At 35.8% G+C, this 137924-nt stretch overlaps 22 protein-coding genes, 1 long non-coding RNA gene, 1 other non-coding gene and 1 pseudogene across 37 annotated transcripts in view; 11 read left to right on the top strand and 14 right to left on the bottom strand.

Annotated features, from left to right (window-relative positions):
* LOC105159329 (TLD-domain containing nucleolar protein) overlaps positions 1-3818 on the top strand; it is a 4230-nt gene extending 412 nt beyond the window's left edge. Inside the window, exons 2-7 of one of the 2 annotated variants that reach the window (XM_011076349.3) lie at positions 393-1010; positions 1641-1828; positions 2322-2545; positions 2671-2870; positions 3204-3329; positions 3423-3818. In XM_011076349.3, coding sequence (XP_011074651.1) covers positions 393-1010; positions 1641-1828; positions 2322-2545; positions 2671-2870; positions 3204-3329; positions 3423-3521 — 1455 coding nt within the window. In that variant the 3' untranslated portion in view covers positions 3522-3818. Of the gene's footprint in view, positions 1-392; positions 1011-1634; positions 1829-2321; positions 2546-2670; positions 2871-3203; positions 3330-3422 lie in introns of both variants that reach the window. The other variant, XM_011076348.3, reaches the window with a different exon arrangement.
* A 134-nt stretch (positions 3819-3952) lies between these two features.
* On the bottom strand, positions 3953-6281 carry LOC105159330 (39S ribosomal protein). The gene is made up of 2 exons (XM_088878176.1): positions 5737-6281; positions 3953-4244 (listed from the first exon to the last, which is right to left on the bottom strand). Exons 1-2 carry the CDS (start codon positions 6091-6093, stop codon positions 4215-4217), a joined length of 387 nt encoding a protein of 128 aa, XP_088734302.1. The 5' UTR covers positions 6094-6281; the 3' UTR covers positions 3953-4214.
* Positions 6282-6706: 425 nt separating this feature from the next.
* Positions 6707-12576, bottom strand: LOC105159328 (zinc finger CCCH domain-containing protein 6). 5 transcript variants are annotated; one of them, XM_088878173.1, is made up of 4 exons: positions 12470-12576; positions 8526-8735; positions 7964-8088; positions 6707-7833 (listed from the first exon to the last, which is right to left on the bottom strand). In XM_088878173.1, the coding sequence occupies exons 2-4, from the start codon at positions 8691-8693 to the stop codon at positions 6801-6803; spliced, it is 1326 nt and encodes a 441-aa protein (XP_088734299.1). In that variant the 5' UTR covers positions 8694-8735; positions 12470-12576; the 3' UTR covers positions 6707-6800. The 5 variants fall into 5 exon arrangements, with proteins under 5 accessions (XP_088734299.1, XP_088734300.1, XP_088734298.1 ...); XM_088878174.1 differs by lacking the exon at positions 12470-12576 and adding an exon at positions 12008-12085; XM_088878172.1 differs by lacking the exon at positions 12470-12576 and adding an exon at positions 11041-11411 and having other exon boundaries at positions 8526-8738.
* Positions 11754-16074, bottom strand: LOC105159327 (Pentatricopeptide repeat (PPR) superfamily protein). Of its 2 annotated transcripts, none has more exons than XM_088878170.1 (3): positions 15934-16074; positions 12470-15089; positions 11754-12083 (listed from the first exon to the last, which is right to left on the bottom strand). In XM_088878170.1, exon 2 carries the CDS (start codon positions 14942-14944, stop codon positions 12770-12772), a length of 2175 nt encoding a protein of 724 aa, XP_088734296.1. In that variant the 5' UTR covers positions 14945-15089; positions 15934-16074; the 3' UTR covers positions 11754-12083; positions 12470-12769. The 2 variants fall into 2 exon arrangements, with proteins under 2 accessions (XP_088734296.1, XP_088734297.1); XM_088878171.1 differs by having other exon boundaries at positions 12483-15089.
* A 1266-nt stretch (positions 16075-17340) lies between these two features.
* On the bottom strand, positions 17341-21913 carry LOC105159579 (protein IQ-DOMAIN 32). The gene is made up of 6 exons (XM_011076690.3): positions 21508-21913; positions 20820-21131; positions 20505-20732; positions 19854-19937; positions 18133-19738; positions 17341-17711 (listed from the first exon to the last, which is right to left on the bottom strand). Exons 1-6 carry the CDS (start codon positions 21589-21591, stop codon positions 17692-17694), a joined length of 2334 nt encoding a protein of 777 aa, XP_011074992.1. The 5' UTR covers positions 21592-21913; the 3' UTR covers positions 17341-17691.
* Positions 21914-22644: 731 nt separating this feature from the next.
* Positions 22645-25758, bottom strand: LOC105159326 (bZIP transcription factor 30). Of its 2 annotated transcripts, none has more exons than XM_011076344.3 (4): positions 24120-25755; positions 23895-24027; positions 23723-23807; positions 22645-23071 (listed from the first exon to the last, which is right to left on the bottom strand). In XM_011076344.3, exons 1-4 carry the CDS (start codon positions 25082-25084, stop codon positions 22854-22856), a joined length of 1401 nt encoding a protein of 466 aa, XP_011074646.1. In that variant the 5' UTR covers positions 25085-25755; the 3' UTR covers positions 22645-22853. The 2 variants fall into 2 exon arrangements, 1 of the variants encoding a protein (XP_011074646.1); XR_016064361.1 differs by having other exon boundaries at positions 22931-23071; positions 23309-23807; positions 24120-25758.
* Positions 25759-29689: 3931 nt separating this feature from the next.
* Positions 29690-30803, top strand: LOC105159325 (histone H3.3). The gene is made up of 4 exons (XM_011076343.3): positions 29690-29848; positions 29946-30045; positions 30205-30281; positions 30378-30803. The coding sequence occupies exons 2-4, from the start codon at positions 29974-29976 to the stop codon at positions 30637-30639; spliced, it is 411 nt and encodes a 136-aa protein (XP_011074645.1). The 5' UTR covers positions 29690-29848; positions 29946-29973; the 3' UTR covers positions 30640-30803.
* A 1299-nt stretch (positions 30804-32102) lies between these two features.
* Positions 32103-33991, bottom strand: LOC105159578 (aldehyde oxidase GLOX). The gene has a single exon (XM_020692914.2). The coding sequence runs from the start codon at positions 33941-33943 to the stop codon at positions 32285-32287; it is 1659 nt and encodes a 552-aa protein (XP_020548573.1). The 5' UTR covers positions 33944-33991; the 3' UTR covers positions 32103-32284.
* Positions 33992-36811: 2820 nt separating this feature from the next.
* LOC105159577 (aldehyde oxidase GLOX pseudogene) lies at positions 36812-38616 on the bottom strand (annotated as a pseudogene).
* A 3703-nt stretch (positions 38617-42319) lies between these two features.
* LOC105159324 (V-type proton ATPase 16 kDa proteolipid subunit) lies at positions 42320-44237 on the top strand. The gene is made up of 3 exons (XM_011076342.3): positions 42320-42503; positions 42594-42879; positions 43785-44237. Exons 1-3 carry the CDS (start codon positions 42425-42427, stop codon positions 43915-43917), a joined length of 498 nt encoding a protein of 165 aa, XP_011074644.1. The 5' UTR covers positions 42320-42424; the 3' UTR covers positions 43918-44237.
* Positions 44238-45937: 1700 nt separating this feature from the next.
* Positions 45938-49718, top strand: LOC105159322 (putative 1-acylglycerol-3-phosphate O-acyltransferase). The gene is made up of 9 exons (XM_011076337.3): positions 45938-46418; positions 46507-46743; positions 47221-47267; positions 47412-47530; positions 47645-47802; positions 47971-48080; positions 48159-48258; positions 49099-49222; positions 49360-49718. Exons 1-9 carry the CDS (start codon positions 46273-46275, stop codon positions 49483-49485), a joined length of 1167 nt encoding a protein of 388 aa, XP_011074639.1. The 5' UTR covers positions 45938-46272; the 3' UTR covers positions 49486-49718.
* Positions 49719-50977: 1259 nt separating this feature from the next.
* Positions 50978-54834, bottom strand: LOC105159323 (uncharacterized). Its single transcript, XM_011076341.3, has one exon. It carries the CDS (start codon positions 54650-54652, stop codon positions 51263-51265), a length of 3390 nt encoding a protein of 1129 aa, XP_011074643.1. The 5' UTR covers positions 54653-54834; the 3' UTR covers positions 50978-51262.
* A 1338-nt stretch (positions 54835-56172) lies between these two features.
* On the bottom strand, positions 56173-61851 carry LOC105159320 (kinesin-like protein KIN-7F). 5 transcript variants are annotated; one of them, XM_088879268.1, is made up of 15 exons: positions 61650-61850; positions 60854-61204; positions 60504-60593; positions 60323-60423; positions 60121-60234; positions 59956-60037; positions 59808-59875; positions 59655-59720; positions 59388-59512; positions 58833-59169; positions 58446-58550; positions 57959-58349; positions 57584-57879; positions 56740-57407; positions 56173-56654 (listed from the first exon to the last, which is right to left on the bottom strand). In XM_088879268.1, the coding sequence occupies exons 2-15, from the start codon at positions 61065-61067 to the stop codon at positions 56342-56344; spliced, it is 2970 nt and encodes a 989-aa protein (XP_088735394.1). In that variant the 5' UTR covers positions 61068-61204; positions 61650-61850; the 3' UTR covers positions 56173-56341. The 5 variants fall into 5 exon arrangements, with proteins under 5 accessions (XP_088735394.1, XP_088735395.1, XP_088735397.1 ...); XM_088879269.1 differs by lacking the exon at positions 59655-59720 and having other exon boundaries at positions 61650-61851; XM_088879271.1 differs by lacking the exons at positions 60854-61204; positions 61650-61850 and adding an exon at positions 60679-60809.
* Positions 61852-65499: 3648 nt separating this feature from the next.
* On the top strand, positions 65500-68703 carry LOC105159319 (putative TPR repeat-containing protein At1g05150). The gene has a single exon (XM_011076333.3). The coding sequence runs from the start codon at positions 66001-66003 to the stop codon at positions 68410-68412; it is 2412 nt and encodes an 803-aa protein (XP_011074635.1). The 5' UTR covers positions 65500-66000; the 3' UTR covers positions 68413-68703.
* A 619-nt stretch (positions 68704-69322) lies between these two features.
* Positions 69323-70371, bottom strand: LOC148788878 (uncharacterized). Its single transcript, XR_016064843.1, has 2 exons — positions 70126-70371; positions 69323-69846 (listed from the first exon to the last, which is right to left on the bottom strand). It is a non-coding gene; the product is annotated as an uncharacterized LOC148788878 (long non-coding RNA).
* On the bottom strand, positions 70322-70394 carry TRNAE-CUC (transfer RNA glutamic acid (anticodon CUC)). Its single transcript has one exon. It is a non-coding gene; the product is annotated as a tRNA-Glu (tRNA).
* A 2437-nt stretch (positions 70395-72831) lies between these two features.
* LOC105159318 (SH3 domain-containing protein 2) lies at positions 72832-76434 on the top strand. Its single transcript, XM_011076332.3, has 10 exons — positions 72832-73041; positions 74072-74191; positions 74298-74367; positions 74455-74606; positions 74731-74832; positions 75022-75222; positions 75324-75386; positions 75487-75639; positions 75905-75979; positions 76157-76434. Exons 1-10 carry the CDS (start codon positions 72982-72984, stop codon positions 76271-76273), a joined length of 1113 nt encoding a protein of 370 aa, XP_011074634.1. The 5' UTR covers positions 72832-72981; the 3' UTR covers positions 76274-76434.
* Positions 76435-80135: 3701 nt separating this feature from the next.
* LOC105159576 (B-box zinc finger protein 20) lies at positions 80136-81710 on the bottom strand. The gene is made up of 3 exons (XM_011076687.3): positions 81406-81710; positions 80813-81328; positions 80136-80713 (listed from the first exon to the last, which is right to left on the bottom strand). The coding sequence occupies exons 1-3, from the start codon at positions 81589-81591 to the stop codon at positions 80411-80413; spliced, it is 1005 nt and encodes a 334-aa protein (XP_011074989.1). The 5' UTR covers positions 81592-81710; the 3' UTR covers positions 80136-80410.
* A 7405-nt stretch (positions 81711-89115) lies between these two features.
* LOC105159317 (floral homeotic protein DEFICIENS) lies at positions 89116-91066 on the bottom strand (the record flags this gene model as incomplete). The annotated part of the gene is given in 7 exon segments (NM_001319686.1): positions 89116-89387; positions 89513-89557; positions 89672-89713; positions 90395-90494; positions 90585-90646; positions 90718-90784; positions 90879-91066. Coding segments are annotated over 7 exon segments (705 nt in total).
* Positions 91067-92673: 1607 nt separating this feature from the next.
* Positions 92674-98712, top strand: LOC105159316 (coatomer subunit alpha-1). Its single transcript, XM_011076330.3, has 3 exons — positions 92674-93101; positions 94200-94694; positions 95346-98712. The coding sequence occupies exons 1-3, from the start codon at positions 92894-92896 to the stop codon at positions 98297-98299; spliced, it is 3657 nt and encodes a 1218-aa protein (XP_011074632.2). The 5' UTR covers positions 92674-92893; the 3' UTR covers positions 98300-98712.
* A 6511-nt stretch (positions 98713-105223) lies between these two features.
* On the top strand, positions 105224-107568 carry LOC105159315 (protein SHI RELATED SEQUENCE 5). Of its 2 annotated transcripts, none has more exons than XM_011076329.3 (2): positions 105224-106459; positions 106945-107568. In XM_011076329.3, exons 1-2 carry the CDS (start codon positions 105916-105918, stop codon positions 107295-107297), a joined length of 897 nt encoding a protein of 298 aa, XP_011074631.1. In that variant the 5' UTR covers positions 105224-105915; the 3' UTR covers positions 107298-107568. The 2 variants fall into 2 exon arrangements, with proteins under 2 accessions (XP_011074631.1, XP_011074630.1); XM_011076328.3 differs by having other exon boundaries at positions 105229-106465.
* A 3663-nt stretch (positions 107569-111231) lies between these two features.
* Positions 111232-115379, top strand: LOC105159314 (transcription initiation factor IIF subunit beta). The gene is made up of 6 exons (XM_011076326.3): positions 111232-111612; positions 111784-111892; positions 113406-113536; positions 113671-113745; positions 114595-114744; positions 114995-115379. The coding sequence occupies exons 1-6, from the start codon at positions 111415-111417 to the stop codon at positions 115112-115114; spliced, it is 783 nt and encodes a 260-aa protein (XP_011074628.1). The 5' UTR covers positions 111232-111414; the 3' UTR covers positions 115115-115379.
* Positions 115380-122736: 7357 nt separating this feature from the next.
* LOC105159313 (protein WALLS ARE THIN 1) lies at positions 122737-126773 on the top strand. Its single transcript, XM_011076325.3, has 6 exons — positions 122737-123114; positions 123267-123329; positions 123431-123547; positions 123654-124077; positions 125265-125416; positions 126259-126773. Exons 1-6 carry the CDS (start codon positions 122885-122887, stop codon positions 126449-126451), a joined length of 1179 nt encoding a protein of 392 aa, XP_011074627.1. The 5' UTR covers positions 122737-122884; the 3' UTR covers positions 126452-126773.
* Positions 126774-127857: 1084 nt separating this feature from the next.
* On the top strand, positions 127858-131347 carry XBCP3 (xylem bark cysteine peptidase 3). 2 transcript variants are annotated; one of them, XM_011076324.3, is made up of 5 exons: positions 127863-128531; positions 129670-129905; positions 130106-130246; positions 130335-130766; positions 130974-131347. In XM_011076324.3, exons 1-5 carry the CDS (start codon positions 128102-128104, stop codon positions 131052-131054), a joined length of 1320 nt encoding a protein of 439 aa, XP_011074626.1. In that variant the 5' UTR covers positions 127863-128101; the 3' UTR covers positions 131055-131347. The 2 variants fall into 2 exon arrangements, with proteins under 2 accessions (XP_020548078.1, XP_011074626.1); XM_020692419.2 differs by lacking the exon at positions 130106-130246 and having other exon boundaries at positions 127858-128531.
* A 96-nt stretch (positions 131348-131443) lies between these two features.
* Positions 131444-134516, bottom strand: LOC105159311 (uncharacterized). Its single transcript, XM_011076323.3, has 2 exons — positions 133385-134516; positions 131444-132234 (listed from the first exon to the last, which is right to left on the bottom strand). Exon 1 carries the CDS (start codon positions 134256-134258, stop codon positions 133407-133409), a length of 852 nt encoding a protein of 283 aa, XP_011074625.1. The 5' UTR covers positions 134259-134516; the 3' UTR covers positions 131444-132234; positions 133385-133406.
* Positions 134517-137924: the final 3408 nt, after the last annotated feature.

The following is a 137924-nucleotide window of genomic DNA, read 5'->3' as shown; positions in this document are numbered from 1 at the left end:
TCGGATTTGATTCCAAGATATATTTTTCTTGCTTGTAGTTGACTGTTACGCTCAAGATTGCAGCTTTGTTTGTTAGTTAAGAAACGTCTGTGGTCTAGTGTACTGAATTTATGTATTGAAATATTGTGATTTTGGAGTGAAGTATCTCCTTTTTCATATTTCGATAAAAGGTCAAAATTTTTTTCTAGTCTTAATATTTGATTGGCTAAATTTGAACAGGTTCTGCAAGCATAATTTTACTTCCGGATTGTTTGAGTTATTATGGAGTTTCAGTAATTAATTTTTCTTTGTTTGTGCTTGGACGCTGGACACGTTCAGTTTATTTATTCGTTTCATATAGTTGTCTGATCATGCAATGTGATTGACTCTCCTTGTCCTCTGTATTTGTCCAGAAATGTTTTGATTTGGGTTTTGAGAGCTTGGAGTCTGAACGAGGCCCTGTCTTTAAGGAGTTTCCGCTGTTGTTTGATCATCTGGGTTCTATAATAGTTGACTTGTTTTTTGTGGCTGATAAAGATGGAGTGAATTGGATTGAGTTCTTGCGAGGGTACACAAAGTGTTGCGCGAGGACAGTTGCTTCAGCTTTGCTCAATAATTTATTCAGAGTCTTTTCTGTGACATGTTCAAAAGCTGGACTTCCAGTTGATGTGAAATTTGAGCTGTACGATGATGATTGTAAGATTAGTGGGTCGTATTCTCCACGTGATATTTTTATGCTTCTTTGGATTTGTTGGATATTTTCATGGGATTCTAGGATATTGAGATCCAATACACTGAAGAAAAAAGGGGAATGCAGGCTTCCGGATGTCTCTCATTTGGTATTATCAGCTATTGAATCATCTGCTGAAGATAGTCTTAAATTGGACTATTGGGATTCTGTTGTTACAGACTTAGATTTTCAATTGCCTGCTGCTAAAATTCATTTATGGGCCTTGAAAACTGTACCACACCTTGCTGATTGCTTTCAACAATTTGTCCATGCAAGACTCTGCTGCCTCACAACACATGAGGTACTACAATTCTTCCTTCCATCCATCAAATAATTTTGTTTTTTTGTTACAGTAAGCTGTTATTGCAGATTAAAAGTCATGCAAGATATCTTTTAACTGTGCAATATTATTGTTACTATTGTGGAGAAAAATGAAGATGATTGAAATGTGACATTTCATAGGATGTCTTTGGATATGCAAAAACTTATTTTTCCTTACCTCTAGCTTTTTCAATCCCTACCCCTTTTGCCATGAAGAAAATGAAGAGAAACACACGCCATAATAAATGATATGGAGTACAAATTGTGGGGCAAGTGCTTATCACTGTGTCAAAAACTATTTACTGATAATGAGGGTGCATTCCAAGCATCATTTGTTGGCCCTAGGCTAGAGAAGTCAAAGTGTAGTTCTGTTGCTGGGGCAGCATTGTGTGCTGGTGCACTAGTATCTCTCGCTGTGAGTTGGGTGCAGTGAGTGGGTGTGCCAGTGGGTACTGACAGTTCCTTCTCGTAGCTGCCTTCTCAGTCTATGGCAATCCTAAATGAGGATGGATATTTTATAATTTTGTCTTTTCCGAGGATCGTATTGCTGGCTTTTGGCAAGTGTTTTGGATTAAATTCTGTTTGCTGATCTTATAAGTATCAGTTGCAGGACAAATCTGAACCATCATGCTCTTCTTCTCATGAAAGCTCCTCATCAGCAATTTCTGAAACTACCCTTTTGACTCGTGGAACGGCATGGGCCATCTCACTCACCTTGAGAGGTCCTATATATGAAGAGATATCAAAAGCTTGTTTTGCAAGTGAAGTTGGTGAAATAAATGAAAACCTACTTTATCGGTTTGTTCCGCTCTCTTGTCTTCCTGTTGGTGGAAGAGCACATAGACCACATCTATTTCCCAGACTTGTTTACTTCCACTTTTTTGGTTTCATTAACCTTTTAAAGCTGCTTGTATGCATACTTATCTACAGTTTTAACTGTTTCAATTTGTATTCATACACTGTTGCTCAGTGCAAGTCTTAAAATTTTGATCTAATACAAACAGATTCGAGTTCTGTCATTTTGGTTTGGCCAAATTGTAAATCAAAAGTTTCTGATATATGATATTCTAATGTGATGATAGTAACTTACTACTACTAGTTTATGCTCTGCCTAATTATCAGTAGTATGTTTCAGTGGTTTATTTTCCTACTCTCGGTGCTGCCTTAATATGAGCAATGGTTTCTCGTAGAAATATCTTGAATACCAGTAACAACGCATATTACCAAATAAATTAGCTGCTTTGTCCAGATTGTATCATTGCTTAGAGGGTCTGTTTCGAATAGCGTGCAGGTCATCTGTTCATGGGAAAGGTCTCAACCGATTTTGGTCAAACATCGAAGGCTACAACGGTCCATTGCTTCTACTTATTGCTGCATGTGAGGAAGAAAACAAGACAAGGAGATGGATCATTGGTGCACTCACTCATCAGGGTTTTGAAAATAAGGAATTATTTTATGGAACTTCTGGCAATCTGTATGCTTTAAGTCCAGTCTTTCATGCATTATTATCTTCCGGTGGGTCAAGGGAGTTGTAATCTTGTTTTTCTTTTTTCTTTCCTTATTTTATTTTGTCATGCTCCGGTAATCGTTTCTTATGCTCATCTAGATTGGAACTGATGGACTATTTACTATTTTGGCAGGAAGAGAGAAAAACTTTGTCTATAGCCATTTGCATCCAACTGGTAGGGTGTATGAGGCTCATCCAAAACCAGTGGGTGTTGCATTTGGTGGATCCATTGGAAATGAAAGAATATATATGGATGAGGATTTCGGTAGAGTTACTATACGCCACCATGCTGTTGATAAAACATATCAACATGGCGCCCTTTTCCCCAACCAGGTATAACGTATGTACACTTAGAGTTGCAATGTGTGAAAAGAATTCATGGGCTTCTTATTGGTAAAAATAAATAGCCATCCCTATGCTCTTGTACCATGAATGGTATATCCATATGTTCCTATCTGCCTGAACCGACCTCAAGAATGGACATACTTTATGATTGCATCTTGTTTGGTATTTAAAGTAAAAAGAGGAAAAGATACTGTCTTGTCTGGACATTCTATTATCTCCTTTATAGAAATCTTGGAGTTCAGTATTCTCATGCCAACAAAACAGTGCTCAAGCTTGGGTTGAGGAGTGATGATTTAGAACTCTGAATTCATGTGTGCACAGGGGTTCTTGCCAGTTGAAGCCTCAGTATTAGAAGTAGAAGCATGGGGATTAGGAGGGAGAACTGCTCGAGAAATTCAAGCTTCTTATAAGAAGCGAGAAGAACTTTTTACGGAGCAAAGACGAAAGGTATCCAAATCTTTGCAAGAGGTCACCATCTTTGCTTGAGCTACATGGTATTGATGTCGCTGTTTCTTGCACTTTTTGTCTAAATTTCTGCAGGTTGACCTGAAAACTTTTGCCAATTGGGAAGATTCGCCCGAGAAGATGATGATGGATATGATGTCTAACCCAAATGCAGTTAGGCGGGAAGATCGATAATTAAGTTTCCTGAATCACATCTGGTTATGAAATAGACAATAATATACGGCCTTGTAAATACGTGTATCACCAAGACTCTTTGTTGTGGATGCCATATGCTTTAACTTCTGAAACCCAACATCACTTTCCAGTTGTTTGGGAACTCATCAGTTGGGGCCAATCTGTCATGGTTTGCAATTTCTTTCATTTGATTGTATGTAATAGTAAGGTCCCTGAGCAGACTGATATGTATGAATAAAGAATGTGTTTGTCCTCTCTTGAGACGCAAAATTAGTCATTTTTTATATTATGCAGTAACTGCTGCAGTGAGTTTTGCACGCCAATTATAATCTACTATGACTAAAACTGAAGCTAAAATGCTCCGCACGGCTTCATCATATAAACTATTTGCCAGAAAAAGATGTGCATCAACCCTAACAGGAAAAAGAAACTGCCCAAAAGATGACTTGTGACAATTCAAACCAAACCATAAATATTACAGGAAAAATATATCCTGCTAAGTCCACAGCTAAACAACATATTCCCCAGCAGAGAGAAATTACCATTCAGCCTTAAAAGGGTCTAATAAAGGAACAAGCAAGAATTTTACATGTCCGTATGAAGGAGAACAAACATGCCAGCCACTAGTTCTGTAGATTATGCCTATTTAATTGCTTGTCACTGAAAACTGATTCAAACAAGCTGAATGGCAATTCACTGCTGCTTATCCTCTGCTTTCCTTGGCTGCAAAAATATAGAAATGAACAAGTAATGAAGTGGAAGAATACTTGCCAATATAATACCAAACTAGTTAAAAGTATGTAGTCAACTATAGCCACGTATTACTACAGAAACAATTTTCTCTCCCCCCCATTCTCAAATAAATTAATGGGATCATACAATACCTCACTCAAATAAGAACCTGAAGAAACCTTCTTCAGGTTTAAAAAACATACATAAATTTCTTAGATTTATATCAACCAAACGGAGTACCTACAGCGGATTGCTACTTGATCACAACTGAGGCTTATTACCTCTAGAAGATGAGATCCTAACCTTTTGAATCTACATAATGAACTTAACCAGTCATAATCCAAATTTCTAAGCAAGGTCAGATGAGAGTTTCTGAAAGAAAAGAACTCTTTGACATGTATTAAAGCAAGGACGGAACACTCAGAATGTTATATTGGTGAAGAAAAGCTCAACTGAAAAAGGAATGTTTGCATAAGTCATCCATATGCAAAACCAAATAGCAAAAATCAAACTTCATTTTATATATTCCATTTAATCATGCATTGAGCACCGAATCTTCCAAAAGGGCAAAGTCATGGGATGGAGAAAAAAGGCTTTAAAGAATCATAAGAAAAGTTATATCACCAAGTCAAAAGCCAATAAATCAATTAAACAGAACTTATTACACCTAGATGTCAGCTACCCAAACTAATAACAAAGGAAATGACAATTTGACAATGTCTTCTGGAGATAATGATCAATCATGAATTTACAACTCTATCTGCATAGAGAGTATACACTATATTAAGGCTATATCACAAATTGGATCCAAATCATGTGACACGTGCCATGAATCTCTTCCAGGACAAGCCCTATCCTTCGGACTAAACTTTTTCTAGTGTTACCTAGGAGGCAAAACCATTTTTGGGCTCATTCATGGTGTTTTGCTCTGTCCTAGCCTGAAGATGGGAATCATGTTTGCTCCTTTATAGCTAAGTAGCACTTGAGAAGCTACATAACAAAAACCTATTTTGATCACAAAACCTCAAATCAGACAAACAGCATGTCTAAGTCTTGCTATCAATGATCTCAATCTCAGAGTAATTCAAGATTGCTGAGAAGATGGGGCAAACCAAGCTCATGAAATTGCCTTAAAATAACTAATGAGACTTCTAAAATAAAAAATGTGAATCCCCCTGTGCTCTCGTTTTTCCCAGGATAAAAAGCTATAAACCAAACCATCAAACTGCAGGCAGGGTGGCCTTTGCTCATTACATATTGGTTAATCAATTGGTTAAACCCCATTTTTAGTCGCAGCATAAAGACGACAGAATGAAACTCAATTGGTCAGAAAATAAAATCTCTAGGAAACCAAATCTTCAACTAAAAACCTGAGACACATGTTCGACGAATTGTCTATTAGACACAATTCACCATTCACAACTTAGCATAAAGCAAATTCAATCAGAACAAATCCCAGCACAATAGGCAATAAATCTATTACCTTGATCCCAGTAAATGGTTGCTGCAGCTCTACGTCAGGGATAACGACAGGCCACTTCTCACCAGCTTCGCGAAACATCTGTTCAGTCTCGAGATACTGACCCTTTTCGAGAATCAAGTTGCGGATGTGCTGGGCCGGAGTGGAGGTGGCGTCGAAGGTCTCCTCGACGCCGTTGACGAAAGTTACGGTGATCTTGGGCGGGAAATCGTCGGTGCGGCGCTTGACTTGGACCTGGCAACTGGGATTGGACTCTTTGGCCTTCCGCGCATTGCACTGCGCCAAGAACTCCATGCACGAGGCTAACCGTGGGTCCAGCGCATTGAATTCAATTTTAACCTTGGACAGGAACTTCAACATTATTTGCTCTTAGTTTCTGTTGTCCTACCTCCCTCCGGGTTTAGCAAAGACCCAATTCTCAGACGGGGTGGGAACTGTAAAGAAAGATGGGGGATTTATATGCAGATGCAAGCAGAATTTTGATTTATAGTTCCCTTGTTTTTGTATTGTTTGTTTTCATTTGATTTGCAAGACTGGACTGGACTACACTAGAGCCAGCCACTTTGGCATTTGATTCTAATGTACCACGTTATTAACAAAATTGGACACCGGAATATAGTTCCTTAATATATACACTTCCTTTTTTTTTTTTTTTTTTTTGGAGAAATTTAATAAATCTCCTTCTAATTAACCAAAATTCAAGTACCGATATTTATATATACATGGTTTCGATTTTTATAACATTTCACCTGCATACCAGCTCCAATAAAACTTGTTAGTTGGTTCTTAGAGTTGATTTCTGCATTTCATTAATATTTATTTTGCAAATATTCACGGTTCATATATTTTGTTCCCTCTGTAATTTGAAGCTCAAACTCTATTTGGTTGGTGTAATTTTTGGACTTCAAAGAGAGAAAATGTAACCTAACACCCATAAATTGGATTAAGAATGAAAAAACCCAAAAAACACAAGGAAAAAAATTAAAATTATTTCGACTGCGAAGACAAAGAAAAAAGCTGGGAATAAGCCGTTGTAAACAAAGAATTCATATATCCCAATTCCACAATTATGTACCGGTGATCCCTCTATCCAATTTCACTCTCTTTGCTCCATGAACCTCCGGAATACCATTGACCCTTTGTTGGGAGGATGTATCGTGCTGATAGGCACAATTAACTCCATTCCTGCAGCCCCTGGAACTATTGAAGAAAAGGCAGGGTTTTGTTATCCTTGGTTTTGATTCTCTTGGTTTTATAAAGTTTGAAGGTTCTCGACTTGTTCCCATTGATTGGTTGCTTTGATGAGCAAATTGTGGCAAAATGTCTCGCCTTTCTGCTCCATGTTGCTGAACAAGGCTCTTATAATAGTTAATATCCTTCATCACAGGAATTGCTCTTGGAGAAGGAGAGGGCGCCCGTGCTGAAATCACATCTGGTATGGATGGCCGTAAATCAGGAATGGATCCTGTTCTTGTTTGAGGAGGATAAGAAGGCCCATTTGCCGAAGAGTGAGCAGAGGGTAGATCTCTTCTTATGTTGACTGGATTGAATGGACTCTGAGGCAGTGACCTTGAATTGGGCATATACTGTGTGCTGGTGGATGGCATATTTTGTGTAACTTCTTGCACTCCAATGGTTGGCATACTCCGAATGCTAGGAGATGGTGTACTGTGCATGCTGGAAGGGGGGCCGTTTTGGGCACTGGAGGATGCACTGTGACTTGAAACGAGTTGCCCAATGGTTTCCGGGTCACTCAGAATTTTTATGAGCAAGTCACTATCAATCAAACTTCCTTGTTCACTGTTAGAACTCTTTGAGATGATGGAGGACAAGGCAGCTTGGGCAGCTGCTAGAATACCTGGCTCCATAACAGTTGCTGAATTTCGATTGTTAAAAGGATTGATACTACCATTGCATTGAGAAGAAAACAATCCACCCAGTAAATGCTGGGGTTGTGAGATCATGGGATTAGCATTTGTTGTCAGGGAGCCAAGTGATGCATCCGTTGCAGCATCATCGTCTTCAATTGGTGTGACGGGAATTAGAGGGGTATTTAGGTCACTATCAATTGAGTCTTGCACATCCACTGATACAGCAGGGCTGGACAAGGAATAAAAGCAGAATATTTATTACAAACAAGAATTGAGAATAGATACAGGCAATTTTCATATATAGCCTAATTACCACAAAAGATGGTAAAGAAATGAAAAGGAAAAGTTAAGTATCGCACTTTGGGGGGATAGCCGATGGACGAGGATAAATTGCTTCCAATACTCTCATCTCACGTTGATTCTGGGCTTTCATTTGTTCGCTCTCTTCACCAGCAACGACTCGCCATTCACTATTTACTTCAGACTGCAAACAAGAAAAGACGGAATACCAAAGTGTATAAGTACATATAAGCATTACAATCATGTGACGAATTTTAGTTTCTCATGTTGCTCCCCACCTTGCAAGTAAATATGTCTATAATGATGCAAGACAAAAGGGACAAAAGGCCTAGATTTGTCTCATGGCAACATTTAAAAAACAGTCAAAACTATAGTTTTTTCTCATAGTACCACCACACGACACAAAAGACCAGTGGAATAAAAATCAGAAGAAACTGAGAAATAGACTAAGTAATATCTAATGGCAACGACTGTTAGACGACTGCATCACCACCCCCTTCCAGCAAACTTTATAATGGTCAAGCATCAAGTGTGGGATTGTTAAAATATATATGCCTAATGTCTACTTGCATCTGATAAGTTTAGGAAGAAAGACAAGATCACAATAATGCATACACATACTCTGGGAGGGCACCTCCATTTCATCAAGGGTATTTGAGATAACTTGAGTCTCCACAAATTTGCAGGCTGGATTTCTTCAAAGCCTGGAGGCAAACTGTCATCAAGCCCAATACCACCTGACTGGAGTGACCATAACGCCTTTGCCTGGAGATGGTCTTCACTTCCCATTCCAACTTGTGAAGGAGACTCTTCTGACAAAAACAGTTTTACCTGCTAACAAAAAGGCATCAGCTATTAGATAGACAGATAGACTGAATTTGTCATAAACAAATCTGCAAGTCAAAAACTGAATATAGACAAGTATTTTATTTCTTAGATGAGATATATTCCATAGGCCACTTGAACAATAAGAAGACCAGAAGGGAAAAAGAGAATAAGCGAAATGTGTTGCTGGTCTTTCATTTCTTAATTTAACAACCAAGGGAACAATGTGAAAACTGAAGCTTCACAGGCTCATGTGGAACGGAAAGGGATAAACAACAGAGGAAGATCGACTGACTGTACATTTCATGTATTTCAATAAACTTCACCTATCAAAAGTTACTACATGTACTTCCCCAGCCTATTTTGTTGTCCATTTTGCCTCCACTCAAAACTCAAGCAAGAGAACTAAAATTATGTCATCCTGCAGTTTTATTATCTTCCCTTCAGGATATCCCACTAATTTAATGCATTCAATCATGCAAAAATATTGACTCGCTTAAACCTTCAGAAGGGTATTACAGGAAACTTGAAACTTCAACAAATAGGAACCTTTAGAAGCAAGAACTCCAGGGACAAAATTAAAATAAGAAAAAACACCTGAAGGACAAAATGAGACAAAAGGGCATTTAAAATGCAAAGGAGGGTATAAACTTTAATTGTATTAACTCACTCACGTTCTTGAACCCTACAATACATATCCCACGTTCCAAAATGTTAACAATTAAAACAGGATTGCAAATTTAAAAAGTAAAATAAAAGTAAAAAAATAAATTAAATAGATGGGAGTTCGTGCCCATAAAACTGAATTTTGGAAATTCGTTTAGTGAGAATGACTGAATGAATTGCCAGATCAAAACTTATCACAAGAACGTCTTTCACTTAAAACAGATCTGACCTACAATTTCAGTAGAAAGCTACAAACTAACCTCATCTGATGGTTGCCAAAGGAAGGATTACTGTCTAACTCCCACAAATACAACCAAGAAACAAACTTGCTTAACAATTTATACCACACTCCAGGAGCCCAGCCTAGCACAGAACGGACTATAATGAAAATCAGATTCTTATCTTAGACCTTAAAAGACTTGTTCCACTCCAGAAGAACAGAAAGATCAGTATTCAGTCAGTTGTCAATGTCATCCATCATGTATCAAATAGAGCAACATAACATTTTGAAATGTTTCAACAAGTTTTTATGAGCAATTGTATTATGACATAGAACAAAAAATACATATTGAACGTTAGAAAAGACGACTAACATGGCCATTTAAATATACAGTTTGTCAAGAGAATTTTAAATTTTCTAGTTTTAGAATCCAGCAAATGAGTATATCATCGCGGGAGGAGCACCTAATCAATGAAAAAACAATGGCCACCTGTGAACTGCGGAAAGACCATACGACAGACAATGCTGGCAAATAATATTTAGCTTTTATGTTCTAGAACTCAAACCCACAGATGTTTAACTACTTGGAAAAGCAAAAATAAACAGCAAGTTCAAATGAACTAAAAAGCTCTCTGAATTCACCAACTGTACCACATCCGAAACTACATCCAGATAGGGTAACCATTCAGGTTAAAGCAGTAATGGTTCTGAAATAGGTTTCAGTTACTTAGAAGACTAATCAATGTTAGTAATCTTGGCAAATAAAGTTGAACAGAGACGGGTTATCTCCGTTTAAAGCCTTGCATTAAGCAGCATGTGAACAAACAGTTAGAACTGTAAATTTTCACCTGGGAACCAGAGTCTCATTAAGGAGGCAATCGTTTCAGTTTTCTTGAATTATATGTGAACCAAGTGAGTTTTTCTTCATTAATTTTTCAATGAGTGCAATTCCCCAACTTCATCAACTTTTTAACTTTTGTCTGATTGTAATCAACATTAAATAGTGATAACAACTCTGAATTTCACAAAAGTAAAGACTCTTTACTTTTGCATTTATCCTTCGGCCTTTTCACTTGCAAAGTTTCAAGTAATTATAACTAGTATCGATACCAATTTCGGATTGAGAAAACACGCATTGAAGCAGAAGAGAAACTCTTTGAATTCTCAAGGTCCATTTAGAATCAAATATTTTCCTATTAATTAATCTTTGCTAATCAACAGTGAGATAGTTTTTTGCAGTTAACCCGTGACGGGATTGCATAGAAATGCCATTAAGAACAATGGATAAACCATTTTCATTCAACCCATTCATAGAATTAATTATTCCCCAAATTTCATTCCTCTCCACTTACTCAGAACTCCGTGATACAATTGGTTAAAATCTCAACATAATCAAGAAAATTAAGAATTTTTATGAAGATTTACCTGACAAAGATTAAGATCTGAAGCCCAAGTAACCGTTTTCGATTTCTGCGATCCTCCCATTTTTACAAATCAAATAAATTCGATTCGGTTGGATTCTCAAATATATAGATATATCTTAAAAAATTCAACCGCTTTTTAGCAATCAAATCGCCGACTTCCGGTACCGCAAACTCTTAAAAAGAAGCCTATTTTCTGTCTAGTTTAGTTGATCGCTTTTCAATTGGGCGAAGGCGAATTCGCAGCGAGAAAGGAAGGAGAGATCCAAGAAACCCTAGATAGGTGCCTCTAATTTTCTTTTTCCTTTTCACCTTCTCTTGCTTGGAGTAATGGAAGTCTTCTCTTTTCGGTCTTCTATATATAACTTTGAATAGATATTTTAAATTTTCGAACGCACATTACATATTTATTTTGAATACCTCACTCATAAAAATAAGTTGCAAAGGAATTCGATTGCCCTACTTATTTCTTTTTCAAATTAGACTAGTTTCTAAATTTATTTAATTTAATTAATGTTATTCTATATTTGAGTGTTCTTGATAACATTTAATTTAATTTAATTAACGATATTAATATTATCACTAATTATATTTATCAAATAATAATAATTTATGATTTTAATAATGATGATTATTGTGTAAACACAGTTACCAAAGTACTTACTGACAAAATAATCCTGGATAAAATTATCTTTGTACACAATTAAAAACCATATGTAGTGACAATAATATAATCAGTCATCACTATAGTTATATTGTTATAATAAAAATAATAATTTACACACCAAAAAAAATCAAAATTATTATTACTTAAAATATATCTAAGTGACAACTTTGAATATCACTCAACATATTTATCAATTAGGTTATCATTTGCTGCAGTGATTCTTGATATCTTCTGCTCCAGCTCAGGCCTCATTCTCATACAAAATAATAAATCAACAAGTTGAAATGAGAGGATCTTCTCCTACCTGTTCTTCACATTCCCAGCTAAGTATCGAGTCAGTTCATTCCCAATTATTTCCCATCTTCATTTCAACCATTTTCCTGAGAAGACATAGCATACATGATAGACATCTAACTAATGAAACACAGCAAAATCCAAGTGTCAGATGTGTATAGATCCAAAGGATCTTAACTTTTGGGAAAGTATCAACTTATCTAAACTATGACGAGGACTATTAACAGCAATTGCATAAGTTTGATAGTTTAACCAATTTAACTCTAATTTAGTCATCACTTCAGTATGAGGAACGATTCACAAAGCTGGAACCATCAACTGCTGGTTTTTACATTTGACCATGTCAAATTAATATGCATATACAACATGGCTTGTGCCAAGATGACTTCTGAACTTCCGGAAAAGAATTCATCCACAATTTCGGGTTCCTTCCCACAATGGAACAAGTAAACAACATATAACAAGTGCATACCTCAAGTCACTACCTAAATAGATGCATCCTTTAACTGATTTTGCTGGAAATGATCAGCGGTCTGTAACATCCCTTGATGTATGGTTTTGAGTGCTCACTGGTGAATTGGTACATGTGCTTGAGGATTTATCCTGGGTGAGTTATACCACGTCATGCACTCAATAAACAATAATACAATAGGCAAGAGAGGAACAGGAACCACAAGATTGCAACACCCACAGACCCCAATGGAGCAATTCCTGTTTCATTTATAGCAAAGAATATAAGTTACATGGTGCATCCCGAACCAATTATTCCATCTTAATTGAGATCTGATAAAGACTCAACTCTCCTCATTACTCTTTTTATCAGATTTGTAACTAGTGTATGCCAAGTCACAGTATTGGGTGTCAACCCACTGGCCACTCCCCTATCTAGAAGTGCATAGGCTTGCTCAAACAAGCCTGCTTTACAGTAATAACCAATCAAGATGTTGTAAGTGATGGTGTCCGGACGGACCCCTTCGCTTTCTAATTTCTCGAACAAGTTATAAGCTTCCTGGATCCGTTGCATCTTGCAGAGACCACTTATAAGGTTGTTATACGTGACTACATCAGGTTTCAGTCCTTGGTAAATCATCTCTCTTAGAAACTCAAGTGCATTTTGTATCTTGCCAGCTCTACATAAGCTACTGATCAATATATTGCAAGACAAGTTATTAGCAGTTACTCCTTTTCTAATCATTTCTTCAAGGAGGCCCAAAGCTTTTTCAAGAGCTCCATCTTCGCAAAGTGCTTTTATAAGGCCAGTGTAAGTGAACTTGTCAAGAGGACATCCTCTGAATAGCATATCATTTACAAGCTTAAGTGCTTCTTGGGTTGCCCTTTTCCTCAAGAAAGCATGAATCAGCGTGTTATAGGTTACAGTATTAGCAATGACTCCATCAAGGAACATATCTCTAAACATGCATAGTGCCTCTTCCATCTTATCAATTCTGGTTAGCCCATATATCAAGGAATTAAAGGTATAAATGTCAGCTTTACATCCTTTACTCCGCATGCTTCTAAAAAGCTCCAAGGCCTCTTGTACTTGTCCATCCTTGCATAAAGCCGAGATTAGACAATTATATCCTACTGTATTTAGTGAAAGACCTTTATATGCCATCTCCTCTATGATGCCTTCAGCTTCCTTTAACCGGCCTTTCTTACAGAACCCATCAATCAAAATGGTGTATGTTATCACATTTGGCTGGCAACCCTTGAGCAACATCTCATCTACTACTTGATGAGCAGAGGATAACAACCCCTTCTTGCAAAGCCCACGAATAAAAATGTTCCAAGTATAAGTATCCGGTTGGCAACCCATACTTGCCATACTCTCATCTACTACAGTTTTTGCTTCTTCAAATTGACCATTTGTGATGTATGCATTAATCAAAGTGTTGAACAGAACAACATTAGGATTTGGCACTTTCTTCAGCAGCACTCTTGCTTTGTCTACTTCACCTGTTTTGCATAGCCCTTGCATTAAAACTCCATAAGTTATAGTGTCAGGGGCAAAACCCCGAACAAGCATCCGATCAACCAGTTTGGCAGCCTCAGGAACACGATCAACATGGCAAAGGCCAATTATGACATCATTGAATGTATTGACATCTGGTGTACAACCCATAAGAAACATCTCCTCCAACAACCTCAAAGCATCATTCACTCTGTTAGCACCAGACAGGGCATGTATGAGAGTCTGATAAACTATTGAATTCGGTACACACCCATGCTTTGTCATGTCTCTTAGGAGGGAACAGGCAGAATCAACCTCATGCACCATACAAAGTGCTTTCATTACCCTAGCAAAAGTAAAGACAGTAGGTGAGATGCCCTTACTCAACATCTCATAGATAACATTTGGGGCAACTTTGGGACAATTACCAGCTAAGAGAACATCTATGACAACATTATAGGATTTAAATGTGGGTTCACAAGAAAAGGTGCTCCTCATATCAAAAAGCAGTGTAGTTGCTTGACCAGGCAAACCAGCTCTTCCATAATGCCTCATGATCATAATAAAAATGGACTCTGGCGGAACTATTCCTTCTGCTTTCATCTGCAATAACAATCTGTCGATGATCTTAAACTCTTTCGCCGCCCCAACTTTATCAATAAGAGTATAGTACACATCAAAAGAATGACGATAGCTATTTTGGCTACCAGCCCACTGAAACAACTCCATTGATGTGGGTACATCCAATGGGAGCTGAAGCAATTTATTCAGCTGAAATGGAGTAATTTTATTGAGAGATCTCCGCAGCTCTTGGAGATCAAAGGGTTTAAGCAATCTCTCCCATTCAGTCTCAGATTCTGGTCCATAACTACTATTAGCATTACTGTGGGCAAAACTTTCATTAATCCCACATGCATAAAATGAAACAGTAAGAGTCTTGGGCAATGAATGTAGCTTTTGCGAAATGCATAACCAACATTTTGATCTATGCAGCATAACTCTACTGGGGAGCTGAGAGATTCCAGGTCATCGCCATAGAAACATAGAGTCAGATGACTAACAGAGCAGAATTGAAGTCACCCTCTTTATGTCAGATATAATTCCTCAATCAAATTCCAATAGCTCTAGATTCCCCCTAAAACTGAGAACCAAAACTCTTCATGAATTACACGCCATACAAATGAAAGAAGGATGTTAAATAATTTGCTTAGCAGAAAAGATTTCATTGGTATAGGAGGCAAGAATTGAAAAATATTGAAGAACAAACTACCAGTTGAGAAAATTTCATCCTATGCATATTCAACTTGAATGTCACTGTAAACCAGTCTCAACCATTAACCAGGGTATCATGGTCAGTGTATTAGCAACAATGGCATCAACATTTGAATTTCCTTTATCATTTTACTAGCAAATGCCAAGCATTCTTTCTGAAAAATTTGAATTTTTTCTTTCCTTTCCCAGGTTGCATCCGTTTAAATTTTCATTTCTACTCTGGTTACCACCTATCAAACCATCTCAAGATCCTCACTTCAGCAACACACATCCACTCAGCTATAATGGACTAGGAGAAAGAGGAATTATTGAACTCTCTATCTCTTATTCGGCAACCGAAAATTTCGATCAAGTTCTTTTACCATGTCAGTGACTAATAATAAGATGCTCTGCATACACTTACTTCAATTATCCTCCTATCTTTTCAACTTACTGCCGTGCTCCAGTTGCAATTTATAAATGACCACTACTTGCATCAAGCAATTCTTACTACTGCGAAAAGTTGCTTTGCCACACAGGTAAAAAGCCCTCCCTACTTCAGGTTCAAATTACCAACTAATTTCCTCTGCATTTTTTGCCACAAATTACATAGAATTTCATCTTCATCTAATTATTTTTGAACCTTTTAATTCTATTAATCATTCTTCTTCCAATACACCGGAAACATAGAACTGAAAATAGGATATAGTAATGATTTCCACAAAAGTTTTTACCTATAACCCAACTGCAGCCGAAGTAACTTCCTTTGACTTCTGCAATCCTCTAATAATTAACAGCCATAGGATTGGCGACGGGAAATTTGAGGTCGGAATGTATTTGCCGGGGTGGAGGTGGCGCGGCGGTGGCAGGAGTGGAGAGAGCTGCCTGGCGAGAAAAATCGGAGTGAGGTAAAACACAGGAGAAAATAGAAAAAATGGTTTCTGATATTTAATTACTTATTTCCTTTTTAATTCGATGGGTCATTTGAGTAGCAATGGACAACCTTTTTCTTATTATTTATCTAATTATATGATTATTGCTTGATTAAATTTTTACAGTTAATTAATAATGAATTTTGAAAAGTAATTATTATTTTTATTTAACATTTATGCACTATTAGTATAAGTTAATTAATTAATTGATTGAAATTATATTTTTTTTTAACAGAATAACAAAATTTAATATGCGATGAGAGAATATTATAAATTAAAGTTGTGAGTTTAAATTTCTCGTAATCTTTCTTAAATTTTTTTGAATAATTTTAAATTTAAAATTGCATTTGTTGAATATTAATGAAATTTAATTTTTAGTAATATAAACTCATTTAAATTTTGTATTTAAATCCTTCTATCAAATCCAAATAGAGTCTTACCAAACTTACACATATTAGTTTGTGAACCAATTTTTTACTAACTATTTATTATGAAATTAAACAACTTACCTTGAAGGTTACCTATACTATTATAAAGCAAAGGGATTTTATAGGTATAAAAGGGTAGTTCTTGTACCACTCACATCAACTTTTTTTAAATACAAAAAATGTAGAACATATTTAACTTCTCAATTCATATTGAATTAACATGCATTAAAAAAATTAATTCCGTGAAATTAATGCACTCGCAATAAATTTACTAACTTTTGTTTAATTTTATCATTAATTTAATTAAAAATAACATAATATTATTTATTTTGAATGTCAATATAATCATTGCTGCTATAATATGTATTATACAAAAGTTTTAGATTTTAGCTGATTGACAATTAATGCATTAAAAGAGTTATCAGTAGCTTTTACATGTGAGGTTATGAGATAATAACAAATTTTAATATATAGAAACAAGTTAATTATGAATTTTAATAAAATAAAATTATGACCGCAAATACTGGATGCCACAGTGTCTAGTTATTTAAAAACAAAAGTAAAGAAATAATATGTAGACTTGATTCTAGTCATCCTTTATCCTTTCTTTCCACAAAAAAACCAATAATGTAACACATATATATCAAATATCCAATATTATCTACAGACTAAAATTTAAGCGAGAATTAAAAGAATTAAAACTTTGAACAATTTGATAAGAATAAGGTCGTGAATTCTGTTGAAAAATTTGAAATCCATTGTCCAGATACAAACAAACCTATTTCATTAAAACCGGACGTATCTCCTCACATTTCATTCGAAATAAGCGTCTCAAAGCAAATAATATTAGGCGGCCAACTTAACTTACAATCAAGCTGCCAGACTAAAACGTAACTTTCAGACAGATTCAAGAAACAAAATAAAAGAAATAATAATAATAGACGATATGGCAATTTACATGCAACTTCACTGTCTTTACATCGCTCTCCAAAAGCAAAAATGCAATACTGATGCATAGTCTGTTCTCTTCTGCATGCAAACATTGCAACACAAATAGGACAAGCAGCCAAAAGTCAGAAATATCCATCAGGGACTAGTCGAATATCACCAGCTGAGGTCACAAGATTAGAGTTCAATGCCGCCACTTCCACTCTGAATCAAGTACAAATCCCAGAAATAAGTTCACACACGAGAAAGTTAATATAAAGTGATGTAAAGAACAATTGGGATATACAACTATGCAAGAATTGGGAATAAACCACATCAGCAGTACATTTACATAGCTCCATTAGTCGGTGCCTTCTGATTTGTTTGGTTCCCAGTAAATATATTCGGAAAAGCAAGAGATGCATTATGTTAAATGGGAAAATTCATAATGTGTATGGTAAATATCACAAACACATTAATATGACATCCAGAGTTCTTTGCTCCCCGATGAGTTCAATTTCCGAATCATTTAAAGCCATAATATTTCAACAAAAGAATACTATCAAAAAGCATGGTTGCTAGGTTATATGGAGTTGGGCACGAATTGTATGGACAAACTTATATGGAAAGAAAATTTGATTAGTACCTTGAGGAGAATGGATACCATTTCCTTTTGCATTCTGCTGTGCCTGAGACAGGGGACGGTGAATATGTGGAGATCCTTGCCTTCCAGATTGGGGGTGCTTATTTTTTATGTAGGTATCCTTGTCCGGCACATCTGGACTTGATCTTGGAGATCCATTTGATATTGCTTTGGCTCTTGCTGATTCAGTTGCTTGCATGTAACTTGGCAGAGACGTTCTGCTACTGCTATCTCTTAGTTCCTGATCCACATGATCAGGTTTTGCTAAAACAAAGGAATCCAGCCTCTTTCCAGTTCTATGCTCCAGGCTACTTCGTGAAGCGGAATCATGATTAGGAGTTAAAGGGAATCTTTTATCAGCTGATGAAGATATATGCTTGCTATTGGACTCACTTTCTTCACCTCTGGTTTCCTTGGGTTTGACGGGAACCTGGCTAGAAGGTGTTGCTTGAGATTCAGGGAAGGTCATATGGCTTCTTGGAGATGCTTCAGGTGATGACTTGTGCACCTGGTGGCTTGCATCAGAACCTAGCTCCACATGCAGGTTGCTTTCATCTGCTACTAGCTTTTTCTGAGCTGGAGTTGAGTCTGCAGCAATAACAAAATGACCGCACTCACTAGCAGCTGAATCAACAGTTTCATCTCTCTCCAACTGACTTATGTTGGCATATGACAGTTCAGTTTCAAGTATGCTATATTTCTCATTGGCTTCAAGATCTAAATTCTCTCGGCTTCTGGAGTGGTAAGTTGCATCCAAATTTTTCTGGACCTCTAGAAGATCCGTAGCTCCAGCCTCTGACCTATCTGGTGAATCAAGGGTAGATGAAATGGAAAGTTCAGTACCACATTCAGAGCCAGCAGCTTGAACAGCAGAAGCATTGGAAATGGAAGTGTACTCCATGCCAATCTCCATAGACCTGAATGGTGGATCAGTCAAAACGGAGACCTTACCAAAACTGGATGCAACTCCCGAATCGCCACTGGTTAAAGATGTCGATTTTGCATATGTGACAGCTGAACTCAGTTGTTTGAATTTTGACTGGGCAGCAATAAAACTGGGATTACTTGCCTCCTGGGAAAACTTCTTTGCATCCGTTTCAGGTAGCTGGAGGGAAGACTTATGTGAATTGCGTATAATTTGTTCGTTTCCTGTTTCCTCTTCTTCTGGGAGATATTTCATTTCCACCTTTGATAACTCTGTTTTCTCAATCTCGATACAACCAGATTGTGCGACCTCATATCTTGATTTTGATTCATCAATGTTCTTTAACTTGTGATGGCACAACGCAGATGGGATTGATGAGCATGCATGGAGGTATAAGTTGTCTGCATTACAAATGATTAAATTGTCTTCATCTTCAGATGTTTCAGCTGATGGTGCTGCAGCAGAACTGAAGTCTCTTGACTCATTAGATGGGCCCAAAATATCCTGGCTGCCGTTAGAATCTTCCTCCCCATGCTGCTCTGCAGCTGAACCAGATTCCTGGGGCTCATCTTTACCCGCCAATGAAACTAACATCCATCTTTCAAGCCAATTCCAGGTTGAGTCAGGTTTTGAGGGTTCGCATTTAATGTTAATACTTCTGGTCCTTGGTATTGATTCCATAAGCTTATATTAAGACGACATGTCAAGGTCCAAATAAGTCTATCACTCCACATAAAGTATGAAAATAATATGTCAACATAAACCAGAATATAAAACCATGCAATCCATGTCCCTTTACCTGGCAAGCAAATTTACTGCTAAGTAGCTTCTCTGTGGAAGTATAAGTGTATGTTTCATTTGATTTGGCTTCTCTTTTGCTTCTCTGAAATGAAGAGATCAGGATGAGAAGATATCAAATATAGAAGTAAATACCAAGAAAGTACGAAAACCACACTATCTGGCCCTTCTTCCATCATATATGAAGACAGCACACTCACTCATATAAATAAGCAACATAGATCAAGTGCAGCAGAGAGGATGAGGATGAAGTCCTTAGCAATCGAAGTACTTTAAAGCATAAAATTTTCATTTGCCCCTCAGGAAATTTAGGTAATAACAAACTATTAGAACGCTTAAAATTTTTCAAAATCATTATCATTGCGAGCTTTTCTAGAGTAGTGCTCTTGAACCTCCCTACTTATAGGATATATGTGCATCTTTTGAAGCTGATAAATATTCAAGATTGACTTAGGATTCAACTACGCTGTCAAAACAAAATATCTAGAACCCTCCTACATTCAGCTCTGGTGATGAATCTGCCAACAATTGACAGGAATAAAGATTCCAAATCTTTGTTACAAGATAAAAACAAACAATATAATCATTGAGAGGTGGATTGGAGTTTGGGGGTAGAATGCTGAATATTAAAAGGTCAAGTAAATGTTTTTACCAAGGGTGTCGGGCTGAGATTGTCCTTTCCACTGTTTTCCTTCTTCTTCTCGAAGTTACCTGACCCTTCTACAAGTAGACGGGCACGGCGTGCTCTTACAAGAGTTTGCATTTTGACAATCGCTTGAACACACTGAAGAGTTCCAACAGCCTGCCTTCGAACTAAATATCCCCGTACCACAGCTTGCAATTTAGTTATTTTCTTCTGCTTCAGTAGCAGTCTGTGAGCCTGGAAATGCATAAAAAGAATAGAATGACGTGAATACATCTAATTAACTTAAAAGATTAAGAACTATCACATGGTATAGAGACCTACCAGACATCTCCTAATGGCAGCCTGGATTATGATAGTACTGGACTCATTGAGGATTGCATCTGATCTAAAGTCATCTTCTGTGGCAGCTATTACATCTGACAGATCCAAATCCAATTGAGCAGACAACTTGTTCTTCTCTTTAGTCAATTGCATTGCAGATGTCTTCACTGGAACAATCAAGTTAGACTTACATTCTGAGCTTTCATTGGTTGCAGATGAAGGTAATTCTGAGATGACATTTTTACTCAAGACTCGACGTCCAGCATATCTCTTCCGAAAACTCCATCCATGCCGATCATTTGAAGCCTTGCTCTGCAAGTTCAAAAAGATTAAGAAGGGATCATAGTTGATATAGGCAGTCATCCAGGCTCAAAGAGTTGCATGAACAAAGAAAAGAAAATGTTTTGTACCGTATAAATCAGATAAAAGAAGAAAAAACGATTCAAAATACATGCAAACCAAATCAATGGAAAAAGTAAGCCACAAAACCAGCTGCATTAATGATCACGAAACTCTACCGTCCAAAAATAGACAAACGAGAAAATGCAGATTCCAAGCAAATACGCACAACCTCAAACCATACAGAACAACAATTCAAACTGCAGGGTCGAAATTGGATACAGAAATCATCAAGAAAAGCATACGAAATTGATCGCGTTAACAAATAAATAAATATATGGAGAAGTACTTGAAGCGATTGGAGATCGTGATGGTTGACGGAGCCACTTCCACAGGCGATGATCCTAAAGCATGATGCAGTTGGTTTTCCCATTGTTTCCTCTCTCTACAAATATTTGTCTCCTTAGTTCCCTCTTTCTCTCTGCACTCTATTCTTCCCGAACTAAATGCTAGAGTCTACACTGAACAGCAACACAGCGCACATATACATACGTACTGAGGAGTTATCTTATGTTCGTCGTTGGAAATTGGAAGCGACTGAAGGGAACGCGGTCGCGGACTCAACATCTCCCCTTAAATCTAGCTCACTTTTTGGGGTTCGCTTCCACTTCTTCCGACCACGTTCATGCATATAGCCCGGAGATTTCTTTTGTTTTCGTGTGACGTGGATATTTAATTTCTCTTATTTTTCAATTCGGAGAAATTGTCATAAATTCTTCAAAACTATTCAATCAATGGACAATTAGACTTAAATTTTGAGGTTCAAAGGGTTTGTATCATTAAAAATTAGGGTAAATTAAAATTGAATTCTTGAGATTTATCATTATTACAATTATTTTTTCAGTAGTTAAAAAATTATAAATACACACCTAAAAATTTAGTTGTCCACAAATATACTTCGTGACTGCCATTGTTGAAAAATATTTATTAGACGATCATTGATTCCAAAAAGAATTTGTAATTTCAAACAATGGTGGGATATTTTTAATTATGATAAAAACTTTAGAAAATCCCGTTGCAATTTACCTTATAAATTATGCATTATTTTATTATAAAGGAATTAATTAAAATAAAAGAGGCAAAATATTGCAAGGTGATTATATATTTAGAGGTGTTGGTTGAATTTTAAAATTTCAAAGATTTTATAAGATGTTTAAAAAAATATCATGAAATATTTAGTAATTCTTTTTAGAAATGAGCTGATGTTAAGAACTTTTAAACTTATTTAAAAAAGGTTATTATTATATTTTTTAACTTTGAGGAACAATTAAGAGTTACTGACTGTTAATTTTGCAGTCAAATTCCATGATACTATTTTCCAAAAATTACTGATTGAACTTCCAGCAGCTAACAAATTTTGAGGCAGTCAGTAAACCAAAGAACTCACGGCCAGTAAAAATTAAAGGAAAGAGCGTTACAACTCAGATTCAAATCAACTGAAACCGTAGTTTATTACCTTTATCTATGTACCATTAGAGCAAATCCAACGTGATAAAATATTTCTCTATGTAATTCAGAACAAATATAATCAAATAAAAACCAACCACCAGGCACCAAGGCATCTGGATCCAGATACTGTAGACAAGCTAATCGGTTAAGTTTGGCCTCAACACTTCATGCTCGGAAACGAGTTGGCTATGCCGAGGCAGGAGCAGTTGAAGCTGTAGAAGCGGCCTGAGATGTTGTGACTGATAAGTTTTGTATTTGATTAAGCTGCTGTCGCTGCATAGGAAACATGTGATGCTTCATATGGAGCTGCTGTGCCACCCCATTTGATGTTCTACCCTCTTCTTTTAACTCCATATTTGCAAGCTTCAAACGTTGAACTTCTGCAGTCAACGTCTCGTGTAGAGCTGCAACATAAAGTGTAAGCAAAAGGAAGAACAGCTGTACGTCTTTCATCCAAGTCTCAACCCATAAAGTTAAAAATACAATAAAGGAAAAAGAAATTAGTACATAGTGAAGAGCAACAATTGTAAGTGTCATATCAAAGGAACAATGAAATAAAAGGAGTTCTTAGAAACCCAGCTATAGAAAATTATATTGCATATATATATATATATGTATATATAGTAGTTATAAACTTATACCCTAGAAACTCCTTCTGAATGTGTGCCGTTGCAGGTAGGAACAATCTGAGGCAACATGTTTTACTTTGTCCATAAACTGTAGACGGGAATAAGTTTATAGGAGATGTATCACGTGCCAAAGAATCATGCCGTCGAACACACCTACTTTTAAGGAACCAATCACTGAAAAGTACTCCAGTTAGCTATGTGCCACGGAAAATACGAATTTGGCACAGTCAAGGAGGTCAGTTATATCTACAGCATGCAACTGAGATTGGTTGGTAAAAGTGATATACAGAAGCCAGATCGATTCTAGAAACCTAGAGGCATATGTTTCACGTCTCATCCATATGGCGCAACTGCTAATCTTCTGGGCGAAAAATAGTGCATCCACAAATTAAAGTAGATTACATTCAGACAAGAAAGAAAGAATACCATCTCTGAGTTGTGCTTGTTGCTCCATAGCTTGAATGCGGAATTTCAACTCATTGTTCTGATTGGTTAATTCACCATGGTCTTTCTGAAGAGGGAACACATATTCAGTCACCACATAATTAATTTTGATTGAAAGTACCTCATGGAAAATCACAAGTCGTCAACTCTGCACCTGCAGAATAGTAATTTGGGCCGATAATGTGGTGGCCTCTGTTTGCAGAGTCTGCACCTTGTGTTCCAATTCGGAGATGTAACGCAGCTTCCGCTCCTTGGAGCGAGCAGCCGACTGCCTGTTTGCTAGTATCCTGAGACGATATAAATAGATGCATAAAAGCTCAAATGAGACACCATTTCACTACACGCTACAGTCACTAGAAATGTTTTGTCTGAAGCATACCTCTTTGCTCGTTTTGGATCTGATACTGCAATTTCTGCAAGACTCTCATCCGCCATAATCTTTTTCAGCTCAAATTCACTAAATTCGCCTTCTGCAAAGTCCAAGTTGATCATAGCTGACTTTTCATTCCATGAATTGCTTGGTGCGGGTTGAACCACCCGATTACTCTGTAATTTTGGTGATGATTCACCAAACTGAAAATTTCCAAATCCACTATCCATGGAAAGACTCCTGTGATGCCGAAATTGGGGTGAAATATCTCCAGGAGCACTTCTTTTGACTCTTTCATTGGAGCTTGTACAATGCCTCGATACCGTTTCTGACTCAGAATTGCTGCCGTCACCACCACTTATCTTCGTGCCAGTAGTGATGGTATCCTTATCTTTATCTTCACCACCAAAAGAACTCAAACCATCCGAATGATCTAAATCCATCACAGAATCAAACAATTCGTCCACAACCTCTCCATCTGACTTTCTGCAACCTATTCCCTCAACTCTATTCTTTCCGTAACTAACTGTATCCATTTCTCTTCTCTTCAGCCCAATGGGCTTGTCATTTCCTGAATTTTCTCCCATATACCCCGTTATGCTCAAAATTCCATGGCTGCTTATGGGTACCAACTGAGGCGAAGACTGAATTATAGCAGAAAATCCTAATGGAACATCACTGTTAGAACGGCGATGCCCTATACGAGGGGGGAGACCATTATTACCATGAAACGGATTTCCCCTCGGAGAAGGCTGGCCAACTGCAGGCCCTCGCGAGCTAACATCTGTTTCCTCCATCAGCTCATTCCTCAAATTCAAGTTTGAGGGAGTAAATGAAGAGTCACTAGGAGGAAACGGGCTCAATGGGGGCAAGCAATTATTTGAGAAAAAGGTGGATTGGGATAAAGACCTCAAGTGAGAACCCCCAGCATTAAAACTTTGATTCAGGGGTTGCTTCAAATTGGTTTGAGCCATCAAAATCAACTAGGTTCCACTTACACTATTCTTCTTTTTCTCCTCGAAGGAATTGAACTCACAGCTTCACACTCAGTCACTCAAAACATCACACAATCAAACACCCACAACCAAATCGACTTTGGTTCTCGGAAAACCCTACAGCACAAAGACCCCAAAAACCGTGATCACAGGAGAGCCACAGTTACCACAAATCTCAATCACTCGAAAACCCCTCAAAACAAATTCACACAAACTTCAATCCCCAAATCTCAAGCAACAAATGCAGTTCACCCACTCTCAGACCTCATTAAAACTACAAAAATCAAAACTTCAAACCCCAGAAACAAATTCTTTCATATAAAAAGCAGTAGCAGCAACAAATGCTCGTACCTGATGACTAAAACAGTCGAAAAAAACTCGTGTATTTATTCAAATAGTGAAAAATAGAATGGTGACTCCCGCTGAAAATGGCGGAGATTACGTCGGAAAAAAACAAAAGGGAGTGCGTGAGAGTGAGGGTAGGGTGTGAATGAGACGAAAACTTTGGATTGCATAAAAAATGACGAATATATTATAATATAATTGGAAGAATGTGTTCTTCCTCACTACATTATTAGTCCGTTTATCTTCGTACACCGACCGACTACGATCTTTAACCAAAAGAAGAAGAAAAAATGACAGCGGTAGGATTAAGGCCGTCGGATTCACATTTTGTGGAAAAGTCCGACGTCCGAATATTTTAACTTTTCTTTTCCTTTTCCATTTGCAATTGGGAGTGAATTTCAACTGTGATTTGGTACAATGTTTGGGCCTCGAAAATTTTGGAATAAATTAGAATTGGCTAAATTAAATCAATTATACAATGGGATTATCATTAATTCGTTGTTATTTTTAATTGTACATTAGTTCTATGATAAATATATTATACTTATTATATGATTGATTCAAATTCAATCCAGTCGAGTTTGAATTCGAATTTTTTAAAATTTTGTTTTACGACGAGAAATAAATACTAAAACTTGATTATTTCTCTTAATTCATTCTTGCATTTTAGATTTATGGATTTTAGCTATAACTTCAAAGTTAATTATTTTTTTGACCATCTTTCAAGTTATTAAAATCAATTTTCCAAAAGTGGGATTCAAGAAGACAAAAACGAATTAACTCGTGAATGGTATCTCCATTAAATCCCAAAGATAGCATTTCTCCTATTCTTACTTTGTTTATAAAGAAGAAATAGTTTAATTAGTAGTAAATATGGGACTTCGAAATGAAACGCATTTAATTTATCCTCGGAATTGGATAAGAATTATGAGTAGGTGGTTATTCATTAATTGAGAATGGGTTGTCTGAATATTCTGATTGGAGCATTATGGAGAGTGTGTGTCGGATAATATTCCAATTGTGTTTAGGAACAAGGGGATAATGGCAGTTTTTTTACAATGTCAGTGTAATAATAATTAGGGAAAAATTGCAATTTTACTCCAATTTTTCAGGGACGGTGACACTTTTAATTTAAAGACATTCTAAAAAATTGATTAAGATGATAACTCATAAAAAGTGTTAATTTTAATTCAATTTACCCTAATTTAACTGAAATTCATCACGTGGGGTGCACATAATCTATTTAAATCGGGGGTTAACACTTGTCCAACCAACTTTGTTGATGTGAATATTTTTTAATTTTTTGAAAAAATTCTTACGTCGCAAGGATGATATGGTAAAAGAACCACGTAGCTCCTGCCACGTCCCCAATATTTAATTAAAAAATAATACATATTAAATAATAATATTATTTAAATATCTAAATATAAAAAAATTTAAAAAATAAAAATTTATATTTAAATTGATAAATTAAATTAAATTAACAATATAAAATATTTATTTAAATTATAATTTAGTTTTGATGCATACCTGAAATTTGTCCGCACCACAAGGGTCAAAGAATTTTCAAGAAAATTTTAAGATTATTGAAAAACTAGCCCTGCAAAACAGAGGTTAACACCCCGATACTTAAGTCAGTAACGGATAAACAATAAAAGAGAAAACTTGAAATAAAGTGATAATAATAGTGAGATATGATTATAAATGATGAATATTCGTGTAGGGTGCAAATTATAGCTCAGAATACTTTAACAGATAGAAAATAATGAGAGAAAGTGAGAGTTTGAGAATAAGTGTGATGTTGTTGTTTGATGTTTTTAGAAATCTGCACAAGACTTTTATTTATAGGCTTGTACGGAGTTAAATACTGAGTTCCATACATCATTAGAAAGTCATTTGAGTTGTTGTCATACGCAACAAACCGTTGGTGATTTGGATAAGTATTGGTTGAGATACGTGAGCTGAACTAAATTCTGCCAAATCTGCTTATAATTTCGAGAATTAGTTAGTTGTAGATTTTCCAGCATGTTTGTAATCAATTTACTTGGAACCACCTAGAGATATATTAGGGTGATGTGTATAAATGTATTGACAAGTTATATGATGTGTCCTCCCAAATGCATAATGACGTGTCCGGTTGGAATGAGCTTATTTTTTGGATTTGTCTGTTCAGTAAAGTCGCAAGTAGGCTTGTGGGTTTTTCCTCCTTACTGATGGACTATTATCCGTCCTATTGATAGATTTTATCCACCTTATTGGTGGACTTGGCCCAACAAATCTAGAGGCATCAAATTTGAATATATTTTAATAATATTAAAATATCGACATCTTATCGAACATTGTATTACACCTTCTCAATTTATAATATGTATTTTCCTTGACTTAGATGAAGTTTGTTTACTTAGTCCCATAAATTACTAGTTAATAAACTTTGTTTGTTTTTACATTCCCATGGAATCCAGTTTTAGTCCTAAAATCATTGATCTCATTTTGAACTTCAATGTGAAGTATTATAATCACAATTATTTAAAATTTTAAAAAAACTACAAAACAATAATTAAAATTTATTCAATTCACTTAAGATAAATAGAGTATTATATTAATATTAGGGTTAGAAATAATTTCCCCCCTCAATTATTTTTGAGGTACTATACCTCCTAAACTAACAAATCTTGCATTCAATTAAATTTCTTAATTAGGAAAAAATACATCTTAATTACAATAAGCTAAAATGTAATTAGTAAGTTAAATTGTTTAAATTTTATAGACTTAAAGTTAAATAAGATTGAGTACAATAAATAGATAATAAACTTTCACATAAATATTTTTAATAATTTGATAATAATAATTTAATTTTTAGATAAAAATGAGTAATTACACATCTACCCTTCAAATATATTTTCTTTGAAAAGTATGACAATATACACACATATATATATATATATATTTTCAAGTGTTTAACTTTTGATTAAGTATATATATATATTGCTAGTTTTTTCCAAAAGCATATATATGAGTTGTTGGGATATTGTGTTTGTTGTGCATCTATATTAACTTAGTACTTACTTTTAATTTAAATTATTCACTTATTAATTATTTTTATTAAAATATTCTTTTTAGTTAAAAAATATTTTTGTGATGATTTAATTTGCATGAACACTAAATATAATTATCCAAAGAACGAGGGGCAATTTCATTCAACTAATTTAATGCCCCCTACAAATATTTTTTCTCAAAACCCAATAATAAGGAAGGGGGACCCCACCGAACAGCCCATCAGGTTAGCCCTTACTAGCCCATGAGCAAGATATCAAGTCCATATATTGGTTTATCCTTTATAACATGGTAGGCGTAAGAAACGAGCCAAATCCAACAGGATGAGTCAGCATACAACAGGGACTATATGTCACACAAGTCCCTGACACCTTAGGATACGCCATATTAAAATATCGTTACTTAACTCAAAATAATTAGGCTGAAATCAGCTCTTTAAGTAACAGATTTTTGAATTCTCGGATGAACTTGCAAATATTCAATCAAAAGATTATACATTTTAGTAGCCAACACATGCAGTTTTCCAGCGGCATATGATTCACTGTAACCACTTTTTTGGATCCACAATTGCTTATAAATGGGCTATTTGTGCAGTTATTTTGGTAACACATTCAATCGCGCTCTCACTCTTATTTTATCTCTAAAGCTACTTTTAGCACTCCAATGAGTTATATTATTCAATCATCATATTTGACCATTATCTCCACATTATTTCGAGTTTTTTCTTTATTTATTTAGTAAAACCATTAATGACTTAAACGTTAGAGTGCTAACTTCTATTTTACAAGTTAGTATTCCATTAATCTTAGAATTCCATCAGAAATCCTTCTAGTCTTATTTATCACCGTGCAGCAAAGCACGGGGCAAATGCTAGTTATAGTAAATAATAATGTCAAATGTAAAATAGAAAAGGGAAATGTGGAAAAAAGAGGAAATAATATAATTAAATTAACTCGGTTGTGACTCGGACAGAAACTCAGATGAGTCGATCAAAAAACAAAAACTTCCAAATTACAGAGACAAGAGAAGCACAAAATCGGTCGCGATCCGCGTGAGCCCAAGAAAACCAATCACAGCCGTTCGTACAATTATGAACCAATGAGAAACACTGGATGGGGATGTCATGGATCCCGCACTTTTTCCGAATAATTCTTTCTTCCCTTTTCAGAGCCGTTGTAGGCCAAGACTCCCAAGTCCACGTTTCAAAACCGACCTACCCCACTCCCCCTCCTTATATAATGCCCCGTTTTCATTGAAGACAACGTTTCAATTATATTAGCAGCAAAAGCTTTGGAAATTGCTTATTTTCGTCTCCGTTTTATCTGCTCCAAGATTGTAATTTAGGTAGATGGGATTTCTTTGTTAATCTAGCTTCTAATCTAGTTTCTCCCTTTCGAGTTGTTTGTGGATCTGATCTATTGTTTGTTTTCCCCTATTTCAGTGATTTAGATTTGATTAGTTGAGGAGCCATGGCCCGTACCAAGCAGACCGCTCGTAAATCTACTGGAGGAAAGGCTCCCAGGAAGCAGCTCGCTACCAAGGTTTGTGAATTGATTTAGCTTTATTTTCCTTTTTTTTTGAACTAAATCGTTGGGTTCCTAATTTGTCTGTGATTAATTTAGGGTTTGTGTTTGTTATTTTCTCTCTTGTTCTGGCTTTACTGATTTTTGCGTCGGCTTTGTTTTTCTTAATTGATGAAGGCTGCAAGAAAATCAGCCCCAACCACTGGCGGAGTGAAGAAACCCCACCGCTACCGCCCTGGAACCGTCGCTCTTCGGTAAACCCTAGCCTACGATTATTTGGTTTCTTTTCCCTTTTGTTGGATGATGATTGTAATCAAATGAGGTTTCTAATTAATGTTCGGTTGAAACAGTGAAATCCGGAAATACCAGAAGAGCACAGAACTCCTCATCCGCAAGCTGCCTTTCCAGCGCTTGGTTCGTGAAATCGCGCAGGACTTCAAGACGGATTTGAGGTTCCAAAGTCACGCTGTGCTTGCGCTCCAGGAAGCAGCGGAGGCTTATCTCGTTGGTCTTTTTGAAGACACCAACCTGTGCGCAATTCACGCCAAGAGGGTTACCATCATGCCTAAGGATATTCAGTTGGCTAGGCGTATTCGGGGCGAGCGTGCCTAGGTGGAAGGATGATACAATTGTTTAGTGTTTGGTTTGTAGTGGTTAGCTAGGGTTACCATTAATTATGTTTGTGCTTTTTGTTGTGCTCTGAGGGCAGAGCACCAAACATTTGTTTGAATTTTTATGTAAATTTACATATTTTATCGACAAGTAATTCTGCTGTTTCTTCCTATGTTCTATAATTCTCTGTCGTGTTTAGGTTGACAATGTCGTAATGATACCTCTGAGCGACTGTTTATTTCTATTTGATATCAATGACCTGACAAATTTCACGTGGACTGGAATTTGGCTAAAAATTGGGTACCTTGTGGAACGGATTGAAATTAATTGTTCTTTACGTGTGGCGTTTGCCTGCTTGAAAATAAAACGAATATGCTGGAATTAGGACAGATGGGCTTTTCAGAGTTATAGCCCACATGTATTTTAGATGGTGTTTGTGTTCCATTTTGTAATAATTGGTGAGTAGCATGTGGGAACAAGAGCATCGCAGTGACTATTGGGCCGATCATCGGAGCTTACTGGGCTCGTTCTATGAAATAAAGAACTCAGACGGTGGCCCAAGCGTCAGAAGAGAATGTTAAGTAGTACATGCGTATTTGAGCTAAATTGTTAAGGGTGGTGGGTTTTAGTAGCACTAGAAGCAAAAGTAGTAGAGAAGGAAATCGATATTTGAAAAAATTCTGATTCGGTGGAACAAGTGTGATTGAGCCAAATTAAATTATATGACAAAGATTGATTATTTTTTTTTTTTTGAACTTTATACTAATTATACAATAAATATATTATACTTGTATATTAATTACGACTTAGTTAAATTCAGTCCGAATCAGAATTTTGCCGATAATGAGAGCAAGAATCCGTTACGTCGACATAACTGAACTCTCCTCAGTCCTCTTGTTAACTAAATCCAGGCTAACATCAGCGGATCTCGGAATCAAGGTAAATGGGGCATGTGTACCTAACCTTTTTCAATAATTAAAGGGCCCATTTTATGGAGTAAGCAAGATGGAGCTCTCTCGTGTGTAAAATTAACTTTGCTCTGCATTTGTACTTTCCAGCTATCCTGAAAGAACTGGCATTCCCTTGAAACATGCATACAAACTCATTCACTGACAAGTTCCGTAAATTTGTTCAGTCTTTTTTTGGTCAAACAAATACTAAATACCACAGCTACCACACACATTCATCACCCTCTCTCTCTCTCTCTCTCTCTCTCTCTCTCTGTCTTTGGGGGAGGGGGGGGTGGGGGTCTGATTGGGATGGTAACAACTCCTGACTATTAAATGCTAAATTGCAGACATCATTAATTTGAAAAATACTGCATGGAGCTTGAATGAAGATGGCAAGAACTAGTTTCTTAAGTAGATTTGATTTAGTTATATAAAAAATAATGCAAGAACTAATAACATAAAATTAACCCAAAAATAGAAAAACACATCATATTATTTTGATCATTTCTTGATAGGAGAAAATAATCATTACAACTGGTTTCTAATTCTACGATTGCAATTTTATGACAAAAAAGAATCTACTGCCTTCAACTTCATCCTATAATTAAAACTCACTCCTATTCTTTCTACGTTAAATAATCACTTCTATCTTATCTTATTATCTACAAATTAACAAGAAAGGAAGTACGTCCACATCATGATATCTGTACCCAAATCCCCTCACTAGGAACATCTTGATGTACCACAAAGAGAAGATAGAATCCAGGTTGAGCAATATTACCCGAACTCGGCGTCATGACCCGAATTTGGTATGTGGATCTCCCATCAGCTGCTGTCACGTTCCCACCGCTGAGTACTATCAGCCTTTGATTCATTGAACATGAGTGTGTCGTAAATGCAGGGGCAACCATTGTTACCATGATCGAAGCGTCACGATTAAGATTGTCCGGAAATGTGAAGAGAACTGTGAGTTGTTGATTGTACCCGATTTTGGTTTGTGCGGTCGGAGAAACAATTCTTGGACCCAAGTTCTTAAAATTTGGATCCAAATATGATGGACAAAATGCTTCTAAAGTTAAGTCAGTGGGAAATAAAACTCCAGTGAAATTATAGTGAGTATGAGGATTGCTGCCGCCAACAAGAACTCGACCGTCTCGAAGTAATAGTGCTGTTGAGTGGTACATTCGAGGTATAGTACTGGAACTTTGTACTTCAAATCTTGACCCGAATGGATTGTTGGGTCGGTAGATGACGGGTGCTAAGACTGGGTTCCGACCCAACTCCCATCCAGCGGCACCGGAGCCCGCCCCGTTGATGATCAACACATTGCCATTTGGTAATAGCACCATATCCCCCATGACCCGAGGCATGGGCATGGTCTCCAAGATCCATTCAGGATTCGGTTCGTTTATTCGGATCCTTGCGCACGTGTCAAGCGCCGTTACAAAGCTCCCATTCATGGCACTAAGATAAGCCCCGTTTGGGGCACCACCACACACCAAGACTTCAGCTGATCCAGCGTTGTCGGTCAATGGAAGCAAAACTGCAGAACCCGTACTTGGATAACTCCTCGGATCCCCACCCGGTATGGTCGGGTAAGTTCTCACCACCGTCCCTTTTACATAATCGAACAAGATAGCTCGATTGTTTGCGAAAATGAACAAATTCCCGTCCACGTTCAGAAAAACAAATGGATACAAATTGTTCTCGATCTTCGGATCCTTTGTCTCCACAAGAAAATCCAATTTGTATGAAGTATCACCCGGGGATGTTTTCGGATAGAACTCATAGTTGTGCTGCCGCCTTCCACCAATAACAATAGCCCTTCCATCCGGCAGAATATGGTTGGTGGCGTACCACCTTCTTTGCGTGAGCCCGGGATTGATTTCTCTCCAGTCGCAAGAATTATTGGTACACGGCTTGTACAATCTCACAGCATGATCGCCGTCATTGTACCCTCCCGTCTGGACCAAAGTTCCGTCGGGCATGACGGCGCCGGAGGAGCACCAGGTGTCGGTGAGCACCATGAGTGGCCGGATGGAGTTGGTAGCGACATCGTACTCCACCGAGTGGGCGGTGCAGTCATTAACCAATGCAGTGTCGCTTGGGTCATTGCGGCAATTTCCGGCGGGTAAAGATATGTTGGAGACGCCAAAGTCGGTACGGTCGAAAATGACGACGCGGTCAGTGTAGAGGAGTTGCATGTGCATGGCTGATATGCCGATGTTGGAGAGGAGAAAGTCCCACCTGCCACTGGCGGCGCGTGTGAGAACATTCCGGTGAGGAAGCAGGAGGAGTAGTAATATAAGAAGGAGGTGGCGGAGGATGAATGAAAGAAAAAGAGAGGGAGCCATGATGGTGGGTGTGATTGGGGTTGGTGGGGTGTAATATTAAAGAAGGAAAGAATGAGAGGTGGAAGTGTACATGTTTGGGTTGGTGTTTAACATTTAAGAAGGCAAAGAGTAGAGATGATGCCATGTTTGGGTGTGAATGGTTAGTACAAACTTTAAAATTGGTCATATGCTGTGCACGTAATCTGTCCATTAAAAACCTAACGGAATTAGGCTTTTGAACTAAATATGTAAGTTTTTGAAGTAGGGGACGTTACAAAGGTGAAGTCCCATTCTCACTGCGGCAAAATTTACTGCAGATTTTAACCTCATATAAATAAGTAGCAGAGGAACATATACATTAGGCTTAGGTGAATAGTAATGGAAAATCCACATTTACAGCTAATTAAGGTGCTTAAAATTTTAAACACGTCTTCTAGTTGAAGAATTTTTGGAGCTAGCTTTATTCTCATATACATTGTAGATTTTGTTCAAATATGTGCAACTTCAAGTTATACTCAAATTCATTCACTACAAAAAAAAAAAAAAAAAATGAGATTTGGGGCAGGTTTAGAAATGTTTTTGTTTTGTCATTTTTCACGATTCGAATTGAATAAATTATTTTAAATCGGATTTTGAAATGATTTAAGAACTGTCGCTGCAGACGACGTTACAATATTTAGGAACGTGTCGACTGTTCCGATTTGGAAAGGACATTGTAACACATTGATAGTGACCGTTCATAATGTTGTATTTTAATATAATTTTTTTTTTCAATTGGAATGGATTGGATAAAAATTCGAACGGTTTTATAATTTAATTAGGGTTATTTTTGGAACAATTTTTGTAATACTGAAGCCTGAATTTCGGAACTGAATTTATTTTTATATTTAGGAACGATCATTAAAATTGTTTAGTGGTCAATTTTTTAAATAGTATTAGGAACGGCCAATTTTTTTGCTTGGAATAGTTTTTTGTAACTATTTTAGGAACGGTCAATTTTATTTAGGAACATGTTTTTAGAACTATTTTATTATTGATATTAGGAACATTTTTTTATTTAGATTTGTAACATTCTTTTTTCAATTACTAAAACCCTTCCTAATTTATTACTTTTATATATTTAATAAAATTGTTCCAAAGTCCGTTCCTAAGAAACAAAACGACGTCAACGTTTCAGTTGTTTTGTATTGATTAGATTCTTGATTTATTTAGGAACGGTTGGTTGTGTTTCTAAATCCATTCCTAACCGAGAAGTTAACAAGGAGTTTTTTATTTATTTATTTATATATTTATGAACGGTTTGAAGTATTCATTTAGGAACTGTTTCATTTAAATTATAAGTAGGAACGACTAATTTATATATTTAGGAACGATCAAATATTTAACAACTATTCCTAGATGTAATTTTCGCTCCACTTTTTGTTTAGGTGTGGAAATTAATTTGTTTGGAGCGAATTTAGGAACGGTCCATTATTTTGACTGTTCTTAGCTTTTAAATTTTTTTTGTTTTTTTGTGAAATATTGTAATATTTTCAGGGAGGGTTTTTTATATATATGCCTGTACCTAGTGGAAATTTAATATTACTCCGTTTATTTAGAAATGGTTAAGGAATAGGAACAATATAATTTATGACCACTCATGTTTGGAACTGATATAGGAACTGTCTGAACTAATATCGGTCGTTCTCAAGTTGAACAATTTTTGAAAAAAAAAATTATTATTCGTACAAAATATAGAAATATTTAATCAGTAATTTTTACAGATGTTTGATTACAAATACTGTAAACTTTCAATTATAATTATTGTCTTGTTCAATACCATAATCTTCGTCAAAGCTATCTTTGTCATTAGATTCATCATTCGCTGTACAAAATGTACCTGCTCCTAATTGATTTGCAATAGAAAGATCAAAGACTAAACCATTAAATTGGAACGGTTTTTACCCGTTGAATTATAACCGTTGTACTATGTTTGGAGCGGTCTTAGTAATACATTTTTAGTTATACACAAAAACCATTGCAAATTGGAACACATTGTGCAACGGTCTTGGTAACACAATAATTTTCAATTAGAAATCCAACTTAGGAACGGTTTTTTATAATATTAGATCATATGAGCACTAAAACCATTCTAAATTGCACCTCACTTTAGAATACATTTACTAACTGTCATTTTTTTTAAATCAATTGTCTGACATATAGGAACAGTCAACTCAAAATCGTCCCTAATTTTATTAATGTGTTCCAAAAAGAGTTCTAATTGATTACATTTACAAATTTGAAACGGCTTTAGAAACAAATATTGTAACTTTAATTTTGATACACTGTTTGAAATGATTTTGCCGTTCCAAAAAAATTAGACATAAAAAATCAATCACTTTCCATTCATCTTGAATTCTAATTTGGAAGGATAGCAGAACACATACCAATATATATATATATATACATATATATATTTTAATAGTGATTCTGAAATTTTGGAGTATCAAACTAGAATTACAAATGTTTTATTAAATTATTGTCCCAATAATTTTTTTCGCTATAAAGTCTAAAATTGACGGTCATATGCTACACACATAATTCTATCCATTAAAAAGTTAATAGATCCCCCTATGGGGTGTGGGGAGGAGAAAGCTTGCAATTTTTAACTCGAATTGAGTATGTACCATATTCAAAGATCCTTCGTGGATTTAATGTTTCTACTTTGCATTTTTTATTTCGTTTTACATATACTTATTACATGTATAAATATTACATCATCAATTTTATTTAATTTTTTTTATGCACAAAATATGTATATATAAAATAGAATAGAAAATATAACAAAATTAAAATAGAAAATCCGGTCCACTGATTGGAAGCATTGTTAAGCTACTTGCTATGCTTGAATTAAATGAAAAATATTCATTAAGAATACCAAAACAAATACTTGTTTACATTAAAGCTTGGAAAATGGAAGGCGATGTTTATATCATGACAAACTACTTGATTTGAACCCAAATACCTTGACTAGGAACTTCACGATAAACCACAAATAGAAGATAGTATCCGGGTGGGGCAAGAATACTTGAACCCGGTGTCATGACTCGGACTTGATAATTGGATCTTCCTAGTGGTGTCACATTGGCACGAATCCCATTCCCGTGAGTAAGAACCAATAATCTTTGATTCATTGAAAACGAGTGTGTTGTGAATGGTGGTGAAACCATCGTCACTGTTATTAAATTTCTGTTTATCCCTCCTTGAGCTCTAAAATTAATGGTGAGTTGTTGTCCATACCCGATTTGTGAATGTGAAGCCGGTGATACAATCGTGGGGCGTATCCGTGCTAATTTTGGGTCCAAATAGTCGGGCGAGAATGCTTCCATCGTTAAATCTGTAGGGAAAAGCACTCCTGTGAAATTGTAATACGCATGTGGGTTGCTACCGCTGACAAGTACACGACCGTCGCGGAGCAAAACAGCGGTTGAATGGTACATTCGGGGTATGGTGCTTGAGAGCTGGGCCTCGAATCTTGACCCGACTGGATTTTTTGGTCTGTAGATGACCGGCGTTAAAACCGGGTTACGACCCAAATCCCATCCAGCCGTACCCTCTGATGCTCCGTTTATGATGAGCACGTTACCATTAGGTAGCAACACCATATCACCCATAACTCTAGCTGAAGGCATGGTCTCCATAACCCATTGTGGGTTCGGGTCCGTTATCTGGATCCTCCCACATGTATTTAGCGCCCCGACAAATTTCCCATTGTTTGCACTTGTAAAAGATCCTTTTGGCGCACCACCACACACCAGAACTTCGGCTGTAATGTTACCTCCTCCTTGCAAGTTCCTCAATGGTAGCAAAACTGCTGAACCGGAACTTGGGTAACTCCTCGGATCCCCACCCGGTAGTGTCGGGTAGGTTTTAACCACCGCCCCTTTTACATAATCAAACAAGATAGCTCGATTATTGGCGAAAATAAACAAATTACCGTCCACATTCAGGAACACAAACGGGTACAAGTTGTTCTCAATTCTCGGGTCATTTGTCTGCGAAAGGAACGGCAAATTGTAGGATGCATCGGCTCCGGTTCTTTTCGGGTAAAACTCGTAGGTAAACTGTCCGCGGCCGCCAACAATAATCTGCCTGCCATCTGGCAGAATGTGATTGCTGGCGTACCATCTTTTCTGCGTGAGGACTGTGTTAAATTCTTGCCAGTCGCAAGAATTATCACTGCATGGTTTGAAAACTCGGGCATTACGATCGCCGTCGTTGAAGCCGCCGGTTTGCACCAAGCTCCCGTCGGGCATGGCGGCACCGGAGGAGCACCAGACGTTGGTGAACACGTTGAGAGGACGGATGGAGTTGGAAGCGACGTCGTATTCGACGGAGTGAGCGGTGCAGTCGATTTTGAGGGTTAAGTCCCTGGGGTTGTTGAGGCATTTGCCATTGGGAAGGGAAATGTTGGAGGGCCCAAAATCAGTGAGGTCGAAGATGACGACGCGGTCGGTGTTGAGAAGCTGCATGTGCATGGCAGAGACGCCGGCGTTGGAGAGGAGGAGCTTCCACTCGGCGGCGAGAGTGAGAGGGTCGTGCTGATATGGGAGCAGTAGGAGGAGTATGATGAAGTGATGGAGAAGGGAGGAAACGAGGAGTGTTGGAGTAGTAGCCATTGGGTATGGGGTGTCTGCAGAGTGTTGCGCTGTACTTTGGATTTGTGTGTTGTATGGAAAAGTTAGGGCGCTGGGGTTTAAATAGCTACAATTTCCCAAGAATTAGAGGCAATAATTTGATTTGGTCGGGAAAGGGGAAGGTATGTTCACTTAAAAGTCTCCCCTTTACTTTCATTTTTTCTGTTCAATTTGTATTTATATATGTAAATATACAAATACTAAAATGAGTTCTATCCAATGAATTAGAATCAACCTCAAATAGATTTATTTTTCATACACAAGCACATATATATATATATATATATATATATACTTATCATTCACTCATCTTAATTTCATCCCGATTGAATCGTATTTCAAGTAGTATATATGGAGGTTGAAGTAATTAAGGCTCATCAGGAATAAGTATAATTTGCTTATGTATGATTAAATTTGTTTTTTTATCATATTATGAATGTCTGCACAGAAAATATGAAAAGAAAGACAGAATACCTACAATTTTTTCAAGATCAATTCCTACTAAAATTGTTTGGAATAAATTTCAATAAAAGATAATTGTAATTGAATATATATAATATTGGGTCAGATATTTGAACATGGTAAATTGTAATTTTGAGTTAGAGGTCCATGAATGAAAGTGTTGTGATCAAGTATATAATTAATAGTCAACCCCTTGAGATTAATAAAGGATGAGAGAGGTGGTGCATGAAATATTCCTGATTTTTTCTTTTTTCCTGTTTAATCCGTTTCTGATTCTATGTAATATGATGGCTGCATTAAGACATTTGACTTTTCTCTTAATTGTGTATATATATCAACATCCATGCATGTACATTGTATCTCTCTATGTCTATGCTTGTCCATTGTTTGCATAGGACGTGGGTGTGAAATTTGAGCATGACAGATCATGAATTCCATGCAAACATATATATTATTAATAATTTCACGTACCTAAAGGATTCGATTCCATATATTTTATGTTATGATCAAATAATTGGTGTTGGAAATATAAGTCCTACTTATACATCCATTTTGATGAATTTTCCTTTACTTTTCTGTACCAGGACATATTGCATGCTGAAACATTTTATATGTTGGGATCCCAATATTATTTAGGAGAAAATTATCTAATGAATTTAACCCCCCAAAAAAAACCCTAATCCAACAAGTTTTCTTTCTCATTGTAATTATGCATACAAACTACGTACCTACCATAATCAATTGTTCATATTATATTTTTTTTTATAAATTAGATCGTCATTCTAAATACACCTAGAGGTGGTAATTAGACGGGTTTAGATGGATTCGAAACTCGTCCCATCAACTTCAGAAAGGATTCTGACCAGCTCCACCACAAAACTTGTCGGGACTGGTCTGACCTGATTCATTTTCAATTATCTACAAATATAAAATTATTCATAGCCTAACTTATATATTTCGAATTTCAAAAAAATTCTCAAGTTCATAACAACTCAAACAATTTTTCAGACCAGAACCTGCCCCATTAGGAGCGGGTCTTGTTGGATATAGGTCCAATTGCTACCTTAAGTACACTACTTAAGATTGTAATTGTAGTCACATCAACACCGTTCTAGACACAAAAAATTATGCAAATATCACACGAGATGAGATGTAATTGTGTAAGGAAATATCGATAAAATTAACTCAATTTTTTATATATATAATAAATACGATTAATCAGTAGTATACTTGGTTAAGTATATCTCCAATTTTGAACTAAAGCATATATATATAAAGAAAATTAAAAAATTTATTATTATAAAAATAGATATATCATGGTATTAATAGAATAAAAGTTTTGAAACAAAATAGATCTCATCCTGTTGATAGAATGTTGGAGTTGGTAGTAGATAATTAATTGTCATGCAGCCGATGGATGTATTAATTAATCAAAGTATTTCATCCTGTTTGAAGTTTACCGCCGATGATTGATTAATGAGGTTGTTTTAATACCTCAACATATATAGTAATTGTTTGATTCATTCCCTTGGAATGTCTGATATTCATATTCCTACACACCAACCACATTATCAATTATCATTCTGGCAGCCATAATTATTGGGTGTGAGGAATGAGGATTTCCCCATTCCCCAAATCTATTTGTTTAGGTGTGAAAGCATCATCATGGGATACATTTTAGGGTGTTATGGAATATTTTCTAGCCTAAAATACACTTTGCTCTTCTAACTATCTCTGATGTAATATTTATCCTCTTAAATTAATAAATATAATTAGTACTTATTTCTTGATTGGACAAAAATGTGTCTCATGTTTTGAATAGTTATATTATTTTTAATATATACATATATATATATATATTAGTATTTTGCATATTATATCTTCTCAAATTATTTCTTTTAATAAAAAGGAAAGACTTTAAATTACAAATGGAGTATAAATTGATATATATTGTCCACATGCATGCAAACCAATGAATTACTTATTTAGTAGCCAATTTTTAGGGATTTGTAGGCTTTTAAATCCAATTATTTCTTAACTTAAAAAATAGCAAAATAGTGGGTACGTATTGAGCTGATGATGGTGATGGAACACAACACCTGTTGAGGTAGCAGGGTGTTGGACTAGGAGTTCCATATATAATTATTGAAGAATTAATAATTAGTGTGTTAAAATGATAGTGATATTGTTGTATGCAAAGCTCCTCATACAAATTTTTGACAATTTTTATGTTTTGTGGTTGATGGTCGTTAGAATAGACGGGAAACCTCAACAATGGAGGAAAAAAACACCTCCCTTTCCTGCTTTGAATTTGGTCTTGAGGTTTTTTTAAAAGCTTGGACGGTTTATTTAAGAGGTTTTGGGTCGAAGAAAATGGTGAAAATAGAGGTTAAAATAATTAAAGAAGACCAAGTTCAAGGGAGATTCTTTGAGGTTTTCATCTACCGTATTATAAGGGTCATCGAATAGAAAGGACCAAAACTGTCAAAAAGTTAAATAATTTGAGAATTAAAAATATTAAATTAAAAGAGTATCAGTGGTTAAGTATAGGAATCAAACTCATAATTCTCCCTCTCCTTTTCAAATGGTTTGGTCCATTCCTTTCTCGATGGGCTCCCAAATTGGCACATAAATTCTAGCCTACTCATTCAACTGATACGGCCCAAGATGACCCAATTCTTCGGTTGCTTGTCTCAATCAAGCCCTAGAAAATCAACATAAAATTTCATTTGGGCCGATAAGCAAACAAGTGTTATAAAGTGTGTGGGTTAAGACATAAGCACCTTTTCATTTTCTCACAACTATCTTCTGACATACTATGAAAATAGTTTTGTGGAATTGCACAAAAAGGGGACCAAAAAAAAAAAAAAAAAGAAGAAAATAATTAATTACACTTAACACTTTATAAAAATATAAAATGATATTTTTTTAAAAAAATTATTCAGACCCCTTTTAAAAAATTACTGTTTATATCTGATCTCCTTTTTGAAATTTGGATAAAAAATATTATCGTCATCAACCAAAAAAAAAATATACAAAATTTGAATTTTCCAAGGAAATATAAATATATAACTTTTTGCTATTTTTTTGAAAAAAATGTAAATTCACATTTTCATAGGAGCTAAATGTAATTAACTTAAAAAGAAAAATACGATAGCGGTCAAAGGGGCAGAAATGTAATTTGAGCAGGAATCGAACTCATGGACGAGCCTTGCACTTCCCAATCCCATCGACCGGATGTATATAACAGAGGACTCGATCAATCCAACAAATCAACTGTTTCTCTCTCTCTCTCTGCGGAGTTTTGCGCAAAAATTAAAATTCTTTCAGATCCGATCTCTGCAGAAATCCAAATCGATCGAAGATGTCTTCAACCTTCAGCGGCGATGAAACGGCACCATTCTTCGGCTTCCTCGGCGCTGCCGCTGCCCTAGTCTTCTCCTGTAAGCTATGCTCCACCGGTCCACCACTCCTCTTTTATAGATCTAAGGTTATGGCTCCTTAGATTGTTAGTTATCCTGTTGCATTTGTAGGTATGGGAGCGGCGTATGGCACTGCTAAGAGTGGCGTCGGAGTGGCGTCGATGGGTGTGATGAGACCTGAGCTGGTGATGAAGTCTATTGTTCCCGTGGTCATGGCTGGTGTTTTGGGTATTTATGGTTTGATTATTGCTGTGATTATTAGTACCGGTATTAACCCTAAGGCTAAGTCTTACTACTTGTTTGATGGCTATGCTCACCTTTCTTCTGGGCTTGCTTGTGGTCTCGCCGGCCTTGCTGCTGGTATGGCCATCGGAATCGTAGGAGATGCTGGTGTTAGGTAACTTTCAGTCATGGATTCTTATTAGAATTTCGATGATTTAGCATTACGGTTGAAAATGTGTTGCTTTGTTTTTAATTTTTGTGGATTAGGATGTAGTTGATGAGTTCAGATGCTATCATGTTTTACGTTGACCATGATCACTTTGTATAGTGATATACTCATTCCTTGCCTTGTCTAGAGCATTGGAAGGGTGAACTGTCACTTGATAAAAGAACTAGTTTGACATTTTGTGTGCTTTCATTGAGTGTTAATTACTTGTCTTTTACCTTTGTTCTTGTGTCTCTTTTAACATATTGTGTGGATCTTCTCTGAAAATGCTTTAGTAATTTCATTAGTGTAAAAGATTAGGTTTTGCCCCTTTGGTCACCTCCTAATTGAAAGTTTTAGAAAATCTTAGTTCTTTGAATAGATATATTGTGTGGTTGACTCTGCAATATCTGCTTAAAATCCTAAGTCTTGTAGATTTTGTGGATGTAGTGACCTACCTCTGATATAGGCAGTATTTCCCCAATGGGAAGCTAACCTACCATATACCACTTACATCTATTTATTGTAGCAAGAGCATAATCTATTTTCATGGCACCTTTGGCTTGGGGGTTCTTGGTGTTCCCTTTTCAGGTCGGCAGTTATGTTTTATTTGTTGGAAATTATAATATAGAAAAAACACACTTGGGTTTCTAAAGCTTTACTGAAACTTGCTTGGTTCTTTAAAATTGGATTTTGACTCTAGATATGATGCAATCAGTGGCTGGCAATTATAACTTTGTCTTTTTGTGCTTTCCTTGTAGTAATTGAATTAAAATTCTGGAAATGATTATCTTCACATTTTGGATTGCCTTTTTTGTTTTTGTTCTTAATGAGATATAATGGTGTAATTCTTATTCTGTTGTTCTCTGTGACAGAGCCAATGCTCAACAACCAAAACTCTTTGTCGGGATGATTCTTATCCTCATTTTTGCTGAAGCTTTGGCCCTTTATGGTCTCATTGTTGGCATCATCCTCTCTTCTCGTGCTGGCCAGTCTAGAGCAGATTAGAAGATTACTTCTTGCACAAGGGTTGTTGCTGTTCTTCCTATCAAGTAAGAATCAACATTATGTTCTCCATGGTTAGCTTGATAATTTGGCTGGGCAGTGTTTTAAGCTCAAGTTTTCTGTTGCTCGTGTCAATTGCTCGGCTGGAAGAATTGAGGGTGGCATGTTTATGTTGGTAGGATGTAGATGAGAAGTTTGATTTTCGCTGAATAAATTTGTCTGATATATTAATGGTGCTATATCTGGACCATATTTGATTTGTATAAACCATTTTGGCTGTATTATTTGTTTTTCCAAGTTCGGCCTTAAAAGGCTTACAATTACTTTTGTTCTTGTGATTCCTGCGAGTACACAAAGTCGAGAAGAGTTTGAAAGTTATTTTGCCAAGTGCCAGTGTTGAATACAAGTTTCTATAAAAGAAAGTGTTAAGTCCATATTATAATTATCGATTAATCTATAAATTATTTTCTCTCGGAAGCACTAGATTCCAGGAACTGAAAACATGTTTGTTGTTTTATTAGTCCTAATTATATTTGATTCATGACAGAGGTGAATTGTATAATGTCATGTGTAGCACGTTCATAGGATAAAAGCATTAAACTGAGATAGCAGTAGGCTTTTGGAGGGCATCCCAATAACTGCATATGAATATATTCCATTTTCTCCCCAACAATCTATGACTAAGCAACCACTCCTTTATTAGTTGATTTGCATAAATTTCCTCCTTCCATCTCTACTTTATTCTCTCTCTCTCTAACCAGCCAACTTCACATTATTATTACTAAGAGGAGAGACGTCCTTCTCTAAGTAAGAGTTGACACTGCTATTGAGCAAGTCAGTGTTGTGTTCCATTGGCCGGTTATAGTGGGAGCCGGCGTATAAAGGAAGGAAGTTTAAAAGTAAAATATTTAAGAATGAGAACCACTTGAAAGATAAAAAATGAAGTGCAAGTTATATTTTGAATTATACTTTAGTAGCTTGTGCAGGATGCGTTACACAGTATCTATTCCGTCCAGAGCGTTTTACTTGCCCTACAGGGATGGAAAACCTCCTCACGGCACGGATTTGCTGTTTGTTTACTGGCTTCATGTAATTCAGAAAACACTAGTTTTCTGGAAGCTTCTTGTTCATATCTCTTATCAAAAGGTGCTGTTCGATAATGTCCCTTTTCTTACTCTAGGTCTTTTTTCTTAGGTAAGTCTTGAGGGGCGTAACGGCCTTTGCCCCCATTCAAGCCCCTGGGGTACTCGAAGTCGAATCGCAAGTAGTTTGTTGTGTGCTTGAGTCATATTTTGAATTATTTCATATCGTAAGTTTAAGTTAAATTTATCACTTCAAACTCAAATTTTGTATTTAAACTATCAACTTTTGTCGTGGGAATCTTAGAAATAGTAATTCAATAATGTTGTCATTTTATCCAAGTGTAATTTTTTTAAAACTAATTAATCGAATGAACGAAACAGATTAATCGTTAAAAAGAATTGTATGCGGATGTGGTAACAATCTTTGATGTATTACTCTTTACACGTTAGTCATTGGCAGTGGAAAGTGTGTAACAAGTTACACAAGCCCGGTATGTATAAAAAATAAAACACATGACGCCATTCTTACATAAGTGTGTTGAATATAATAGAAAATAAAAAACAAAAAATTCAATTCCGAAATAAAACTGGATCTGAACAAAGGCCTCATATGGGATGCACGTAGTTCTTAACCCATGCTTATGCTGCTGTAAACCCGGTTCGATTCCCTTGACTCACGTCATCACCTGCGCAACTCCTTCCTTTATCATAGGGGAAGCAGTGAAGTGATGTTGGATCCCGTCCCCACTACTCAAATAGAAAAAAATATTGGAAGCACATACACGTTCTCGTCTCATGTGCTTTTTCTCAATGCATCTTCTTACGGAGCTTCCGCAATTTGAACTCAAGAAAACAAACTCGGAAATTCTTAAATGTTAATAATAAATTATTAGAAGTTCAATTTTAATATAGAATTTTGAGGAGTGGCCTTGTGCGTGTATTCGTGGACGGAAAGAACAATGACTAACTGAAAAGTTCAAGGAATCAATCGTCACCCATGTCGTAGACGGGACCTTCTGGCGCCGATCACTCCATTCTTTCTTCTCTATATATAGATAGACAGAGAGATTTCACCTCACGAATTATTTAAATAAATACTATTTTTAAGAGTTCAACTATAAATAGCAAAAATCTCGTAGAAAATCCCCGACTTGATTGGACTCTTTTCTCATCTAAATCAATTTGCATTCAACAAGGCAAAGCTTTTGGTTGCATCAGCATTGGTCTGCGGAGGTGGTCGATATCATCATCATCATCATCATTTTCGTTGTCCAGAATGGCGGAGGAGATCACCTCACCACCCGCCGCCGCCGCCGCCGCCACGACAAAGAGACGCTCCCTCTGGCCCTCCCTTCTCCGGTGGAAGCCCACATCCACCGATCACATCATCGCCGCTGAGAAACGCCTCCTCTCTCTCGTCAAGTAATGGGATTTCCGAAAAGTTCCTAAATTTGGAGCCATTCATGATGTCATTCCAGTTCTAATTTTGGAATCGGTTTCAATTTTGTAGGACCCGTTACAAGCAAGAGCGGGTTAACATTGGGTCAGGACCACCGGGTTCAAAAACCCGGTGGTTTCGGTCTGCAAGCGATGAACCGAGGTTTATAAATACAGTAACGTTCGATAGCGAAGAGGGGTCGCCGGCACTGGTGCTGGTACATGGATACGGTGCTTCTCAAGGCTTCTTTTTCCGTAATTTTGACGCTCTTGCTAAGCACTTCAAAGTCATTGCAATTGATCAGCTTGGGTAGGTGTGGTTTATGTTTTACGTTTGCTGACTTGTTGTGTCTACATTGACCTTGTTTCTTTCTTTATTTTGCATACTGTGGTGTAATTGTTTACTTTGTGTCATTAGCAATTTGTCATTGATTGAGTTGCATGCTTTTTTTTAGCATTTTATATGATTTTAGATTTTCCATTTAGTAACTCGAAAATTGGAGTGATCTACTTTAGCAGATCATAGATATGTAGAATGATTTGTTTTATATTCTTATTGTTGCTTGGAGACTTGATTACAATAGTTTTCAGTCCCCAAGTTTTACAAGAAACCTACGAGTAAAAGTGAAGTTGGAGATGACTTCATCTTGTTAGTCCATTTTTTCTAGTGATCTTAAATTCTTTGGCTGTGGAAGAAAGGGAGGGAGCAAATAAATCTTGGATAAGAAGAATAAGTGCATAATAAAAGCTTAAGTGGACTTATATTTCTGCTTACATTTTGGTGCAGATGGGGTGGATCGAGCAGGCCGGATTTCACATGTAAAAGCACTGAAGGTTAGTTCGTTTAATGCTAAATTAATCTGTCAATGTTAATAGTTTCAGTTAATTGGTTTTCCAAATAAGGAACTTATCTAGCTAGCTTAGTCTTGAAGATCAACAGCAAAGCATGGCTGATATATGCTCTAAATTGTGATGCAGAAACTGAGGCATGGTTCATTGAGTCCTTTGAGGAATGGCGTAAAGAAAACAATCTCAGCAAATTCATTTTACTTGGGCATTCATTTGGAGGGTATGTGGCTGCTAAATATGCAATCAAGGTAGATGAATATTAATTGATTTCTCCAATTATATGCCTATTATTGATGACAATACCTGTTGATAAAGTGGATTACATTCCCATTTTTGACATCACCTGAAATGGGTTTTTGTAGTACCCCGAGCACATTCAGCACTTAATTTTGGTAGGACCTGCTGGGTTTTCTTCGGAAACAGATATGTCTGAGCAGCTTATTCAATTTAGAGCAACATGGAAAGGTGCAATTGTGAATCATCTATGGGAGTCTAATTTTACTCCTCAGAAGTTAGTAAGGTAGTTACTATAGTTCTACTCCACAGAAGACAGTTAGGTGGTCTAATTTATAGTTTCAACTTTTCGCAAGGGAAAACTGTTGCGCACTGTAAGCTGTTGTTGCAATACATTGTGATGTTGGGAATATCTTTCTTTTTGTACCTTGATTTCTTTTATTCAATCATGCAGGGGGTTAGGTCCTTGGGGTCCAGGTCTGGTTCGCAAATATACGAGTGCTAGATTTGGCTCGAATTCTCAAGGAAACATGTTGAACGAGGATGAATCTAGATTGCTCACAGGTAAGTTTGTAATGTGCTTCTTCAATGTCCCTTGGTTCCTAATTATGTTCTAATCCTGGCCTCTTTCTTCTGTTGAAGATTATGTGTATCATACTCTGGCGGCGAAAGCTAGTGGAGAATTGTGCTTAAAGTACATATTCTCCTTTGGGGCCTTTCCTCGGATGCCTCTTTTACATTGGTGAGTTGCTTCATGCCTGCATTGTTTTAGTTGGAGAAATGCATTGTAGCACTACTACCAGGATATTACGTGTCAATGATGAGAATCTGTTAACTCCTGCAATGAAATGTGTTCTTATGTGTTCTAGGGAAGCTAATACAGCACAACCTTGGTGGTTCGAATTGGTGTGGAATTATGGGTTAAAAAGAGGACGTGGGAATAATAGGAAAATAATGTTTCGGCAATTTGCTAATTGCTGCAAGCAGTATCCAGGCACAGTTAAATTAATGTGTGAAACAAATAAGAAATTAAGATATTTTTGGCTTGAAAACAGGGGTTTGGCACTGAACAACCCAATATAGAATTACGGTGTTTTATCCAGAAGTTAATTGTAGAACCAACAATTTAAAGACTATATGTGACAAACTGATGTATTATGTTATTCAAATACTAGTGGTGAACGGTTTATGAACACTGTTATATTTGAAAAGATTTGGCAAATTATGATAGAGACTTCTGCTCAATCGAAATTCATAACTCATTTTCATTTTTTATATCCTGAAAATAAATGTAAGAACAAGTTACTGAAACTTGTTTACTAAACAAGCTGCGGAAGTTCGTTCACTTTATCTTCATCTATTTATTGGATGAATAGAAGATTATCTTATACACTGCAATTAGTTCATTCAAAGATCACTTTATGAAACTTCAAATAGCAAGACAATGTAGTTTACGTCTAGGAATTTGGTCGAATGAGATGTTTCAACAAAATCTTTCCTGCTTTTGTCCTTGTCATTTCTTGATTGAAACACTGGAACAGTTGCGTTCGAATTTTAATGTTCTCTTCTCATTTCGGTGCAGTGCTTCCGAATGGAAAGTGCCAACTACATTCATATACGGTTACGACGATTGGATGAATTACCAAGGGGCACAAGAAGCTCGCAAGAGTATGAAGGTCCCATGCGAGATTATAAGAGTTCCTCAGGTATTTCACTCTCATCCTCTGCCATGTTATACATACAGATCCCCTTTATCTACCCCAAAAAATCGATGTTGTTTTTATGCTACTCGACTTGTGCCAAATGAAAATATTATTGGGAAATTCCTTGGGTATGATTGCAGGGTGGTCATTTCGTGTTCATAGACAACCCAGCTGCTTTCCATCCTGCTGTATTTTATGCTTGCCGCAAGGTTTTATCACCTAACCAGTACAGTAACTCTCTACCGGCAGGTTTGCTTTCTGTCTAAAACTGAAGAGAGATTTTTTCACCTCATTTTTTTCTTCTATTTTGTAGATCAATTACGTTTGTGTAACAGTAGTCAGTAGGTAGAGGACTAGCTTTTCTCAGCTAATTTTGGTCCTAGGCTATGTGCATTCGAGGCACATCCAACATATCTCTTGTATAATTTACTATGGACACTTGATTGTTTAGATACTTAACTGTTAAATTTCATCATAAAAATACTTTCAATTAGCTCAATCTTTGGTTTCCAGATAACGACGATTCCTATGTTTTCTTAAGCTTGCACGTTACAGGAAAGATAAGGGGAATAGACAGATCTAAATCAAGAAGCAATAACACTAAAATTCACTATGCAAGCATTTGTTTTCTACCATAGGTGAAAATGCAGTCAATAATTGTTTTAGACGTTCAGTCACTCTCTAATTATAAAAGGAGAAAAAAAAGGAAGAATCAGTCACTCTCTACAAACGTACTGTCCCCATCTCCCATTATTTTGAGTCCATTCAGATGTCACAAGACTCTGTTTCTCCTTTGTTCGCAGCTCTGCACAATGCAGTTGCATCTTTTTCTTCATTATTGATGTTGTTGCTCTTCTGGTACTTCTGAGGAGTGTTTGGTATGATGGGAAAATACAGCACTCATATAAAATACTTTACGTTGAGCTCCAAATTTCCACCCCGGAATTCTAATTTTATGCTCGTTACAGCAGTTCCCTCCTCCCAGAAATACCATAAAATTGTATTTCTGAGTTTGCGTCATTCCGTAAAAACCCAACATAAACACTATTCTTTATCTACATTGTTATAACGAAAAGAGGTACTATAAACACAAAAGTGAGGATTTTAATACTACTGTACCATTTTTTTATTATTTTAAAAATGATATTCAATTTACAAGATAACTAATTTATTTAATTTTTTAAATTTTATTAATTATTCAATTAATATATTTTATTATTATTTATAATATATCTTAAATTTAAAAAATAATTTATTATATACATGGAGACATGTCACAACTGCTATTTGTATAAAACATAAGCTGATACAGAAAAGTTGTACGCTCAAGTAGGATGAAATATCATTATCCAAAAAATTGGTAAAAGATTGGCACTTGTCCTGCCAAAGAACTCCATGATGCGATCCAATAATGTTACAAGACAAATGATGGGCCCCCACATCTGGTCAACTGCCAAGTTCCCTGAAATCTGACGTGGTTTTTGTTTTCCCTCCACACTCCCAGTCTCGATAGATCAGAAGAATCTCAAAGGTCTCACAGCCAATAATATTCTCAAGGCATTTGCCCTTTCCCGATAAAAAGAGTACTGTCCCCTCATTTCATATATTTTAAACACTACCTGTAACGGCTACTTTCTTTTAATAATACTAGCATGGAATCATAAACAACCATGTGAAATTTAATTTTTATTATACATTTTGTCCTTTAATTGGACCAAATTTTCCTGAAAATAAGAAAATGAAATTTTTAGCAGCAGATGAAGTCCAAACTTATGTATATCTTCCATTATGTACCACAGAAATTCACACAACACAAGAACCATTGATTAGGATGTGAACTGAATTAGTGATTCCAGATAGTAGAACAAGTTGAAAAACTATTGTCATTTGTCATTGCAGCCACATAAAAGAAAAAAATGAATCAAATTAAAAATTAAAATGTAGAAGGATTGACTACTAAGAAATCGCAAAGCATAAAAATCATCCAAACAAGCAAAGAATACCCGAATACAGAATGAATGAATTCGTGCAGGGTATTAATTTTCAGGTGGGTGAAGTTACCGTGGTGGGATCAGCAGAGGAAGGAATTTCTGGGCCTAACCGGCAGCCTTCGAGCATGAAGACAACATCAGTCATGGAAGGTCTTTCAAGAGGGTCAGGCATTGTGCAAAGCAATCCAACTTTCACTCCCATCAAGAATTCTTCCCACTCCGATGACTCAGGATCGAGTTCCAGCAAGCCCTGATCGAGCAATTCTGAAACTTGGCCTCTTTGTAGTTGTCTCTTCACCCATTTCACAATGTCCTCATCTTCTGTAAACATCATTGGTTTTTTTCCAGTCAATATCTCCAACACCACAATCCCGAAACTGTATACATCCGCTTCTTTAGTTGGTTGCCCTGTTAATGTAGCTTCTGGTGCTGCATAGCCTAGACTCCCAACTGGTGTGGCAGAGGTGGAAGCTTCAGCTGGATTAGGTATTGTCAGTTTATCCAGCCCAAAATCAGAGAGATGAGCCTCAAAATCAGCATCGAAGAGAACGTTTTGTGGCTTCACATCCCCATGTATTGTTGAGATCGAATGCAAGAATGCTAGGCCACGAGCTATACCTAGAGCAATCAGGTGGCGCATTGGCCAGTTCAGCACATGTCCTTCTTGGTGTGATGCCTCTTGAAGAAGGGTGGCAAGATTTCCATTAGGCATGTAGTCGTAAATAAGAAGTCTCATATCTGGAGGCGGTCCAGCATAATAGCCACGAAGAACTGTCAGGTTTCGATGTTTAACTTTGCCTAGGGATTCAGCTTCTTTACGGAAGGTGTTCTCCACAATGGATGTGTCAGGAAGGCGGCGAATTGCGAGCACCATTCCATCAGCATAAGTAGCTTTAAATAACAGCCCATACTTCCCTCGGCTCAACACGTTTTCTTCATCGAACTGTCTTGTTGCTTCTAGGGTTTCAGCATATGTGATCTTGTTGTTGAACATAACAAGCTTAGGTGGACCATTTTCTCCACTTCCACGTCCCCCTTGTGAACTGGAACTGGGGCTTCGCTTCTTCTCTCCTGATGTCCCCTCTCTCAGTCTCTTGCGCCACCTTAGCAGACTGTATACGTAACCACAACAACACAATAACAGCAGTAAACTCCCTGCCACAGCCACAACTATATAAAGAATCAATCTCTTTCTTTTCCGCCTTTTCTCCCTTGGGCAATTCTTTTTCAGTGGTTGTCCACATAAATTTTTATTCATGGTATAGATGGAAGGATCACTAAAACGAGAAGCCAGTGCCTCAGGAATCCGACCCTCAAGGTTATTACCTGACAAATTTAAGTGTTGCAAGGTTGAGATAAGTGAAAGATTTGCTGGAATTGCTCCAGTCAGATTATTCGAAGATACATCCAGTTCCATTAACATCGATAACTTCGATAGTGCGTCCGGAATGTGGCCTGAGAGGTGATTTGAATCCAATAATAGGACAATCAAAGACGAACAGTTGGAAAGGCTTTCTGGAATTTCACCTGTTAAATTATTCTGGCCTAGATCAAGCCTCTGTAAATGAGACAAATGGGAAAAACCAGCTGGAATTTCACCGGTGAAGTCATTTTCTCTGAGTTCTAAACCTTCAAGACCAGAACAATTGCTCAACTCCACTGGAATTGAGCCACTTATATGATTATGAGACAGTGAAAGAACACTTAATGATCTCAGAAATCCATAAGTAGCCGGAATCTGACCAGAGAAAGCATTTGATGAAAGATTGAGATACTGCAAATTAGACAAGCTGCTAAAACCTTCAGGCACATTTCCAGACAACAAATTTTCCTGAAGAGCCACAACCTGCAAACTTGGCAACCCAAAGAGCTCAACAGGCAACTCCCCCGACAAGTTTTGCTTACTCATATCAAGAGTTTTGAGCCTCAAAAGATTCCCAACACTTGATGGGATCGCTCCTGAAAACCCGCAACCACTCATATTCAGAACTTCTAAACCTTTAAATTTACCAATATTTACCAGCACTTCATCCGAAAATCTGTTATTACTCAAATTTAGAGTGCTCAAATTGCTAAGCCTCATCAATTCAAGAGGCACAGTCCCATTCAGCATATTATCACTCAAATCCAACAATTCTAGCAAGTAAAGATCGCTTAAGCTCTCAGGAATTCTACCAGTGAACAAATTCCCGCCGAGAAATAACATTGCCAATCCCTTCATTTCCCCTATAAACTCCGGTATTAAACCAGAAAACCGATTTTTCCCAATGTCAAGCACTCTTAGTGACACACATTTTGTCACGTTATCCGGAATTCCACCAGATAGTGAATTGTTCCGCGCTCTAAACTCCTCCAGAGAAACCAAATTCCCAATCCTATCCGGCAAAAACCCGGATATCAAATTCCCAGAAATATCTAAAACTTTTAACGTCGACAAATTCATTACAAAATCAGGAAAGAACCCATTTATCCGATTCCCGTGAAGGTTTAGAACTTCCAGAACACCAGCGCACGTTGCACCAGCATGGTTCTCTATCCCCGTGAGCGCATTTGAACTCAAGTCAAGAATCCTGACTGTAGCATTCCGTTCTGTCATTTTACAAAATAAGGATGAGGAAACGACGCCGGATAGCTGATTGCGAGGCAATGAGATAACTTGAAGACTTTTAAGTGACCCCATTGTAGCCGGAACGACGCCGGACAGCATATTATCCCCAGCACTAACGTGGATGAGTGAAGAACAGTTCGATATGGCCGATGGAATCGTCCCGTGGAGTTCGTTATCGTCGAGGAATAAATACTCTAACTGCTGCAGCGTTCCGATCGTCGCCGGAATGCTGCCGGATAAATGGTTGAACGATAGATCGATGACCTGGAGCTGGTGACTAGCCGAAAAGTTCACCGGAATCTTCCCGGAGAATGAGTTGGATGAGAGGTCGAGCACCTGGAGGCGTGCCGGAAGTTCGTCGGGGATTTCGCCGGAGATGAGGTTGTGGCCTAGGTTAAAAACTTGGAGATTTGTGAGGTTATAGAAAAATGAGGGTGAAATCTCGCCGGTGAATGAATTGTACTGCAAATAGACAGTGCGTAAGAGTGTGCACCGGGAGAGTGCCTGCGGGATTGAACCGTTCAGGTTGTTGGAATGGAGACTTAACGCCCGCAGCTGGCGCAGGTCACCGAGCTGCTCGCTGAGCCGGCCGCCGAGCTGAAGGCGCGGCAGATGGAGCTCACTCACCCTGCCGGCGGAGCACAGAATGCCACGCCAGTCGCACGGCGCGGCGGGAGTGGACGCATTCCAACCATCCATGGCTCCACGAGGATCGAAAATATTCTGTTTGAAGGAGAGCAAGGCCAGGATCTCGGATACGACGGCGGCGCAGGTTAATGAGGAGATTAGGGTGGCGCAGAGCGCCATAGCGAGGAGAATAGTAGCCGTTGGCATGGGAAAGAATGAAAATGCGTTGGTGCGCTGAGGGAGCGTATGGTAGCAGCATATAGGGGGAGTTGAAAAGACCAACGCCCTTTGTTGCGCCAGTGCAGGGGACTGGGGAGTGAGGTGTAATTAGTTGCTGTATTAAATTTTCCCTCTTCCCTATAAAAGGTTTTTAAAAGATATGTGAAATTCCATTTTTGCACTTTCTTCATCTCCTGGATGAATATTGACTTCATTAATCCGTTCCAGATACCTCTCCTGTTTTTCTTTTTCTCAAAAAACAAATATATATATATATATATATATAAATAACATATATAATAATTATACTAGTTATATAATTATTATTTTGACATGAATGGACTATTATAGGGTGTTGGTTTTGGTAAGAAAACGTCAATCTACTGTATAATTCCAACAAAAACCACACAAAGGTATATTCGTTGTTCTAAAAGTAAAAATACTATCATACTCCTTCAATGTCATTTTCTTTGAGGGTTTCGACTATTCAAATAGCCCAATACAATCTAATCTCATGTTTATTTTGTGAGATAAGGTCTGAATTTATTGGACGGGTTTGGACTTATTTATTATTTGACTTGTATAAGATGTTGAGTATATTATCAGACCTAGCAATATGATATGATAAGAGAATTAAATATCATTTTACCCTTCTTCCCTATGTTTCTTTCGATAAGTGTTATTCTAAAACTTTAAACTTCGTTCATTAACAAGAACTTATTTTAAAATTCAATTCGCTTATCATTGGACCAACAAGTTGTTGGTGTCGTCTCAAGTTATAATTCTTGTGAACCTCTCTTTATATTTGTCGGGGCCATATTGCTTGAAAAACATATATTAATACTAAAAAGAAGTATAATGGTAATATTAAATATTTGAAAATGACCCTCTTGTAGCTTTAGGTTTCATTTCATCATATGTTCATTTTTGATGCAGTTATTGCATTGTATGAAATTAAAAACGCCAAGCTGGCCATTCAACATAGCATTGAATATTCATCAAAGTGATCAAACATGGTCTTGTCATTAAATGAATGTTCAATATTATTATTCTCGATTACAGGTGCAGTAATGTTCATTGCCTGCCCCATCTACTCTTCATTGCTCACAATAATACGGCTCTGATTATAAGGTTGTCCTCATTTTAAACCTTAAAAAAACTTTTTGTCCATAATTCAATTCTCTTATTTTATTTTGAGTCCCGAGTGGGACGTCTTCCATTTATTAAAAATGATAATTTTATTTTTAAAAGTATAAATCTTATTTGAAATAATAATTTGCAACTAATTGTCAGTTGCTGCTTCTAATACAAGAATTCTGTATTCGTGTTGAAAAATTTGTTAAAATGTTTGTTCTAAGTAACCTCATCAGGTTAGAAAGTAGCTTGTTGTGGTAATTCATAAGTTTTGAACTGCTAGCTTGTTAAATTTTGATAGAGCTATGGTGTCGAACTCGCCCTTTTGACTAGTAGCTATGACTCAAATATTTGAATATCTCACGAACGAAAGGTTGAGAAATAAATTTCACGAACTCTGATTCAACTCAATCAGATACAACATTACAATGAGGAGTTAGAATCTCAACCGCATATGTTACACATGGAGTTATAATTTAGAAAACTTGCTAATGTAAGTGATTTCTCTTGTCTTTGTTATACACTTATCGCCTCCAGGGAGTATTATATCAGGGAAGGCATCCAGCTGAAGCAACTGAGGTTTTGAGGTTCTTGCAAGAGGCTTAACCCAATCATTTCTTTCGGGGCGCGCTCCAGTTCCTTGAGACCAACCAATTTAGCAACAAGGGCAGCACTCTCTTTGATGTGGTCCATGTTCTTGGGGTCGGTCCACAGCAGGCGGCACAGCTGAAGCCTTCTCTGCTTCGTTTTTAGGTCGATGCCCCACTTTTCGTATAAAGCATCTCTTTCTTTACCTGAAAACTTCTTGTACATTTGTCTGCTCAGCATCTCTCTCTCCCGATTCAGAGCCTTTGTGCTGTTAGCCAGCCAACAACATGTTAAACAAATATGCAGTTTGCATTGTGCTATTTCTTTGATACATGGTGACGAAGAAAATGTACCTTGAGGTCTCTGTTAAAACTTGATCATCTTTCGTGACTGTGGATCGATCCAATTTTTTCTTGAGAAATGACAACCGTCTTAGCTCCACCTCCATGTAAACAGCCTCTGATGGATCTCCTTTAAAGAGCAAGAAAAAGTAGGTCCTGTAGACCAACGGAACGTTGCAGGTGTCCCAAAGGTCAAGTATCTCTTGCCTCTGTCTCTCAAATTGAGTAGACCAGTCGGAAGCAGATTGTGTTGTATCCTGATCTTTATTGGAGCCGCCATCTGTCTTTGTTTCTTGATTATCTGAAGCAGATTGCGTTGTATCCTGATCTTTATTGGACCCACCATCTGTTTTTGTCTCTTGATTATCTGAAGCATGTTTTGTTGTATCTTGATCTTCATTGGAGCCACCATCTGTCTTTATTTCTCGAGTATCTTGATCCTCATTGGAGCCACCATCTGTCTTTATTTCTCGAGTATCTTGATCCTCATTGGAGCCACCATCTGTCTTTGTTTCTTGATTGTCTGAAGCAGATTGTGTTGTATCTTGATCTTCATTGAAGCCATCATCTGTTTTTGTTTCTTGATTATCTGAAGCAGATAGCACCTTATTCTGATCATCATTGGAGCCACCGTCTGTCTTTGTTTCTTGATTATCGGATATTCCTGTAACCTCCGGATCCTGCTGGCATAGTTCCTTCATAAGAACCAATTAAAAATGCACAACTGCTTTTCAAGAGTCTGATCGTGTTTGGAGTAGCTTAAATCAAATTTAGAAAAATGCTTAATTCAATTATACTTGGTAATTAGATGATTTAAATGTTTGTATGACCATGTGAATAAAGGGTTCATTCTTACCAAATCATCCTCACGCTGCGTCACTACCTGAGGCTCGATCACTTCATTGACTTCTGTCAATTCTTGTTGCTTGACTTTGCAATCTTCAACTGACGTCTTGATGTTTTCTTCTTTTTCGTTCACGAAGTCACTCCTGATAGGACTATTGGAATCTTCGGCATGCAGGTTTTCACTATTAGCCTCTGGCTCCACACTTGGAAGCTTCCCCTGATTATCTGCTTTGTCCTGTGATGATTCCTCATCTTCTTTCGCCATGTTAGAAGCTGGAGAGTTCTCCAATGAACAATGAGATATCCCTACATGGTAAGTAAAACAGAAAATAAATACAAGCAATCATCTTCATCTTTGGAAGCACGATTGTTGCACTAGTATAACCTGAATTCTTATCTCCTGTATCTGGTGAAGCAGCAGATGCAACCACATTCGTCTTGGTCAAATCAAGTTCTATACACTGAACCGCCATGTGGGTACATTCAAGCTTATTGCCAGCCACTTGAGCAATCTTCTCCCAGCCAGGATCAGGCGATTCAGGACCAAAATACTTATCAATGTATAGAGTTGGAGATATATCGTCTGATAAAAATTGGTCTGTATCATTCCTGGGGGACTGATGTTCAGTCCTACTGGAACTGACATCCTCATATCTATCAGAAAAATGAGATGCCCTGGATGAAACATCAGAGTACAAGGGATCAATGATCTCCGATGCTTCCGAAGATGCATATTCATCTGTTTGTGAACCTTTCTCGAGGCTTTGCCAATCAATCTGAAGTGTAAAAAAGTGAGAATCAGGTCTATGGGGCATTTGATGGGTCGAAACATAGACAAAAAAAATATATCTTAGAAAAACATCAATACAAACCCAAGATTTTGGTGACCCAAATGATCCTCCTGGCAGTGACATATCCTCAAGACGAGATCGAGCTACGTCACGTTGATGAATTAATTGTCTTATCTCTTTATCCAACTGAGAAAGTTAAGAGAGGGAGGAAAGTTTTGTAAGATTGATTTATGGATGAACACGTAGAAGATTGGAAATCTTCTGAGCTCCATTTACTTCAAAAAGGCAGATAATTGATTTATGGAATACAAATTTTGATTCTCTGTGCATCTACAGCCAAAATCTGAAGTTCCAACAATGCGGTGCTGCCATCAATATGTATCATAGCAAAACGATCCATAATGTTTTGCGATTTTCATATTCTGTGGAATGAGTGAAATTAAAATATGGGAATTTTTGGAAGATCACCTTTTCAATAAGAAGTTCTTTCTCTTTAAGTGCTGATGCAGTATCACAAGAGGTAGCAATCGAATTCAAGTTCCTAAGCTCATTCTCCATTCTGGTTATTTCTCTTCGCAGCTGTTTCACTAGAGCTTTCTCTGACATCACAACATTGACTTTTGCGTTGGTACTAACTTGCTTGGCACAACTAGCGAATACGAGCGTGCTTCTTGATTGCTCGACATGACTGTGAGCAGGACTCATAGTGCAAATAACGGCAGTCCTGGCGTTACCTCCCAATGAGTGCTGTAGAATACGTGTCAGCTTGGAGTCTCTGTATGGAATGTGTCCGTTTCTTCCTTTGCTGGATCATAACATAAATAAGGATGACAATCAGGAATAATGTAACAGCTATTAGTATATTATATAATATACAGAACTTCAGACAACAAATGTAGAGGTAGTTAATCGTTTTTACAAAATTATGTTCCTCAAAGATCCAGAAGATAGAGGGATTCAGTGATAAATTGCTCCTACTGTATAAGAAAACTCAAAAAATATTGAGACAATGAGGAAAAGGACCTTAGTTTGCGAATAACTGTCCCAAGAGTGAGCAAACTGCGGTTAATGTGGCAGCCTTCCTTTAGTCTCATGCCAGCTGATGATGTTTGAGAAGCACGTTCACTCCCCGCAAGATCAACAAAATTCTGTGATAAAAAACATGATGTAAGTTAGTCCCTTCACCATAATATGTCTAGATTCACTGCAGGACAATTAATCAGAAAATATGCGCCGATGATAATTCATGTCTAAACGTTTCCTATAATTCCATATGAGAATGCTTAGTACCACTGTAGCTGTTAGAGAGCTGGAATTTTCTGCAGAAAAGTATTTACGAGCTTCACTTTCAACAGTCTGCAGGAGTACGATAGAGAAAGTCGATGCTAAGTAACACATTTTCAACATTTTAATGTATAAAAAGAAGCCGGTTAAGAAACATACCAAGCACAGAATTTGATGAGATCTAGAGCTCATTTCATTAAGAGTAGTTTCGCCAATTTTCCTCTGAGCTGCATAAATCCATTTCCTTTAAGAGTAATTATAGGTGTAATTTTGAACAAAATTCTAGTACTAGAATGAGCTTTTCAACCTTCACAGATGGAAAGGAGCTCTTTCAGATGGCTGTAGTCCCTTAATGTCACCTCTGTAAGTTTCTCAACAACAGTGCCCCTCTACAATTAAAGACAATATAAGAAGTTGCTTAAAATTAACGTTTCTCTAATCAAGAATCAAAGTTATCGTTATGTTCATTTACCACTGGATCATCTAGAAGTCTAAGTGGAGTACCATCAAAGCTCAGAAGGTCTTTCACTACTTCATTGTAAATCTCCATGGCCGAAAATTTTAACACAAATGCTCTTTCTCGATGCTAGATATATGGAGATTGTGAAGTTAGGAAACTTTGAAGCAACAGATGATGTGTCAAAAACAACACAAATTGCCTTGATTACAAATACCTTTTCTATGTAGTCATATATATCTGCAACTGCGTATTCCGTAATCCCAGACATGGTGTATGTTTTTCCACTGCTCGTCTGGCCATATGCAAAAATACTTGCTGGACAGGAAATTCATATGTCATTAATCTTGAGTTTTTATGATAGGACATCATGGAAGAATTCAAGGGCGAGTACTCACAATTCATTCCACTTAATACTGAAAGAGCAATCTTCTTGGCTGCTTCCTCATAAACTTGCCTTGTGGGATTCTGAGGCCCAAATACTCTGTCTACCCTCAATAAAATAGTCATAACAGAAGGGGAAAAAAGGAGGGAGAAGTGAACATAAGGAAGCTGTCAAAGGAAATAACTCACCCAAACGATGACAAACTGAAAAAGTTGGATCATAGTAAACCTCTTTTTCTAATTTTCCTTTATGACATGCTTAGCCAAGGTAACTAATAATCCTTGGCTACATAAATGATTCCTGGTATTACATTCTTGCTATGCACTAATCCATAAGAATGAGCCTGAGGTGGCAGTCGCTTACCAAATGTATAGGCAGTCGGAGACAATGAACGTTCCTGAAGACCATTCTTGAATATGATGGTTGTGTTGTTGATGCATTCCCACTCCGGCACGTCATTCCTTGAAAGCTCTCTCTCATTCAGAGGCCTTAATCTTACTGAGACAAAGATTCTCTCGTCACGTGGACTTGAATCTTGACCATCCCATACCGACGACTCCCCACTAACAGACCCCATCTCTATAGTATTTTTTTCCTCAAACAAATGCACTTGAAGAGGATCAACCGACTGTCAGAACCAACAAAAAGAAGCCTCCGCAGGAACTTTCTTTATATTGCAAAGGTTTGCGGAATCCGTCACAGCCATTTCCCCCTCTGCCAAAACATAAGATTCTAACATAAGCATTATTCATCTGGATAAACTATGGTTCAGAACACTCAAACAAGCAATGCCAATAGTCCTAAGCTCCGTAACCCTAGAATTGCTTACCCTGTTCTTTCAGCGCCATATTTCTTGTTTTTTCTTACAAATTTATGAGCCCTACATCTAATATCATCTCAAGAAAACATCAGGCACGGGGCTGACATTCTGTTCATACCATAAGCCAGTCAAAGCTAAAGAATATGCGCATGCATGCACATGCATCTATACCATGTTACAAATTCAAAACCTAACATTAAATGTTTTTCATCATGCAACTGGATCATTCAACACGAGCTTCACTCATGAAAATCAACAACAATGATTCATACTTTGACGATGAAGAAAATCAAGATTAACCCTCGAAACATCCATGAAACAAAAACAAATCCCACCCACCTAATTGAAATGAAGAACGAGAACTAACACATTGATGTCAGCAAAAACCCACAAAGAGAAATCTTTCCAACAAATCCAAAATTACACGAGACCAAAAGAATGCCAAATGCAAGCTGAACGACTTGTTGGAGATTCCCTTTGAGTTTGAGAAACAAAAAGAGAATTGTTCGGAATTCTAGACAGAGAGAGAGAGAGGCGGATAAATGTTTATGGCTGTCAAAAGGGAAAACTGATAATAGCGTCAATCAAGGGAAAACCGGAGATTCTGAGAGTCCATACAACAATTCCCAACGCCTCAATACAGATGGAAAATTTCGTACCTTCGTAATAAGCCGCCAACGCAAACGTACGGCCCAAACCCAGTTTCCCTGCGGGAATAAAATAGAAATGCGTTTTTTTCCTTTCTTTCTTTTCTTTGGTGAATAAAATGAAAAGCGTTCTTTTGCACAAAAATAGTTACTAGTTTATTTTGTAAAACTAGTTAGTACGCCATGCTTAGGTATGGGATAATTATATTTTTAGAAAATCAATAAATTAAAAAAATAAATTTCAAGCTTTTTAATATGATACATAGTGATAAATAATCTAAAGTTTAATATGAAAATAATCAATCATAACAAAATATCATTTGATTGAAAACTGAACTTAAATTATACTATTAACTAATTTATATAAAAAAGTAGGATGAAATTTTTTTGGATAAAAATAAATAATTATAATTTTATCCAAAACTAAATTTAAGAAAGAAAAATTAAAAACATATATGACCTCTCATTCATGGTGGAATACACTTGTCGTATGATTGGTGTACAACACTTTTGAAATTGTTCGATCCAATCAAATTTAATTCGGATAAAAAATTTTGGTAAAATAGAAAACGGAGAAGTTATCCAAACTTATTTGAATGAGCTTTGTGTCTTGTATTTTATTACATATAGATATTATTGGTATATTTACATTAGTACACTATAATTGAGACCTACAAATTCTAACTTGTATTATTTTTTTTAAAAGGGAAAAGCCGATAATGCCACATCATAAAGTGATCCCTTTTATAGTGCATGCAATTAATAAATAATAATGTGCATTATATTTCTTGAGACATTATTAATAAGAGATCTCATATACTAGTTTTAGAGTATTGACATCCATCTCAATTTTGTGACGTGGATAGGCTTCTTTGGTGCTTTGCTTTTTTGTTTCTTGTGTAATGATTATGAACGTAATTAAAACACAATTTCTTCAATCAAGTTGTAAATTTGAACCGTGCATAGAATTCAAACTATGCCATGGTGCGGATGTAGGAATATCAGCTGAAGGTTGTAAATAAACCAAAATATTGAAACTTGATGAAGTAAGGTAGGTGGCTATGAATCATATGGTTTTGAGATGGATAAAAAAGAAAAGAAGCTTTAAGGAGGGGTTGGGTGCAATTATTTAAGTAAATATGTTTACTCAAAGTGCCAACAACCTAATTAACGTCCACCTCACTTGCTGCAATCATATTCATAACTTTAAGAAATTATGCACTTTTTCTTTCACTTCTCAACTTGTTGACCTAATCAAGTTTTCTTGGCCTAGTTTAAATTATTACGTCCAGATTACTTAAGTTACTATCAAATTTATTATGTAATAATTAATGTCCACGTTCGTTTGGTGCAGTTATTATAGCAAAATCTTTTGTTTAATTATTATTAATATTGATAATTGGAATGACGATTTATAACAAGAAAACTGAAACATATCTTCTTTTTGAAATGGTAATTACATTTATAATATTATTAATATCTCGATAAGTTAAAAATAATCTATTAGTTCAACCAATTCATTAATGGAAATAACTTATCCATACGCCTGATGGAACTCGAACCCGTTATTTCGAATTTGTTCGAAAAAATTAAAATGTTGATATATAACAAATAAAAGTGAAACATATCTATTATGTGTGTTTATGTGTATATTTGCAAAAGTCAAACAAGTATTGATTTGATAGGTTGGACTGTTATTTTCAGACAACTTTGAGGAAAAGCAAATGTGAAAAGTAAATTCTAATCTAATTAATTATGTCTTATGGGATAACTGAGTATATTTGCATGTGATGTACCAGTAAAATTTGATGCCCTTTTCCGGGTATCCAAAGGGATGATATATATATTAATGCTCACGCATCCACTTCAGATTTAAACATGAGACTTTTCATACATAGATTTTTTGTCTGAACAATGGAGTTGTTCCCTTAGGAACATCCAAAGGGAGTTGTGATTGTGTAGTCCCCAGCAAATTATTATATATTATTATTTTTACAAAAATGATTCAACATCATTTTAACACTACTACATTATTTTTTTTTTATTGTGCCATTAATACCTTTAGTTAGTTTTCTTTTGTTTGAAATGTAATATGATGATTTATATACTTTCTTATTATTATTTTTAATATATTTTAAAATATAAAGAATTATTTTGTTATACGCACACATAAAAAATATTTTACAACGATCCTTTGCTATAAAAAAAAAGGGTAAAATATATTTTGCATTCTTGAACTATGCATAAAGTGCATTTACATGCCTAAACCCTCATAATATGAACTCATTTTTTTATAACGATAATAACCTTATCATTTACACTCCTAAAATATGTCTATTACAATCATTAATTCCTCTAAATATAATCTTGAATTATTATAAAAATTTTATTTAAAATAAACAGTACCCAAAATCTGTGCTTTTTTATTATAAAATCTAGAATCTATATAAATTCTATAAATTTACAATCCTTATATTTTTTTACATAATTGATAAAAGATTTACATAATATTTTGCTTATGTTGTTATATATATTAAACTTTTTTTGAAAATAAATTATCAATACAATGTTAACATATCAGATTGAATATATATATATATACATACGCTGTATAATATGCAAATTTATAATATAATTTATATAAAATATCTATTTTTGAGTAATGATATTATATACTTTATTATGTGGACATGTAATTGAGTAAAAATTCATAATTTATATCACATATTTTTCTATAATATTATATGCATTATGTACTTACACATATTTACATATACTTCTTTAACATAAATTATTTACTTTGTAAAATATATTTGCATATATTGAGCTTATAAATATTTTTTTGTATAACTTAATTTTATAAAAGATTATAAATTTTAATATTATTTAGTGGAGATTTTTTAATAAAATATATTTTAAAGAGTAAAATAAAAAATATAAGGGTATGTGAGAAGGGCATTTTTATCCTATCAATGCTAAACTATTTTGTTGGCGATATTTCGTTATTTTTCATACTTTATAGGTATAAATACGATGAAATGTATAATCTAAAGGTGCAAAATATATTTAACCATAAAAAAAAAAGGAAAAATAAGTACTTTGGATATAAAGAGTTGAATTTGATTTAATTTGATGTAGGTAAGGCAGAGATAGCATGTGGCACAAATATTCCTAGACAGCATCCATACTTTTCTAAGCCATTTCATTAGCCCCCCAAATGACTCATATGCCCTAACTCCAAACTGTCAACCCACCTGTCACAAATTAAATTAAACAATTTAGGTAGGTGATTAAAGAGTAATAAATGTTTTGTTCCAAAGTGTAAGACATAGTCATCATAATTAAGGCAATAATGACATCCACTAACCCTAAATTAGATAAGACAAATAAACAAAAGAAAAGAGAAAATCTTTTAAAAAGTTGCAGTCTTTACTTATCTGTCTCTGCCCCCACTCCCACCACTACATTTCATCATCAGACCAGAGAATTTTCATTAATTTAAAATAAAAAAAATATTATTATTATAATAAAAAAGGAAAATGGAAAGAGAATTTAGAGAGGAAGAGAGGAGGGCTTTCATTTCATCATCTCTGTCTGTCAAGATCCTCCTAATCAAGACCAAGATAACAGACACACACTCTTACCCAACTACAATCACCAGAGGGAGACCCTTTTTCTTTTTTCCTATTTCAAGAGGGGGTATTTGAGGGTTCTGTCCCCAACCAGATTTAGGAACCACAAGTGTTTCTCTGTTTCGTTACTAAACCCAAAAACTGTAAAGGAATTCCCTTTTTTTGTGTTCTCAAGGTCTCAAACTGTTGATTTTCTTTTGGAACCCTAGTTTTGAGACCTTAGATTTTGCAGTTTTTTCCACTGTGGTGCGAGTTATTGAGAGTTGAAGACCTGATTGAGGTACCCTTTATTCTCAATTTTGTTTACCCCCAAATTCAATTTACCGGATACCCCCTTGCTAAAATTTTGCATAGCCTGCATTTCGGGTTCAAAACCCTAAAACAGAGTAAAACAGAGGGTGAGATCGAATTATGACGACTCGTGGAAGCAGATCGGAGAAAGTGAAGAGAATATTTCAGCAATTCGATACGAACCGGGATGGGGGGCTAAATCGGGAGGAGATGGCGGCTTTGGTTGTGGCCGTGAACCCTAGGGTTAAATTCAGCGACGAGCAAATTAGTGCAATTCTCGACGAGGTTTTCCGTACGTATGGAGAATTCATCGACGGTGAGAAAGGCCTCACATTTGACGGCCTTCTCCGGACTTACGACGACGGAGCTGGTGATGTGGACCGAGATTTTGATGCCCTTGGCCTCGAGCTTAAACCGTTGGAGGATAAGAATGGGATTTCACAAGCATCCGAAGAGGCCGCCTCATCTTCTTCTGTTGCAGATGAGCGTGTAATGGAACCCCATAAGAAGCAGCGTACTGCTGCCTGGGCTGCTTCTCCCAACCACGGTATTGTCTTTGACGATACATGGAAGCTTGTTGATGATCTAGAGATTTTAATTAAGAGGTTGAAAGCTAAACAGTTGAAGGACGGGAAGATAAAAAATGATAATTCAGATGTTTTCTCAGATCCTGGATGGTCTAGGGAGCTTGGCCCATCGACTGAGATTTCAGATAAGAGAGTGATTTGGAATGAGTCGGGGCCTGATTATGCAGCTTTTGTGAAAGAGTTGGGGGTTTTGAGGTCGAGGGCAGATAGGGCACGGTCAAGAGCCGAGGCGTTTGATGGGCAAATGGCCATCGGTCGTGTTTTATATGAGCATTATCTATTCAAGGAGGCTTTGGTGAGTTTTAAGAGGGCATGTGAATTGACACCATTCGATGTGAAGCCGCACTTTAGAGCTGGGAATTGTTTGTATGTGCTTGGGAGGCATAGCGAGGCCAAAGGGGAGTTTCTGCTTGCATTAGAGGCAGCAGAGGCTGGTGGGAATCAGTGGGCATATTTGTTGCCTCAGATTCATGTGAATTTGGGGATTGCACTAGAAGCTGAAGGTATGGTTCTTAGTGCTTGTGAGCATTATAGAGAGGCTGCTATTTTGTGTCCCACTCATTTTAGGGCTCTGAAGCTTTTAGGGAGTGCTCTTTTTGGTGTTGGAGAGTATAAGGCAGCTGTTAAGGCCTTAGAGGAGGCCATTTATATGAAGAATGATTATGCGGATGCACATTGTGATCTGGCTTCTGCTTTGCATGCAATGGGCGACGATGAAAATGCAATTAAGGAGTTTCAAAAGGCAATTGACCTAAAACCTGGCCATGTGGATGCTCTGTACAATTTGGGAGGGCTATATATGGATATGGGTAGGTACCAGAGGGCATCGGAGATGTACACTAGGGTTTTGGGTGTGTGGCCAAACCATTGGAGAGCACAGCTAAATAAGGCTGTCTCTTTGTTAGGAGCCGGAGAAACTGAGGAAGCTAAGAAGGCTCTGAAAGAAGCTTTAAAAATGACGAACAGGGTGGAATTGCACGATGCTATATCACACTTGAAGCAGCTGCAAAAGAGGAAGTTGAGGGGGAATGGTAATGGTAATGGTGAGGCAGCCTTCATTACCGTAGAGCCCTCAAAATTCAAGATTGTGGGTGAGAAAACCACATTGAGAACAGAACTCGCTATTGCACTGGATATCAGAGCCTTTCAGAGGATAACTAGATTGAATCGGTGTGTGGTTGAACTAATAAAGAAGGAAATGAGTGAAGGGGATGTGCCAGTCTCTTATTCAGGGAGCGGTGTACCTGAGAAGTCAATACGCAAGGCTTCATTGGAAGGGATTCTTTGCAAGTTGCTTAATTTCTTGAAGCCTGAAACTTTTGTAGGAGCCGTCAAAGCAATAAACCAGAAAATCCTGGCTGTGTTGGATGATTCAGAATCAGGTAGGGTGGATCTGGGCATGTTTTTTGCTGTTCTTGCCCCTCTCTGTGGTGGCTCCCCAGACAAGAGAAAGCAGATTGCATATGAATCACTTTTATGGCGACCCGTGAATGAAGGTAATACACAGATAAAGAAGTCTGACGCCCAGAGATATATCAAACTCTTGAGGGCCATCTACATTCCTTCCCATGGGATTAGTGAAATATTGGAAATCCATGGAGAAACAGATAACTCATTGGTTTCATTGACAGAGTTTGTCACCATGTTTGATGATCCAGAATGGGGCTTTAGCATAATGTCTACGTTATTGAAGCTTGAAACTGGGGATAGGAGTCGGCATGGCCGCCATGTTTGTGGTACCTGTCGCTATCCCATCATTGGTTCTCGTTTCAAGGAGATGAAATCCCACTTTAGCTTGTGTAGTCAATGTTACTGTGAAGGGAAAGTGCCTTCTTCTTGCAAGCAAGAAGAGTACAGATTTAAAGAATATGCAAACGAGGCAGAAGCTGTGAAGGATAAATGCTTGTGGTTTGGTTCTAAAGGCTCCTCTCCTGCTGCTTCCTAGCTTCTCATGTGAAAATCTTTCGGATAATCTCTTAACATGTCGCAGTTAAATTCAGTTTTTCAGTGTGAATTACTACTATATAACTTGTGGAATGATTTTAGAGGTGCTCTTAATTCTGTGCCTTTGTACAATAAACCCTTTGAAGCTTGACCCTGAATTCTTTGTTCTTATGTAGCAATCAATGTAGAAGGTTGGGTGGTGTTGCTTTCTCTGACTTCCTTACGAGGTTTTTGAGTGAGTCTATTTAAAATCAATGTAAATTTTGTATTAATCTATTGAGTTTGTACTGTCTGTCTCTGTTTCTCTGTCATCTATTTGGTGTGATCACCATATACAGGTAGCACAAGCAAGCATCTCTTTTTATTTTACTTCCCTTTTTCATATTTTCGCTTTCTTCCATTACACTGGCTTTCAGTCTCAATTCAGTTTCCCTGTCTCAGTTACACATACTTTGCATGGAGAATAAAAATTGTGATAGTGATTTTATAAATGACATGAGTAGCTGAAAGTGTCTCTTCACCCACACTTTGGCCCACCACGCTTTCTTCCCTTTTAAGCTCAACCTCGCTTTTTCCAACTTACGACAGGTTCTGATTCTGTGCATTTTCGGAACTCAGTGACAGAATTTGGTTATACTGATTTTTTCCATTAATTGAGTGCAAATTCCGCTAAATAATAATACTCCCTCTTTCTACTCTGACTTCACCATGCCAGTTTAAGTTTGTTACAGACTTTTATTTGATAAATTCGTCCATCACAAATATTGGATCCTTTCTACAATCTTATTTTTTTAAAAAATTACATATACACCCTCCAAAATATTAAAATTATTGCACAATTTTTTTGCTACTATTTGCAGTTTTGTAATTACACAAAAAAATATAATTAATTTATGTAAATAAATCTTAAATTGAGAAATAGAAATATAATTATCCCTTTTATTTATTTGTAATTAAAATTACTACAGTTATTAGACCGACAAACAAACTATAGCAGATAGGACATTCTTAATTTTGACACACCATAATCATGATTATGTCGTACACCAAGCATGAAACTAGTTTAAAACCTAAACGTCATTTCATATAAAAAAAAATACAAAGATTACGGGATTTTAATAATAGAAAATCAAATCCAACCAATGCCAAACTTAGAAGAGGTGATGTCAATCAAGCAGAGCCCATGGCCATGGATACTGATACTCTTGTTGGATCTTACGTTGGCGATTGTTGTCAGAGGATCATTATCTGCTACACCACCATCTTCATCACCGGAACTTCTCCAACTCCGCCACCCAGATCTGGTGGATGAGCAGCCGGAGGCAGTGGCTCAGCCTGAGGATTACGGCGTATGGAACCCACCGCCGGAATTTCGTGCTGGCGCAGCTGGAGCTCCCGTTCCTCATCCAAAGCTTGCCTGCCGCCGCCGCCGCCCCTGTTTGCAGTGTTGGTGCCGTTTCCAGAGGTGAAAACAGTAGACAGATGCATTTTTGTGAATTTCAATTGTGTGCGAGTAATGAAGGATGGAAGTAGATGAGTTGCGCTTTCCAAGTTATACTTTTGTGATTCCACTACCCATTGCATTGTTGCATTATAAACAATTGATGCCAGTTTTGATTGAAAACCAAACAAAACATCAAATGACAATATTAAACTCCCCACCAAAAGAAAAGTGGAAATACTCCACTTGATCATTGGGAAGCTGATAAACAACCTTAATACCAACGTCCTATTGTTCATCTCTCCTCCGTCAGCGTCGGTTTTATCCTCAACGGCGGGGGCGTCAGCCAAAATGGCTTAGGGGTGGACGGTTCATCTTCCATAAAGGATTCGGCGTGGGCACGAGAGTTTGCCAGTTGTGCATACCGAAAGACAGAGTTAAATCGGGTGCGGATAAGAAAAGAAGATTATTCCGTTGCCGGGACTCGAACCCGGGTCTCTCGGGTGAGAGCCGAGTATCCTAACCAACTAGACTACAACGGATCATTGCTTACAATATAAAATTATGGGTGGAAACTAACAGATGGGAAGTAGAAAAGGAGAGCAGAATGATGAGCAAAACATTATAAAGGTGTTAGTCCTCAGTCCATCATACTTTTGCATGGCCAAATGCTGCATGCTTCTATTATTACTGGAAACATGCTCTGCTCACCATTTTTCGCACACACACACACCGCCAAAGTTTAAATTAATCACCCAACTATCTAGTACTATTATCACTTATTATGCGCTTGATTTATAATTTATAAATCAGTTTCACTTACATGTCAAGTACAATCACACTCACAAACTAAATGATTTGACGTAATCATACTTAATACTTTGTGAAACGATCACCTTACTGATCTGTTAGAAAAAAGAATCATTTAATATTAACATTTTAACATATTTTCGTCACTTGCAAAACCTGCCTGTGTAGTATTTATTTCATATATTATAATCATTCGACAAATCGAATAGTATGGTGAATGGTGGTGACCACTACTGTGCAAGCAGTAATTAGGTCTGAATAATTATGTATCGGAGAGCAGCTTCTCATGTGCACAAGGCATGGATGCATTATTACGATTAAGGGAAGAAATGCGTATCAATATTTATTGGTTTAATTTCTATAAACCTTGACTTAAATAATTATTATAATTTTATTTTTTCATGTCGTGAAGATTGTATTAATGAACAATCTATTAATACTGTTATAAGATGTTTTCATAATCGACCCCATATATAATACTAATTAAAGTCGACGCTACCAAATATTTATTTTTATATATTATATAACTGAATGACATTGCCAAACCGCAATTTTATTGCGTTTATAAGATGTGTATAAAATACAACAAAAAATAATATAAATATTAGCAAGTGATAGAGATGCGGAGTTATTTAATTAAATATTATAAAACAATTATAAATCTATCGTAAAAACGGTAAAATTACATATTTAATGAAAGTAGTTAACAGCAATATTTTTTTTTTAAAAAAAATTAGCATGTCGTAAGTTTGGGACTTCTTTTTTTTTTTGTTAATTATATCTATATATGTTTATATTTTTTTTTCATTAATTGTATATATATTGATATGATTTATATAAGTAGGATATGATAATTAATTAATAATTGATTTTTTATAATACTTTGAATTTGTATAAGAATATGTTAATATTAATAATTGATTTTTTATAATACTTTGAATTTGTATAAGAATATGTTAATACTTAATTAGATCGATTATTTTGGTGTGGGCGACTTTGTATTGACACATTATTATGTTGCGATGGAGCTTCACTTTTTCGAATTTGCTGTTTTGCATGTGCTTGGGGCCAGTCCATCTCATTAGCAAATCTAATAAACCTAGACGAATAGAGGTGCGTATAATAGTATCATGGACCAATTAAAATTTCGAGACATCCCAATACTCTCTCAATATTATAGATTGGAAAAGGCATAGAATATGTCATTATGTAAGGCATTAAATTATAATATTGCTTAATTGTTGCCGCGACGTTAAGTTTATATGCAGCACATACCTTTTGAGCACAAGAACAAGGAATTTCAAATTGACTCCATTTGCCACATGAACACTCCCGTTGACAATTTTGACAATATGAGTGTTATATCCATGTCCATGATATCGTCTTGTAACCACTGAGACAAATTGTTCAAATTTATTAAACTATTTTCAAGATATATATGATTCTTCGTCAATAATAACAAATGCAAGAGGAAGTACATGTTGATTCCTACCACCGCAATCAACATTATATATTTGTATTTGGTGTACAAGTGAATTCTAGGCTTAAAGGCAATTTTCGTTCCCTAACTTCAGGTCATTCTCGTTTTAGTCCTCTAAGTTACTAGGATTTCATTTTGGTCCCATAAAACTGAAAAGATCTCAATTTTGGTACAAATTTGGTTGGAAAGTTGAGTCACTCGCCGGAAAAAGTCACATGCCAGGCATTGACTGAATTCTATCTACAAATTCTACACTGATGATTTTTCGACAAAATTTGAATCCTTCAAGACATGGTTTAAATGCCCAGAATACACAACAGACAACACTGCATGATGTAGCCTAAAATTAAGACCACAGCGTGCAACATGCAATATATATATAATTATAAAAAAAAAATTCATTGAAAATTCATTGCTACATGCATGTAAAATTAAAAGAAAAAAAATCCCAAGTCGTTATAGCACTAACGATTTGAGCAAAAATAATTGCGTCCCAAATCATTAGTAGCATTAACTAGCGATATGCCAAATTTTTTTTTAAAAAAAAATAATAATTTTGGAAGTGGTTAGTACTTCAATTAAATTTGCAATGTTACCGCTTTTGCGGTAGATTTGTAATTCTTTTTTTATAATATCTAATTAAATAAGTAGGGGGGCGCGCCCCATAAATTACAAAAAGCAGGTCAAACGTCAGTGTTCATAGTTTAGACTATAGAGTCCGAAGTCTGAACAAATTCAAAAACCGTTGGTAAAACTTTTCCGACAATTTTTTCAAACTTGAAAGTTCGAATTCCCCGTCGGTCTCCACTCTCTCTCTCTGTGTAAAATCTTGTAATGAAATGGAAGCCATCAGAAAACAAGCTACCAAGCTCAGAGAACAAGTAGCCAAACAGCAACAAGTAAACCTCTCCCTCTCTCTCTCTCACACACACACACACACACACTCTTTCAGGCAGTGTAGTGAGCCCTAAATTCGATTACCTACTGATCGTATTGAGTTTTGAGATGCATAAAAATGGTAAATTTTGTATTGGATTCGATTGGTGGTGAGGTTTTAGAACAAAGTGGCAAAAACATAAAGGGAGGGTATTTGGAATGGTTTCTGCAAATGATTTGGACAAAATGTTCTGAAAAGAATCTCTCGAAAAATGTAAGATAGATGATTTTACGTCTGATTTTAAGAAAATACATTTGTTAATTTGCTTTTTTTCCATACTTGTGGGATCATCCTGTTGACAGAAATCGTGTTATACAGGAAAGGCTCAGTGCTATTATCTTAAGGCCATTGTTACTTTGAGTGATAGGATAAATCTAATTAAATCTATTATAAAAAAAAAACCCGAAATTCATTATAGAACATTTACTTTGTAGGATTAATCCAGCAAGTGGGCTGATGACTCTTGAGTTATCTCGGTTTTACTCTAAATTAGTAGCACCCTCACTCCAAACTCGGCCCCCCATACTGCAAGGTAAACGGCCTATTAGGCTAAACTAAAAATCTTTTCCAACATTATAAGGCCAAGTAAACGTGGCCAAGGGAATAGTGGAATGATAAAATTTTTGTTTTCTATTTCTATGATCTTGTGTAAACTTTCACCTCTATATTGTTCTATCTGATAAAAGTAACGAGATAGGTTAACTCTGCATCATTGAGTATTTGATTCTACATGTGAATTCCTTAATGTATATTTCCAGGATTAGTAAATGAGTAATTCGTTTCCGTAGAATTAGCTGTAACAAATAGCACTTTAACTTATTCCATATGAATAATCTTTTCCGCTTGTTGTTTCTAAGAATTCGGATGAATGGATTTTGGGATCAAGTCTATATTGGGAGATCATTACATAGCTATTTTGTTCTAACTACACCATTTGTTTTCTTTATGATGAGCACGGTTTACTTGTGATTGTTTTCATTTTCTTTTATTAGGCTGTTCTCAAACAATTTGTTGGTGGTATTGGTGGTTTGGACAATCTTGTGTCCGATGAAAATGAAGTACAACAGCATCAAAAATTAGAGAAGCTCTACATATCTACACGTGCTGCCAAGGTTATCCATCATGTTTCCACTACTTGTGTTACTTCCTAAGGACTCTGCAATCTACTCTTCACTCATTTTTATTTTCATTTTTTTTAATGTTTTGGTGTATTACTAGCACTTTCAAAGAGACATCGTCCGGGGAGTTGAGGGTTATATTGTAACTGGAACCAAGCAGGTTGAGATTGGTAAGTTTCTTACATTTCTTTTCTTCTAATGATTTTTGAGCATCCATCAGAAAACATAATCCTGTTAATGAAGTTAAATCTTCACAGGCACCAAGTTGTCAGAAGATAGCCGAAAATACGGCACTGAGAACACATGTACTAATGGCAGTACATTATCTAAAGTGGCACTAGGCTATAGTAGAGCTCGTGCTCAAATAGAAAAAGAACGCGAAAATCTACTTAAATTGCTGGGAACACAGGTTTGTGCAAGTCCTTTCATTGCCATATCATAATCATGATCACATGAGATTGATGCATAAAACCTAGGTAGTTTAACTCTTTTTACAAAATCAGTTTAATTTAGTTACCTCCTGCTCGATGCAGGTTGCGGAGCCAATAAGGGCGATGGTAGTGGGATCTGCATTAGAAGATGCCCGACATCTTGCACAGAGATATGACAGAGTCCGACAGGAGGCTGAAGCTCAGGTAACAACTAACATTGATTCTAAAGCATGCAATACGATTAACTTTGTTTTTAACAAAATTTGGCTTTAGCTTCCCTGAAGATAAAGTATACAGCTCTCCTTTCTAGAATATTGGGATTTAGTTTGCACAAAATATGCAGAACTTATTCTGTATTTTATTTCGTTGCTTTCTTCTTTTTGACCCAGACAGGTTATTGATGTTGCCAGACGCCAAGCAAGAGTGAGAGAAACCAATTTTACTTCAGATAATATATTAAAGCTTGAAGCTGCAGAAACGAAGCTTCACGAGCTTAAGTCAAATATGGCTACATTGGGTAAAGAAGCAGCTGCTGCCATGGCTGCTGTGGAAGGTCAGCAGCAAAGATTGACTCTCCAGCGGCTAATAGCCATGGTAGTGCTTTCATTTTTTCTCTACCAATTTGCCAGAATCAATTTCTCTAGATTTTACTGGCACTGGGAACTTCTTACCCTCATAATTTTTTCTTATCGAAGGTCGAAGCTGAGAGAACTTATCATCAGCGGGTACTCGAAATACTCGATCAGCTCGAAGGGGAGGTAAAAATCTTACTAAAGAATGTCTCTTATGTCGCCTTTCAGTTTAGTGTGTCATTCAGATTTTATATTGTGTTTGATAGATATTCTTGTTTGTGTACAGATGTTGTCTGAGCGTCAAGGTTTTGAAGCTCATCATGTTGCAGCTGCAGATAATATAAATCCTCCACCACCTGCATATAATGAGACAGAGGATTTATTTGCTTCTCACACATATGATGGGTCAACTGATGGCATGGGTTACTTCTTGGGGGAGGTATTTGATACTTTCACGGAAATTCTAGTCTGTACCTACTTTAGCTGAACCCTAGTGTAGTATCCCATGGCTAGTGAATTACAATTGCCACATGATTGGTTTACACTAAAAGGCGATCAACCAATTACATGACAACTAAATAATACTTGGTTGGTTGGTTGGTCTAGGCACGAGTTTTCCCATGATCTACATGATTGATGAATTACATACCTTCACATGCTGATTATTATGATTGCTTGGCCATTAAAATTCATCTATTTGGAAGGTCATTCATGGATACCAAGCTGAGTCTGACGTGGAGCTGACACTAGCTGTTGGCGACTATGTTGTCGTTCGAAAGGTCTGTTCCGTACTCTGCTTCTGTTATTTGCTCTGTATTAAGCATACTTTGTTCTGGCTAGCCTCGTATACTTCATTTAATTTGCAACTTGGCATAAAAAAAGAAAAAAAAGAAACATTTAGTTCCTTTGAGATCGATCAAGCTTGTCATAGAGAGAAAATCTTATTTGCTTCGCAGGTGACCAACAACGGTTGGGCTGAAGGTGAGTGCAAAGGGAAAGCAGGGTGGTTCCCGTTCGAGTATGTTGAGAGACGAGAACGTGTTCTTGCAAGCAAAGTGGCTGAAGTATTTTGACCTTGACTTGTAAATCTGAATACGCAAGTCTGTCCCTTCATGCCTTAAACATCCTGTATTTTGACACATGAAGTAACTCCAATGATGCATGAATGATTCGATGTCCCATGCTGAACATTCCCAGACGAATATAAGCTGAAAATCTGCTTATTCCCTATTTACCACAGTTGTTGGATGATTTTCATTTCCTTTTTCTGTACATTTGGTGGTAAAAGGATGAGTTAGAGTGCCGATATGAAATGATTCGACGCATCCTAGAAGAGGGACTTGGAGTTGTGGCTGTTGATCCCACTTTCATCAGTGAAGTTGTCATTGAGACCAAGCATATTGAATTATCAATCAGAAAATACAAAACTTGATGTTCTGGCATGGACCAAATATCAACCGTGCTTCTTGAATGGCCAAATTATCAGCCATGAAAAGAAGCTGCAACCCCCCCCCCCCCCCCCCAGCTCAATTCCATGAAGAAAATTTTACTTACCCTGAATCTATCACAAATTGATATATTCGACTTGGATTCCGATATATTCAGGACAAAAAATGTAACAGCTAGGCCCATAGGTTCTCTATCACATGTAGATGAGCTCTCTCTTTGCAATAAATATCTTAGTCTACATATTCTCCAGAAGGCCATCGCAAGACGGGACATTAGTGCTCATATGTTTTCATTTGTGTAACTACTAGATTTTGATTTAAACCCAATTTGTTATAAGTTTCTGAAGTAGTTATCCTTTGCCACATAAACAAGTTGGTATCATCAGCTACAATAATTCGAGTTTGATGAGGTGCTGAACTTGGAGACAACGATTCGAGTTTGAGGTGCTGAACATGGAAACGATGGATGGGTTGAAATCATTTACACGATGTCGATGAAACGTGTTTCACATACATGTTGTGGGAATCTTTCTAGAGGTGTGATCTCACAATTTTTCCATATTTGGGTTGATGCAAGAGATCAAGGATAAGGACGTTGAACTGAAGAGTGGCGAGAAAACAGGACAGCAACATGCATTTTCGTTTTTGTTGTTGGGAGAATGAGAGTTGAGTTAGTACCAAAAGTAAGTAGAATTCTGACCAACACTTGATGATTAATCACGCGCCCCATGCATTCTAGTGTTCCCACGCGTACACTATAGCTATGCTGGGAATAGCCAAGTTGAGACACACAAGTTGATCGGGATATATCTCATTCAATACTATAAAGACTAAAATACTCCCTCAATACCTAATCAAATATAGGATTCGCGTGTTCCCAATTCGGACCGGATTGGATTTGAAACCTAGAATCAGGGTCGTTCGATGATTCTATACTCCAAAGCTCCGGATGATGGCACATAAATCCATATAAGTACAAATATTGGCTCTATAAATACCTCAATTAATGGTACGATAGTTCGTACTTTCTTTGTTGGCGACTGCCTATCGAGCCTAATAATATTTCTTTTTCCAGATCCCAAAAACTCAATCTAAATTACTTGATAAGCAACCTAAATCTCCGATCTAGATAAAAAAATCAACGACTCACCCATCCTTTGCTATTACCTTTTTGTTGTACTAATTTTGGTGTATGTAAAATTCTATGAAAAATATAACTAATTCTTCCATTACCTTCACTAAGACTTACTTTCATCCTACATAAAGTTACAATTTCATTTTTCCAATTTTTCCACAAGAGGAAATACAGTGAGTGCAAGTCCTTTGATATTGACGGTGTTGGTGCTACACAAGACGTCAAACACAGACTTTACACATTTTAAACTTCAATCCTTCTTTGATGATTAGAATTTCTTGGTCCCAAAATTCAAATAATATTCTCTACTGTTAACCGACCAACAATTTTGTAACCCAATCTTTTCCACTGCGACAATCTAATTAATCAATTTTATACAGAACCCTCTGTTCATAATTATGATTAACAACAAAACAAGTACTATAACACCACATGATTTAAGGAAATAATTAATTTGTAAATTCTTTTTTAAATGATTTCACATTAAAAGAATTTAAAATTCATTAATATTTAATAAAATATAGTTCAAAATAAAGTTGAAGAGTTTCAACTATAGTTGCTCGAGCGGTGGTGTGAATTTAATATAAACGTATGTTACAAGGGCTTTTCTCTTAACGGCTCTAGATCCTTCGAATTCGAAGTAATTCAAATATATATGCAAGATTTATTATTGGGAATTTAGAATTTATTATTTCAATTTCAGCTATCCCAATGTAATATGAAGAATTTCTATATCAATTTTTCTTTTTTCTTTTTGTTTTAGGCTCAACATGGAATAGAAAACACATTAGAATGGTGAAACAGAGTTTTCCGTGGTAAACGAAATGCATTATTCAAACTTTTGGAAGAAAGTTGAACAAAATGACAAAAGTTCACTTTTAAGTTTTTCCCAGTTTTAGTCCACCCATTCTCGTTAACCGACCAGACATACTAAGCTAAAAATTTCCAGTCGTACATTGTAATACTTTTCTGCCGCAACTCGAAGAGATTAATGGTGTCTTAACGCCAAACCGCCTGCCCGCCTACACATCATACAACTTTCAACTTTTCATCTATTGATTGATGGCAGTGGAAAAGCAAATATTATTGATGGTACGATACTTTTAGCAGCTTAGTTAAGTTGGGATATTCAAAAACGGCCGACCAACCAAAAAAAAAAAAAAAGAAGAGAAATTACTATTAACAGTGAACATATACTTATATTTGAAAAATTCGAATCTACAAATATTTGGTTGTGCGATATTAATCTTACAAATCAAACAAGGCTGACATATCTTGGTTGACTTATGTTACCATTTGTAGTAAGAAATTTGTAATTAAGAGATAATTAATCAATGATAAAGACTTTAGAACACCCCGTCAGAGATTCTTCACTTTTGTCTTGGGTGAGTGCAGGTCCCAAATTTGTTAGATCAGAACTTGGTTGCTTTCATTTCCGTTTTTGATTCTTCTTGTGTTGTTGATTGCCTAATTCTGTATTTGGATTAAAACCACATTTTTAAGTGTAATGATTCCAGTTGATAAATTAAAGACTTTTGGCAAAAGTACATACATGAGATGATGATGTGGGCAAGAGTGATTTTGAACAGAGATAAACCTTAAATTAACAAAATTAATAATATTCAAATAGGCCAAGACCCTCCACGATTTTTCCCCGACTCCACCTAAATTGGGTATGAGTATGACCCAAGGCAATGGCCCTGATGGGCCCGGCACAAGGCATCTCCAAGGAAGCCACGCAATGATAGCACAATGTACCAAATTCATGAATATTCAGTATACAAGTCAAATTCGATATTTATTTATTACGTTCAGTATTTTTAAATAACTTTATTAGATTATCTTTATGGGATCTGTCCCAACGATTTTGGTAATATTGTAAATCCGAACTATTTTTTTTTCAAATTAGGGGTAATTCGAAGGAAGCCACCCAATAGGAAACAACTTGGATCGCATATGTAAAGAACCTACTAGTCTTGAATGAGGATGAAATGTAAATTAGTGTTTGATGTTGTTGAGAAAAGAGTTTAAGATTGGATGGAATATCTTGTCCCCAAGAATCAGACATTTTAACTTGTACATAAACATTAAACACAACATGATCCAAATTTCCTAGTGTCGATACCTGAAGCAATCAGAAAGACCTTCAAACTTTCTGTGAAGTGACATTCTCAGAAGTACCAACTGGTACTGTATTCCTCTGAGTAGTTAGCGCCCAAAAGAAGAAAAACATGAAGGGATGCATCGTACATGACTATGACTGCCTTTTGAACTGTCACTTCCGCAGTTCCAGTCCAAATTCAAACATTCTGAATTTTCTCGCATGTAATATGACCAAACATACGAGGGAAGGAGAAAAAGTGGTTCCTGCTCTGCTTCTCTTACCAGATTCAATGTGGGAATCAAACATACTTCCCTTGATTTAGATATTTACAGACAAAAAGATTCGTGCAACAAGCAAACTACATGGAGACTACGTAGTTCCTTTGCAGCACAAATTGATAAAGATTTTCCAAAAAAAAAAACAAAAAAACAAAAAAATAGAAAAGAAACTACTCCAAGAAATCAAGAAGAATTGTATATGAGTTCCAGATCAGTTATGATGAGATTTTATACTCCTGATGGGACTACCAAAGAGTTCTTGATCTCTTGGAGGCAGCTGAAGACGGCCTGATCTGTGGGACAGCGAAAGAGTTGTCTTCATTTCTTATTCTGCTAGGTTTCACGTTGTTGGCGGTGAATTCCTTGGACTGCTGCCGGAATCCATTTGTCGTCCCAAAACCCATCATTTCTGTAGATTGATATGACTGATTGATCTGTGTTTGATGCATCTGAGGGACCCAAGATCCCACTTTTTCTGTGGGGAAACCACTCATATTGCTGCTCGCAAGATCAGCATCCCAGATTTGCAGCAAATCACTCTCTCCACTCTGTAATAAAATCAAAAGATTAACTCAGTTTCTCTCTCTGACTTAGAATTTTGAGCAGCAGATGTACGTAGATGAAAATTAAGGAGCAGAACTGCAAACCTTACAGAAACCATAGGGAGAAGGAGAAGGATTAGACGAGGAATCAAGAAAGTCCTCAACATGCCACCCTGGTAACATTTCTATCAAGTACTCCGAAATGCTACTCGCTGAGATTGACCCGTTCAAGTTCCCTTCATTCATCATCTCAACATTACCACTTCTCGCACATGAGGATTCTTGTCCTCCTGCTGCTTGCGTGCTTTGCCCTGTTGTACCCTTTGCAGTAGAAGGTGCACACATTGGGGGGCCTATTGGAGGAGCTGGCTTGTTCTTTGATTCTTGGGACTTGAAATTTGAAGCAGCATCGCAAACATTATTGTTAGTCAAAGTAGAGGAACCAGATTCCGCCGAGGACTGTGATGCAGAGTAAAGCGCAGCAATTGCAGAGAGTTTGACTCCCGTTAGCAGAAATCTTGCGTGCTTCTGAGTATGCTGATTGGCCTTGTGTATGGGAACATCACACTCTCTGCACAGAATCGCCCTGTCTTGCTGACAAAACAAGAACGCCCTTCTCTCCTGTTGAAGTAAACTGATCCACTGAGACACAACATCATCATAAGCAGTGTGAATAAACGTGTAGAAATGACCAATACCTGGCAGATGTCGCAGAGGGGGGCTTGTTTAGATGAGGGGTAGTGGAGGGAGAAGCGCTGGTGTTTCCCGGCGAGCTTGTTGGCATGGTGGACACGGTGGTCGCAGGCGGTGCAGAGGGCCGCCTCGTCAGCCACACAGAAAAGTGATGCTTCATCCTTTTCACATACATCACACTGAATCTTCATTTGAGGGAATGAGATTTGATCAAGAAGAGAGAGAGAGAGAGAGGCGTTGAAATTGGAAAGATGGAGAGACAGAAAAGGGAAAGAGGGAAGTGATGGAGAGAGGGAGTGTTGGTAGTTTATTAATACAAGTTACTATTAGTAGAAAGGATGAATTGCAGCATCAAATATTATTTTATTAGGTGCATCAAACCACATGTACTTTGGATGCCATTTTAATGACTCCAACTCTCTGATATTTTTGTGCTCACTCCCACCAACTTAATTATTTTATCATGTAATTTATTACTATAATATTTAATCATAAATATAATATTTTCATCCTATAATTAATTTTCATTCCAATTTCTTGTCCAACTGCATCTAAGTAACACATCCTTAAAATTTATTTGGATAATTTTAAAATTTGAATTATATTTTACTGAACATTTATATATTTTAATTTCTTTTAACATGGAGTAATTCGATATCAATTTTTCAAATCTTTTATCAAATCCAAATATAATTCCTCCAAATGGTCGTAGAATGTGAAATAAAAATTTGGGCGGTGAAAGAAAAGTTTTGTAGCCAACAACACAAGCAAATAATGATGGTTGGAAGTGGGAACTCAATCTTTTCTTACTACCTTAAAATGTATAATTTGACTGAATAAACTCCCAATAAAAATAAAATCGTCTAAAATAGGCCTCCATTTTAAATTTTTTTAGATAAATTTATTACAAGTTTAGAAAAATCTCCAACATACCTTAATATCACTATGAAAAAAAAAATTAATAAAAACATATTATGAAATTTGATTAACGTATTGGTAATTTTTCCAACAATAAGAGGCATTCGTAATTATGCTAAATATCCTAGAATTGATTGTAAAGAATTTTGAGATGATTTTTTTTTTTCTAGTAATTGTGAGTTCCTGGTTACTTGGAATATAGAAATTCTTCTTCTTCTTTTTTTTTTTTTCAAGGGTCCCAATTTCAAACCTTGATGCAGAAATATTTGTAGAAAATGGAAAAGTATAAGTTGTGGGTCTAAAGTGTTATGAGAAATAGAACCCCACATTATGCCCTTTTCACATACAAATATAACCCCACATCATCCTCTTTTCACCTCACACACCACCCACTTATGCACATCCAATTCTTCCAAATATATTTCAATTCACAAAATAAAAGGGACAAGTAAATAGTGCAAGAGCTTGTGACAATTGATGCATCTTTAAGTGTGTAAATGTATCTTTGCTTCTGTAATTTAAATTATTTGATATTTTCATGTTTTAACTTTTTAGAACAATGTTTTTGTCTTTGAACTCCGGCGTAAAAAGACTGAAATTATGAAAATTAAGAGGATTTAGGACCAAAGTGCTATCATGAAAAATTAAAAAATAAAAACACCAAAAATGCATTGAAGTTTGTTTAAGTTGATATTTGGGCAATGCATGTCAGCTTAATTAACAAGAATCAATTAGTTCTGTATTTTATACTTTTATAATTGCGAGAACTGCATTGATGGAGGGGTGTTAATGTAATTTACTTTAGATGACGTACTTGTAAAAATTTACTTTTAAAATAAAAAATTACTCATAATTACAATTACAAATTCATTAAATATATTTATTTTGAAATGTTTTTACAATTACAAATTCATTAAATATATTCATTAAATATATTCATGTTTTAACTTTTTAGAACAATGTTTTTGTCTTTGAACTCCGGCGTAAAAAGACTGAAATTATGAAAATTAAGAGGATTTAGGACCAAAGTGCTATCATGAAAAATTAAAAAATAAAAACACCAAAAATGCATTGAAGTTTGTTTAAGTTGATATTTGGGCAATGCATGTCAGCTTAATTAACAAGAATCAATTAGTTCTGTATTTTATACTTTTATAATTGCGAGAACTGCATTGATGGAGGGGTGTTAATGTAATTTACTTTAGATGACGTACTTGTAAAAATTTACTTTTAAAATAAAAAATTACTCATAATTACAATTACAAATTCATTAAATATATTTATTTTGAAATGTTTTTACAATTACAAATTCATTAAATATATTCATTAAATATATTCATGTTTTAACTTTTTAGAACAATGTTTTTGTCTTTGAACTCCGGCGTAAAAAGACTGAAATTATGAAAATTAAGAGGATTTAGGACCAAAGTGCTATCATGAAAAATTAAAAAATAAAAACACCAAAAATGCATTGAAGTTTGTTTAAGTTGATATTTGGGCAATGCATGTCAGCTTAATTAACAAGAATCAATTAGTTCTGTATTTTATACTTTTATAATTGCGAGAACTGCATTGATGGAGGGGTGTTAATGTAATTTACTTTAGATGACGTACTTGTAAAAATTTACTTTTAAAATAAAAAATTACTCATAATTACAATTACAAATTCATTAAATATATTTATTTTGAAATAGTTAAAAATTTTAGTTTTAAAGGATGTTGATACACTTTATCTTTGTTTATATTTTTTAAGTTTTAGAAGCCAAAAGGAAGGGACAAGCAATGCCACGTCACCTCCACATCAGGCTTATAATATTTCACTTGTTCTACAACTTTCTTTAGTTCTTTTTTTTAAATAATTATTATTAAAATTATTCAAATCTAGAGGACCCAATAAAGTTTAATTATTCGTAGCATCACCCGATTTGTTTTCCCTTTACAATAATGCTTTTTCTTTTAGGTATTGATTGGGAGATCTTTTGAATGACAACCTTATATGTTACTTCAGTCATTTATTTATTTATTTTTAATTCACACACTTAATATGTATACACGTTCAAAGTTCGAACACAAAATCTCGTATAAGAACATTATTCCTCCTAAGAACGTTACACCCTTCATTTCTGGTGCTATTCGTAACTTAAATTATTATTTTTACAAGTGCAATGGTGAATCATTTAATTTTCTTTTCAATTTTATTTAATAATTGTATATACAGTCAAATACAAATTAGAGAATTTTGGTCGAATCATATCTGATCAAACCTGCATCGGTCATATAAAACATCATGTGATTGAAATAAAATCTTAAAAGAAATGATTAGTTACATAATAAGTGTAATATAATATATGTAATATAAAACAACTCTTGTATGAACAAATTTTTGGTGATAGAATATATATACACACACATTACAACGCATTTTTGTTGGAGAATTGTTTGTGTGTTGTGTGAGAGAGAGATGAAATGGGGAGGAATGTGGATTTGTGGGGAGTGGGGTAGTGGGTATGGGGCTATATCTAATTGTGCTTGTCAGCTTATGGGCTCTCAATAACTCTTCATCACTTTTCACGCTTTCAAATAAACAACAAATTCCAGAATTCCCGATAATGGGATCCACTGTTCAATCCACAATGTCATATCATCATTACTAATAAGTTGTTGCTTAATCTGTGCTAAGTAAATTAGATTTTACTGTGAATTTTTGCTAATGAGTAGGAAGTTGTACTTATTTAGAGGAGTTATTGCAATGCTTTAGGGATAATTAGATTTACAATTATTCTTATCTTTTGGATAATTACATATACACCTGTAAAATACATCAACATCGATCATTACTCGAACTGTCCTACTTTTTTTAACTATCATTGATGATTTTGCAATTATCGAAAAATCATGAGTTATTTATATAAATAAACTATAAATGAGGGAGTTTAAATATAATTATTCCTATAGGTTGGACATTAAATAACATTTATAAGATAAAATTATCTTCATTATTCATATTTTTCGCATCTTCAAAATTCATGTATTTATTCACCTTTTCCATTTTTAACTTATCAAAATTTATGGGCTTTATTAGAATAATCCTTATAAATCAAAATTTCGAGTCATTTATAAATGTTGTAGTTAATACAAATGTATCCATACTAGAATGCATGTTTTTATATTTCCAGCAACACTCACTTTGATGTCACTAATTTAATTATCAGATAGTTTCTCGATGACAGTGATACTACCTTATAAATTTTAAATAAGTTCTTGTTATTATATTAGAATTAAATCACTGATTATTCTGATCTTCATTAACTGATAATCCTAACCTCGATATTTCTTATTAAAATCATTATCGTACGGACAAATATTTATAAGATACTTATAAGGGTGGAAAAAAATGAAACTAGAGGCAATAAAATCAAGAGGTTTTATTTTATATATATATATATATATATATATGTTAAAAGGACAAATGGTTGTGGCCTTAATTAACTCGAATTGTACAAAGTCAAGAAATAGAAGTTTGAAGATAACCAAAACGTTAATTGAGTCAAACGTGGTCACCATGTGGCTCATATCGGATTGCTAAAAAATAATATAATTATTAAATTAATAGTATGGTTACAAGAATTAATACAATAGTTAATGGACATTACATCACGCATGACATTATTCTGCAAAAGGACAAAGAATTAAAAAATAATAGTTATAGCCTATAGGGCTAGTTTATTTGCTTAAAATCCCTCACATATTCCCACTTTTTTCCAGGAAGGTGTGCTCAAGCAACCTTTTAAAAACGAAAAGTTTAATATTGTGCTCAAACGTTTGTACATGGGCCCCCATTTTTTTTTTTTAAAAGTGGGATAGTTACACTTTCTGTCCTTTAAAAATTGATATAATTATGAAAAAGTTTTTATAATTGGAAAAATTATATTCACTGCACCAAATGTTTATTTATGTTTGATAAATTAATTTATTCGTTAGCCAAAATTTATTGAATTTGTTAATATAGTAAAAATATAAAATAAATGTTTATATTTACCTTCAATTGACTTAATACTCACTTATTGCAGGTCAAATAATTTATTTCAAAATAAAATACTTTTATATGAGTGACAATGTACATACTTTAGAGTGTGAAGATGTATAAGGTGGTTTGATCAGAAAAAAATTGTTTGATTTGTAATATATCAGTAATAAGTCAATTAGGGGCACATATAAATTTTCATTCAATGTTTTTGCTAATATCAATAAGTTCAATGAATTTTGACTGATGGAAGAATCATTAAGGAGGTTTGTGGAAGGCAACGTAATTATCCATTTTTTTAATTACTTTAATTTCACTCATCTTGCTGCTCATTGTTGCTTTCCAGCACATAATCGCATTTTATGGATACTAAATCAAAGGAAAATCGTACTTACAATCAATAATTAAGTTCTATTTGAATAATTAAGTGGTTTTTAAGAAGTTAATTAGTTGTATTTGGAGCACTTCTTGGGAGAAAAAGGAGAAAAAATAGGAAATTTGTGTAGTTAAAAATTAGAAAATTGTTGGCATGTGTAAAATCTCGAGGAATTGGAAGAAGAATTTATAATTTTAATATATTTGGGAAAAATATAAATAAATTGATACATTTGTCTATTTGCATAAATCACTCGTGTCTTTTATTTAATTTCAAAAACCACCCAATATGATAGTCAAAAAACAGGAACAATTTGTGCAATGTTGTTAACGTTTATGTGGGGTGTATGAGTAATTTCTTAAAAAATAGGACCGATTTGTGTAAGTGATATTATTTTTTTGTGGATGTGTGTATAACTTTTTAAAAGACATGAATGATTAGTATAAATAAATTATAGATTGGAGGGTGTAAATGTAATTGTTTTTAAATAAATTAAAATAATTTAGGAGGGAGCAGAAGAAGAAGAAGACAAATGAGGCTTTTTGAGGGCCAAGATTTGCGTGATATTATAATCATTATTAAGTATTTTGGTAGAATCTTTAAGGTGGATTTCATATGAGATGTCGGCATCATGCAGGTATGTAAGATAAGAACAGCATATCATCCTCCAACTTTCATCCACATGAACCTCGTCTGCCCTATGTTTCACCACAAATTATTTATTTTTTTTAATTACTATAATTTTCTAATCTCATCATATCCCTTATTATTAAATTGCAATTTTTTTATTAAAAAAATAATATAATTATTCATTGTTAAGAGTGTAATTTTTTATTAATAATTTTGTTCAACAATTGTTTAGGGTTTTTATTTGAATCTTAATATACCATGCTCGTTAATTGCTTATGTTTTTATTGTTTCGTTATTCCTCGACAGTTTGTACAACAACAAATAATTATGGGAAGAAACCGATGGCTTAATCTTGTTTAGGTAAGCATTCGACATGTTTGTATTAGTGAAACACCGTACGTTATTGGCTTTATTTAGTGGGAGATTTCGAGGTTTTAAGTTTGCTACCTTATACAAATGCAACTTTGATTAAATGAAAACACGATGTAATAATTAACTGAAAATTCACATTGGACAGCCCCACTTGCACGTTCAGGAGAAAAAAAAATAAAACGTTTGACCATACATATATAACTTTTCCTTGGATCAGATTTCTGATCATATTTAAATTTGGATATATTATTTTATTTGACTTATGCAAGTCCCAAGGCCAAAATTCAGAAATTTGCTCAATTTACAATGGGAAATTGTATCAATGAACTTCATGGCTAGGTGCATTCTATGTAGGTCGCAAATGACAAATTTAAATGACTTTATAATTTTTTTTTTCTCTAATAATGTGTGACAAACTGTAAGAGTCATATAAAATCAAATTGGATTATAATGTGCAATATGATACCAGTCATGTTGCACTTTTCATCATTTGTTGATACTATTTGTGAGTTTGTGACAACAAAGTCACGTGTCTGACTCAAACCCTTTGTCTGAAAATTAATAATGTAGGCACTGGGTCACGCTGGTTGTAGATGAAAATTTTGAGTAGCTTATAAATCCTACGACATTCTCTTTTTAGCAAGAAACGTTTTTGGAATAAAATCATAAAGTTTACATAGAATTGAATCAAGTCGAAAATGATTAAATTGAGATTTTCAATTCGTTACTCCCACCTAGAATATCATAGATAATTTAATCAAATATATCTATCTAATTGGATAATTTAGGTATTTAATTTAATTGTGTAGTGCAAATTTGCAATAGTGCAATATAGAGATGGAGGAAGTTTGGACAATGGAATATAAATGGAACTCTAGACCTTTCCGGGGGTTATTGGATGCGAGTGCGTCTTTTCCTACAGTAAAGTCCACTCAAGAACCAACTGGACTGTCCAATTTTCAGCTATAAAGCTTTGGGCCTATTGCCTAAAACTGCACTCCATTTCATAGTGGATTTTCGCCCGTTACAAATTATATTGTATTTAATATATACTTACCATATATTTTTTATTTTAAAAAAAATTATACACATAAAATATATATTAAATAAAATAAAAAATAAAATAAAATTTTGTAATGGAAATTTCAATCCGGAGTTTTCTTTACCAGCAAGCACATACTTCTCTGCCAGCAATCAAAATGAACATTAAATTTTCATAGAAACATTGTGTACTAATAGTTTACCACGTAACACTAAATGAGTATGACACCAATAACATAAAACCCTGAAATTACCTCACACAAGACATAGAATTTTCTTACATTCCAGACAGCGCAAATAGATAACACTCCATATATAGTCGTAGTCATACATCATGAAAACATGAAACACGACATCAAACACACGTTTCGTTTTTCAATCTCCTTGTAGAACATGAACAATATATATTATTTATGCGACAAGGTTTACTCGAGCAAAGCAAATGTGGTGAGGTCTGAGGCTCCTCCTCCGCTATGAAGCGTAGGATGGTGGTGATGATGAGGGTGGTGATTGGGAGGGAGGCGGAGGGCAATGATCCGTGGCCCTCCATTTGGAAATCCAAGGACAGAATTGTAATCACCTTCATTTTCGACTAATCCATACTGTGGATCCTCCTGTCTTGCATCCTACCACCGGATAAAATAGTGAATTAATTCAGACAAATTCTGTCTGTGTGTGATTGTGTTTGTGTGTGTATTTATGTTTCCCTTAAGAAAAGGGAAGAAAATTATGCATAGAAAAGGGTTCATACAAATTCAAGAGCTAGGTTTCTGTGTATTTCTTCGACATTCCTTAACTGCAAATCAATAAAAGAAAGACAAACAAATTTGAATGACAGGAAATGGACCAAATAGAAAGATAAAATTACGTATATAGGAACATCATGTCAGCATGCACGTATCATACATACCTTCTTCTTGCTCGTGTCGATCTGGTTGCCGATAACCTTGTACTGTTGCATTAGATGAAGTGTATTATAGATGGAGATAGTAATGGTAGAATAATAGAAAGTGTAATATATATATATGTAGCTTTCTTACCATTAATTGGCCGGTTTAAGACATTATATATATAAATGTACTGATCATGAGCTTGAGCCAACAGAAACTAATTAAGTTGCAGTCTTTTTTGGTTTATTTGAATAAATCTGTACGTAATAGGCTTTTCCTTACCGTGCATTAATTATTAACTCAGTACTGCAGAACTAACCTTAACAAAAACATCTACACATTCTTAAATTATATATAAACTAAACAGAAAGTTCTCCAAAAAGTAATTAAAATGTATGTAATACAATATAATTTTGATAATTGATTTTACCTTGGAAAATTGATAATTTCCCAAACTCCCAAGTTCTTGATGATATTTTCAATCTTAATTATCAGGAATTAATTAGCTTCTTCTCGATTCGTTTTCCTTCTCATAATTAGTCAGTATTGTTGAATAAATTAATAATGGTGCTTACAAAGAATTATTGATTTTATAGTTATAAATATTACCCTATTGATTAATTAATTTAAATTTTGAACCAAGAACAAAGAATTAAAAATGTAATAAGATAACTGGAAACCCTAGCTAGGTCGAGTTGATGAAAATCTTATATGGGAAATGAAGAGAGATGAAAATTGAAAACCTTTCTGTCGCGAATCAACCTCAGAGAGTTGTCCATGTCTTCAATAAGATTAACCATTTCACCGTACCCCAGATCGTTCAAGCTCTCTCCCATCCTTTGCCTTTTGATTCATTAAATTAATTAAATTAAATAAACCAGTGAATTTTCATTTTCAGAGTTAATTAACAGTGTAAGTAATTAATTTACATACCTAATCTCCCTCCTCAGATTCCTGTTAACCTCCTTTAGTTTCTTCAAGTGTTGTTGCATTTTCTGCACAATTTCATATTAATTTCATTATTACCACATAAGAAAACCTCAAAAAATTAAAAAGAAAAAAACACCTCGTAGTGGGAGTTCCAGAGATCAACTGTGGCAGCCGTCTGGTACTGATCAAACAACTGCTTTGTCCTGAAACAAGGAATCCCCAAGATTTGATTTGATCTCAAGTGTATGAACAGTAGTGAAATAATTGTGATGAGAAGATGGAGATGTAGGTAGGTACGTGATGGTGGGGCTGATGTATTCGTGAAGCTTCTGAGTGCTGGAGATCATGAGGATTGAAACCTTTGCATCACAAAGAACAGTGAGCTCATGAGCTTTCTTGAACAGCCCATTTCTTCTCTTGGAGTAGGTCACCTGCCTGTTGGTCTGGTTCTCTATTTTCTTGATCTGGATCTTCCCACGAGCCATTTCTGATTTCCCCTCCCAAACTAACCTCTCAGTTTTTGTGTATCTCCCCTTTTTCTCTCTCTATGTTTGGAGATTTTTGATTTTCTGATATGGTGACGAATGAGATTCCAAATATGAGACGAAAAGAAGGGGTTACACTTTACGCTTTACTGCTCCAACTGCAGTTGCCAATTTTTACAGCTTATAATGCTGTATTTATTATGTTGATCATAGGATTAAGGTGATTAAATTAAATAATATTCATATTATTTCTTTTAATTGATGATTAACTCCTTTATTTGGAGTCTAATTAATTTTCAATATTTTTTTTTTCAAGAGAAAGGAAAAAGGAAAGAAAAGAGGTAAGAGGGAGCTATGTGTTAGCCAAAAATGGAAAGGGTTACCAAATGGGTGAAAAAGGGTTGCAGGAGTTGATAAAGTAGTTTAAGAATAGGTCGTTTCTTGTTATCAGTCACCACCACTCTACACTCTACACTGCACACACACTGTCTCTGATTAATTTCAATCTCTGTCCTCTATCACCGTCAAAACATACATGTGATTGATGGGTACTGCTGCTTTTATTTGAATCCTGAACACAAAGAATAGTAGGCCCAATGGACCTATCCTCCACTTCCAACTGAAATTGCATTGTGATGACCATTGGATATTCACGGAATTCCCTTTCAGTTCTTTTCATAGTTTTGATGGATCAGTTTCATGTTACCATTTATGGGCCTAGTCTAATACTTTTTATGACTTTGGACTTTTGGGCTATGAAGCATCTAGCTTCTAAATAATTAACGAAACCCAATAAAATTGCTCAACAATTTCATTTCCCAACTTTGTCTATTAATTACTCGTCACCATATTGTAGTTTGTAGTATTTGTGCACATATAATTACTTACAACACAAACTTTAAGAAGAAAAACTAATATACAATTAGAAAAAATTTTATATTAGTATAAATTAAACACACGAACAGGATTCAAATTCGAAAACTCTAATCAAAGATTTTTGAGTTCTAAAACACTGGATTATCGTCTGTGTCATCATTTGCTAACACATTTTTTTTTCTCTTTTTCATTTTCTTTTTAAAACTTAATATTTCATATAGTAATTCAAAATAAATGTATTAAAAAAATAGAGAAATTACACATTTTTTCAGTTGGGCTTGGAGGCCTTAGCTAAGAGCCTAAGACAATTTAAATTAACAAGCATCACTAGGATTCACATATAATTCTTCCAATCAAACGAGGGAAAATGAGTCATAAGGGGGGAAATTGTAATTTGGTAAAATTCAATTCTCCAATCAAAAGGGAGAAAATGAGTTATAAGGGGGGAAATTGTAATTTCGTGAAATTCATTTTCTCCAATCAAAATGGAGAAAATGTGTCACAAGGGGGAAATTGTAAATTGGTTAAATTCATTTTCTTATGGGGGGGGGGGGAATTGTAAATTGGTAAAATTCAGTTTCTCCAATCAAAAGAGAGAAAATGAATCATAATGGGGGAAATTGTAATTTGGTAAAATTCAAATAGTAAACCTGTAAAAAAATGTGACCCGATTCAATTTTGACGAAGCGGATCCAAACACTGTTTTGCCCGAGTAGAGTAGAATTAGATCCACCACCTGCAAGCACAAAGAAAAAACGCACTCTCGTTAACCTACACCACCTTCTTATCCCACACCCCTGTAGTTAAAAATCCCCAATTTTTGCACAGATCTAAAAGTTGGGTTCAGATCACGAATCTCGATTAGGGTTTGGAATTTTTACACTTAATTCAGATCTCTCTGTTCTTGTTTCTTAGTACCTGTGTGATTATAGGGGGGAAAGAATTGTAGAAATGTTGACGAAGTTTGAGACAAAGAGCAATAGAGTTAAAGGTTTGAGCTTCCACAGCAAGAGGCCATGGATCTTGGCGAGTCTCCACAGCGGAGTGATCCAGCTCTGGGATTATCGCATGGGCACCCTCATTGATCGATTCGACGAGCACGATGGACCCGTTCGTGGTGTTCATTTTCACAAGTCGCAGCCGCTTTTCGTTTCCGGAGGTCTGATTTCTTTTCTCAATATTGTTTGAATTTTTGTTCATGCAATGTGATCTCCTGCTGGTTTAGTACAATTGGATTCTTTGAGAAGCTTTTATAGTTTTTTCTAGCTTTCGGATCTGCTGGTTTCTCTATTAACTGCTTATGCGGGACATTATTAGATGTGGGGAGATTTAGCTCTAGGATCCGTGGCTTTTGGAACTTCAGTGTTGATTTATGGGGTGTGATCGTTTAGTAGATTTGGTGATCGCAATTGGTGGGATTATAGTTGTATATGATCTGATACATGCTAAAATATGATATGGCTGGTATTTGATTTAAGCTAGGATTAGTTCTGTTGTTGCAAGTTTGTTGCTATTGAAATAAAACTAATGTAGTGAACTTGATCCTGGAATTGGAGGGTTGAATTTGTGGATTCCTGCTGATTTAGTCACTGGATGTCTTTATGTTATGGTTGTCTTCTTTAAAGTACCTGTATTTAGTATTTTGTTAAATTCAAATGGTGTTGATTCACCCATTGCCATAATGGAACTCTAGTTGATGAGGCAATGAATCCATCTACAGTTCGTTACATATTTTTAATATTCTTTTCTATTAATTAATTGCTAGTAGAATGCTGCATGCATGAAGCTTGATTCAACCTTAGACAAAGGATTTTTTTGTCATGCTGGAGTTGGGGAATGTTGACCCTACTTATCTCATTATCTTATGCATGTACTGATATTGGCAGAATTTGATTGTTTCCAGGTAAGTGCTATGCAATGATCAGCATTCTTGTGTGCTGTTTGATTTTTTGCAAACTTTCATACTGATAGGATTTTGCATTAGTTATTCACGATTGTTGTTGATTCATATGGGGTCTTAAGTTGAACTTACTCTCACGATGATTGTATAGGTTGCTGAATCAATTGTTACATTTATTTGAAAAATCATATATATATATATATATATATATATGTATTTAGATATATAGGTATTCAGAAAATTTATTGATTTATACAATGGAAAGCAATTTTCAGCCAGGTTGCTTCAAGCTGTCTTTATTCTTGGATTGATACTGTAATGTATCTTTTCTATTTATGCTAATGCTGGTTTCTACAGGTGATGATTACAAAATCAAGGTGTGGAATTATAAATTGCACAGATGTCTATTTACTCTTCTTGGCCATCTTGATTATATCCGGACAGTTCAATTTCATCACGAGTATCCGTGGATAGTAAGTGCAAGTGATGATCAGACAATTAGAATATGGAATTGGCAATCACGGACTTGCATTTCTGTGTTAACGGGGCATAACCACTATGTCATGTGTGCCTCATTTCACCCCAAAGAGGACTTGGTCGTTTCAGCCTCTTTGGATCAGACTGTTCGTGTTTGGGATATAGGTGCCTTGAGGAAGAAAACAGTATCTCCTGCTGATGACATTCTGCGATTGTCTCAAATGAATACGGACTTCTTTGGTGGGGTTGATGCTGTTGTGAAGTATGTCTTGGAAGGCCATGATCGAGGGGTTAACTGGGCTTCTTTCCATCCAACTCTCCCTCTGATTGTTTCTGGAGCAGATGATCGCCAAGTGAAAATCTGGCGCATGAACGGTATGCCATCTTAATCACCAATTATCTTGTTAAAAGATGCATAGTGTCTCCTGGAAGGATCATTCAGTGAATTTGCACTTATGTTTGAATGATTTAAATTTGGTGATGGGCAAAGCATTTTACCATTAAGAAGGAAAATAACCCTTGAAATATTCTTGTGTTTATATAACAATGTTCTCCATGCTATGAACTGGTGTTGGAAGTTTCTGGTGCTCTTCCTTTTTTCATTTTGTATTGATTCTGGAGTTGTTTGCTGTTGGAGTTTTCTGAAGGAGCTGGGATTTATTTAGTTAAAGTAGGTGAAAGTGGTGTTCTAAATTGATATACATGTTGTGAATTTGATGAGAGATAGCTAAGAGAAGGTCTTTTGAGTTAGGTGGTCAGTGGGCTGAAGTTTGTGGTCATTTCAGCTTGTCTCTTGATTGAAAAGCTGTCTGGTACAGGCCTACACATTAGATGTTTTTCTAATTTAGTGAACTAGTCGATGCCAAATCAGCTTCACTCGAGTTTCTTGCAACTGGGAGTGCATACCTCTTTAATCAGTCACATACTTGTATCTACCTCATATTTATTCTAAGTGAGTTGTATTAATTTTTTAGTTGCTGAAAAGTAATAGATTTTATAGCTGATATCTGATTTATTTGTCTTCAGATACTAAGGCTTGGGAGGTGGACACATTGAGGGGCCATATGAACAATGTTTCTTGTGTACTGTTCCATGCAAGGCAGGACATTATTGTATCAAATTCAGAAGATAAGAGTATCCGGGTTTGGGATGCTACTAAACGAACTGGCTTGCAGACGTTCCGTAGAGAGCATGATAGGTTCTGGATTCTTGCAGCCCATCCTGAGATGAATCTTCTGGCGGCTGGTCATGACAGTGGCATGATTGTTTTTAAGTTGGAGAGAGAACGTCCTGCCTTTTCTGTCAGTGGTGATTCAGTCTTCTATGTCAAGGACCGCTTTCTACGTGTTTTTGAGTATTCAACTCAGAAAGATACTCAGCTGATACCAATCCGTCGTCCAGGGTCCAGTAGTTTGAATCAAGGCCCTCGAACTCTTTCTTACAGTCCTACTGAAAATGCTGTTTTGGTTTGCTCTGACACAGATGGGGGTTCATATGAACTCTATGTCATCCCCAGAGATAGTTATGGCAGAGGCGACATGGTTCAAGAGTCAAAAAGAGGTGTTGGGGCAGCGGCAGTTTTTGTGGCTCGAAATAGGTTTGCTGTGCTTGAGAAGAGCAGCAATCATGTCCTGGTCAAGAACCTGAAGAATGAGATACTTAAAAAGAGTCTTCTGCCCATTGCCACTGATGCTATATTCTATGCTGGTACTGGAAATCTGCTCTGCAGGGCTGAGGACAGGGTTGTCATCTTTGATCTCCAACAAAGGGTTGTTCTTGGGGATCTTCAAACGTCTTTTGTTAGGTATGCGGTATGGTCTCAGGATATGGAGAGTGTTGCTTTACTAAGCAAGCATTCAATTGTAATTGCTGACAAGAAGCTCGTGCACCGCTGCACTCTTCACGAGACAATTCGCGTGAAGAGCGGAGCATGGGATGATAATGGTGTTTTCATCTATACTACACTGACGCACATTAAGTATTGCCTTCCTAATGGGGATAGTGGAATTATCAAGACACTGGATGTCCCAGTATATGTTACAAAAATATATGGGAACACGATCTTTTGCTTGGACCGAGATGGGAAAAACCGTCCTATCATCATTGATTCGACAGAGTATATATTTAAGCTATCCCTGCTGAGGAAGAGATATGATCAGGTTATGAGCATGATAAAAAATTCAGAACTTTGTGGACAGGCCATGATTGCTTACCTACAGCAGAAGGGCTTTCCACAAGTTGCTCTTTATTTCGTGAAGGATGAGAGAACTCGCTTCAACTTAGCCCTTGAAAGTGGTAACATTGAGAAAGCCCTTGAATCTGCTAAAAAGATAGATGAGAAAGATTACTGGTATAGGCTAGGCGTGGAGGCCCTTCGGCAGGGAAATGCAGGGATTGTTGAATATGCATACCAAAAAACAAAGAACTTTGAGAGATTATCTTTTCATTATCTGATAACTGGTAATCTAGAGAAATTGTCGAAAATGATGAAAATTGCTGAGGTAAAAAATGATGTGATGGGCCAGTTTCATGATGCACTATATCTTGGTGATGTACGGGAGCGTGTTAAGATTCTGGAGAATGCAGGTCATCTGCCCCTGGCTTATATAACAGCTGCAATCCATGGGCTCCATGATATAGCTGAGCGTTTAGCTGCAGATTTGGGGGATAATGTTCCTTCTGTGCCTGCAGGGAAGAAAGCTTCTCTTCTAATACCCCCGAGTCCAGTGCTATGTGCTGGAGATTGGCCTTTGTTAATGGTCAGTAAAGGCATATTTGAGGGTGGCCTGGATGATACAGGCAGAGGAGAAACCGAAGACTATGAAGAGGCTGCAGATGCTGATTGGGGTGAGGCACTGGATATTGGTGAGGTGGACAACTTGCAGAATGGAGACATCAGTCTGGTGCTAGAGGACGAGGTTGTGCACGAGGAGAATGATGAGGAGGGTGGATGGGATCTTGAGGATCTGGATCTGCCTCCTGATGCTGAGACACCAAAAACAGCTGCAATTGGACGTTCTGGTGTTTTTGTGGCCCCCACACCTGGTATGCCTGTAAGCCAGATTTGGGTCCAGAAATCGTCTCTTGCTGCTGAACACGCAGCTGCTGGAAACTTTGAAACAGCAATGCGTTTATTGAGCCGTCAGTTAGGCATACGTAATTTCACCCCTTTGAAGTCGCAGTTTATTGATCTTCACTTGGGCAGTCACAGTTATTTACGTGCCTTTACTTCAGCGCCGTTGATCTCAGTTGCAGTTGAGAGGGGTTGGAATGAGTCAGCAAGTCCCAATGTGCGAAGCCCCCCTGCTCTAGTGTTCAATTTCTCCCAATTGGAAGAGAAGCTCAAGGCTGGCTACAAAGCTACAACTGCTGGAAAGTTTTCTGAGGCTCTTCGACAGTTCCTGTCTATTCTTCACACAATTCCGCTGATTGTTGTTGAAACACGAAGAGAGGTGGATGAAGTCAAGGAATTGATTATCATTGTCAAAGAATATGTTCTTGGTTTGCAGATGGAGCTTAAGAGGAGGGAACTGAAGGACAACCCAGTCCGTCAGCAGGAACTTGCTGCCTATTTCACCCATTGTAACCTCCAGCTTCCGCACTTGAGGCTTGCACTACTGAATGCTATGACCGTCTGCTTCAAGGCACAAAATCTGAGCACTGCAGCCAACTTTGCCAGGCGACTTCTGGAGACCAATCCTAGTAATGAGAATCAAGCCAGAACCGCTCGCCAAGTTCTGCAGGCTGCCGAGAAGAATATGAAAGATGCTACACAGCTTAACTATGACTTCAGAAATCCTTTCGTTGTGTGTGGGGCTACATACGTGCCAATTTACCGGGGGCAGAAAGATATAACTTGCCCCTACTGCAGTACTCATTTTGTTCCATCTCAGCAAGGCCAGCTATGTACTGTTTGTGAACTTGCTGGGATAGGAGCTGATGCATCCGGTTTGCTCTGTTCTCCTTCACAGATACGATGAATTGACCCTACGATTTGCTTGTTTGTGACCTCTCCCAATTAGACAAACCGGCTAAGTCGGGGAATGTTTGCCATCTTGAGAAACAAAGAGGTAGGAGCTCCATACAAAGAGATTAAGACCGAATTTATGCTTCTGTTCAATATTTGGTTTTGTTTTGCAGGATCAGTTTCATCAATCTCCTACCCCTCAACCCTTTTTGGTTTTTATGATTACAGTTTCCATTGTAATAAAGTCATGTAAGATTTTGATTTTGAGACCATTCTTATGCAGTGTGGTAATTTAGTGTGCCTGCCCAAATTGTGGCAACCTTGTTGCCCTTTTCTATCCAGTACGGTGGACCCTATATGTTCTTTTTGCAGATGTAATAGACTTTTTGCAAGCTTATACATTTCTTTGCATTCAGATTTACTAAATTGCGCATCCAGACTTCTTAAAATGGTGGATGATTAAAATGAAATTGCTCATGCTTTCACTTTATTTGAGTAGAAATTCTTTCCAGGAAAGCCCGGTATGGAAGGCCTGCATCTTCAGAGTCCAAATCGCTAGAGCACCATGTACAATACCGTAATTCCGAGCACCCACAAAGCCACGTAGGCTCTCTTGAAGATATGAAGACTTGCTTTCGGGGAGATTTGTTGATGATGCTTTCTTTTCCTACAAGATCACCTAGGGCATGGGCCCATCCCCATGAGAAACTCGTACACTCCTAAGCCTTCATTAAAATAGTCTTAGGGTTGTCAAAAGTGGTTGAAACCCCATGTGACTTCTGCCGCTCCACTCCTTTTTCTTAAGGCATTTGTAAAATCATGACTGAGAAATGCCAATAAACCAATAATTATGCTCAAAGAGAAACCTAAGCTGGTCTAAAAATACCAAAATGACTACCTAAGTCAAAGTATATTAATTTTATATGGTAAATGACCTACACATTGTCAATCATGATGTTTGGCACTTTGAGGGCCAACGGGGCCCTGTCTACATAATCTAGGATTAGAGTAACAATTAAGGAGAATGATGTCCCTTAACATTTTTCCTCAAGATCCCAAAGAAAAGGAGTGCGCCCCCACCAAACAGGCTAGGTCATGCTTGTCCATGAATAAGGTATTAAGCTTGTAGTAACTAATTTAGCAGATTCAAAAAACTAGCCTATTGAGTCAGTATATAGTAGAAACAATACGTTATACAGATTGTTGACATCCTATGACACAACATAATAAAAAATCTCAACAAACTCCAAATGATCTGATTGAAATCAACTTCTCAAAGATATTTGAAAATATTAGGCAATACTCGGTTAAAAGGTTATATCTTCATAGGGATGGCAACAAGACGGTTCTGGGTTGGGTTTGCCCGGACCCAAGACTCGTCCCTCTTTTGTCCCACTCCATGTCACTTTCATGCACAATTTAAAAATTTACGGAATTGTCATAAATTATTGCAGACGAATGAAAATTACATAATAGTAAAACATAATTCATCAGTAAGTCAAAATTTAAAATGAATTGTATAAGACAAAATATATGTTCATCCAAATTATTAATTTTTTCATCAAGTAGTATCATTTTACGATCTACAATGAATTATATAATATAAGAAAAATATTCAACAAATATTTTATTTTTTTATTAAGTAATATCAATTTAAATTTAAATATCTTAACATAGTTTTCAATCTAAAATGAATTGTATATGACAAAGTATACACATTCATCTAAATTATTATTTTTTTCATTAATTAATATAATTTATGGTTTATAAATAATACATTTAACTAATTTTTTATTTTTTGTATTTCTTATATAGAGTTGGATATATGTAAAATATTTAAGAATTTACTTATAATATAATAATATTTTATTAATAATGTATTATATATGAATAATAAATAATATAATACATAAAAATATGAGTCGGGTTGGGTTCGGGACGGATTTTGTACAAAACCCATACCCCACCCAAACCCAGCCGAGTCCCAACCCAATGGATCGGGACCCACCCCCAATAGGTTGGGTTCGGGTCAAGACCCCGATTTTCCTGGCCAATTGCCATCCATATATCTTTGTCTAAATTCTAAACTACTTTTTTTTGTTATTTAATTAATACATGTAGCTAGTTATCCAACAATGCATGATTCACCTTAACCACCTTTTGGATCTTGCTCTAGGAACATCTATAAAATGAGATATAGTGCAGTCATTTCAGAAACATATTCTATCATACTTCAACTCTCACTCTCTTTCGATCTCAAGCTATTTTTAGCTTTTTTTATGCATTGCACAAGGAATGTATCACTTCACCGTCATTTTCAATCAACATTATTACGTTAATTCAAAGTTTTTTATTTTATTTTTTTAATAATTTTATCATAGATTTAAGCATTAGAGTGTAAATCTCTATTTTATAGATTAGTACACATTAATCTTACAATTTTCATAAACATATTTCAACCTTTGTAGTGCTATTAAATTCCAGTAAGCATTGAGCAACTCTTTTACCTACTATATTTTGTGTAGAGTAAACAAAAAATCTGCACAAACCATTGGTACATATTTCATTTTTCAAAATTAAAAAATATGTGTCAATTATGTGTACACGATAGAGAAAGCAGTGATGTGAGAGAGATGTGCATGGAAGTTAATTAAGGGTGAGGTGACATTAATGAGTCGCCCCCAAAGATATTAAAGGGAGCATTAAGGTGTATTAAAGCGAGGATTAAATGATAAAACTAATTATTTTTCTTAAAAATTTATCTGTTATGTTACATTAAACATGACGAAAATATTAAATTTAATTAATAAAACTTGAAAAATAATTAAGCTAATAAAATTTCAAATCTGCAGTGTGGATGTTTGGGAATGATTTAATAAAGCTTTCAATCACATCACAGGATCTCCACATTCACAAAATTGAGTTTGGAGGTAGTCCCAAAGCGTGCGATTGTGAAGCAACATGTTCTACGCCAAATATACATACAGACATACGTACATAAACCATGCATGTATTTGTACAGTAGCTCCGTAATTGAAAAGACGTTTTTGGTTTTTATTATTATTCTAAGAAGAAGCAGAAGGCGCATTCGGCAGGTCAACCCGACGGACGCAGGGCTCGAGACACGAACCACATCACAAGGCTGCCACTCCTTCAATTGGGACTCTCACCTAATTATTAATACATTTCTATTTATTTTTATTATTTAATTATTTTTCGTACATAAAAATTTTAAATAAGATTTCAACTTCAATCATCACCCTAAATTGAATAACTAAATTACGTCCATCCCAGAAATAATTATAAATACAATTCCATAACCATATAAAAATTCGGATACAGCGTTGTCTTATAATATTAGGAGAGGTCAAATAGTAAACTACACACGTTATTACATTTTCTTTTTTATTAAATATGTTCACAACTCACTTTTGCATGTGTACGGGTGATTAGGGCCGCCGTTTGTCCGTACCAAATTTTTAGAACAATTTGGAGATTTCAAATAAAATGTATAATTTATGGCACTAATTAGGGAGAACTGAAGTGTATTACTTTCCCCTTTTTTTTTTTTTTTTATTATGTACGTACCCACTCTTATACGTTATTAATGAATTTTGAATTCAACATCTCTACAACAAAATATTAACTCCAAATCGTTTAAATATACCTTAAAATACTCGAGTTTGTTTATTTCCTTTTCTGTCTCTCTTTTTTTTTAATGATTATTTCCATTGATTGAAAATATATAATAGAGTAGCAGCAGTGTGGTGTTAGAATTTTAATGATGGATGGCTGGTCCAAGCCTGGTTTAAATCTTTTCAAATATTTTTTTTAGGAATAGTTAAATTTAATATAATTATACTTAAAATTTTTATTATTTTGAAAATGATATATACTGTCCCTAATATTTATTTGCCTTAAACAAATAGATTTCTCTATTAATTAAAATTTATCAAATTCATAGATATTACTAAAAAAAAAAATTGAATAAAAATTCATATTTATTAAAAATTGACTTATTATAAATCAAATATATTTTTTGCCTTAACCAAATTATCCTTATAAGGATAAAGATATACCTCCTCATGACATGCATTAACGACTGAAAATGTACAATGATAGTTTGGTTAAAAAACAATTATTTGATTTTAAAAAATTTAAAAACAAATCAATTGAGACGAATATGGATTTTCATTCAATTTTTTGCTAATATTATTAAAATTCAATTAATTTTGACTAATAAATAAACATCAAATATACTAAACCTTCAAGAAGAACAGTGTAATTATTCTTTTCTTTTTAAAATTTTGATCACCAGTCTCTAGGATGTGTCTTGTCAAGCGGCAGCAACCACTTTTCTGTCTAATATGACCACAGTGTGAAGACCAGTCCTGACCAGGATTCAGTATTATTGCTCATGCATGTGGACATACAAAACATCATTAATTAATTAAAAAAAAAAAAATCTAGCAAAATCACTGATATGAGTGTGGTCTGCAGGCTCTTTATGAAGGTCGTCTTTGATTTTGGTCCAGTTCTTGATTGTTTGTGTACTTCTCAAGTTCTGCAAGAACAATCAAAATCCTCTACAGTGTTTGATTGAATAAGGTTGGTCCGAGTATAGAACTAGTGCACTAAATGCATGTATGATGGTATTATGTGGCAATTGAGGGTTGTATATTATACAGAGTACTGTTGATGAATAGTGTATCGTGCCATCGAAATATGAAATCAAATTACAAGATCAGTTCCACCCAACAAAAGGATCAAGTTTATGAATTGTAGGTCATTACAACAATAGGTGAAGAAGCGTTTACATCACGGAATAGTACATAAAAAACTGACTATTGTTTCTAACTCCTCTTAGATTGAAAAATATTGGGATAACTACGACATCCTCTTCCAAGATTTGATGGGTTTATAAATAGACACTCTCCATTTTTTAGAAAATTACATATGATGTTTCTTTCTTTCTTTCTAATAAATAATACCCATTCGTTAGTCAAAATTCACTAAATTCAAAAAGTTGAATGAAAATATTATTAACTTATTGCAGGTTAAATAATTCTTTTCTAAACAAACCACCTTTATACATTTTTACGCAATAATGCATGTGTGAAGATATATCTTCACGTTTATAAGGATATTTGGTTAGAAATGATTTGTTTAACTTACAATAGGTCAGTACTAAGTCAATTATGGATAAATACGAATTTTCATTCAACTTTTTAGCTAATATCAACGTATTCGGTGAATTTTAACTAATGGATCGATGGATCCACTTATTAGACAGAAATAAAAGTCAGAGGTGCTAAATATAAATTTTAAAAATAATAAAGAATTTACGTGTAATTACATTAGATTTGAGGATAAATACGTGTAATTATCCCAAAATTAAATATATGTGAGATCTAAAAAAAGTTAAATTGTTAAAGCCAACCAATACGTATTTACCAACCCACTTAAAATTAAAATCACACAATGAAAATAGAATACAAAAAATTGAAAAGTCTTGGGAATGAAGTGTCCATTTCAGTAGCAATTAGAATATATATGGTATGTAGACATAGATATCCAAGATTTTATGCATGCATAAAGGTAAAGTAATTGCAGCTTCTATGTCCTTTTTTGGACATGTCTCATCTACCCGTCTCTTCAATATTCCTTACATTTCATTTTCTTCCGTCTCAGATAAACTCACTGACCACTTCAATCTTCTCCACAAGTACATCATATTTAATAAGTGAAATTAATTAATTGCTCGTCCCTGCATTATTTATATGTCTCGATGATGTATTGAAAGCATAACTTGAAACGTGGGTGTGTGTTGATTTTTATAATAATTTATTATTTATTTATTTTTTATTTGAATGTGTTTGTTGATTTGAAAATTTAAATTTGAATATATGAATGATATAATTGAACGTACACTATAAATTGAAAGAAAGAGCATCACTTGAAACCCGATTCAGGAAACTTCTTTATTATTACATCAATCAATATATTAACAGCATTACGTAAAACTTAATTAGTAAACTTATTCATCAATTACATGACTGATAATGTTAGCATCAAAAGGGTTCGTATTGATTTTAACAAGAATTTATTTCTTTTATTAGTAAATTCACAATTCAATTGCGAGAAATGATTTTAGTTCATTTTGCATTTTGATTAGGTAATAGCTATGAATTTATTTTTTATGAAGTAACTAGGGTTTGAATTCTCGACAATTATGTTAAGATTAAAGAGAATTATGTTGTTGGTAGTCTCTAGGAAGAGAAAAAAATAATAATAAATCGTTGGATTGCTTCCGAGTGTTAATTGTTTTGAAACGATCACAGGAAGAATTAGAGAGGAATACGAGGTGTTTTATTTGATACTATAATGTAGTAATAATGGGAGGGCCAACGGATAATTTCTGCAGACTCGAGGAATTCTTTGAATTTCGCAAAGGCCGATGGAGACGAAATTGAGTCACTAATCTTACTGACTGTGACGCTTATGATCATGTTATCGTTAATGATCGCGTGTTGATTGGTCAGTGATGAAAGAATTCTGCGTTGAGAAATAGCTTGTTTCCTAATTTGGATTATTTTTTATTTATTTAAGGGAATAATGAATTTAAATTATGATGGGAAATGGTGAGGGGAAAGGCGAAAGTAGAGCGTGTTTTACGGTGCAAGGACGAATAAGCAAAAGCTGATGCAACGCCACGGTGGCATGTCTGTTAGCCGTTAGATCACCATGCAAGGGCTGGGATTCAATTTCTTGATGAGGTAGGTTTTTTTATTGCAATAACTGCAAGAGAACTGTAGAAGAAGTGGCAGGATTTTCTGCTAAAACAAAAAAGGAAAAATCAGTTCCCCCACCCCCAACCCCAACCCCAACCCCACCCGGCCCGGCTACACTAACACTGACTCCTACAGTCAACTACTATAGTAAGTGTGTGTTGTGTGTGAGAGAGAAAAAATTGGTAGCGTGGGGGGTGGATGTCTTAAATTGAGGTTGCAGAGGGGTGGTTGCAGTGGCCGATGGCGGCGTTTGCAGGGCTGTGACTTTAATGCATCCACAACACAACAATTCAACTCATCACCATCAAGACTCAGAGAGAAAGAGATAGAGAGATAGAGAGAGAGAGAGAGAGAGAAAGGGAAACCCAACGAACTCCTTTCCATCTCTCCATTCTGGAACCTGAATAATTCCGAAGTTTTGATAGTGAAAGAAGCTGCGAGCAGAGAACAACACTTCAAGAATCACAAGCACACACACACACACACAGAGTAGTAAGTACTTCAGCCAGCACAAGGAACTCTCCAGTCTCTTCCCACGTACGAAATACACATATATGTACATCTATTTCATATAAGTATGATTAATGTTTACTGTATATAGTGGTAAATTAAAACTAGCTAGCTAGTCCCATAAATCGACATATTGCAAATTTACAAAATAACCCACACACACACACTAACACACACAGTGGCTCGGATCTTCCTAGGAAACGCTACTACATGATAATTACCCTTCCTCTACCCGGACCCCTCTTGCCCGAATAAGTCCTTTTTTTGTGTTTGCTATGGATTTGCTCTCAAAATTGAGGTTGAACTTAGCTTGTAGTAGGGTTGGAAAATGTCCGAGTTTTTCTCACTAGGTGGTGGTAAAGAACAAGACCAAGATCAGCAAACAGACAACAATAATAGCTTGTTCCTGTTCAAGAACGAGGAGATCTATAACAAGGGTTTTGAACTATGGCAGCAGTACAATCAATTGCACCAACAAAGGCTTGTCTCTCAGCAGCAGCAGCAGCATCACAGTATCCAAGATGTTCACTTTTCCATCGGCCCGAGTAATATTGGTGATGAGCCTTCCGATTATAGCTACGGATCAGCAGCAGGTTTTAGGGTGATGAATCAAGGTAGGGGTAAGAACGACGCCGGGGTGAACTGTCAAGATTGTGGCAACCAAGCTAAGAAAGATTGCGTGCACATGAGATGCAGGACTTGCTGTAAGAGCCGAGGGTTTCCGTGCCAAACCCACGTGAAGAGCACCTGGGTTCCGGCGGCTAAACGCCGCGAGAAGCAGCAGCAGCAGCCGGGTTCTAATTTGCAGCAAGATCAACAGCAGTTGACCGTCGGAGGGGAAAACCCTAAACGGCTGAGAGAAAATTATCCAGGTGGAGGTAATTCTAGTCTTGCTACACCACTACTATTTCACGTTTAATTGTACTCCACCCGTCAGGTGATGTTGTAGGTTTTATTACACCGAAAATCGGGAGTTTTTCAGACATGGGCTCCATCGATCTGATCGATGGGGTTTTCAGTTCTTGAAAAATAGGTTATAAGTTGGACTCAGAACTCTAATGCTTCATAAATTCTATGCAGGACAGGAAAATAATTGAAACCACATGAACTCTAGAATAATTTATGTATGGTAAAATCATTTGCGTGATATGAATGAACCCCAACTTCCCGAGCTTAAACCACCACAATCTTCACCTTTCCCTTTCTCTTTACTCTTACAGAGTAAAGCTGACGCAAAGAAAATCTGTGAAGAAAAACACTTATTAGATTTTTCACTCAAGAGATTTCTTGATCCGTACGAGGAAGAAAGAATCTTACATATATATATATATAATTCTTTGTTCTGATCAATGACTAGGGTTTCGTGAGTTGGGACGACATCTCCCACCAGAAGTGAATTCTCCAGCCTTATTCCGCTGCGTGAAGGTCAGTGCAACAGACGACGCCGAGGAGCATTTTGCTTATCAGACGGCTGTCAACATTGGTGGGCATGTTTTCAAGGGAATTCTCTACGATCAAGGCCCTGAAAGCCAGTACAGTGGTGGTGGGGGAGAGAGCTCCTCCGCCTGCGCAGGATCATCACAACAGTCGCATGATCTCATCACCGCCACTACCAACCAGAACGTCACGATGCTTGACCCTTCAATTTATCCCCCTCATCTCAGCGGTTTCATGGCGGGTACGCAATTCTTCCCACCACCAAGGCCTTAAGAAGTAGAAATTTGGTAGCTACTGATCTTTTGAAAAGGGTCGTCTACGTTAATAGATTTCTTTCCTTCTATTCTAGCTAACTTGAGATTGACATAATTTGTTATTATTGGTGATATCTAAGCCTATTCTAAGCAACCAATGAAGAAAAAAGGTGGACCAATTCAAGAAGGGTGCATGTAAGAAGAGATCAAATGGATCTTGAATCTTGGTCCGCATCGCATTCGCATGTTGTTTATTATATTTGTTCGAATTTCAATTTTGATTTTGTGCATTGATTCGTTAACTTAGATATTAAGGTTGTTGGTTTGCTCCATAACCCTTTTTTACTGTTTGGTTTTTGGTAATTTGTGCATACATATGGATGTGTGCAATTCGCAATGCTGTATGTTAATTTTTCAACATTCTTTTTGCGTTTCTTTCTTCTCGGTCCTCAGCTCGATGCTGCCTTTCCTCCCTTTTATCCGTTTTCTTGCCACATTATCTGGAGTGATAGATTTGAATCAAAAAAAAAAAAAAAAAAATTCAAATAATTTGATATTATAAAAATTTGAAATTCATCATTGTTCAACAAAAAGATTTATTACTAGAAATTCAAAATTTATTATTTCAAATTTGTCAATCCAAATATAGATTCTCTATCATTCATGTCCAAAACTAGCAAAATGACCTCCATAATCAACCAACGTCATCACCTTAAGTCACATACCTATATATATATAGGTAAAATAAATATGTAGGTGTTATCACTCATAGAAATTAATTATTGAGGATGGGATGGTGTTGTCCTAAATGTTGATGTTTAATATTTCTGCAAGTGTATATGTATGCATGTGATGCCTATTATAATTGCACATGGATGTAAATGTTGCTCTAGTCTAAGGTAGACATAATATGGTAAGATTAAATTAGCTAGATGAGGTTTTTATATAGATAGGCTGCTAGATTTGCATTGCATGGCGTCTATACGTGAAATGTAATAAGAGATGCAACACCAATTTTAAGAAAATCCACAAGGGGTGCAATGTGCATAGAAAATAGTAACATTTAGAAACTTTCCCTTCATTAGTATGCATAGATCGAGCTATATTTTGAAATTTTACATCTTTTCTATAAGATCTTTTGAGCTTTTTGAAATTTTATATCCCATAGACTTTTATTTGTATTTCACTTTTATCCTATATGATTCATGTCGACATTCCCCCCCTAAAGGTAAAATATCTAATTTATGATTTTAAATTCTCATAGTTTAATGAATTTTTCGATTACCATTACAATAGGAAGAGTTTGTAATAATGTCAAACCCTTTTTAACATATCATCAATCTTATTTTTTAAAATAAAATTCAACTAAGCTTTTAAAGCTTAATCATAAGATGTGTTTGAAATAAGTTGAGTGAAACAGCATGTGGCATTAAGAGTGTTGCCACAAACAATTAAAGTAGTATTTATTGAGTAATTAATTGAAAGCGTGATCAAGATTTAAAAGGATGGCCATTTTCTGGAGTTGTGGAACTACCTTCTTCTTTTGTATGTATAATTATTTATCCTCAATTCGGCTACGACGTTGTTCGAGTTATTACAGGGAGTTGGGGGAAAAGTTGAAAAAACTGCGGGAATATTATATATATATAGTATTTAAGTCTTAATTAGTATTTAGGTTGATCATTTAACTTTACTTTGGACTTTGGATCATAAGAATGGCATTATTACACCCTCAACCTAGTACATCTTGCACCAGGTCAAATTTAACATGTCCGGAAGATCAATAGAATATGATTATGGGGCATATATATTTATATTTATATATGCTTCGTGTACTAGGATTTTTATATATCTTTGGTGTTAATTTTCTTATGATCATGTGTTATAAATTAAAGAAAAAGCACAAGGAACCTAATCCCATCCCATGAAATTTTTGAGGAAATTTAATTTTGAGAACTAATTATGATTTAATTTGTATATGCGTTTATCATCGCGCGTTGCAAAAATCTTGAACTATATCATCAATTTTCAAGTATATTAGAGTAAATTTTTGTCGTTTTTTCTGAGTGCTAATTCTTATATGTAATTAAATCAACACATTACAATTCAATTAATATGCATTTATTTCAATTTATTGGAGAGTATGGGTTGCTGCTTCCATCTCCAGGTAATTAATTGTGGTACAAATTCCACTAATTATAATTCCCATATATATAATGCTATGTATCTTCTTCTTTCTTCTTCTCATTCACTACTCAGCTCCATCAATTAATGTCATCAATTATACGTATAAATATTAATCATTAATTATTCATCTTAATTTATTATCATCGCCGTCGGACTATAATTAATTGTTTGTACTTACATAATATTGTGAACTGGGCGTCCACATGAATTGGTTGTATTTTTCCCCAATGTTGGACGAATGGAGTCCTCATCGGTTGTATTCATATGTAATTAATTGTACGTCCAGAAGTCGTGGTACCAAGAAATTCTAATTTAAATTGAATTTGGATGGATCTGAATTAATTATATATATGACAAATATAATATACTTTTTATATAATTAGCATACAGTTTAAAAAAAAAATTATCAATCACACAACAAATGTAGCACCCTCTATGATGCTATGTTTTATTACCACTAATTATTACACACCCTTCCTAATTGTAATCTGTCATGTTAGGGTTTTTAACCAATAAAATAAATTTTATTTTTAACAATACAATATATGAATATCATAAAATATCGTAGGCATCGTCAAAAGGGTATATTTACTCTCGATAGATTCACGCATATACGCAACCTAAAAAGAAAATAGTGAAGAATTTGACTGTACAAAATTTTAAATGCAATCCCACTAAATACTAGTGTGTTCAAGAATCTCATGGTTTAACTTCCAACTTCAGGAATCACGATTGATCCACCTAATAAGAGTGATGGTACGACTAGAAATCTAATGTGATTAGTCACTGCGATCTAAACATCTCACATTAGGCATCTTTTTTATAAATTTAGTCATGTGTTGAAATTTTTGGTTCCCTCCACACTGTAATAGATCTCATCTTTTGACATATAACTATGAGTCATTAGGATCAAAATCGTAACTACAGGACTAAATTTGTCAAAAAAGGACCAAATTAATGTGAGATGTTCGGGATTAAATTTATTAAAAAAAAAGAACTAAATATGTAAATATTTGAATGTTTTACCAAAATTACAATTTTACCTAAATATTAACTAATATTGAAGAGTAGTGTTTGAATGTTTTTATAAAATTAAAGATTAATTATATTTAGACTTCCTCCGACAATATAAAATTACACTTATCTTTCAAAAAATAATTTTAGAATTATACTGACACCCCTTCCAAAAATTCACCATTTATATTTAGCCTTATTTTTGTTAGGATTGGAACAAAAATATTAACGTCAGAAAAAATAATAACATATATATATATTTAATTGTATCCTATTTAATAATCCAATGTAATAATTTTGTACTTGTAATAAGAAAAAAAAATATGATAATGTCATTTCATTTATATACATTGCATTTATCCCTTTATTAGTACAAAATATACATATGAATGTTTGATTAGGACCAAAATTAAAAAAATATTATTTTTGTCCAAATTCTAGTTAAAGTGGGTCAGATGTAAGTGGAGAATTTTTGTATGAGGTATAAGTATAATTTCAAAAAAAAAATTTAAAGAAAAAGTGTAATTATATATTTTTTGGAGGGGTGTGAGTTTAATTAAACCTAAAATAATCACCACGAGAGCTTAAAAAAAGGGTAAATTAATTTCAGATACAATATTAGTTTGAAAGACATTTTGTCTTAAAACGTAAATAACTCATTAATTAAATCAAGTATAAATAAAGTAAAATAGTACAATTAAGCGAGTATAAATCTTCTGTATCAAATTACAAAGCCCAGTAATGGGGGACAGAATGTAAAGGCGACTTCTGTACCTGGAAAGGAAGAAACGTGAAAAAGACATACACGATTTAATTAACAAACAGCGGACCCGATCGGATCATTCGTAGCAAGACGATTTGAGTGGCATCGTCCCCACGGACTCGTCACACAGAAACCGGTTACGCTGCATCAGAAACGTAAGAAGGTCCCATCCATGGATGATGATCACAGTAAAGGTAACAACACCACAGTCGACTCTGCCAAAGCCGACCGATCCATTTGGCTTATGAAGTGTCCGCCTGTTGTATCTAAGGCCTGGCAATCCTCCGCCGCCTCCGGCGACTCGCCGCCCCTCGCCAAAGTCGTCGTCTCCCTCGATCCTCTCCAATCCGAGGACCCGTCCGCTCTTCAAGTAAATATCGCTCTCTTTTTCCCTGTGTACGATCTATTTGTTTGATGTGACATTCGTGTGCCTTTGTTGAGTGATTTGATGAGATTTTGCGGTTTTTATTTAGTTTGAACTAATTGTGTATTGTATAGGGATGTGATTTCCGAGATTAATTTTATAATATATGTGGGTCAGTTTACCATGGAGATGGCGGGGAATGAGGTTGTGAACATGCCCAAGAGTTACTCTCTCAATATGTTTAAGGATTTTGTTCCCATGTGTGTTTTCTCCCAGACAAATCAAGGTGAATCATCTTTATTTACCGCTTTCTCTTTCCCATCTTTTCTCCTATTTTGGTGAGGTTTTAATACCAATTAGTTGTTGCCTAATTCTTCGGTATCCAAGTTACACGCATTCCTCTTTTCTTCTCATTGGGTGGTTTGTTTTATTGTTTTTTCTGATTCTCAAAATTTTGGATCTCAGATGACGTTAATTTTGTGCAGTAATGAGCTTATGAATGGCCTTAAACTCCCATTGTCGATGCATTTACGTATTAGTAAGGATTTCTGTTGCATGAGATTGTGAATAAGCTGTTTGCAATGCGCGGTTTTGTATCATGTTATGATATGTTACTTTAAAATTTGAATTTGTGCTGATGCTACTTTAAACAATGAGCTGCTAATAATATATGGTTTATAAGATTGTGAAGAACAATGGATGTTAGATCTGTAGCTAGTGATGCTGTGTTACGGAAGTTTGCCCATGGATTTTGGATCTGTGATCCTATAAAGGAAACTATGGAAGAATTGTTCAATTATAAATAATGTTTCTCATAGCAAGGCTGAAAATAGTGATATACAAGGTTGATGCTAATAAGATTTCACCCCTTAGGCCTTGGCAGTAAATAAAAAATAAACTGACTTTTCAATCAAATTGAACTCCTAACAAGCAAGCATTTGAAATTGCCAGACGTTAGGTAGTTGGGAAGCTAAAACGCTCAAATGCTTCAATGAATAAGAGATTAACTGAAATATCCAGTGAAAATTAGATCCTAGGCAATGAAAAGTTCTTTGAGTGGTTTATGCAGTTGATTGGGCCGTATGCTAGTTCGTGGTTGGGCGGTACAAAGGGCAGAACTACCTCTTTTCTCCTTAACCGCCTGGGGTCATGTGTTGAGTGGTTTGCTTCTGATCTAGGTTTTACTACGGAGGGCTAAACTGCTATACACCTAAATTACATGATGACAACTTGGTCTGTTTACAGGGGATGGTTGGGTAGGGCAGATTTGGCTCATCAGCTGCTCTGCTAGAACAAGCAAGGTTTACGTACATCTTCCTCTATGTCGGAACATGTTTTTTTTTTTTCCTTCTATTCTTGTTACAAGTGCAAGACACTTAAGATCATTAAGGAAGTAATAGCTAAGGAAAAGGCCGGGCTTCTGAACAATATGATAGGTGAAGAGCAAGACTTTCTTTCTCGGGAGTATTTTTCATTTAGGAATTTTAGCTCGTTGTTGTGCATAACTTGCTCAGATACTAGTGCTGTACTCACTTCTCCAAGCCTTTTTACCATGTTCTTATTTACCATATCATGCTACCTAATATGATGATTTCATGTAATTTAGATGAGCTTCATTTTGATTGTTGCTGAATTTCAAGTGCTGGCTTGATGAAGTAACATGAATGCGCAACTTTCTGTAAATGTTTTTGCTACCCTTCTATTTATCCTGCATAATATGTGTAGCCAAGTTGGCTGGAGGTAACTGGTCATTGTTTTGTTTGTCAGTTCTCTATCTATTGTTATGTTTTCTTTTAAAGGAAGAATTGCTGTGGAAGGGAAAATGGAGCACAAATTTGACATGAAGCCCCACCATGAGAACATTGAAGAGTACAGAAAAATGTGCCGGGAAAGGACAAATAAGTCCATGATCAAGAATAGACAAGTCCAGGTCATGGATCCACTTTGCTTTTTATTTTTGCCTCTCTCGAGTAGCTTTTTTTTTTTTCTTTTTAATCCCTTTCTTCTTCTTTTGACATTTCATGCTAAAATTTTGTTGCCCTTTTTTCCCCCTTTTTAAATCAGGTAATTAATAATGATAATGGTGTGCACATGAGGCCCATGCCTGGGATGATGGGCTTCATTACGTCAACTTCAAAGGTAATTGGGACTTTTTTAACTCTGCATCTTGCTATATCTTATTTCACTTTATTCATGTTCAAGGACTGTGAAAATTTAACATTAGTTCCTGAGAGAACTTGTTAAATAGGAAATGTTAACTTATGAAGCATGGAACTGATGAGTGATATTCTAATTCCTCTGGGATGAAGTGGCGTAATCGGTTAGAAGGGTACTAATGTCTGAAATACTCTTACTGCAGCATGACATGAGTAGAAAGTTCAACCATAATGTTTTTGCCATGGGGGGTTGAGGCACTATAATATAATTCTGAAGCAGCAATTTGCATGACAAAACCTCTGGATTCTGTGGCTGTGCTGTGTGTTTTTATCTTATCATCAAATGGAAGCATCATATAGCAATTTGTTGTGATTCCTTTCAACACTGGAAAATGGAGTATGAATATATGTTGACAGAAAAGCCTATGGAACTATGGAGAAGGACTTGAATGTTGGAACAGGTGGCATTTTCCCTAGAGGGAGTTTTCTATTGAAACTATGTGATACACTAGTGACTAATCATCATCAAGATTTCATTCTGCTTCCCTTGTGTCTGAACAAACTTTGTTCAAGGTGCCTATTATTACTTTGATATTTGGACAGAATCAGAATTCTTAATAAGTTAATACTGCATCTCATAAAATGATGCTTATAACAAAGATGAAGTCAATCTATGCATTTTGGGATCGGAAAGCCAGGGGTTTGTTGCTGCTCGGCCATGACATATTTAAATTAATATATTGATACTCATTCACTTACATCCTACTAACTCTTAATTGTTTGATTCTAAGAACAGAAATTGTAATTTTAAATTTATTGTGCCCTTGTGCAGGATAAGAAGAAAGCAGCTCCAGTTAAGAGTTCAGAAGTGAAAAGAACCAGAAGGGATCGTGGGGAGCTGGAAGATATCATGTTTAAGCTTTTTGAAAGGCAACCTAATTGGGCTCTGAAGCAGCTTGTTCAGGAGACTGATCAACCGGCGGTACTCCTCTGCTTATCATTCTATTTTGTAGAAAGCCCGAGAACTAGATGGGTTGTGGATATGCTGATGGATGGTTTCTGTTGTTTCTGGTGTTATTTGATAATCCTGCTCCTTACATGGACACAAATATTTTTTACAAGTTCTTTTTGCTATAAAGCTCACTGTATATGATATGCTTGTTGGTTGGCAATTCTATTCTGTTTTTAATTTTGGGGCTAATGCATCTCTTTTTCTGTATCTTTCTTCACAGCAATTTTTGAAGGAGATCTTGAATGAGCTCTGTGTATACAATAAAAGGGGAACGAACCAAGGTACATATGAGCTCAAGCCAGAGTACAAGAAATCTGTCGTGGATACCGGTGCCGTCTAATGACTGGCATCATTGTATATTAGATTGCAAATGAAGAGAAATTATTGTTATTTTAAGAAAAGGAGACCAGTCTTTAGTGCTGCATATCTGTCCCTTAAGATGTGGTGACATGGGTGGATATACTAGTCTCGCGGAACTCAAGAAAGGAATAGAGTGATGTCAAAGAAGCGTGTAGTTGCTAACCATAGATCGTGTATATTTATGGATTAAGTTGCCACCTATTTTTACTTCATTGAATGCTCATCAGAGTTAGTTTCTTGGTAAATTATGCTTGACATTGTTTCTCTTCTCTTTACTCCCATCTTTCATTAATGTGGTGTGGGTTTCTAATAATGTTTACCTATGAAGATTCCTATGTTTCCTATGGAGAAAGTTACAATTACATGGATTTATTTTGTATCTAATATCTTCTCCTTACATGACTGTCTACTAGTTGTGCATTAGGTTGGGTCATCAATCAAATTGCAAATGAACAATATAAAAGTATTGCATTTTAGTGCAACATGCCTATTCTGAAATGTTGTTTATTGAAGGAGCATTAATAATGTAAACTCATTTGAGTTTTGGCAGCTTATAATGGAATATAGCAAAAGACATGCCCTTCTGCTAGTCTTGGAATATCTTGGTCATGGTTATGCCAGACAATTATAATTATCTTGTATTTTGATTGTGTTCCTATATTACGTTTTGGTGTCTTGTTAGGATGCATTGCTTTAGTGTAAAATTATAATTGTAGCTTGAGATAACTACTTGAATGGTAGAGGTGTATTTATACAAGTAATTATCTTATTGAGGATACAATAATCCGGATTTAGTGAGACTTTGAATTTACAAGGGAATATTTGAACTTAATTCATTTATTTGCTGTGTCTATGACTAGGTTGGAAAATGTCTATTCAGAACACGTAACCTTTCTTTCATTTTCTATACAAATGTATGTACAGAGTGAGATTCTGTAGTTTAATTGGAAGGAAATGAAGGTTCTTCTGTTCCTAGGCTGCAATAGATGAGGCTTCCATAATATTTGCTATCTTGAGTCACTGACAAGTTTAACTTTTGGTTGAGCAACATTTAGAGAGAGCCATTAAACCGACAATATTGCTTCCTTTCTGAAACTTATGGTACCGGCGGTTCTGTCTTGGATGTTCGTTATCGGCTCACTTTCATGTAGTGCAGCATTCATGTCAATCTGAAAGTTTGATTCCCTTAATTTGATTTCAGCATTGTTATCTAGTTCAGTTGCATCAGTCTGAAAACCTCTCTTTATGATTTGCCTAGCGTGTTGCCTTTTTGACAGTCCCATAAGGATTTGTTTCATTTGCTTGTCAGTGATGATATAGAGACTTAAATAGTGAGCATACTCTAGCAAAGCAAGATAGTTTTACGATTTCCTTAAGAAAAATTTCCGTCTTTGCTAAAGTGACTAGCATGAGATAGCTCCCCAAAATTGTAAAGATGATGTTTCTTACACTCTCCGAGGGTTCAAATTTTGATGTCATATAGGCACTGCAGTAGCAAAGTTGATTATGCTTGTCAACGAATTTTGTGATATAAGAGAAAAGCTATCTTCCATGTCACCGAATCCTTGATTTTCATTTGTCCGTGAATAAGTTACTTGGAAATCATGTGTCTTATATTAGGCTCTGCCCTTTGCAAGATCTCACTCAATTTCCATAGCAATAACATCTTTTCTCTATTTCATCAATGAGTTTCTGTTCATTTTTAACATATAGTGTCTTATGGCATCATATATCTCATTTTCGGGCAAATGGCAACCGATGTGCCCTAACCCACTGATTTTTTAGGATCATTGATATGACCAACTAGGAATCGTCTTTGTCCCCTTTGGAAGATCTTTAGAGCATGTTGAGACAGGACATGCTTGCCCTAGCTTCTCAGTGGGGTAATTTGGTACTAATATAATGACCTGACTGGAACTCTATCTTTGTAAAATGGAGGCTTTAAAGGACCCCCTCTCTCCCATACAATGCATGCAAAAAGGGAGTGTTAATAGAGACCTGTCTCTCCCATGAACATGGATGACAAATAAAAGAAGAGAGAGAGAAGGTTAGTCAAAGATTTCTTTGATGAGTTTATGGTGGTTCTTCCCCACAAGTGACTTGTCGAAAGGTCCCTGATTTTTAGGTATTACATGATACCATGATAATGGTTCAGATAGTTGTCACTCTCACTATTGCTAAAAATGGACACACTCCCCATCCCTGCTTGCTTCTTCTTATTCTAGCTGCATCCCTGGGTCTATGTTTGATCAGCTTTCTAATGCCCTACGTAATTATCAACTCTTATCTTAAAATTGAAAATGTTGGTTGTGAGCCTGACAGCAACCGTGACTTCGATTGTGATTGTACGTTAAAAACACGACAAGCTCGAGCTAATTTTCAGGGAAATTTCTTTGAATAATATTTTGCATGAGATGTTAATGAGGTTTAGCGTTAAAATGTGGGTGATCTAAATCTGAGTAAACTTTGGATTCTTGGGGATATCTGGATCTCACGCTCTAAAATGAACAATTTATGATCAAAAGATAATGGGCTGGAGCTAGAAAGCCGGCTCTGTGAGTAGCACATGGAAATATTCAGAAAGAGGGATTGTGAGATAATCTATACAAGGAAAAGCTATAGTCGTGTCCCCATCAATTTTGCTTTCGTTTTTAGAAAAATTCTTTTTCGAATCAAATTTGAATTAATTATATAACAAGTGTAATGCACTTGTTGTGTGAGTGGTGTACAGTTCAAAAAAAGTAACCAGTCATTTATACATATATCATAATTACTATGTGATTAATTTGGTTCAGCCAATTACATTACAAATGTATCACTTCACCTTTACTCTTTTTAGTTAACAACTATGCAGTTATATGCGGAAAGCCAAATTTAATTGAAAAAGATTATCTTGTGCTGAAAATAGAATCAAGAAATACTCCATAGGACAGTAATCAAGAAACATTGATCATATAATTATACTCCATACAACACCTGCCCATCATTTTTCGTACTCTATTTTGGAATCTAATGTACATAGTATGTGTAATAAAAGCATCACTTCCATCGAACTATACTAAAAGTTTTGATCAAGTAAATAATAGATCTATTCAATGTATGAAGCGCAGAAAACAAGTGTCTGAATGTTGTTTGTTTAGTTGAGGATGAGGCACGGAGGGTCACCCCGCTGCAAAAAGTGCCAAACTTGATATTAAAATCTTGACAACAATATAACAAAAACATTTCCAACATTTCTTATCACTTGTTTTAAGTCTATCAATTATATGACACGTATAAACTGAATTGTACTTATAATTGAATTGGGATCGGCCAAATATGGGTCGGGTTGGCATGGGAATTGCCAAACAGTGAAGGCGATGGATCGTCAGTGTGATGCCTGCACTCATCACTGGAGGAGATGTAGACACTTGAGGAAAAACATAGATGTTTTGTTATGTCCTTAGACTTTAGCAGCAACGCTTTAATTTCACACATCTTTGTGCATGGAATTTGGGATTCAACCAATTTATCATTAAAAAATATTATCCAGTTTTTGCTAATTTGTGAATTTTTCTCAAATTGGTTGAATTAATTTCATGAAGTGAATGAATTTATATATTTGTTATTTGAATGATATTGCGTGCAACATAGTAGTAACATATGTTAATCATAGTTTATTAATATCAACTCGGGACACAAAAAAAATGAAGTGATTACTCTTGTCCTTCTTTTGGCACTACTAAATATGTAGATTGTATCTTTTATTTTAATTAATATAGATGTGCTATGTGTTTGTTAAAAAAAATTCAATAATATCATTTTTGTACATGTCGTGTATACGAATTAAAACATAAATGATATAAGAGAATTTAAAATAAAAAATTAAATATGCAAAATATATGTAGTATAATTGGAAAAGCAGGTAGCTCAGCCGGCATGGACATAATACAATAATTCTAGAAGAAACAAGAATATGTGTGTAAAATGAATGTAAATGGTGGTGAGAAAGAAAGGGTAGATTTTTGTGTTGGTTCCGGTTTGGGGCTGTCATATATAACTGTGTGTCAGCACCACATGTCCTGTTGGTTGACCAAAAGCCCCCCACCCGCATTCACAACAAAATACTTTTAAGATATGTAAAACACTAATATATGTAAATTTGATGTGTTCTTGAATTAATATACGATGATGATGATTGGGATATTCAAAATTGCTGCATGCGTCCTCAATGAATGTAAATCCCTTTTTGGGTTTTCTACTACAAAATCGTGGTTATGATTGTGTTTCATTCCCATGTCTCTACTCAATTAACATATGTTTGTATGTGATCAGTAATTACCAAATTCCACATTCATAATTATTACCTTATTTGGATATGCTAAGCTCCAACTTACCACCTATATATGTATATATAGACCAAATCAAACCTAACCATATTATCTATATATATACACACACTTGATGTCCGAAGTTGAAAAGGCACGGATTCTTGTACAAATCAGACATTTTACCTTGAGAATGGAGTTGTCTTTTGATAAATAAACATGGTATAGCTGTATCACTATTAATGTGAAAGTTTAGAAAGAAGGAAAAAAATGGATGGTAAATTATTGAATGAGGTAGGCGGGTGAGATAAGAGCACAAGATCCTGTCGTGCAACCCCAATCCAAATATAGCTGTCAAATGACCAACACAGGAGTCAGGACCCAATTAACATCATATTTGGAGATCCATGCCAATCAAGTTTCCACCTGTATTGGTCAGGCTGGTGTCCGACCGCTAATTCATTCTGCCCCGCCATTCCTAATTTTAATATGTTTCTCAAATTGTGCTGCTCATTAATTAATTAATAATCAGATGTTAATCGGACATAACTAATTTCAATGTATGAACTGATCTTGAAACTAACAACACTTGATTCAAGTCATGATCGCTGCATATTGGTAATAATTAACCATCAATATAAATATTTATCAAAGTATTAAAATATTTTTCCCAAATACAAAGTCAAATACCATAATTTGATGGAAAAAATGCAAACTTTTATTAGCCACCAACTCGATTTTGATCTAACTCATTTACTCAGAAGCGAGATTGTAGATTTGGACAACCCTGAAAGAACAAGATTGTTCGATATGTCCCTATACTTCCTTTGGTACTTGTAGGGCCAATTATAAATGCTCTCATCTTCTGTTCACTTAAAATATGGTATATATTACTTTTAAACTTTAATTCTTGAACATTTATTTGAATATTAAATATTTTAGTTGAAGCTAGCTACTCTAATAAGATACTTCTTACATTTTCAATTGAGATATTCCGACCAAAAATTAAATAAAAAAGTCTCGACCTTAATCGAGTAGTAACTACAAATTTTGAATTTAACATAACATGGCCGTAAAAAATGAAACTACTTTTCAACTTACGAAAAAAGAAAGTCTAGCAACAAATATAGAATGCATGAAATAGAATTATTATGGATGGATGAGACATCGAGCAATCTGATTGAAATTCTAAAAGAATAATATAAATATATAGAATGATGGTGTCGCTTAAAGCAGAGGTGTTAATATTAGAGTATGTACAACCCATCTTGGAAGTTGATGGGTTGTTAATTAAATTATTACATTAAACAAACATGATTAGTCAATGCCCCCAGCTCGTGATGTATTAAAGTTTAAACTGTCCCTAATTTCCATTGATCATTATTTTCGTACAAATAACCATCAATGGGAAATAGATTTTTGTGTCCTAGAATATCATAAATTGGGGAAAAAGGAATCCTCATCTTTTCATATGTTTGGTGTGTAGAAAGCATAATAACACTTTTTCGTTTGCTGAGGACCCTATGGTAAAACACGCACTCATCACCTGTAATGAATGTTTCTTTCTTTCTATTTTTTTTTCCAGACATGATTGTCTAATTTACTTAGGTATATGTCTTTATATCCCTTGACTGGGATATCACAAGATCCAGTCGACAACTGATTTTCGATTATACCGATACATGTGATGTGATGCAGAGGTACTTGTACGGCCAATGCAAATAGAATACAATTCCCGCTGTTTATTCTTCTTTCAATTTGTGGGAAATAAGTGTTATTTATATATGCAATTAAACAATGAATATCATTTGCTATAATTGCTAGAGTACTGCATATGCATCGTGTAATCAATTGGACAATTAAGGTATCAATAATTGCTTTTTATTTTATTGAATTTATACTTACATAATAAATTTTAAATATACACTAAATATATATTAATATCAAACATATATAACTAATTAATAACTATTAATATAATAAACCAACAACTAGTATTAAATTAAAATCCACAAACCCATAGCCTAAAATTCACCAAGTTAAGCTTGGTTTGGGGTCGCATCCCTCATTAAAGTCATTTATTTATGGAATAAATATTAATTAATTGTTTCAACTCCTAATAAATATAATAGTGCCCTTCACAATGGCACAACTCTATCTGATTGGGCAAGAAATGGAGATGGTGACTTATACAATGCGTCCACTCTCTTTTCCCAATCTGATGAAGTACCTGTAGAACAGAAAACGCGCCTAGCTAGTCGGGTTGAGGCCCGATTATAGGACTCTAACGCTCAAGTCAGAAAACGGAGGTCGAAAAGATAATTTCGAGTAATAGAATTACTTGTAGATTAATTGATTACCTTAATCAGTGTAAGACTGCTCCTATTTATATAATCTTGACTTTCCTTGCGTGACCGCCACGTATCTTAATCCCAGGCCTTCACAACCTCCTAATCAGGCGGCCAATAAGGGATCATGCGCCCAGGTCGCTTTATTAGCTATATATCCACGATCCGGTCCCTTTAATCACGCCATGTTATTTCTCCTTACTCCTTATAGAATTAAAAGGACCCTCGAGATGAAATGTCGTTAATACCCTTCATTAAGGGTATCCCTGTCTTTTAGTAATTCGGCTCTCATCACTATCAATCAAGAATTATAGGACTCTATTTGCTTACTTTGATTACTTAAAATAAAATTATAGTTGTGATTATTTTTTTGAAAAATGATTGACGTTGAATTTAAAAAAAGTGATCAATCACATGATAAATATATTACGCTTACTTTGTTATTAATTTAGTTTGATCTAATTTGATTGAGTTAAAAATTTTCCTAATTTTTGTTCTTTCTACATCGATCATATGTCCCTTTAATTAATCGTATAGACAGAGAGTTAAATGGGATGGACAAGAAAATACACACAATAAATGGGGAGTTAGCAGCTAGGTAGAGTGGTCATGGGGTGGACGATCGAGACACATGGTGTAAACACAACCCCACCTCCGCCCCCTCGTGCGCGCTATACATGGATGATGGCGGCTCATCACCACCATGTAGGCCTCCCATTTTCTACCTTTCTCTTCAATTATACATGCATCCTCATTTAATACACAGCATTCTTCCATATACATACATACATGTGTGTACGTGTGTGTGTCTGTGCGTGTAGTGCGATGGAGGGTTGTCTATCTTGTCAGCCAAGAGCAAGAGCGCAGAAATTAATTAAAGGGGCTGTTCTGTATAAGAAGAGAAGAATGTGGGTTTGATTTAGGGCCCTCTTGTAGGGTCATATACCCTCCTTTCCTTCTCATAATCAACTATATTTATACCACCCCTAAACTCTACCCTTAGAATCACCATAATTCAAGACTGATCTCTTTCTCCTCTTTTCTTCTTCCTAGCTAATTGCATTGATACTTAATTAGCTCTTGAGATTGATAGTAATGGCGGATGGTGGGGGTAGTGGATCAGCCATTATTGGTAGAAGAATGTGCTGGATCCCGGAGAAATTTCAGCTTCACTTGTCTATGTTAGCCTTGCAGTTTGGATATGCAGGTTTCCATGTGGTTTCACGAGCTGCCCTTAACATGGGCATCAGCAAGATTGTCTTCCCCGTTTATAGGAACATTCTTGCCTTTCTTCTCCTCTTGCCCTTTGCCTATTTCCTTGAGAAGTACGTCCATCCTCCTAATTAATTATAATCAAAATGCCTAGCTAATCTAGCAAGCTACTATATATGATTTTCTACATTTATAATTAGTTCATTGTCACAAAATCATGATATTATACAGTCTTATCTGTTTGATATATCCATGGATCGGACAGGAAAGAGAGGCCGCCTCTTACTTGGAACTTCACTGTCCAGTTCTTCCTCCTTGCAATTGTCGGGTAAGATATATATAATCAATCTTGCCTGGGAGGACTTGTAATATGTATGTGTTGATGTTTGCAAGAATTATTTCTGAGAGATTGTTAAAAAAACCTGACAGGATTACAGCAAACCAAGGATTCTACTTGTTGGGATTGGAACATACATCACCTACTTTTGCTTCTGCAATACAAAATTCAGTTCCTGCCATTACATTTCTCATGGCTGCCATACTCAGGCAAGCTTGCCTGATTTATTACAACTAAAGTCAACATCTTTTTAACTTAGAATTAGATATTAAAGGATTTGACTTTTCTTTTTGAATTACTTTTGTACTCTTCCAGAATAGAAAAAGTGAGACTGGACAGAAAAGATGGGATCTCAAAGGTGGCGGGGACACTTTTCTGCGTGGCGGGTGCATCCGTCATCACACTCTACAAAGGCCCCACCATCTACAGCCCGGCTCCGCCGCTGCAGAGGGCCGCGACGGTGGCTTCTTCTCCGGAGTTCCTGTCCATGCTGGGTGATGCAAAGGGCAAGAACTGGACCCTGGGCTGCATATTCTTGATCGGCCACTGCCTGTCGTGGTCCGGCTGGCTTGTGCTTCAGGCGCCGGTTCTGAAGAAGTATCCGGCTCGGCTCTCCTTCACTTCTTACCAGTGCTTTTTTGGGGTCATACAGTTTCTAGTAATCGCGGCTTTTATGGAGAGGGACCTTCAGGCTTGGCTCGTCCACTCTGGCGCCGAGCTCTTCAGTGTTTTCTATGCTGTATGTGATCCTAACCCTCCTTTTTCTTCAATGTTTCTCTTTACCTGTTGAATTCTTTCAATTCCTTTGTGAAAAAGTCATTGCATGGCTCCACGGGCAAAAGGGTCATTCCATATGATCGAAAGATTACTATTCCAATTTTGCTTCATCATTATTTGAAGTGAACATCTAGCTGAATTGTTTGCTCAAAAAATTCTAACACAAACTCGACACAGTTAAACTTAAACAAATGTACATGCAAGTATAATACACTTATTATATAATTGGTGTATAGTTCAAAGAAAATGATCAATCGCATAGTAAGTATGATACACTTGCTCTGTGATTAATTTTATTGGACCAAACCTAGTCCCAACGAGAATTTTTCTTGTTGGAGTCGGATTTTCTGTTTCAAAGTCTTTTACATCTTCTACTCCATTCAACATAAAATAGATGATATCATCTTTATACACGTGACGTGTGTAATGCTGAATATAGTAAAAAATAAAATAAGATTTGTAACAAAAAATCTAATCCGCTCAATTGCCTAAGTTAAAAATGGGAATCTAAGTAAAGCTCTTATCTATGTTATCACCAACACTAATTCATTTTGTTATAAATTTATGCTACATTCAGTACTTTATTTGTATTCAATATAAAAAACAAGATATGTACTAGTCATACGCACATCCACGTCCACTGCACGATGAGAAGATTGTATCTGTGACCAAAATAATTGAACAATAAATTTAAATCAGAAATCAATTTGCTGATAGCAACATAAAAATTGATGTCCCATTTTGTAATAACATCTTGAGATAAATGAGCTTGTGAACAACTATTCCATTAAAAGGGTACTAAATTATGACGAAAAAAAAAAAGAAAAAGAAAACATTATTGCAAAACACAAGTGGGACATAAACATATGTACGTGGTTGAGAGTTTGAGTTAATCCACGTGAAGTAGTACCATATATGTATGTGAAGTCAATGTATCCTTCTGCACCCTATTGCTTCCCAGGTCACGATGTTGATGTTATATGTGCTGTGCAACGCACATTATAAATTAGGACAATTAAATGTGAAAGCGCCATCCATCCACACGTACTGAAATGATTATTCAGAACATGATGTATGTATGTATAGAAACACACACACCAACACGTGTGCCTGCGTGTAGAAAATTAAGTAATGGTGGTGGTGGTGTAGGGAGTGGTGGCATCGGGGATCGCATTCGCTGTACAGATATGGTGCATTGATAGGGGTGGCCCCGTGTTCGTCGCTGTTTATCAGCCGGTTCAGACACTTGTTGTCGCCATTATGGCTTCCTTTCTCTTGGGCGAGCAATTCTACTTGGGAGGGTACTTCTCTACTTCTTCATTTTTACTTTTTTTTTTTCTTCACACTTAAAAGTCGAGATATAGTTTTAGTTTATTTACGTCTAAATTTTAGCTTATGATGAATCATGCAGTATGATTGACCGGAAAAATTAGTCCTGTAAATATAGAAGAGTGCTTATTTTGTTTTTATTGAAATTAATTTTGATAATTTGATTCTACAATTTAAAAATAATTTTGGTCAGACATTCATAAATCGGTGATAATACATGTATTGCGTACGTGGTACACTAATATAGGAATTTTGGACCAATATATGAATTTTCTGTCAGAATCAACATCAAATTGTCAATTTATCTTAATTACAAGATCAAATTATCAAAATTTACTGTAACATATCAAAATTATCATCCCCTTGTGCTCACCGAATTAAATTTATAAGTTTTGCTGTTGGCTGAGTCCCACACGCAAATTCCCAGCCATAGAACTAGCCGTCGGATGTTTGTTTATTATCGTCCATATCTTTACTGCCGAGAATGTCTGAAGCAATTGGTGCAAGTCATTTCATTTTCTTGATAATGCATGCCCATTTTCCCGACCAAGTAGAAATAAATACTATTCCTCTTGAATCTAACGGTGATATCTGCTCCGATCCACTGAGATTTTTTTTCGTACTCCTTTTGTATTAATTGGTTGTCGAGTACATGAGGTATTATTTTGTACTTTAAATAACAAAATTGAGGTTCAATATGTGGGAAGATGGTGTGTACGTAATTAAGTCCTAATCAATCAACAGCTAGAACCATTGATTTGATTTGAGGGGAATCTTGATTGACTCATCTTGTGGTTGCAATGTAATGGTATAGGATGATGGGGGCAGTGTTGATTATAACCGGGTTGTACCTTGTGCTATGGGGCAAGAACGAGGAGAGAAAGTTTGCAACACAAAAGAGGATGATTCAGTCCCCAACGGACCACAGCAACAACAGGACCAGCACCCCTCATATCAAGTCGTCCATCACTCACCCACTCCTGTCTCAGTCCATGGAAAATGTTTGATCAGCAAAGATCTTAACTTTTATACAACAAAATCCTCATTGCAGTTCATCTATATATAAAAATGGCTTGGAGTGTAGTACTATTTTATTAGTTTCATGCCCTTTTTTCTTCTTTTTTGTTTTCATATTTTTAATTTTTCTATATAGCAATATAGTAGGTAGGAGATTGGCTTTAGAAAAGAGTGAAAAAAGAGGGTTTTGAGGGAAGGAAATGGTGATTATGATCTTGTGAAATGCATTAGGTCTAAGCATATATGGCATATGGATATGTCCCATATATATATTGTATTGGTATTTTGTTAAATTATAAATAAGTATGATAACCATGACTAATGTGAATTTCATATATACTTTTACAAAGATATATACGGGCATGCATAAATTTAGATAGGAGTAAGTTATGAATACAAACATAATGGTGATTGGTGACATTTAAGTGCAACTCACACAAAAGCATTTTCAAACATCCTCGTACTCTTTTGTTGTTGCTGGGTTACAACTTTTCATGATAAAGATCCCACAAAAACACTGCACAAGAGAATAATTATGAGTTGCAAGTGGATTTTGCATAAAATCATCACAGATGGCGCTTTCGGTGAATCATAATGATTGAGTTGTCGCTCTTTTATATATATTTGGAATCATTTTTATGCACTTTTCTCCTCATACACAGCAATTAATCACATCCTTTGACATGAATTATTAGGAAGAAAAATGATTACAAACTTGCAAGAATAAAGTTTTGAAGTTGACTAACCGTCGTTAAGCAGTGATGCATTGTTTGGTAGTCCAGATTATGGATCAGATCAGAGGCAAAAAGCCCATGGTGAGCATAAATGGTAAGGACAAGTAACTGGCCGGGTTGGGCTAGCCTGTTGATTGTCAAAAAGGTCAAGTTTTAATTACTTTGGTACAATTAGTGCAAGTCAAAGAATGCAAGAGAAGTGTCGGCAGCTCAGCTGGGGTGATAACCAATCGGCTAAGTTCTAGATCCGTGTACAATTGTAAGTTGTACTCGCGACATGATATGTTGTAATAAGGTTTTTAATTTAATTAGATTATTAAATAAGCATGGGATTAAATCGTTGATCCATCTTTCTTTAACATTTTCAACTTGGATAGAATTTGTTGGTTTCAATTTTATACTTTGTAAATTCAAAATTATCGATATATATATATATATATAGATTTGTTTATTAACTTCAAGATTTGAACATATTAAAATTTAAATTATTTCTCCTTGTTTCCTTGAAATGTACTATTCTTTTAAAATTATCTAACAATTTAAATTTTAAAAACGTATTAATGAATAAGGCTTATCTCTATTAAAAGGAAACCTATTATTAACACGTAATCCTGCACCACGAGATCATAAGTGATCAAATTAAAAGACACATCATACAGATACTCGAAAGATCCCAATTTTACTTCCCGAAAACCCAATTGACTGAGCTTCCTTGCCTGTATGTTCTGATTGGTCTTTCTTCTTACAACAAATCTTGAAGCCGCAAATACCCTTTACAGACAGTTCCCAATAGAAAACGCGCAGCCCCTTGGTTTACCACGCTTTTAGGACAATCAAGTCCAATCCCAACCAAGAACTGAGAAGAGAAAACAACGACGCAATTCAATCTAATCTCCTCTATCTAGAATGCGTTGGTTATTGCCTTTTATGCATCTTCTACTGCTGTTTTTCCAACTGCCCACATGCAAATCTTCATCAATTTCTCATCTTTTTGATAGTTGGTGCAAAGAATATGGGAAAACATACGCTTCCGAGCAAGAAAAACAGCAGAGGTTCAAAGTATTCGAGCAAAACTATGAATATGTTACTCTGCATAATGCAAGGCCTAATTCCTCTTACACGCTCTCTCTCAATGCCTTCGCTGATCTCACTAACCATGAGTTCAAGGCCAAATATTTGGGGCTTTCGCTCTCTGCAAGCAACTTAGCTATCAGATTGAATAGTGAGCAGGTTGGCATTGAAGGGCCCGATCTTGTGAAAGAATCTGATCTTCCATCTTCTGTTGATTGGAGGAAACAAGGGGCTGTTACTGAAGTGAAAGATCAGGGCAGTTGTGGTATGTGAGAATTCACCGTTTCCTGATTCTTGATTGGTAGTGTATCTGTTGTTAATGTAGAAGTTTCTGTTTTAATCTCGTTGTGCTGCGTAAAGGCTAGAGCTTTGGGTAATTGGTTCCTGAAATTGTCGTCCCTCCCTTGCTGCGTCTGTATGGTGTCAAATTTTCTGTTGCCATTTCTATATGCTATGGTTGAATTATGATTGTATAGTTAATTTTGGAAACGGCTTATTTATTCTTATTCCCAAGAATCAATGCGCCTAAAATCAGCATAAATTCTTTGTATCATGTTAACTGATAATGTGCTTTCACTCAATCCCAAATTGTCGACACCAACGGCCTTTCTGTTTCTCTGCTTGAATAGTTGTGTGTATAAAACTAGCATTCGTAGGACTGAATATATAATTCAGAAATACGCTAGTATGTTAACTCATTTCCACGTCAAATCTTTATTTTCTGAGTGTGGCTGTGCTTTTACCTTTGTTACTCGGTTTCCCTGATGTTCATACATATGCACGTTCAACTAGTTTTCAGTTTTGCCTCAAAGTTTCTTTAGCAGTCAGATTTGGTGGAATATGCTAAATGTTGAACATGCATTACTTTTGTATCTCCTTTTCCACCTTTTCATAGATTGATATAGAGATGTTATGAAGGGAAAAAGATCTTATATTTATATACTCTTTGCTGGAGTAATATTGCTTATATTCAAGCCATTGCGCTACTCCACCTATTTGTACTCCTATTTGGCATGATGGCATTGTGTTAATCATTTTAATACTGGAGATCTAAGAGGCAGCATAACTGAAGACTTGGAAATGTTCTCCACACTTGCATTTTATTCTTTGTAACTTTATATATTTGCATCAATACGGTGCTGAAGAGCGGCATCTAAATCTATTGCATAACTGAGAAAAAACTGTTCGAAGACACAAAATGGACTTATTCTCAAGGTAGTCAGAAATCATATATCCTCCATCTTGCAGACTATGATTCTAGTTGCAGATATACCTCCAAACAAGTATATTTCCTTTTCATTTATTGGGGCATGTATTCTATCCTAACTAGACACTACAATGACAAATTTACCTGCTTTTGTGTTAAAGAATAGGAAACAACTTACTATGTATTCCTGGTTAAGGTGCATGCTGGTCATTCTCAACCACCGGTGCAGTTGAAGGCATTAATAAGATTGTGACAGGATCTCTCATCAGTCTGTCTGAACAAGAGCTAATTGATTGTGACAAATCTTATAATGATGGCTGTGGGGGAGGACTCATGGATTACGCTTATCAATTCATAATAAAAAATAAAGGGATCGATACGGAGAAGGATTACCCCTATCAAGGCCGTGAAGGAACTTGCAAGAAAGAGAAAGTAAATATGTTCATACTGTTTCAAGTTTCATTCTTGCCCTTCTCCCCATTTTCATTGTATCCATGTTTTCTTTCTTCTTGTTCATTCTTTTAACTTCCATCATTTTCTAATCAAGAATCTAACTGCTCTTAGTTATAGTTTGAGCATGCATAACTATGATATTCACTGATTTTAATAACCCTTATTTATCTACATTCCAGCTGAAAAAACACGTTGTAACCATTGATAGTTATGCTGATATAACTGCCAAAAATGAGAAGAAGCTACAGCAGGCTGTCGCCACTCAACCTGTCAGTGTTGGTATATGTGGTAGTGAAAAATCATTCCAATTGTACTCGGGGGTCTGTTCTGGAAGCCACTTTTTCAACATATTTCGTGTTAATTCATTCAAATATATTTAAGTTCACCTATATACGATTATCAATGCAGGGGATATTTACAGGCCCATGCTCCGCTTCTTTGGATCATGCAGTACTAATCGTGGGTTATGATTCTAAAGATGGACAGGATTATTGGATTATAAAGAATTCATGGGGAAGATACTGGGGAATGGATGGCTATATGCACATGCAAAGAAATACTGGGAACGGAGAGGGGCTCTGCGGAATCAACTTGCTGGCATCGTATCCTATCAAGACGAGCCCAAATCCTCCTCCCTCTCCGCCCCCTGGTCCTGTCAGATGTAACCTTTTCACTTATTGCTCCAGTGGTGAAACCTGTTGCTGTACCCGAGATATTTTTGGAATATGCTTGAAATGGAAATGTTGTGGAGCAGAATCGGCTGTCTGTTGCCAAGACCGCCGTTCTTGTTGTCCACATGATTATCCTGTTTGTGACACTAAAAGGAATATGTGCCTCAAGGTTCGTTCATCTCTCATAGTCCTTCTGCCTAAAGAATCCTCGTGATAAAAACAATCACAATGAGCTAATCTGTACTTTATAACTCTTCAAAAAGGTCAAGTTGATTCATTTCTCAGTTCAGGTTCTTGAGTTATCATTCATCAACTTTTTAACTACTGTTTGCTTTCCATTCCACTCCTCACGGTTTATTATTTTCTTTTTTGGCAGTGGATTGGGAATTCTACAGTAGCACAGCCACTTGCCCAGGAAAGAATTTCTGCAAGTCAGGTGGCTGAAGCTTTCTTATGACCATTGAAACACTGCAGCAATATTCTTAGAGCAGCGCACTCATGTTACTAGAGTTTGCAACGATGTTACCGTAGTGTTAGAGCTGCATATTGATTCTATTACACATATTGAGATAGTCTGTCAGTTGAGGTAACCTTTGTGCTACATGTTGCCGGTGTAGGTCTGCAAACTATAGGGTTTGGTAGCAAGTATATGTATTATATACACAGGGTTATTTTCTCATGCCAGCCAATGTGACACTACTTGTTTTGGCTTTTGGATTTATGTTACTGGTATATGTTTGCTCTTCTGTATTTTTCACATTTTCGCTTCACAATCATCATCAGGTACTTAAACTTGCAGATATTAATGCATTTTGGATCAAGCAACTATTCAAAGCCAACGCCAAATAAATGACAAAAAAAATGCTTGAAAAAGAAAATAGATTACAACCCTGTCTTATTGTCATAGCAAAACTTGAAAACCTAATCGGCATACTAGACGGATGGGGGCGCATCGACATGGTTTAGACCTTTTGGGAAGTAAAATAATTCTCATGCTAGACAAGGACATTGACGTCATATAATTCATCAACCTGGAACACAGGCATGTTGCCTCGTAAAAGAGTGCTGCTACGTACTGCTCAAGACTTGTTCTGTTGGATTTGATTGCCTCCTACAAGAAATTCATTGATTTGGCTCACTGATTCAATTAATATGAACTGAACTGTGTTGCCTGTGATATCCGGACAGTGACTAATAATTGTAGACCTCGATGCTCAATGAATCAACTTAAGACACATGAGAGCTTAAGTGATCTGAAATCTTAAAAGTCGCATGGTCTTAAGCACTTCAGATTTGATTTGACTAAAGAGGCTTGAATCCAGATGTAACTAGTATATAATTCCAGGTTGCAAGAAAATAAGATATTTAAAGATCAGAAAAAACACTAGATTGTGTCCAAGGAATGGGCTGGCACAAAAGCTCTGCTCTGATGTTTCCCAAGTGTTGCCAAGGGATCAGGAGAAAAACACGAAGGCATGGGTCAAGGTTAAAATGCTCCAGGAAATTGTGATTCTAAACAGGCATATATTGCAGGCTAAAATCTTGGTGAAATTGGCTTCGTATAATAAGTGATGGATTGCCAGTTATACAGGTCTGACTGGTAGCTGCATCACAACCTTCTACTGCTATAATTTAGTCTGAAATTGCAGTCAACACAAAAATTGAATCAATTACATTAACTTCAGCATGCTGTAATGAAAAAACAATACTTCAAAGTTATGGGCACATATTGTTCATAGTAGAGTCCCCCCCCCCCCCAAACACACACACACACACACACACACACACACACACACACACACACACACACACACACACCCACACCAAACCAAAAAAAAAAAAAAAACAAAGAAGGAAAGAAAGAAATCTGCATCAGAATCCCATGTGATCCTTGTTATAGGAGAAGCATAATATTACAGAAAAGATGTAGGTGTGAAATAGAATTCACAACTTCACATGTCAAAATACCTTGAAAACCAGCTCACAAACCATTTGAAACATGGCCACTTTGGTTTTTCCTTACCCTATTTTCATGTCCTTATGTGGATTTGAATTTCAATATATTGTTGCTTCTTTAAACTTCTAATTCCTCCAAGGAAGGAAGCTGAAAAGACGCAGCAGCTATAAGATTTTTCCTCTTATTTTATTCTCCTTCTACGGCAAGAAAGATGCGCTGTCTTCGAAGTTACATCTCAGAACATATGTTTTACAGTGTATGCACATATATAACCACAGTGCAATCGAGCCCTCAGGCTGCAACATAATAGTATACCACTTGACAAGTATTACTTTTTATTATTATGAACCAAAATGGAGTCATAGCAGTCCTCATTTCAAAAACTGGAAAGCAACAGCCTCATAAAACCAACATATAGACAAGATGATAACATCTGAGGCACAGCCTCAATTACTGCCCTTGCAAAACCCCATCAGCAATTCAACAATTATAATAGAGCAAAATACCGATTCTGATGATCATTGATGCTAACTCACAATTTTTCATACAGTATAATTCAAACACCAATAGTTGTCATCATGAAGATTCTAAATTGTAACTCATGGCAATCACATCCTTCTAAAAGATTCATCCTTTTCAGACTCCCCATAATATCAACACGCAAGTACACAGAAAGGAACAGCCCAGAGAGCTAAAAAGGCCCACTGACGATAAGGAACTCCATTTATCTATTAGGCATCAAAGTTTACACATTTCCATGAAAATAATTATGTGTGTATTAATGCATAACTATAACAAGTTATACATATCATTAATCAAACAAATAATACCCGTCATCTCATATCCACATTGTCATGAAGATGGAAACACATCTTTAACCGCAGAAGCAGCTGTCAAGTAATTCAACGTATTCCTCAGAGTCTCCTTCTCTCTCTTCAATCTCGTCGCCGTATCCTCCAGCTCCAGCAATGCCTGCTGCTCCCGGGGCGCCCCTTCAAATGTACTCCCCACAAAGAACGAAAAGGGTGTCGGAAAAAGATTCCTCCTTAAGTCTTGAACTTCCTTCTCCGGCTTCCCATTCAACCGATTCGACAACCTGATCACATCCTTCATATACATTTCCACCTCATTGGCCAGCGCATCCAAATCCTCCACCTCTCCGGAGGGGCGGTCCTCCAGCCAAGTCACTTCCGCCACCAAATAGGGCTTGGTGCGGACTAACTTGGTGACGCGGAAACGCTCCTGGCCCTTGCATATGAGGAAGAATCGATCATCCACGAGGCGCTCGTGCTTGATTACTTCGCCAACGCACCCGACGTCGGCGGTCCCAGTGGCCGCATCGGTGTAGATAACGCCAAAGCGGAGGTCGGTTTGGAGGAGGGTGTGCATCATCATACGGTAGCGAAATTCGAAGATTTGAAGGGGGAGGATGGCGCCGGGGAAGAGGACAAGCGGGAGGGGAAAAAGGGGGAGTTCAACAACGTCATCGGACTTGGGGGAGTTAGTGTGGTGCTTCTCGGAGAAGGAGGAGGCGGAGCAGCAAAGGGAGTTGGGTCTCCGCCGCCGCAGTCGGCGTGGCTGCGACGGAGCGAAAAAATTACTGACGGGTTTTGCCGAATAAGTGGGATTTAAGTGGGATTTGTGAGAAATTAAGGAAGAGGAAGAGGAAGAGGGGGGTGAATGTAAGAGTTGAGGCAAAGCCATAGCGTAGTGGGTTGGTTTGTGTTGTTGAATTTGAAGGAATGAGTGGGAAGAGAGAGAGATTTAGGAAGGGGGAAAGGGGGAATTAATGCAAGAATTGAGAAGAAAATTAATGATTGGCATTTAGAATTGGGGGAATTATGTGGAGGAGGAGGGCGGAGAAGAGTGAAGAGTGGAAAAATCTCAGTACTCCATGGATAGTGATTTAATTAGAACAACCCTGGGGTGGGGTGGGGTGGGGTGGGGGCTGGGGGTGCTGTGTCTGTGTGGATAATGGGGGAAGTGGAAGATTATGCGTTGAGAAGAAGAGTGGGAGGGTGGGATGTGGTGTTGGGGTTTACACGTGGAAATGTATTTATCTTCAGCTTCTCGGCCACGTGCGCGGTGTTAAAAGAATAATAACAAAATAAAAGAAAATCTCGAGTATAATTAAGAGATAATTGCAAAATAAACTATGATTTTTGGGTTGGTTTTGTGGGAATGAGATCATGCCTCCGTTCCAAATTTTCCGTTTGAAGGTGGATGGAAACTATGATTTTTGGGTTGGTTTTGTGGGAATGATATCATGCATCCGTTCCAAATTTTCCGTTTGAAGGTGGATGAGGTAGGCCGGTATCCCTATATTAATTGTAAATAAAGAATTTGAGTCATTTAATAACATATAAGTTTCAACGTCTTTTCATTAATAAAATGCCTTCTTAGAACAAAATTATAAAAATCGCATACAATCAAAATTAATAATCACTCACACAATCAGATACGGATCAAATAACAAACCACCTCCTAATTTAAAATTGGTCATTTTAGCATGTTGTTGTCTACCGATTATATTTTTAAATTTTGGGATTTGCATATTTTGAAGCACGCAGGTGAGTGGTGTTGAAGGGCTGAGAGATCAATTTCATTAATTCTTGTTTCGTTGCTTAGCCATAAAATCTAGGTAGGACCAATGTTGGAATCCTACTATAGACTTAGCTTGTAAGACGTACATGTACGAAAATTCAAACCAAGAGGCTCTTTTTTTCAGCATTTCTCTCTAATTGCTTTAAATTATTCTACCAAATAAACAATTACAGTATATGAATTAGATATTTTTTTTTATAAAATGTACTTTGTCCCTCTAAATTATTCGTCATGTAACAATTACTTCTCTAAACTAATAAATATAACACTTACTTCCCACAATTAAATTTTTAGACAATATTGTCCTTATAGATATATATATATTTAGTTCGAAGATTTTTCTTTTTATTATTTTGTAATTTTGGATTTTAAGTTTAATTATCTTTTTTAGGTGGAAAAATATTTTTTATTTATAATAAAGTAAAATATAATTAGTGAGTTAAATAGTTTGAATTTTTTTTTTTACAAACTCAAAGTTAACTAACAATTGAGTACAATAAATATACAAAATTTTTCATGAAAACATTTTATTAATTTGATGATAAAATTAAGTTATTAACTATTTATTCTTTTAGATAAAAATAAATAATTAAGTATCAAAATTTTAACATATTTTCTTTAAAAAATATGATAAAATATATTTTTCATTTTTTCTAAAAATATTTAACTTTGGTTAAGCATATATATTTGTCAATTTATTTTAAGAAGCATATATGAATTTTTTGTTATATTATATTTTTTTGTATCTACTATATATATATATATATATATTAATTTACACTCCACTTATAATGTAACTTCTTCACTTATTAAAAAATATTAATTAAAAAATAATTATGTTATGATCTAATGTGTAAAATACTAAAATATATTAAAAATAATATAATTGTTCAAGACATGGGGGGCATTTTTGTCCAACAATGAATGAAAGTGTTATATTTTTTTTTTAAACACCCGAAGGTGGGGGAAGCTTTTCGGGGTCCCCGTCCTTCTTCATTGAAATTTACCTAACAACCATCACTACATCATTACTGCAATAAAATCATAAACAGAGGAGTACTACTCCTTTACATTGTAACAATTTCTTCTAGCAACATTATGTTTTGAGTTTCTGCTGCCTTCTTCTTTTGATTTGCCAATGTCCGAATTCTTGGGCCACAAGAGTTGCTCCTTTGTTTCATCACTCGATTTTTCTCCTCTGAATTCTTGAGCAGGTAATTCGACTGCTCGTCCATAGAAAATTGATTTCTGGGCAGTCTGGTCGGAGTGGTCAGCTCCTGTAACAGCTGCTCTGCGGATTCTGTATCAACTGGGTTGCAATTGGTCAAGCAGATCAGGTCGCGAATCTTCAAATGCCTGGCATTGCTGTCCATAATCTCTCCCTCTTCTGAACTCTGATCCTCTTCTGAATTCTCTGAACTCTGATCCTCTTCTGAATTCTCTGAATTCTGATCCACCTCTGAGTTCTATTCGAGTAGCATAATAGTATTTTTCACATGTGTCCAATTTCCATCAGCTACTTTATACTCCAAATTATCCTCTCCCGTTTTATCATTATCACTGGTAGTGTCAGCAACATCAACAGAGACAATATTTTCATCCACAATGTTATTCGAAATGTGATGCTCCCTAACCATAGTTGGCATATTATCATCGTGTGCAATGCAGTTAGTATTATCAATATGCACATCATTCTCCATTTTTGAGTCACAATTAACACCCGACGTCTCGATTTCACCAATGTCATTGCCATGTTTACCACTATCCACATTGTCATTAGAGAGGTTAGTAGAGTACCTGTTTTGGAGCATTCACCTCTCTCAAATGCCTTAGCTGTCTCAGTCACCACCTGTTCCTCCATTCCCATTGTCTCCTTACGTTTCGACTGCTTGGCTCGTGGAGGGGCATTGCCCATTACATTTGTTACATTTGTTAGTTTAAAGGGGTAAATGTTATATGACAAATACTACAGCGGCAAAGTGTATCTTACCCTATTTTTTTTATAAGCTTAAGTACACACCAAAAAAATTTTATTGAATAATTTAGTTATACATAAATCTCTCTTTCTATCATAATTATATATTTATTTCATACCCTAAAATATAAACGAACCCTAAGCCATGTTTACCTGCCGGTATGGAATAATGTCATGATAAATACATAATTTGTCACATTTTTTATGATAATAATGTCTTCTTTTAAAAATAAATACTTCTAACTATATAATTTTATTGCATTTTCAACATAAAAAGGCTTGATAGGAAATAAAAATAGAAAATTGGAGCTAAAAGTAGTATTTGAAGATATTTAAAGAAAAAAGGAGTAAATTGTGGCAAATTTACAAACTCAACTAGATGCACCCACACTTAATGCTGCAGTCAGCTCTATAGAGGAAGGAAAGGTGCAAATTTTGTTAAGGAAGATGGAATAATTGCTGAATGATTTTAGTAAGATATTTTGTTTAGAAGGATTACTTGGAGCAAATGATTGATTAGTTAATTTTTTTAGGGGCAATTATGTATCTATCCCACTTTTGTGTCTAAGTTCATGGGGTGCTAATAGAGTAAATAGGGAGGCATCTCATACCTCTTTGATCATCTCCCATTTTATCTCTTAACTTCTCTTTAGTTCTAATACTTTGCTGATAATGAAATTTTAACTTTCTTCTGTGTGTTCTTTTATTAGCATGCGAGGCTAATCTTTTTATTTTTCAGTTAAGGTTATGGTGAATGCTTGATTCTTAAATATTGTGAGATCTAATTTATG

This window comes from Sesamum indicum, linkage group LG3, assembly GCF_026168435.1.
Source record: "Sesamum indicum cultivar Baizhima isolate 11 linkage group LG3, ASM2616843v1, whole genome shotgun sequence".
Classification (NCBI taxonomy): domain Eukaryota; kingdom Viridiplantae; phylum Streptophyta; class Magnoliopsida; order Lamiales; family Pedaliaceae; genus Sesamum; species Sesamum indicum.
This window is presented reverse-complemented; position numbering and strand designations above follow the sequence as displayed.

Coding starts and splice junctions, on each gene's coding strand:
- LOC105159330 (XM_088878176.1), bottom strand. CDS start 6,093: ATGTTGAAGTTCCTGTCCAAGGTTAAAATTGAATTCAATGCGCTGGAC. Junction 4,245..5,736: donor AACCATTTACTGGGATCAAG/GTAATAGATTTA, acceptor ATATTTTTGCAG/CCAAGGAAAGCAGAGGATAA.
- LOC105159328 (XM_088878172.1), bottom strand. CDS start 11,100: ATGGGAGGATCGCAGAAATCGAAAACGGTTACTTGGGCTTCAGATCTT. Junction 8,089..8,525: donor AATGGAGGTGCCCTCCCAGA/GTATGTGTATGC, acceptor TCTTGTTTGCAG/TCTGAAGTAAATAGTGAATG. Junction 7,834..7,963: donor CCATCGGCTATCCCCCCAAA/GTGCGATACTTA, acceptor TTCCTTGTCCAG/CCCTGCTGTATCAGTGGATG.
- LOC105159327 (XM_088878170.1), bottom strand. CDS start 14,944: ATGCTGCATAGATCAAAATGTTGGTTATGCATTTCGCAAAAGCTACAT.
- LOC105159579 (XM_011076690.3), bottom strand. CDS start 21,591: ATGGGAAAACCAACTGCATCATGCTTTAGGATCATCGCCTGTGGAAGT. Junction 19,938..20,504: donor ATCTCAGCCCGACACCCTTG/GTAAAAACATTT, acceptor TCTTCATTTCAG/AGAAGCAAAAGAGAAGCCAA. Junction 17,712..18,132: donor TGGTATCCATTCTCCTCAAG/GTACTAATCAAA, acceptor TACTTGATTCAG/AGTGGAAGTGGCGGCATTGA.
- LOC105159326 (XM_011076344.3), bottom strand. CDS start 25,084: ATGGCTCAAACCAATTTGAAGCAACCCCTGAATCAAAGTTTTAATGCT. Junction 23,808..23,894: donor CCCAAATTACTATTCTGCAG/GTGCAGAGTTGA, acceptor TTCCCTCTTCAG/AAAGACCATGGTGAATTAAC. Junction 23,072..23,722: donor ACAAGCACAACTCAGAGATG/GTATTCTTTCTT, acceptor TTTATGTTGCAG/CTCTACACGAGACGTTGACT.
- LOC105159325 (XM_011076343.3), top strand. CDS start 29,974: ATGGCCCGTACCAAGCAGACCGCTCGTAAATCTACTGGAGGAAAGGCT. Junction 30,046..30,204: donor GGAAGCAGCTCGCTACCAAG/GTTTGTGAATTG, acceptor TAATTGATGAAG/GCTGCAAGAAAATCAGCCCC. Junction 30,282..30,377: donor CCTGGAACCGTCGCTCTTCG/GTAAACCCTAGC, acceptor CGGTTGAAACAG/TGAAATCCGGAAATACCAGA.
- LOC105159578 (XM_020692914.2), bottom strand. CDS start 33,943: ATGGCTCCCTCTCTTTTTCTTTCATTCATCCTCCGCCACCTCCTTCTT.
- LOC105159324 (XM_011076342.3), top strand. CDS start 42,425: ATGTCTTCAACCTTCAGCGGCGATGAAACGGCACCATTCTTCGGCTTC. Junction 42,504..42,593: donor CGCTGCCCTAGTCTTCTCCT/GTAAGCTATGCT, acceptor TTGCATTTGTAG/GTATGGGAGCGGCGTATGGC. Junction 42,880..43,784: donor GTAGGAGATGCTGGTGTTAG/GTAACTTTCAGT, acceptor TCTCTGTGACAG/AGCCAATGCTCAACAACCAA.
- LOC105159322 (XM_011076337.3), top strand. CDS start 46,273: ATGGCGGAGGAGATCACCTCACCACCCGCCGCCGCCGCCGCCGCCACG. Junction 48,259..49,098: donor CGGATGCCTCTTTTACATTG/GTGAGTTGCTTC, acceptor ATTTCGGTGCAG/TGCTTCCGAATGGAAAGTGC. Junction 49,223..49,359: donor AGATTATAAGAGTTCCTCAG/GTATTTCACTCT, acceptor GTATGATTGCAG/GGTGGTCATTTCGTGTTCAT.
- LOC105159323 (XM_011076341.3), bottom strand. CDS start 54,652: ATGCCAACGGCTACTATTCTCCTCGCTATGGCGCTCTGCGCCACCCTA.
- LOC105159320 (XM_088879268.1), bottom strand. CDS start 61,067: ATGGGGTCTGTTAGTGGGGAGTCGTCGGTATGGGATGGTCAAGATTCA. Junction 59,876..59,955: donor GCTCCTTTCCATCTGTGAAG/GTTGAAAAGCTC, acceptor GGATTTATGCAG/CTCAGAGGAAAATTGGCGAA. Junction 59,170..59,387: donor ACAGTTATTCGCAAACTAAG/GTCCTTTTCCTC, acceptor GTTATGATCCAG/CAAAGGAAGAAACGGACACA.
- LOC105159319 (XM_011076333.3), top strand. CDS start 66,001: ATGACGACTCGTGGAAGCAGATCGGAGAAAGTGAAGAGAATATTTCAG.
- LOC105159318 (XM_011076332.3), top strand. CDS start 72,982: ATGGAAGCCATCAGAAAACAAGCTACCAAGCTCAGAGAACAAGTAGCC. Junction 74,607..74,730: donor TTAAATTGCTGGGAACACAG/GTTTGTGCAAGT, acceptor TGCTCGATGCAG/GTTGCGGAGCCAATAAGGGC. Junction 74,833..75,021: donor GACAGGAGGCTGAAGCTCAG/GTAACAACTAAC, acceptor TGACCCAGACAG/GTTATTGATGTTGCCAGACG.
- LOC105159576 (XM_011076687.3), bottom strand. CDS start 81,591: ATGAAGATTCAGTGTGATGTATGTGAAAAGGATGAAGCATCACTTTTC. Junction 81,329..81,405: donor CCCTCTGCGACATCTGCCAG/GTATTGGTCATT, acceptor TTACTTCAACAG/GAGAGAAGGGCGTTCTTGTT. Junction 80,714..80,812: donor CTCCCTATGGTTTCTGTAAG/GTTTGCAGTTCT, acceptor ATTTTATTACAG/AGTGGAGAGAGTGATTTGCT.
- LOC105159316 (XM_011076330.3), top strand. CDS start 92,894: ATGTTGACGAAGTTTGAGACAAAGAGCAATAGAGTTAAAGGTTTGAGC. Junction 93,102..94,199: donor GCCGCTTTTCGTTTCCGGAG/GTCTGATTTCTT, acceptor TGGTTTCTACAG/GTGATGATTACAAAATCAAG. Junction 94,695..95,345: donor GAAAATCTGGCGCATGAACG/GTATGCCATCTT, acceptor ATTTGTCTTCAG/ATACTAAGGCTTGGGAGGTG.
- LOC105159315 (XM_011076328.3), top strand. CDS start 105,916: ATGTCCGAGTTTTTCTCACTAGGTGGTGGTAAAGAACAAGACCAAGAT. Junction 106,466..106,944: donor AGAAAATTATCCAGGTGGAG/GTAATTCTAGTC, acceptor ATCAATGACTAG/GGTTTCGTGAGTTGGGACGA.
- LOC105159314 (XM_011076326.3), top strand. CDS start 111,415: ATGGATGATGATCACAGTAAAGGTAACAACACCACAGTCGACTCTGCC. Junction 111,613..111,783: donor AGGACCCGTCCGCTCTTCAA/GTAAATATCGCT, acceptor TATGTGGGTCAG/TTTACCATGGAGATGGCGGG. Junction 111,893..113,405: donor TTTCTCCCAGACAAATCAAG/GTGAATCATCTT, acceptor TTTCTTTTAAAG/GAAGAATTGCTGTGGAAGGG.
- LOC105159313 (XM_011076325.3), top strand. CDS start 122,885: ATGGCGGATGGTGGGGGTAGTGGATCAGCCATTATTGGTAGAAGAATG. Junction 123,330..123,430: donor TTCCTCCTTGCAATTGTCGG/GTAAGATATATA, acceptor AAAACCTGACAG/GATTACAGCAAACCAAGGAT. Junction 123,548..123,653: donor CTCATGGCTGCCATACTCAG/GCAAGCTTGCCT, acceptor GTACTCTTCCAG/AATAGAAAAAGTGAGACTGG.
- XBCP3 (XM_011076324.3), top strand. CDS start 128,102: ATGCGTTGGTTATTGCCTTTTATGCATCTTCTACTGCTGTTTTTCCAA. Junction 129,906..130,105: donor GAACTTGCAAGAAAGAGAAA/GTAAATATGTTC, acceptor TCTACATTCCAG/CTGAAAAAACACGTTGTAAC. Junction 130,247..130,334: donor CATTCCAATTGTACTCGGGG/GTCTGTTCTGGA, acceptor TTATCAATGCAG/GGGATATTTACAGGCCCATG.
- LOC105159311 (XM_011076323.3), bottom strand. CDS start 134,258: ATGGCTTTGCCTCAACTCTTACATTCACCCCCCTCTTCCTCTTCCTCT.